General features: G+C 34.9%; 3 protein-coding genes and 1 long non-coding RNA gene across 4 annotated transcripts; 1 reads left to right on the top strand and 3 right to left on the bottom strand.

Annotated features, from left to right (window-relative positions):
- Positions 1–8,526: 8,526 nt before the first annotated feature.
- On the bottom strand, positions 8,527–29,645 carry LOC145693904 (tubulointerstitial nephritis antigen-like). The gene is made up of 4 exons (XM_081770069.1): positions 29,541–29,645; positions 17,829–18,108; positions 15,504–15,665; positions 8,527–8,665 (listed from the first exon to the last, which is right to left on the bottom strand). The coding sequence occupies exons 2-4, from the start codon at positions 18,094–18,096 to the stop codon at positions 8,646–8,648; spliced, it is 450 nt and encodes a 149-aa protein (XP_081626195.1). The 5' UTR covers positions 18,097–18,108; positions 29,541–29,645; the 3' UTR covers positions 8,527–8,645.
- A 5,429-nt stretch (positions 29,646–35,074) lies between these two features.
- LOC145693903 (uncharacterized) lies at positions 35,075–41,249 on the bottom strand. Its single transcript, XR_014132844.1, has 3 exons — positions 41,049–41,249; positions 39,798–39,953; positions 35,075–35,194 (listed from the first exon to the last, which is right to left on the bottom strand). It is a non-coding gene; the product is annotated as an uncharacterized LOC145693903 (long non-coding RNA).
- Positions 41,250–48,625: 7,376 nt separating this feature from the next.
- On the top strand, positions 48,626–51,817 carry LOC145694312 (uncharacterized). The gene is made up of 2 exons (XM_081770401.1): positions 48,626–48,635; positions 51,294–51,817. The coding sequence occupies exons 1-2, from the start codon at positions 48,626–48,628 to the stop codon at positions 51,815–51,817; spliced, it is 534 nt and encodes a 177-aa protein (XP_081626527.1).
- Positions 51,818–63,196: 11,379 nt separating this feature from the next.
- On the bottom strand, positions 63,197–110,642 carry LOC145693902 (uncharacterized). The gene is made up of 5 exons (XM_081770068.1): positions 110,568–110,642; positions 91,298–91,378; positions 88,320–88,490; positions 79,406–79,557; positions 63,197–63,400 (listed from the first exon to the last, which is right to left on the bottom strand). Exons 2-5 carry the CDS (start codon positions 91,362–91,364, stop codon positions 63,383–63,385), a joined length of 408 nt encoding a protein of 135 aa, XP_081626194.1. The 5' UTR covers positions 91,365–91,378; positions 110,568–110,642; the 3' UTR covers positions 63,197–63,382.
- Between the last annotated feature and the right edge of the window lie 33,537 nt (positions 110,643–144,179).

Genomic DNA, 144,179 nt, shown 5'->3' with positions numbered 1-144,179 from the left:
GGATGCTAAAAGCAAGATGCTAGATGCTAAAGACATGCAAACTATGCTTGATCTAGCATCATTATGCTAGATCTGGCAACGCTGATGAAAATACTAACCAATTTTGATAATCGTGCTTGATTATTTAATTTTATTCGATTGTAATACGAGATTGCGAGTTCAAATATGACTTTCAATAATTACACAACTATTCTTTACGTGCGAAGAATGCATGTTTCAGGTAGTCATATAGTGAGATATTTTATTTGAATAAGTTTCGTTTCCTTAATTTCTCGAAAGATGTTTCATTGAAGTTTCAGGAAAATGCTTCCAATAATTAACTCTAGTAATTCACAATGATACAAAATCTTAGCAACTTTCACCTATTGTATGATTTTGGAATGAATTTGTAATCATAAAAAACTATATTAACCGTCTGTAGAGTGTAACTAATTTTAATCCGTATTTTATGCTTTAAAGATACACAAGTCACACATGAAATGTACGATGTGGCCATTTACTCGACAGTGTGTTTATTTTATAAATAGAATGTGTTTATTAAGATGAAGAATGAAGTAACGGTACAATGGATTACTATATTAGATTGATATTCAACGTATATAATCAAATCACTCTTCTTATGCATGGTAATAATAAATTTAAAAAAGTAAGTAAATAATAGTCACGTGGTCATTGTTATATAATGATATTCCTCTTTCAATCGCAATATGTTTGCAGAGGGAAACAAATTAAACATTTGTTGAATTTCCAAAGATCCTGAGACGAATTTTCGGACCCAACAAGAACAGGAATGGGGAATGGCGGAAACTTCATAACGAGGAAGTGCGTAGTTTAAACGGTTTACCAAATATTGTTTGGATCATCAGGTCTAGGAGGCTTAGATGGGTAGGTTATGTAGCCAGAATGGCTGGAAGACCATTCGGAAGACTTAGGCGCAGATGGAGGACAATATTAAGATTCATCTCGCAGAAACAGGAATACAAAGTAGAAACTGGATCCAGTTGGCTAAGGATAGAAGTAAGTGGAGAGCTTCTGTGAACGCGGCATTGAAACTTAGCGTTCCATAGGCCGTAGAGTTAGTAGTTAGTTTATGATTCATCACGTTATGTGATGTACCAACGTGAACGAAAATATACAATATTATCCAACGTTGAGCTCTTTCCGCCCTTTGAGTACACGGAGTTTGCACACTTGTTGCTCCTTGATTAATACCTCCATTTCTCTCTATTAGAAATTGTATAGTTAATCTTAGATATCATATATATGACAGTATTAAGAGTATGTAGATTACGGTCAGTTGTAAATATCGTATTGTGTTAAAAAAAACAATATTTTTAACAATGAATTGCACTTTTTGTTTGACACGATACGTTTTTGGCCTCCTTGATCCAAAACGAAATACGCATTTGAAAAAAAAATCTAGCACACCATCTGGTCCAGCTTAATACATTGTCTTGAATAACAGGCTCTCACTTTTGGATATTATTTTGAATAAGAGAATAAATTTTAATGAATGTCGATAATTTATCGTTATATACATTTAACCATCTTGTATACTGTCGTCTTACATGTAACACTTTCCAAGTGGAACACTCCGATTTTGAAAAAAGAAAAATCGGAAGGGTTATTCTACACATTAAATAAACGAATACGAAACGGTTTTAGGGGTCGGGGCTAAAACCCCTACCCAAAATTTGGAAAGTTGAAATCAGAGAGACGAAAGAAGTGGATCGAGGTGAATGAAATCGTGCACAGTTACTGTAGAAGTAAAATGATTGAATATGCGTTTCGTATTTTCATGGAAAAAAGAACAGGTGGGTTGGGCACAGACCCTCCATACCTTTGCTAATGTAATACCAAAATTGCTAATAACAGTATGTCAGAAGTGCCTAAAGGATATGAAGAATCGCAACGAAGCTTTCTAACGGGACAATACGCAAAATATTAAGAAATAAGTGTTTTGCATTTTCTGCGGAAAAATGGTTTTAGGTGCAAAGGCTTCCACCCAAAATTTTGAAAGTTGACGCTCGAAAGCCAAAAAGAAGTGTTACAAAGTAAATGAGATTGTGCCCACATGTTGTAGACATAACAGGAGGGAACACATATTTCATAATTTCCTGAACAATAAAACAGGATGGGTGGGATACACACCAAACTTTTGATTGCGACTTATCAAAAGTGCGAATAAATATACATCAGAAATGTCTAAGTGATATGGAGGATTGCAAGGAAACTTTGTGTAGGGACAAAAGCAGAAAATAAGCAAACTAACGTTTTCAGGTTGTGCGGAAAGACAATGTTGGGGCCAAAGTCCCTCCGAAAAAAGTAAATATTACTGCAGAACCGAAAAAAGGAGCGGACCGAAGCGAATGAAATTTTGTGTAGATATTGTATATCTAAAATAAGGCAATTCGTCTTTCCCAAGTGTCCCCAACCGATTTGCTTCAAATTTGGCACATCAACAGTAAACAGAAAATAAATCAACACTTTTTTTTTTTTTTTTTTTTGTTTATGTGGGAAAACAGTTTTTGGGTTAAAGTCGCTATACGTAGGAATCAGCTAGTGTGAAAATCGTTAACTTATAGCAATAGATAGATGACCTTAAAGTAGTAATCAATACAGTGGATTTCAAGTGTATCGTAATTCTACACTCAAAAGTTCAAGTTCAAAGACTGAACATTGCGTTCTCTAGTTACTTGCGAATCGCGTATTACCTTATATTGCATATACAATATCAATACGCAATTTCATTCTCTTCGGTCCAGTAATTCCTGAAGTTCCTGCGGTAATATTTGTATTTTTCGGAGGGGGGCCTTGGCATCCACACAGTCTTACCGCACAAACAAACAAACAAAAAAACACGTGTTCGATTTTTTTTTTTTTTTTTTTTTGTTTGTGTACTGTCTCTTAACACAGTTTCGTTGCAATTCTCCATGTAATTTAGCCACTATGGACGTATACTTATTAGCACATTTGATGTTTCGTAACCAAAGGCTTGGAATGGTCTTTGTGATACCCATCTGTTTTCTGGAAAATACGAAACACCTATTCCGTCATTTTAATTCTTCAATAACGGTTCAGTTCTTGCTTTTCGGTTGTCAACTTTCAAAATTTTCGGCTCGGACTTCTGCCCCTAAAACTCTTTTTCCACAGAAAATACAAAACACGTATTAATTTAGTTTTGCGTATTGTCCTTAAACAATGTTTCGTTGCAATTCTTCATGTCCTTTAGAAACCTCTGACATACTGTTATTAACATTTTTGATATTTTGTGATCAAAGGTTTGGACGGGTCTTTATCTGACCCAACCGTTTTTTCCACAAAAATATGAAACACGTTTTCCCACATTTTACGTCTGCAATATCTGTGCACAGTTTCATTCACTTTGGTGCATTTCTTTTTGCCCTTCTAGCGTCGAATTTGGAAAATTTGGGTGGGGCTTTTCTTCCCTAACACCGTTTTTTTGCATAGAAGGAAACAAGTGTTCGTTAATTTCATGTGTAGTATATACGTCTAAATTTTATCGAAGTCGGAGCGTTACACTTGAGAAGTGTTACATTTTAGTAATACTGTAATGAAAGTTTGATAAGTAATATTTAACTTAAAAAGTGAGGGTATGGGTTTTATAGTATATGGGTTTTATGGTTTACTATAAATTACTTGATGTTTCTTGATCTTGTCAGACGGTATGCGTGAGTATTTCCACTCGTATATTTAATTGTATTCTTCTGAATGAGTCTTATCGATCGCAGTGTATTCTTCCACTACAGAATTGTTTGTTTCATTATATACTAGCACACATTTCCCAGGCGAATACCATAATTATCCGGTCCTTTCTTGTTTTCCCCTTCCCAGAACGCTATAATAGGGGAGGAAGATGTTTGAAGAGATTACACAAAGATGGACCACCACTTGAGTATCTGCATCTCAAATTCCCACTCCTCAGTTCGGAGCTTTGATATCAATCCTCTGTGTCACACCGAAACGAGAGCCAATTGAACTTTTTAAATGTCATTTACGGATTCAGCCGCTCCAAATTAGTTAAAAACGGGTATTTTCATTTATGTAACGAAATATTTAGAGCACTGAAATCGAAAAATTATTGCTGTAGACAATAATAATATTCAGAAACTTAAATAGTGGAAAAGTATGTGAAAAATGAAGTGAAATCTTTCAGTTTTACGTCCCTCGCATACATCTTTCACATTCACTCGTGAGCTCCTTCGTGGCTAAGCGGTTAGCGTATTCGCCGTTGTCGTGGGAGAACCGGGTTCGATTCCCAGCGGGAGCTCATGTGGTTTGGATTCCACGTTAATCAGTAGGTCCACTTCTCATATAGCCACGCTGCTGAACGGGACGTTAAATTCAAAATAAACTCAACTCAACTCACATTTACTCGTTCTTTGTATATTGTTCACGTCTATCATCATACAATTGAATGATACCCTGTCTCATTCGTTTTCTCTCGCTAATTTAACAATATGTAACAGAGTCATTAATTGATTTTTCTCTTTCTAGCGCTTGCTTTTGTAGTACCTCATTGCCTCCGATATTCCACTCTTCTTCACAGTTGCCTCATAAATCATGTAAATCTTTTCGATATATATGTTTCTGTGTGAATATTTACACCATTCATTACATTAGTTAGATGATGCATACACCCAGTGCGGAAATTGTAGCACTTCGAGGTTGGGGTGGAAGTTAGTGTGAGCCTAAAATATACTTGTACACTCACGAAAGGAAGTATTCTTCAGTTGACTTTTTTTTGTCTAATAACTCAACTATAAATTAACCTATGTATTACAGTACTGACTTTTGCAAGTTGTCAAGTTATAACTATTATAAGAATAACAACAAAAAGATCCAAATTGATTAATTTGTTCCCGGGTTATTGGCATAAGAAAATTGTCAAATGTAAAATACTTTCCTTTCCGTGTGTACTAAGAGAGTACTCTTGCAGCAGTGGCGTATACTGGCTTGATGGCTTGGGCTACCACTAACCTTTGTAACACACGTACATTATATTATTATTATTATTATTATTATTATTATTATTATTATTATTATTATTATTATTATTATTCGACTTTAGTTTCAACGTTATTAGACAACTTTCAAAATAAGAAAAAAAATTACACCATCCTTTTATCAAGTAGATAAATATTTTCTCTTCACTAGCCAGACTTATATTATCTTATTAGTATTACGGAAAAACGATCGTACATTTCTACCTTTATTTATAGCATGAGGTATCACTTCATTTCACATTCGATAGGTGGTAACCCCACTTACCAGAGCAAATGGAAATTTTGCGAGTAATAATGAGCGTTAAATAGGCGATTAGGAAAGAAGAAGAGTCTGCAAGGACTATACAAACTACTGTAAACACAAAATTTTCGTTGCAGTGACGCGAACCGCTACAGAACTAGGCTCATGATGTCCAAAACATTTTCCAGAGACCCCAAAATACACTGTCATTACTCGTATAATTTCCTTTTACTCTTCACTCTCGTCCAAGAAACCCATTCGTCTAGAGGCATCTGCTTTTACCTGGCCCGTTCATACGCTGTGGGCGGAGGTGGAGCGAAGGGGAGTGCACTGATACGATTCTTACTGTACTAGCTTGAGAGTGGTTTCTGTTACTTTGTCAGATTGAAGATCTCACAAATTCGAGAGACAGGCTGCATGCGAAGAGCTATGAAACTACTGTAAAAACACTAAATGTGCGCTGCGTAAACGCAAATCGCTATGAAAAGAGGCTCGTGATGTCCAAAACAATTCCCATACACCCCCAAAATTCACTGCCATTACTTGTATAATTTCCTTTCTAAATACATAGATATAGTGGATCTTTCTAAATACATACAATTCTCAGAAACTTTTATCATTGAAAGAAGATACTAAATTATAAAATTATTAATATAATTTAGTTCATATTATAACTTTAATTTGTCATATTCTAGGCTCGGTAGTCCACAAAATACGCCAGAGTCTTGCAGACTGTATTAATTTTTCAACAAATTCCAAAAGAAACTTGTACTCGCAGGAAAATACCCCTGTACAATATGGAAAATTTATAATTTCTCAGTTCACAGTATAATTCTCAGAAAAGACTTGAAAATCAGAGTTTACAATGTACATAGAACACATAGAATCTTGGATACCCTCTCTGAGAGCGTCTCCATAAAGTGTGCTCATAATTGTAATTTGTGTAATCACTAGAACAGAACTTTAAATTTAAGTTAGAAATATGCATAACCGCAGTTATTATGAATATTTATTCAAAGTAGTTAACCTTCTAGTTCTCAATCTGTTCACTGTTTAGGAGATGTTACTTTTATGCGATTCGGATAAACTCACTGTACCAGTGGCGTGTTTAGGATTTTGTTTCGGGTAAGGCTATGCACAATACTGGGAAGAATGGGGAGCAATTGCCCAGCCGACTTTGAGAATTAATATTTTAATCAATTGTCTACTTCTCTACTAGGAACACGTAAGGATAGTCCCTGAAGTAATATTTCCGATCTTAAGTTTTCATTAACTATTTTATGCAGATACTTCAGGTCAGGGATAATTCTGCGTACTTCAGGAGTCTGAATATTAATATGTCGCAAGAGTTCCTTCTTAGATAATATTCGAAGTGTAAGAACACGAAAACGGACTATGTCGATGAAGAAATTGAGAACAGAATCAAGTCTGGAGAGATGTGTAGGTACTGGCATGGCCCATATGGGAGAGCAGTATTCGATGTTGGGCGCTATGAAAGTTTTATAAAAAGTTGCTATTGAAGAAGCAGTGCGTAGTTCGGTGAATCGATAAAGAAGTCCCAACATGCGCATTGAATTCTTTAGTATTGAGGAGATGTGGTCAGAGAAGGTGAGTTTTGAATCAAAGATGACACCAAGATCATTGTGACTAGCAGAATGTATTATAGGGGAATCGTTGATATGCTATGTGGAGGGAACGGAGACGTTTTCAAAGTAATAGTAATACTGTAACATTTCTTACTGTTGAGTAATACTTTATAATTAAATGATGTAAATATCCTTTTGCTATAATAACTAAGAAAATCCGTGCAAGTTGGTGTGGAACATCCGTTTCGCTTACCAGTTTTGTCTTAGTTTTCGTGTTACTGACGACAGCCGACTCGAGTCACAACTACAATGGTCGAAATTATGGTAGGATAAACGAAAGAAAGTAAGAACCAAGAAAAAGGAACAGAATGGACGAATGGACGAATGTCCAGTAGAATGGACGAAAGATGGAATGAAATGAAATATGAAAAAATACAGTATCATTTGTGAACAAGGAGCCTAAGAAAATGGAAAGTCAATGAAATTCCTAGAAATGACGCGAAAGATTATTGTTGTACCCCTACGTGGAATGCGAAAAACAATCAAATTTATTTCGGGAAGGGCTTCAGCCCTATAGTCTCCCCCCTAAAGACGCCACTGCACTATAATAAAACTTCTCGGAGTAGATTCTATTTCGACACAGATTCTTTATTAGTAAGTTGAAAAAGTGATGATTTTTATTTTTTATATAAATTTAATTTTTGTAAATACACATGGTGGTCATTACCAAGTTTCCCCCCTAGAAAGCACAAGGGGAACGAGGTTCCGGGGAGGTGGTCAGAGGTGTCTGGAAATTTCCCCCCTTTCCCCCTTCAATTACCACACTGCATACATCTATCATTATAGTAACAGCACATCATTGGGTAAAACGTACGTAATGTAACAAGGAGTGGGTTCCAATAAAAATAATGATACATTTAACAAAAGCTTCTATATTTTATTATATAATTGCACAATTGTCAACGAGTGAATAATTAATAATCCTATTCGTCTGTACACCATTTATAATTTTATTATACGAGGGGGAGTCAAATGAAAACCATAAAAGTAGAAATAAAATTCCGCATATGGCGCCAGTGAGCTGTAAGTTGGCATGCCTGTTTACGATAGTATGCCGGATGTCTCCTAGGTGGCAGCAGCCGGCAGATGCACAAACACCGGCGCAACAACAGTTCCAAAATGGCAGCCCCACTAGCCACATGCACCAGCGAGGAGCAGCGTTCTGTGATTCGGTTTTTGCGAAGTGAAGGTGTGAAACCGATTGACATTTTTAGGCGAATGATGGTACAGTATGGAGATGCTCCACGCCGGTGTGGCCGATGCTCCACGGCCCGGTCAGGCTCGGCGCGTAGTGACTTCAGAGACCATTGCAGCCGTTGAAGCCACAGACGTACCACCATTTGCAAATTTCCGGCACCATTCATAGATTTGTGGCTGTGACAAACACGCATCTCCATACTGAACCTTCATTCGCCTAGAAATGTCAATCGGTTTCACACCTTCACTTCGCAAAAACCGAATCACAGAACGCTGCCTCTCGCTGGCGCATGTGGCTAGTGGGGCTGCCATTTTGGAGCTGTTGTTGCGCCGGTGTTTGTGCATCTGCCAGCTGCTGCCACCTAGGAGACATCCGGCATACTATCGTAAACAGGCATGCCAACTTACAGCTCACTGGCGCCATATGCGGAATTTTATTTCTACTTTTATGGTTTTCATTTGACTCCCCCTCGTAAATATCATATTACAACTTCCGTATATATATCTCCATTAGCACTCATGTGTGGTTGACGTTCAGAAACCGTAATTTGGAGCTGAAAGATAGAAAAGTGAATGTTATTATGCAGAGAACTTCATAAACTTATGTAGAATATTAGCACTTTTTAGTATTAAGTAGAAACCAACAAAATGAATTTATTTGTGTTCTATATTTCTATACTGTCGATTTCTACAATTTCGTGTGTGGTGATTAAAAAGACATGTGATTAAAAAGGGAAAACTTTCCCTTATTCGAAAGAGTAGTGAGCTCCTCCGTGGCTAAGCGGTTAGCGTACGTGCCTTTGGCGTGGAAGGCCCGGGTTCGATTCCCGGCGGGAGCTAATGTGGTTCGGATTCCAGATTAATCAGTAGGTCCACGTCTCATATAGCCTAGTTGCTAAACAGGACGTTAAACTCAACACCGAGTCAAGTCAAGTCGAAAGTGTAGTCGCTAACATGATATAATCATTGGAACAGAAGATTTGTTTACTATTCAAACTATATATACTGCTGAGTTTGGAGACATCTCAAAATGCCATAGATACATAAGGTTGACAAGTTAAATCCAACCGATTTTCGACATGCGCCTATTCTATTAACATTCAGCTAAGATAATATTTCTCTAAAAGAGTTTTCAGTTAAATCCAAAGTGCCGAAGTAAGATTTTAATCCAAGTTTGTCGCATTGGATTACTGACTTCGATGCACATTTACCAACTTAAAGTACATGTTCGAAATGCCTGCCCTGGGCCTCAGTGCATTTCTGCACTTCTACACATGGTAATTGAAATGATTGTGCCATAAAAATTTCCTCCTCACTAATCTGCCTGCTTGCAGCAAATATGCGCTCGATCATGTTGTCTATTGTTGTGGGGCGATGTTGACAAACAATTTCTTTAAGTCGTCCCTATAGATAATAATCTAAACATCTTAAGTCTGGTGACCAAGTTGGTCAGGGCACAGGTCCACCCCTACCTACCCAACGACCACGGAACACTGAATTCACCTGATTCCTCACTGTCAGTTCAAAATATGCTCGGCAACCATCTTGTTCTAGCTACATATATGTAATGATGCGTAAGGGGACGTCTTCTAGAAGAATTGGAAATTGTTCTTGCAGAAAGGTACGGTAAAGAGCACACGTAAGATTCGTTTAAAAAAATGAGGTCCAATTATTTTACCGCCGATGATTCCACACCATACATTCACAGACCATCTCCGTTGACGATCAATTTCTTGTATCCACTGTGGGTTTAGGGCCGCCCAACATTGCATGTTGTGGCGATTTACCTGAACATCAATTTGAAATGGAGCCTCATAAGACCACAGTACTATTTCGTCAAAGAATCGAGCATTTGAATGCACTTCAGCTTCAGACCCATGTTAAAGTCGAACCTGCTTTGGAAATCAGTATCATGTAGCTCTTGATGCAAGAAAATATGATATGGATGAAATGTGTTAGCCTTGAAAATCCTTGACACTGTAGTTGCGCTGACATAAGAATCGCGAGCAACTTGCCTGATACTCGTATGAAGATTAACATGGAAGGCTGCAAGTACATCAGCAGACCTATTATATCGAACAGACCGAGCTGTACGTTCATTCCTTTGACTGCTAGAAGGCTGATCTTTCCCACTTCTGCGTAGACGTTCGGCAAGGTTGCGAAATACATGTCTTGAACGACGTTCCCGATCGGGATACTTTTCAGCATACACAAATGCAGCAGTGGAACTATTTCGTTGGCATTCACCCAATACCTTGAGCATATCAAATGCTTCTTTGTTTTAGAAAGGCATTTCAACTTACATGCCACGATTTGCCAGTGCAATGTAATTGACAGAAATGCACACGACCACGAGGAATGTATTTTAACAAATCTAGAATTTCCAGACAATCCCTTCGACGACGCAACGTCTTGCAACAGACTATTGTGAATGAGGCCAAAATTGGACTGCCGTGTTCATGTTCTCAGTGGAAGCACACTAGAACTGGCAGATGAGCTAAGCACACCTCCACCTGTGCGACATAACTTGCGCTGAACCTGGCTTACGCCTGGTGTGAAAATCTTACGGGCAGTCAAATGGAACTTGCTTCTTGGTGTTACTATTAGGTGCCCGCCCTTTTTTGGTCAAGTGGGCAACTTCACTAGTACGTTTTATTTCTTCATTACGAACCAGAAATTAAGGGTTTTGATATTGTTATGGTAGGTATGACGAAAGTGGTTAGTGGCTTCCAAAATCGTGTTCGAACTATTTTAAAATTTGCAGAGACATTTGCAACGAGGTATTACTCGATCCCCCTCCCCCTTTCCATTTCAAATTTTCGAGTTCTGACCTTACTTTGGACCTTCTTTTTTGGGTCACGCACCTTCTTCCTGTTTTAGACCCTAAGTCACCCTAGCATATCATTTGAAAGCGTGTATCTTGCACTTCCCGAAACTGTGACGGTGCTTGCATTATCTTAATTAGTAAACTCCCTAAACTCTATTAAGTGCATCTTCATTTTAAAAAAATGGTACACGGGAAACTACGGACAAATGTTTCGTAGGGCAATCTTATTTTCCCCCACCTTTTCTAATGTTTATTAGAAACATAGACTATAATTCCTATTTGAAAATGGAAAGAACAGGAAATATGCCCCTCATTACACAACCAAGGGGGCTTTTGGGATTTTGCAATAACTTCTACGGATTCTTTGGACCCACATTTGTGGTGCAATTTTTTTTTATTTCGACTTGATAGCATGACCGTTCCCGAGAAAAAGGTAGTGTCTGGGTAGCTTTGGAACACCATGAATATTAAATTCATAAGCGAATCACTCTTACAAAGAGCAATACACTTCTTAAAAGTTCTTAGTAATAAGAAAATTAGGGATTTTTAACGAATTTCATATTGAGTTAATTAAGGAGACTATATTTTAGAGCAATATGAGCAGGGAATACTTGTCATTTTTTCGTTTTGACTTTAACATTCGAAATGTAGCCTAAAACATACTTTTTGTTGATTTTATGCATGAGGAGAATTACTTTTTTGTCAAAGACATAGTGGAGAGAGAAATAACACGAGCAGCCAAAGCAAATGAAGGTGGTGGTTGTGTGCAAATTAAAATAGAGAGGTCAAAATAAATATGAGGTTTAAGAAAATAGATGTTAGTAAGGTAAAAGTAGAGACTTAGAAGGAGAGCTCAAATACAGTACCTTGATACGAAATTAGTTTACTTCATGTTGTACATACAAGTTACTTAGGAGCCATCACCTAGCAAATAATTTTGGCGATTTTAAGTCGGTGCTGTCTTATTCTGCACTGCTCGATTTGGGAACCTATGTCTACATGTTTCGATCTTATATTCTGAGAGCCTTTTGTTTCAATGCCATCTCAAAACAACTTCACTTGATCACAACCTTAAGGCCATAAATAGATATTCCACGGAATTCCATTTCTTTCTATTAATAAACAAATGCAATCTAATTGATGTATCTCTCTCCTTAACCCAAACATGAGAACAAAATCAGACGAAAGGAAACGGAAATAAAAATAAAATCAAAGTATAACGATTTCTGATTTCGGAAATTCAGAAGACAATTGATTTAAATAAATTTCTAGGCATTATAGCAATTTATGGTAATAAGCCCGTCAGGTATGATCAAGCTTGCCCTTGCCTAACACACTCTCTTGAGAAGTGGAAAACAAGAAAGGACGGGAGAATGATGCAACTGGCCTGACACGTGCTCTAGGCATCATCCCAGAATTTACTTAGTGTGAATGAGTAAAATATAGGAGAAATCCCATTTAGAAAAGGTTGCCTGAAAACTGTTATATCTCTTCGACCAAATGTCCGCCATCACCACTGGGCGTTGAACTCATTACTGCTCGCGCTAAGAACAAGAACAATACTGATTATCATATGTGGAGTCATAGAAATTAAGAAGCTAAAGCCTGTGACAAACATCTTGGCTTTTCCGCTAAACGAATAAAACGCAAGCTCTGGCGCGACGTTGCCAAGTGGTAAAGAGGTGTAGCTATTGCCATGCAGACAAACTATAGCGCAACCAGGTGACAGGGGATAGACGTGGATGTGTACAAAATAAACGTGGCAATATCGCTGGCCTCCCATTTGCTAGCAGCATTTAAAGGGAACTTGGAGCGTCGCCTTCAAATGCCAAGATATTTGTCACGCCGTTTAATTGCTGTATATTATTATGTTAAAGCAAACCCAGCAAGGGGAAAAATTCGGGAACTAGAACAATCAAGAAAAATTCGTCTATCATTTATTTACTGATATCTGAGTATTTACCAATTAAAGTACTTTTGCTGATTCAACTGCAACACAATTTCTTTCTATATTCGTGTCAGTCTGTTAGTGGATAACTTCATTAACACTCAAAATTATAGTGCAATAGTCAATTAGTTTGTATATTCTGAAATATTGGAAATTTGAAAGCTGCGGAAAAATATCACAGTAGTGAAACATTGTATTGAGGTACAGAAATAAATCCAGAAATAAGTTGAATAACATGTTATTCATGACTTTAGCCAACAATTAGCATTCCAACGCATGTAAGGGTTATGGAAATTTATGATAACTTGTTTTCTTTTGCGAAAAGGGCAAAATGAAAGACATTCTGAAGCATGCATAAGGGAGGTTAGTAAATACGTAAACATTACATGTAAAACGTCAGTTGAATATACATAACCTTATAATCAAATGACACAAGAAATCGAGTAGCACCAATAACTTCTCTCATACGTGTTTTACATTAAATTATAACATTAGAATCAAATACAAGACAATATCAGCTATGTGTGAAGCCTAGAAACGCATGTACCATTGGTATAAGGATTACGGTGGAGCAAAAGTGCAAAATTTTGTGGTCCGAAATTGAAATACTACAGATAATTGCGAGTTGGTACACTGTAAAGGAGCAAAAGAGAAATAAAATCGGTTTTTGATATTTTGATCTCACATATGCTTCAAAGTTTGACGAAATGTTGAAAAATTAACATCTCTACAACAATTTTTATCTTATTTCTGTTATGTAATAGCTGTATTCGAATCTTACTAGAACCGATAATATTCATGAGGTGGGTAAGGAACTGTTCAAAATCGATCAAGGTATTCCCGTTGTACAATACCCGTCAGTTCTGTGAAATATAGCCTCCTGTTGTAAATCACGCGAAGCTGGATCTGAGAGATGGCTTTATGGGATCTACTCTGGTATTAAAGTGAACCTTTTCTAACTTCTCCGGTAAATCAAATTTCGAAGTACCTTCAGGTAAGAATGAGGGAAGAGAAGGAGTTCAGTTCTTATAAGTAATAAGAAGGAGTTAATGACAACTTATAACACATGTTATGCAATATATATATTACCATAACTAAGTAATCAAGATAGGTTGCATTTCAAAAATCGTAAGCTTTTGTTCTACAAATCAAGTTGTAGTTAACACACATACGGTCAGTGAGCAAATAACTAAAGCTAGCTTTTTTATTGGATTTCATAAGCAAAATAAGCAATTTGGTATTTTATTATGTATGTATATTTCATATCATTGATATCCAATAGTGAAGAAATTACATTACAATGACACAATATATATATCCCCTTCGTCTTCTTCAACTTCCATGTGTATTTACTGAAATATATATATTAACTGCCAAAGAATTAAATAGTTTCAAATCAGAATTTTGTTTGCTGTTGGTGCGATAAAGAAAATAATTACATATATTAGATAGAGCTACATATTTGAGGTATTTCGTGGCTAAATTATTAGCATGCACGCCTTTGGCGAGGAAACCCGGGTTCGATTCCCGAAGGAAGCTCATATGGTTCGTATTTCACGTTAATCAGTGGGTCCACGTCTCATGTAGACTCGTTGTTGAAAGAGACACTAAATTCAAATTCAACTCATCAATTACATATTTCATTTTCTAAACCTATACATGGTGTTTCAAAATAACACCGATAACGTTTATAAAGTAATTCGAGACAAAAAGATAAGACAAAAAGTATAGAGCAACCTGGGTGTACAAATGTTTTATTTCGGAGTTTTAGGCTGTTGAAAACTATGAAAAGATGAATTTTAAAAGTCTTTAGCCCCAAAATTGTGAGACCTATGGTAGTCCGGTCAGCACTTCACTTAGGAAGTAACATATGCTCTATCTAATTACCGAAGTTTCAGAATTCTGCGGCACTACCGCACCAATTTTTACAGAGGTGATTTGTGAATAGTGGAAATTAAATGCCCGTAACTAAACCCCATCTATTAAGATTGTTGCGTGAGTACCTTAGGATTTTGAAACATATATTTTTGAATATCGCATATATTAGTTTCTAAGTGAAGTCCTGACTCGACTAAGGTGCGTATCATAGTTTTGGAGCTACGGACTTTCAAAGTTCACGTTTTCATGCTGTCGCCTGTGCAGGGACTTTAGTTACGTGTATATAATCTGAAGTACTCACTAACTACCTCCATAAAAATTGATGCGGAAGTACTGCAGGATTCTGAAGCATGCAATTTTGGATAGAGCACATATTTGTTCCTTAGTAAAGTCTTGACCCGGCAACGGTAGGCCTCATAGGGTTTGAGCTATGGACCTTTAAATTTCATTTTCTCCCTTTTTCGGCAGCCTATATCTCCGAAAGGAGTTGATCCATACTTTTCGTTTTATTTTGGTGTCAGGAAGCACCTCCCTACGTTGTCAGTGTTGTTTAGAAACACCCTCTCACTCTCACTCTCTCTCTCTCTCTCTCTCTCTCTCTCTCTCTCTCTCTCTCCCTCTCTCTCTCTCTCTGTATATAATATTGAACTTTCTTTCTCGGTTACTTCAACGCACAGGGATTTGTTTCATTTTATGGGTACATTCTCTTGTCTAACTTAGAAAAAGAAGGCAAACTTACGAGGAGGACACTCCGATATCGGAATGCATTTCCAGGTATTTCGATCACGTGCATATCCTGGTGCACAGATACAACCATTGGTAGGATGAGGACACTCTAGTGTGACCTGGTTGCAGTATTCATCACAGTCTCGTATTACAGCTTTTTCCCCTACACCACAATCTAGAAAATGTGAAGAACATGTGACCATTTAAACATATATACTTATTATTGCATAAGAAAATGAAGTATAATATATACGTAACCAGCTGATTTTTAAGTTGAAAGTTAAAATTATTATCGAATTTCTTTCCTTTGTGAAATACAACATTGAAGATGTAGCATTCTTAAGAAAATAAAAATTCCTACAATAGTCTTTCAAATACAGTACAAATGGTCACAAATGCAATTCAGGTACATTACCCAGCTTTCTCCATACATTATTTATGTGTGCCTCGTTTGTATAGCCTGAAAAGGTTAATTATTATTTAAAAGGAGTAAGGATCCTTTATGTGTTTGTTTTCCTTAATCTGAGAATTTTCTTCTGTGTGTATTACTATATACGAAGCAGTAAAATTAAACCAGTTATAAAAGCTTCAGATGTATTGCAGTAACGGGAAACCTGAAATCATGGAATGTAACTTATTTTGTCACTGTGAGAGTATAAGTTATGTCACGAATTCCAGAAATTATGATTGAAAAGTCGGCAAATAAGGTTCTTGTGAAAACACCTGAACACGTGTTTCAGTGATTGAAAAATTTCCGTGATTTAATTTCCGTGTTATATGATGCCACAAATGGCTTCCAAAACGACGTATAGCACATCATTGCAAACAAATTAAAAACGTTCAGCAAGAAAGCGGTCCCAAACAGTTTAGAGAAGGTAATGCTTGTATGATATAATGGTTTCAGAAGGATTGCGATAAGGACGCGGCGTAAGGAATTTCTCATAAGGGGTTACTGATGTGGACAGACTAACGTAGGGAAAATGGAAAAAGAAGACGAGAAAGGGTGAACCACGCATGTATTATATAGAATAAAAATAATTTGAATAAAAGAGGAAAATGGATACTTTTAAATATGTAGGGTAATGTGCTGCAGAAAAAGTGTCTTGCACCCAGCTAAAGGAAATTATAACGAAAGGAGAGAGTAAGAGGTAGTAGCGACTGACATACAATAAGTCCTGAAGATAGAAGCAATCGCAAAGTGAAGTGTTTTAAGTGAGTGTTAAGTAAAAATAAATCTACAGAATGAGCAGCTACGGGTAAGATATTTGGGGATGGATTCTACCAGTTCCTCACATCTTCAATTGATTCTTAGCATCAGAATTGAATCAGATTAATCTTGATTCTATTGATTCTTAGATTTCTCTCACACATCAGAAAACTTTTATAAAAATAGTGAAGTGACAATGACTGTTCCTGACATAAAGTACCCTAGCTTCTGTTTGTTTCTTTTACACAACACTTACCACATTCAAAGACTTTCATCGCTCTTACGCTTTAGCACAAAAAAAAAAAAAAAAATTGAACCCATTATAGAAACGATTAAGGTCGCTCATCAGGCTAGCTATATGTAAGAGGAATTGCAGCTTTTCCTCTCAAAGATTTGAATCACCTTCTCATCCAGAAGGAGGAGCTAGGATCGCGAAACATAAAGATTACATCATTATATCGCCAACTGAGGAACTGGAGACTACTTTCGAATTAGCTAAGGTATGCGGGAAGCAGGGTCAGATTTTCCAATAGGCCCGGTAGGCCCGGGCCTATGGGCGCAAGCTCCCAGGGGGCGCACGGCCGAGAGAAAAAAATTAAAAAATATCTAGAAATAAAAATAATTAGTCATAACTTAACATCTTTTTTGAATTGATTAAAAAAATCAGGCTAATAAAGCTTTCAGATTTTGAAGTTCATTGGAACAAATAATTGTGGGTAAAGTTCACCAATCTTTTGTTAATACATTAACGGTATTTTGTTAAGCCCAGAACCAAGTAAATTCCTCAAAAAACTTGCAATGATAAAATTGCATCGTGGAGTGGTGTTTAAGCAATTAACATATAGGCCTGATATATTTTTTTAAATATAGGTTTTTAGGAAAGTAACTTTAACCAGACTAGGGGGCGGAAAAAATTATTGGGCCTCGGGGTGCCAAAACGCTAAATCCGGTCCTGGCGGGAAGCATGACTGGCTTCTTTATAGACAATTTTAAACTGTTTTTCATTCTTATGCTTTACACGAATATTACCTTTACTCAAATATCTAAAACACACAGATGCACAGTCTTCAATACAAATTTTATTCAAGTGGAAGAAAGAGCACAATAAGAAATGAGTGAGACTTAACTTACTTCTCACTCCTTTGCAAAAACTCCAAAAATCAGGACAGCAATCTGCGTTGCTTGTTCGGTTGCAGAAATCATCACAGTAACAAAGTGTTCCATAGATAGGGAACGAACAGTCATCTTGCCTACCAGTACAACAGCCACCTCTTCGTCTCTCACAGTAACGCCCCTGCAGATCAGAGTAATATCTCGCCGATACCCGAGAAGGGAATATCACCAAAAGTATTGTAGCTGCCAAAACAATCGTTAGAAACTCCATTATGTGATATCTCATGATCGAATCTTCCTGAAATTAAAAGAAATGGAATGATGCTACCTTAACGCAACTATAACGCAACGCAATTAGTACATTATTCAAGTTCTATGCAATACAAATTTCGATAAGTGTTTTGGAAACTAGCTTTATAAAGTGGTACTTAGTAATAGGGTTATTAGAATTAGAGTTCATACAGATATTTACAACAAAAGTAAAGCATCTTTGTCGCAATTTGTATTTTCTTGCAAGTTAATAAGTTATGGACAAATACAATATTTTTATCGACGTTAGAATGCATCAATGCATTGTTTGGGTACAAAAAATACAGATACAAATGCTACTCCCCGCAGGAATCAAAGTCAGATCTCTGACTCCGCAGTCCAGTACGCTAACCGTACAGACACAGAGTACGGGACTAACAATTCGCTTTTTATAATGTTTTGGTACCCCCCTTTCTTGTATGTCGATTCTAGCACCACCTATGAAGGCACTGTTTTCAACTCTGGGTCAAATCAATGTCTCTTTTCGCGGAAAATCCAAATGTGTAATAAGAAATTGGGATTCCCATTTAAAATTTTGAAGTTAACCCCGTACCCTCGAAGAGACTGGGGATAGATGGCTGCGTATGATATCATTGGATATATTTTTTAACTATTTAACACGTGGTTTTGCTTTCTTTGCCTATCTGTATATTTCGTGAGATATTGGACCGTTCCAGGACTTTTTCTGCATCCTGGATATATCCTTTCCACCAATATTGTACTTAATATTACATTTCCTTTTAGTTTTCCGCAGAAGGTTAAAGAAGATAGCACTGTCTCTAAAGAAGTGAAATTTTATATGTAGCAGCAGAAGTGAATGACTCATCACTGACCAGGCCATACTACTAGTATATAGATACTAAAGTAAAAATTGGTGAGAATAGTTCATTTGGCACGTGAGTAAGTGATATAGGACGAACTTCAGAAACACCCATTCTGAAGGGGTCAATCGGGATTCACAATTTCCCCACGAGTAATATATGCCGCCTACCGCAGTGTTATAGACACGAAACACAGCATATGAACTATTAATTAAAAATAAGGAAAAATATGTTTCAGTGCATTGTAAAAAGACGCTTCAAAGAGGGGGGGGGGCAGGGACACTCATAAAATAGTCCAATTTCCATTTGTTTATTCAGAACGTATTGAATGTGAGAATTCGCTTAAAGTGGAGATCTGAAATTCGGTGTATACACTTCTAAATAAAAAGAAGAAATTCCCATTCCAGTGTTTCTGAAAATTCCGCAGTAAAGGTGAAGAAAAAAAAATTAAAATTTATCTGTGTTCATCCGCTAAATGATTAATATGACGATTCCCTTAAGTTAGAAGCGTGGAACTCGGTATGGGAAGGCTTGATTAAAAATAAGGAAACACGTACGTGTGTAAGCGTTTTCAATCATTACTCTTCTAAAGGATCAAATCTTGTTCCTTTATATAATATTATATTTTCCTCTTCGTTTACCGTAAGTGCAAAATGGGAGAATTTACTTAACTTAAAAATGTAAAATTTGGGGTATAAACTCTTAAATATAAGGAAAAGAATCAATGTTTCGACGTTTCAGAAAACATCGCAGCCAATGAGAAAAGAGTATATAGTTTCTTTAACCCTCGCACTAGCAACAAGGGTATTTTGTGCCCAACATTTTTTTTTTTTTTTTTTTTGTAAATGCTCTTCTAATCGTTTCATTAAAATTGTAAAAAAAAACAAAAAAAACATATTCGCATGTTACTTTCAACATGTTTAAGTGAAGCGCACACCTAACGGTGGTGCAAATTTAACGTTAAAATTCACCCCCCCCCCTTCATTGGTAGGAGATGTGAAAGTGGGAGTATGACTCGTAGATGGCAGTGTAATAAATAGGTGCCGCAATTTCAGAGTTTGGCCGTTAGTCTTAACATGTGTGGCGTACATTTTGAGAGTTTCACGTTAGTTATTTCATAAATTTGCAATCTTAAGTTGGTGTACAATAGACGTCCCCCTCGTCGTTGGCAGGGGATGTGACTTACATTTAGATGTGTCACTTCTAGATCGCAGTATAATAAATAGTTGTTTGTCTTATCCCGTGTACTGTACGCTTCAGTTCCTGTAAATTTTTAGTGAGAATTTCTAGGCGTGTCCAAATTAATCCCCCCTTGATAGTCTCCGTTACAAGAAATACTTAGGTAGTGCGAGGGTTAATATTGAAACTTCCCTAAATTTATTTACAAGGTGCTAAACCTGTCGATTCGCTAAATTTGGATATATGAATTTCGGATTATAAACACTTATATAGAAATAAAGGACCATTTTATATTTAATCGATTTCGATAATTTCGTACCTACGGGGACAAGATTACGGTCGATTCTGCGAGGGTGATTGAGGAAGTAATTCGTCCGAAGTGAAATCTTTATTTGTGTTTGGCAAATAGCACCGATACCGAAAGCAGTGGAAAATTTGCAATGTCAGCTACAAATGGTGGCATCATTTCTCAACATAGTCCCCGTTACAGACAACACATTTGCGCCAACGGGAAAAGAGGTTTTTCATGCCGTCGGGTAAGAATTGTGGTGGCTGTTGGCGACACCATTGCGAAACTGCTGCTTCCACCCCCTCGTCACAACTGTAATGTTCGCTCTTAAGGTGATCAAGTTTCTAGAAGAGCCAAAAGTCGCATGGTGCAAGATTGGGACTATATGAAGAATGAGTCAGAATGGCAACAGCACTTCAACAGCAGATGGGAAAATTTCGAATATTTTAGCGGACGGGATGGCATGTTGTGATATTCCATCGGTTAACGCTTCGTTTCGGGGTTGTTATGGTATATCCACGACTCGTCGCCAGCGGGGGGCACAGCCTTCCGCAGGCCAGAAATTCAATGACAGCTGTTCCAACCGGACCTCACCCCTGGATGCAATGGATTGCTCCATTACTCTGGAACGAGAAGAGATAGGAAGGTGAAATAAGTTATATTCTATAGCCTTAAACAAAGCATTAATGAGAAAGAGCACAGATTGTTTGCAGTACTATTGGTCAAATAGTGGGTTTGGAGACATTACTTTTTGAAATACTCACGTATAACAGTTAAAGTATTTAAAGTTTCTTTTCTTTGGTGAGAAAGTGTGTAAAGTAAAGATTTACTTACATGTGCACTTCGGCATATGAGGTGTGAAATTTGGTATATAAATTCGAATATTTATAACAGAAAACCTATTTCATCGTTTTTCGAAAATTCTGCTCTCATGACGGAAAATTAGGGTTACCTATATAATATCAAAAATTTCATTTTGTTTGCTTAGAAAGTGTTCAGTGTGAGAATGCACGTAAGTTGGAAACTGAAATTCGATTTATAAACTCTTTTACTACAGGGTGTCCAATATAAAATGCAACTCGGAGTTTGGGATAGGAGAACTTTTGAACCTGAAGTGATACACAAATAATGGTTATACCAAAATGAAGCCTTGTTCATGCATATATTTTTAAACTAGGAAGCAATGATTGAAGTACACGATAAACCACACAGTGTGGCTAGATGTAACCGAAAGTTTAAATTATTATTTATTTATTTATTTATTATTTTTATTTATATATTTGTGCAAAACATGTAAACTGACACGACTCATACCTATGGATGTTTTGTCATTAATTTTCTATTTGTTTAGTTGGAGTAGCTTGGAAACTATGGAGCAGAAAAAAGAATTTTTGATTTCCACCCATAACTAATCGGATGAGAATTCTGTAAGGGGGAACTAGGTGAATCGAAGTTTCCGTAAATTAACACTCTGAATTGGCAACCCTGCTGCTGTTTCAGTGCATCAAAAGGTGTGTTAAGGATCTGTCTACATTATGCAAGTCTTGAAAACAATGAAAAGCAAACGTTGAAATTCATGATAAAATGTTTACTTACATGCACCCGGCAAAAATGCTATTCATACGAGAACAATTCTTGAAATATTCAAGACCTGGAAACGAACATTCGCAGTGCCATTGAGAACATTAACACTTCTAATCTTCGTAAAGTTGGTGCTAACTTTGTGAAACCTGTGAAACAGTGTTTGAATCAAAACAGGGGACACTCCCAGCATCCGCTGTAGAGCTGGTAACTCATTTCTAGTAGTGGTAGTGTTCCCGCGTGCATGTAAGTAAACGTTTTATCATTATAATTTCAAAGTTTGTTTTTTATTGTTTTCAGGAATTGCATAATGTAGACAGATCCTTAACACACCTTTTGAGGCACTGAAACATCAGAAAAGTTTAAAATTCAGAGTGTTAAATTATGAAAACTATGATTTCCCTAGTTCCCCCTTACAGAGACGTCATCCGATTAGTTATTGTTAGAAATGAAAAATTCTTTTTTCTGTTCCACAGTTTCTAAGCTACTCTAACAAAACAAATTAAAAATTAACGACAGAACATCCATAAGTATGAGTTATGAATCAATTTACATATTTTGCAAAACAATTCATTTATACCTTCGGTTACATCTGGCAACACTGTGGTCCTTAGTGAACTTCAATCGTTGCTTCCTAGTTTAAAAATATATGCATGAAAAAGGCTTCATTTTGGTATAACCATTATTCGTGTATCACTTCAGGTTCAAAAGTTATACTATCCCGAAATCCGGGTTGCATTGTATACTGGACACCCTGTATATAAAGCAGAGAATACACGTTTCAGCAGTTATGATAATTTCAATTCAAAGGAAGAAAAAAGGATATTACTATCATTTTGAAATTCCCCCCTTCAGTTATTCACACTGCCTTATGTGGGGACTTGCTTAAGTTAGAAACATAAAATTCGGTATATGAACTTAAATACAACAAATGGGAAACGCCTTTCAAGGGGTAATTACTATAATATATTGGGGGCACTGTGCCTCAATGTTAATGCTATTAGCTCTGGTGCGTAAGGTCCTTGTTTCGATCCTGTGGCAAATAAGCTTATAATCAACAACATCCATGGGCTTTCTCCAGGAATTAACATTTCCTCCCTCATTATCATTCCACCAATTCTTAAATTATCAGCCATTCACTTGCCATAATCATTAATTTTACTTATCCTTAAGTACATAAAGAAGTAGGTGGAACGTTAAGCTGAAAAAATTCATTGTATTTTCAATATACTAAGGTCAAAATTTATTAAGTGCCCATTGTGAGGATTTTCTTAAATTAGAGATGCAAAAATCAAAATATTAACTCTTAAATAAAAACTATTAAATACATATTTCAGCGTTTATTAAAATTCTGCTTCTAAGAAGAGTAATGGAAAGAATTTCTATAATGTATTAAGATTTTTCTTTAGTTTTTCAAAAGATGTTTAACCCTCGGATACACATGATATTTTTTAACTCAGGATTCCCTACAGGGAGTATAAGTTGAGTTGAGTTGATTTTAGTTTAGCGTCCCGTTCAGCAGCGAGGCTATATGAGACGTGGACCTACTGATTAACGTGGAATCCGAACCACACGAGCTCCCGCCGGGAATCGAACCCGGGTCTCCCACGCCAAAGGCGCGTACGCTAACCGCTTAGCCACGAAGGAGCTCTTACAGTGGGTAGAAGTGTACCCCAACACAATTTTTGCAATTAGAAATATCCTTGTTTGTTGCATCCTTAATATTGGTGTGTTAGTTTATGTTGAGTTGTGCTTTGTTAGGTTACGTCAGATTTGTTAGTGTAGGGGCCGCGGTGGCTCAGTGGTAGAGCGTTCACCTCTGGTGCTTGGGGTCCCGGGTTCGATCCCAGCCCCCGCCAAGTAGACTTTGTGGTGGACAAACAACGTGTGCTTGGGTTTCCTCTGGGTTCTCCCACTTTCTTCATTCCACCATTTTATTCATTACTCATCATCACCGTCTCCTTTAGCCTAACCGGCATAATCGTGGGACGTAAAACTCAAAGATTTCATTTCTTTTTCATTTTTTGTTAGTATGGGTTAGTTTATGGTAAGTTTATACTGTATATGTTAGGTTAGCGAAAGGGAAATCAGTTTATACGCTATAGAACTGTATTAATTTCGTAACATTTTTGTGCCAGGACGTTGTATTGCAATGAGCTCTAATATTACATGTTCTTTATTTTGCTTTTTACAATAATAAAATACAACAATAAAATACTTGGAACAAATGTGGTAACGTAGTACTCTAGTAAAGCTTCAGCCACATACGTAAAATGTTGATTAAATACATTTCCTTACAGTCCAGTCCATAATGTAAAGAACGCTAGTCAAGCTCAGATACATTTGACATAAAACATGCAATAAAACATATGTATGGGATATATTTGTACTCCCCTTGGGAATACAAATGTTAATGTAAGGATTCACTTGTGTTGCAAACGTGACACTTGTCACATAATGTCATCATCAAAAATGTAAGGATGACAAGTATTTCAGTGTTTTCGATAATTAATGTACTCGATCGAATTTTTTATCTCCAAATCTCTACCAAAGGGTAACGAACTCAAGAAATTTCTGAAGTGGTGATGAAATCTGAATAATTTACTACAAAAATCTGGGAAATATATTATAGTCGATGAAATGAGATGCTTCACAGTTTAAACATAGCCCGCAGTGACGCGCAGGAAGGTTGTGCTGTGTGTTTGGTGATTAGAAGGCATCGTGCATAACAAGCTCTTGCCACCACCAGGCAGAACGATAGACTTGGATCTGCACTGCCGACAATTAACGCGAGTATACCTCGCAAAAAGAAAGAAAAAGAAAAAGAAAAGAAAAGAAAAGAAAACAAAAGAAAACAAAAGAAAAGAAAAGAAACAGTTCTATTAGAAAACCTGCCGTATACCATGCTGACAGCGCCAGGCCCCATACATTTTTAGAAAGCCAACAGAAATAAGAGAACATGGCTGAGTAATTTCGACTCATTCATCGTACAGCCCAGACCTGGCACTGTCCGATTGTCATTTCTTTCAGCTTCTGCAGAACTCCCTGAATGGTGATAAGTTAGTTTGGAAACAGTCTTAAGGAAACCAGATGTTCCTTTTTTTTTTAACAGAAGCAGCAAAAAGGCTATAGAGTCTGGATTATGGAGTTGGAGTTGCTGGTAAAATTACAGAACGTTATGAAATAAAATGGTTCATATGTGTTTTCATAATGTTGTCTTCAAATAATAAGAAATGTATTGTGTGTCCATTTGGATCTCTCAACGCTCAATACGTTATAGAGAACCTAATTTGTTTTCTCTTTACCCATTCATGCCTGTTCTCTATTTGTCATTCAATGCATGAATAAATGTTTTTCGAACTCCCTGGTGGGTAAAAAGTGTACGTTCATTTGGTACGGGAGACCCAGGTTTGATTCGTGGAGAGAGCTCATGTGGTTCGAATTCCACGTTAATCAGTAGGTCCATGTCTCATATAGCCTTGCTGCTGAAAGGGACGTTAATCTGAAATCAAGCAATCAATCTTCTGAACGGAACCTCGGAGAATAATAAATCAAGGTTAAAATTTATGGTTACAACTGATCAAATTAAGTGCACTAACTAATCAAACAAATTCGCAGATAGTTCTTTCAATGAATTTTAACAATTTTGCATACGAAAAATTTCTCAGTTTTAATATAAATTTGCATTACCTACCTTTAGTATACAAAGTAAAGTGACGGGAATTACCCGCTTTGCTAGGTTTAAATAAGGAAAAAAAAATATAAATATGTACCGTTAGTCACTCACCTTTACTATTATTGAAGTTCTCTCTAATATCGGTTATTTTGAATCATTTTTAAATATTGGTCACTCCCTTAACTTCTGGGGCCGACTTTGGAATTAAACGGCATTAGAAGTGTCAAGGTTCAACTAAGTGGCCCCACATACTGTGAATTCGGCACTAATATAGGTCATTTATAATAATTTTTACATATCCCCTTTTCCCCTCCCAACGATATCGGGCTGAATTTGAATGTAAAGGCATAAGTCATTTTCGATCATTTTTATATATCTATCCCTCCCCGTTCTCTACGTTGTATCATCGAAATGAAATAATAAATAAAAGTAATCCAAGGCCAGAACTTGATCTACGTTGAAAATTTGTTGGAGATCGGCCGAGTGGTTCAAGAATTATTAAGTCACATACATAGCCCCTTTTCATTTTTATAGATATGTACATTAAATGATACGTTCATTTCCTCCCCCTTTCGGGATGAGACATTAAGCCCTAAAGATTGGTGCGCAGGTAAAGGCTAACATAATTTTGACTCATCGACAAGGGCGCCCATTTAGGGGGCAAGGTGGGATGCTTCCCCCCCTACAAGAAATTGTACTACAGAATATCGAAAACCCAATAGAATTTTTACATTAGTTACAGAAAAATTTGGAACTATATTTGAAACGTCTCTTATACTTGCCCCCCCCTGGATACTACAACATGGGGGCCCTTCTTCATCGAGGTGCTATATTCACCATTAAACTCCGGTTCTTTGTTTAATTTTCGAGGGGACTCACCCAAGAGCCTAGATGAAACAGTGCTGTTCAAATTATTAAAATAATTTGTATGCTGTTATTACAATATTCGAACAACTCTTTGAATAATTGTTCGGATGACTGATTTTGTTCGAACATTCCAAGAATCCATTATTGAGATACTTAAATAATGAATTCTTCGAATTTTAAGAGCGCTGGTGTCAACCTCAGAGTCGTACTGATATTCAATAATTTTCCCTTTGCTGGGGATTATACCCTGGCCGTTAGGTGGGTGGGTAGAAATCTTAGACACTCCATCACTGCGCTTCGTTAATGTAATAATAATAATAATAATAATAATAATAATAATAATAATAATAATAATAATAATAATAATAATAATAATAATAATAATAATAATATAGTTTGCACCCTGTGTAAAATGGTTTGCGATTGTGGTATTAACCCTTTAATGGGCAACCATTGATAGCACGGGAGTCTCTGACAGGGGGGATAAGGGGGTAAGCCCCCCAATATTTTCAAGTACAAAATATTCAATACTTTATTCTAATTAAATTATTTACTAAGGATAGAATAACATACAAATAATAATATTTTTTATTTGGAATATAATATTCAGGCTGTGAAACGATTATAACAGAGTTCTTGATATATCTCAGGGGATCCGTGAACATAAGCAGAATTGGAAAAATGGAATCGAAGATAATAAACAGGTTGGACTAGAAAGTACCATATAAATCAATTTCTCCCCCCCCCCCAATTTTACATGCCAGAGACGCCAGTGATTGATAGCATTACCATTAAAATATTTGGTTTGTTTTTATGGTTGAACTATGTCTTCCTGATTATAATTCCGTAATTTTTAAAGTATTTTTGCACTTTGGCTACAAAGTACAGGGTGTTTATTTCAAAGTAACATTGCCATAAAATAGGTCTTATGTGTACCTACTAAGCAGCATTGCCCTATTATGGTAAAATATCTTAAGAATACTCTCAGTAAATACCAACAATTTCGTTGAAATATTTTCCTACAGGGCAAGAAACTACAAATTAAAAAAAAATAATAATATTGAAAAATAAGAATTTTCGCGGAACGTAGGTGATAAAGCTTCTGCAATACTAAATTTGACTGTCCCCCTCATGTACATGAATATCGTATGAAAGCAATAATGTAAATTAAATGATTACTCAAGTAATAATTCGTGCGAATAAGGGAATAGAATGCCATGTTGCCTGAGAGCAACACTGCCCCCTAAAGGGTTAATGTATGCAGTTCAAGGTTCGATCTCGGTGGTGCACGGATTTTCAGTATTATCCCAGCTTTGTCCGAAATCGAAAAATATTCTGGCAAATTATTTCAGACTTAAAAAATAGAAAGCTCTTGTCCAAAGAAACAAGGAAATATTGGGTACACGACATCGCAATAAGTTTCTTGAATGGAATCAGGTATTGCTGTAGTGGTTTACGGAACAATTTAATTACGAAACGTGAACAAAATTATAAAAAGTTTTTTTTTCAGTAAACTTTGATTCAAAGTAAGCTGGTCCCGCGAATGAAGATTTTTTCTTTAATTTTTAAAATGACTTATGACATTAAATATTGTGGAGTTTGTTAACGAAACACTTATTTTTGAAACAAAAATATTTCACTGTAAAGTCGCACGATTATGTCCTGAAGGCAAAGAGAGACTCAACAAGAGAAGATCACTCTTAAGTAGCAGGCTCAAAATTGGACTAAGGAAGAAGTTGATCAAAGGCTATGTATGGAGCATTGGATTTTATGGTTCAGAAACTTTGACATTAGTTTCTGACAAAATATTTTAGAGACCTTTGAGAGCTTTGAGAGCTTAGAGAGCTTTGAAATGTGGTATTGGAGGAAGAAGAAAAGGATAAAATGGACAGAAAGAGCCACAAATGAATATGTTTTAAAATGAATAGGAGAGAAGATGACACTTCTAGCCAGCGTAGGAATTGAACACATTTTGCGAAGAAATTGTCTTGTTCATACCGCCATAGATGGGAAGATGGAAGGAAAGCGATGAATAGAAAGAAGAAGAACACAAGTTATCAATGATTTGAAAAACGAACGGAAATATTGTGAATTAAAAGAGAAATCTGAAGATGTAAAATCGTGGAAAAAACATTTCCAGTACCAAATCTTAAAATAATAATAATAATAATAATAATAATAATAATAATAATAATAATAATAATAATAATAATAATAATAATAATAATAATAATAATAATAATAATAATAATAATAATAATAATAACAATTATGTCTCTTCCAGTAAACTACTCTTAGTTTAGGGGTAGGAAAGATCTCATAAAAAAAACTTAAGTTACGTTTAACCCTACGACATCTATGCCTACGTATATAAGGACAATCAGAAGATCAAACATCTAAAGTCGTTTCTTGAGGAATACTGAAACGTGTAAGTCCGTTAAAACCATACTTTTTTTCACCACTAACATATCTCTCCTTTCCTCAAACGTTAATAAGAAAGAAAGAAATCATAGAAAAAAAACCTTGTGCAGTGACGGATCTAGCCCTGAGCCGGGGGTTCTAGGCCCCAGTTTTTGACAAAGTTGATTTAAACTATTATTTTATTTTATTTTTGAAAGTTTATAGTAAACTAATGACATACCTATCATGATCTATGTTCTGGCTGCTCCCGCCCTATTTTTATCTTCTAGATCCGCCACTGATCTTGTGGTACTTCGCGTACTATAGTAATAAGAAGTTTTTGTTTATATTAATGTAACTTCAAGCGCATTTGAAACGAAGAAATAATTGAAGCGAAAAAAATGTAAACTGAGTGGAATCCAACATTACACTGTATAAAAAGACAACTTTTGTCCTTAGCATAAGTGCTGATGTAATAAATACGCAAATGGGTAGCGCGTGCTTGTATATGAGTAAGTTTGTATGAGGAATAAATGCATGCTAAAGAGTTTTGCAATATGAAAAATAAAAGAACAGCTGTATAACATTTAAGCATCCATCTTACTCACCCGGAAGCACCACCCTCACAAATTACGCTAACTTCAACGTTCTTTGTCAATATTCTGCACTACCATAATACTAACCACTTTATTTGTAGTGTTGGCCAGTGTTCACTGATTTTTTCCTTCGATTGCTCCATAGTTAAGCAGGCACTTTTTTTTTGTCACGTCTATTTTTAGATGGCTTTCTCTCGTACGGAAAATGAATGACGGTCATTGTATAAATACCTGCCGTTAGTCGAGTGTGAATCCTCTCTCGCTCTTCCTTTTCCTGCCGGTTTTGTTTGCAGTATTTCCTTAATTATTCCGAGACACAACACAAGAGTCAACGTCCGGATTGAGATAGGACAGTCACAAACCATACGACTAAATCTAATGTCATTCGTTTTAACATGTCTGGCTTCAAGCCAACTACATCCATGTAGTAAGATTGTGTTACCGCTGCTGCGTAAGACCTGGCAGCAACCACAACGCCAGTTAGAAGAAGATACAATTTTGTTTCTAGAATAGCGAAAACGATGTTCTAGTGTGAAAACTTGGTTTGTCGTGTAAACATGTATTTCCTTCTTGTTTGCAATAGGGCCCCTTTCTAGCCCAATGAATAATATTTTGTTTCCGTCCAAAATATCCGAGTTTTATTCTCAGTGACAGTAGGTATAAGTGGGATCAAATACCGCATTAATTTGTAGCTACATATCTTAGAAAACTACCCGGTTCAGCTGATATGATAAATTCAAGAAAAACTAAAATGAACAAAATTCAACGAAATCTTTGGGTTTTTGAATAGCTCTTCAAATTCAAGTTATTACATAATCGTTATGTTATTTAAAAATCACTGGTTTAAGACCGCAGAAACAAAAGCGAGAAATTGCATTGTACTAACGTAGTCAAACTAATAACAACCACCAATATTCTGCTTTGTATCATTCTTTCATTTTGGCAGCCTACCCAGAGACCCTTTTCCCATAGAAATTACAAATAATAAGCCGTACGTACCTGATATAGTAACAAAAAATTTAAGATTTTCTTACCAATTTCTTATTAAATTATGAATAAACGATCTAAGGTCAAAAGGTGAAGTGACTATCGCCCGCCTTATTATAGAGAGTTCTGTGTTATGTTCCTAGTAGGGGACTATTGAATGCATTACAATGGTTCGAATTCCATCTAAACTGTATGTACATTTCATACTGTATCTGTGTTGAAAAGGACATTAAAATGGAAGAAATAATAACAAGAAAGGTCGAAACTACTTTTCTTTGGCAGCAATTTGTGGAAACATCGCATTTCTTGCTTAGGATGGTGCCACTAAGAAAACGTTTTAACAAGCGGAAACGTTAAAAAGCTCGCCTAAAAATATTTGTCAAGGAGAACCTTTTCCATTTCATGCATTATAGTAAGACTACAAATGAACTCATATGAAGTGTTTTAGACTTTGTCCCAATATGTATCTTTCCGTGTTTATCAGAGTTCGAGAAGGATTTGAGTGCTGTATAATGAAGGTGGCGGGAACAGTTGCACATGAGTTATTGCCGACAGTGGTCTGTTTAAAAGTTAATACGTAGATTAAAACAGAAATACCTTATACAATTATTTTCTTGAAACTTTGTTTCAGTTCTTATGAATATGAAATCCTTTCAAATATCCTACTGTCTGGAAATAAAATGTCATAAAATCTTTCAGTTTTACGTCCCAAGAAACGGTATCGTATATATATATATAAAGAGGTGGGATGATGAAACATGGAAGAATGAAGAAAATGGGACGAAACGGGAAAATCCTCGAGACAACCACGGACGAAAAACAGGAACCTCACATACAAAGAAGAACGCTCTATCACTGAGCCACTGACGTCTTACCTACTATTCTGAAACGAATGCTACTAACTAAGAAAGCAAGAAGGAAACAAGATACGAGAAATGCATTCGATCTGTTGTTAAAATGGTAGTTGACTTTGTCTTGCTGTAACATGTTGCGTTGGTCTTCAACAAAAAACGTGTTCTATTTATTTGTCTACTTGCATACGATATCTTGTTAATAGAAGCCAATACACTTTTTACAAGGCATTCAGATATAACGCTTAAACTAATAGATCAAACGTTTTGCTCCTTTAAATGAATGTTTTCCGTTCCTTATTCATCGCCACAAAGTTGATATGTAAGATAATCAACGGCGCCGACTTTCCAAAATTTATGTGGGTGTGTATAAATGGCGTGACATGTTAGGTTATATACTTTCAGGGAAATATCAATGTTTGATTGATTTATTTTTAGTTAAAATTTTTTATAAACAATGCTAAAGGACTGCGCTGTGATAAAGTATAATATACTGTAACTATAAGGATCGACCAAATATTTACCATTCGCCAAATACTCGAAAAGAAGTGGGAATACAATACCCCGGTACATCAACTATTTATTGATTTTAGAAAGGCTTACGACTCGGTTAGGAGAGAAACATTATACAATGTTCTTACAGAGCTTGGAATACCGAGAAAGCTAATTAGATTAATTAAGATATGTTTAAGTGAATCCCAAAGTAAAGTCCGGGTAGGAAAATTTTTGTCCACGAGCTTCCACGTCGAAAATGGCCTGAAACAAGGAGATGCGTTGTCGCCATTATTATTTAACTTTGTGCTGGAATACGCCATAAGGAAAATCAAAGATAGCAACCAGGGCCTAGAGTTGAACGGCATTCACCAGGTTATGGCATATGCTGATGATGTAAATTTAATAGGGGATGATAGGAGAACAGTAGAAATAAATGCAGAGATATTATTAAACGCTTGCAGGGACATGGGTTTAGAAGTAAATGCAGAGAAAACTAAATACATGGAAGTGCGTCGGGACCGTAATACGGCAAATTGTGGAGGCGTTAAAATATTAAATAATACTTTTGATAAAGTGGATACTTTCAAATATTTAGGATCAATATTAACAGACGAAAATCATATTCACGAAGAAATTAAATGTCGACTAAAAGCAGGGAATTCGTGTTACTATTCGGTTCAAAATCTCTTGTCGTCGCGAATCCTGTCGAGGAATTTGAAGCTTAAAATATATAAAACGATAATCATGCCTGTTGTTCTGTATGGTTGCGAAACATGGTCGCTTACTCTGAGGGAAGAACATAGACTGAAAGTATTTGAGAACAGGATCCTGAGAAGAATATTCGGACCCAAGAGGAACGAGAATGGGGAATGGCGGAAGCTTCATAACGAGGAACTACATAGTTTATACGGTTTACCCAACATTGTTAGGGTCGTCAAGTCTAGGAGGCTTAGGTGGGCAGGTCATGTAGCTAGAATGGAAGAAAGTAGAAACGCTTTCAAAGTCTTGACTGGTAGACCCATAGGAAAACGACCATTAGGAAGACCTAGGCGCAGATGGGAGGATAATATTAAGATGGATCTCGCAGAGATAGGAATACAAAGTAGAAACTGGATGCAGTTAGCTAAGGATAGAAGTCAGTGGAGAGCTTTTGTGAACGCGGCACTGAACCTCCGGGTTCCATAGGCCATAGAGTTAGTTAGTTAGTTTTTAGTTAGTAACTATAAGGATAATACGGAGCTACCCCAGCTCAGTCGGAACACCCCTAACTTTAAAGCAAGAGAAACGGGTTCAAACTCGGGCCAAACTAAACATTTTGTGGGTGCAGTGCACCCACAAGGTTATTTCTGTGGGTGTCGGAGCCCCGAAGCACCCACTCAGTCGACACGCATGAAAATCATACTATTTAATACCTACTCACAATAGAACACGATAAAGTCCCCTATTACTGAGAAAATGTTTATTTCCATTCATTATTGTCACAATCTCTAAAAGTAATCTCAGGATAAGTGTAGCTGGGCTTAATTTTCTCCTCTGTGTATATTTAAATTATTTTATTATATTTTGGAAGCATTTCTTACAGGTAATGCTTTTTATGTTCTCTACTTACTGATCACTCAACTTTTCGTCAAAGGTAGAAAGAAGAATATAACAAAGATGAAAATCCATGGACTTAATGTCGATTTTTTTCACATGAGTGAACTTGATATCGAAAAACTTTGTTTTGTTTAACAATTTTAGGATTTCCACTTCTGAGGAAAATTTTAGACTTTCACTCAAACAGATACTGCTTGAGATCATGGTATATATATATATATATATATATATATATATATATATATATATATATATATATATATATATATATATATATATATATATATATATATATATATTATAATGGAGCATTCTTTTCCATCATAGCGCTCGCTTGTTCGTATTATACACCAGAAACTGGAAAATTGGGAAAAACCAGGAGATTTTACGAAAAAAAAAATCAAAAATTTGCGTTCCCTGCGTCGGGCTTGGGTACACGTAGGAACCTGAATTTGTTTTTCGAAAATACAATGTTATGTACATAATACGAGTGCAAAATTTTAATCTGGTATCTTGAAAACTTAGGTCGGGAGAAATGTTTGAAAGTTTGAAGGTGACTCATGTTTTTGTTCACATATATACATACAAATAGGGATATACCTAAAAGTATTTCAAAGTGTACTGCGTCACTACTATTTGACCTAGTAATGGTTTAAACGCCTCTCGCTTCACTATGATGATCCCTTTCCAATGGTGCTACTTACATGTTTGTACCATGCTCCTGAACCAGAAAAATTCTGGAAAAATCGTTTTTTTTTTTTTTTTTTTGTTTTTTTAATTTGCGTTAAAACTCTTTGTTCTTCTGGTCCAGACCTGGGTTCAAATAGAGATCTGAATCTTTTCAAGAAAATACATTATATACAATGCGTGTACGAAATTTCAGTCTTGTATCTTGAATAAAAAAAGGGCAGAGAGAGTTCTTGAAAATCTGAGGTTAGGTGTATATAATACACACATATACTGTATACATAAACAATGTAAAAATTTAGTGCGTCAATACTATTTGGTCTAGCGTCATGGTTCAAAAATCATTTTCGTTAGTATAACAAGACCTTTCGATCGGTACCACTCGCATGTTCGTATTATACACTGGAGCGTTAACAATCATACACGCGGTGGCTCAGTGGTAGAGCGTTCACCTCCGGAGCTTTGGGTCCCTGGTTCGATCCCAGCTCGCTCCATATTGACATTGTGCTGGACAAACACCGTGCTCGTGGGTTTTCTCGGGGTTCTTCCGCTTCCTAGCACTTTCTTCATTCCACCATTTCATTCATTACTGATCATCACTATCTCCTATAGTCTAACCGGCTTAACCGCGGGACGTACAACTTAAAGATTTCATTTTCATGTTCTCTTTCTAGTAATTTTTCATGACTTTTTCTTTTGTTCTAGCTAATTGCTTCCATTATTCCATTTTTCACAGTTACGTTAAAGAATCATGTAAGTCTTTCCGATATATCTGCTTCTGTGGGAATATTTAAGTCACTAGTTACATTAGTTAGATAATGCTTTCTCCTAACACCATAATTCCAATAAAAATATTGATGCATTTTGAAAAATGTTTTTTTTATTTACTTATATTATTATACAATTCTCAAGATGCAAATAAATTAATTATCCTATTCGTCCGTACACAATTTGGTAATTTTATTATAAAGATCATATTTGCATTATTACATACAGTATATCTCCATTAACACTCAGGTGTAGTTAACGTTCACGAAGCAGGTAATTGAACTGAAAAATAAAAATAAAAAATGAATACAGAACGAAACAAACTTACTTAAAATACTAGCATTCTTTTCAGTATTAAGTGTGAAGGAACTAAGTAATTCTACGACGAAAAGTCAAACTTAAAGGAACTTAAGAGAATGCACATTTATTCTATTGAAAATTGAAACATATATTATTAATTGTAGAAAACTGAAACATTTATTAATTGTCTACATAATCTCCTTGTACTTAAACGCACATTTTCCAATGTTTCAGATTTTTTTTTTCGATTCCATCGGAAAAATAACTTTCCGGTTACACCGGTAACCAATTATCAACTGCATCAATTACTAGCTGATAGTTGAAGTTTAAATTTCTTAACATCTGTTGGCTATGCGTGTTTCCAAACCATCCTCGCAGACTTACTTTCGGGTTTGTGACGATGTACTCAAGTTCGCGATGATGGCCGGCCCGATCTTTCCTCGATACATATAAAGAAGTTTTTCCTTGTTTGAAACGCTCTATCCCTTCATAGATCTTGTTTCACGATACACACTTGTCACCATACTGTGCTTATATTTGCCGGACGAAGAATTTGCGCAGGTTTAACACATTCCGCGAACAAAAAATAAAAATAAAAGTAAACATAAAAATAAAAGTGAAAATAAAAATAAAAGTAAAAATAAAAATAATAATAAAATAAAAATGAAATAAAAATAAAAATAAAAATAAAAAAATAAAATAAAAATAAAAATAAAAATAAAAATAAAAATGAAATGAAAATAAAAATAAAAATAAAAATTAAAATAAAAAATAACTCCCCTCATTACCCTCCTTGGTGCCTATGGACAATGGAGCTGCAATGTTTAAAGGTCTGACACACTCCAACAACTAACGCAGGAATGAGAACGACACGTTGCATAGAAATATTGCGGACGACACTATTTCAGCACTGAATACTAGCAGTGTTACCAAACCCTAGTGCGAGAAAAGGGAAACCCTAGTAGTCCCTTTACTTTTTGACTTCCCTTTTTTAAATATATCTGCGTTCTTTATATTGTTCCTTATTCCCATAGACTGAAATAGTGTGACGTCACATCCTTTTTGTTGCCATGGTGATCGCCATTTTATTTTCTATGCAAACACGAACGAAGGCTGAGAAATAACGCATAAATGGTGATGTGTTATGTATTTGATTGTAAACATTAATGTAATTTAGCAGAAATGGAACAAGCAATATCCTAGAATTCTTTACTAAAGATTTTCGATATTCTGTAGGCAACATAAAATTCTTAATCGTAAACGTAAAATTACTAAGGCAAAATAAATGACCAAATATGATTCGATGAGAACACACAATTGTAACATTACATAATACAGACATGGTTTGTTCCCCTTCTGTGCAATATATCGAGGATACAAACGAATAATGGATACAAACCTACCTCTACTTCAGCTCTTCATAAGATACGTGATTTGATTCAAGAGCATTTTCGCCTTTTTGCACCAACTTTACTTCGTTCTCAAAGTATTTAAAAATTCTAAATAATTTCACAGCCATTGTTTACTCAACACCTCATTTACACACTCAGGTTGTATAGAAAACAAAATGGCGATCACCATGCTAACGGAGAGGAAATGACGTCACCACTATTCCAGTCTATTGTGTTGTGTGTGGCGATTTACAAAATGTATGTCTGCAAAACTTCTTCACTCGTAGCAGTAGTGATTACCAAAATATTACGATTAAAATAGAAGAGTACTTTCTATTGATACATCTATTATTGAGTTGTAGAAACTTCAAAATAGCATACATATGGAAGTTTGGTTTGTTCAATAGAACCTTTTTTTAGAAGTACTCTTATCCTATTAACATTCACTAAGATATATTTTCTAAAAGTGTTTCAGTTAAACACAAGGTGTCGAAGTGTCATTTTTATGTTACTCTCACTGAATCTGGTTTAGAACCTATTTTTTTTTATTCTTTTGTAATGTAGAGACTCATATAAGTTTAAAAAAAATGAAACATGCCTGCACGTGGAATTACTGTTATAAGAGATCATAGTTAAGCAAGGAGTTGTAACATTCCAAATGCATGGCTAAAGGTAGCAGTAGAGTAAGTAGTTTTACTACGCCCTGAATCGATCGATCATCGATTTACTCGTACAGGATGGTAGGAAACTATTTGATCAAACTTCGAGAGCTGATTCCCAGCACCGAAACTAGCTAAAAAAATCCTCTGAAACTTTCGTCAGTGAGGGATAGTTTCGGCGATATAAGGTGCCGAAAGTGTGGGATAATGAAGTTCACAGGGCTGTAATTCTTAAACCACGATACGGAGAGAGTGCGGTTTAGAACATGACACTCGAACTGACAACTGCTCGATTAAATAATGAATGTTTCAAACCTCCGCATTATGTGTGCGCGGGATTGCCCAAAGGAACGTAGGGATTACTTGCCAGGTTAAACGGAACTGCACTCTGTACGTTTCATAATGGCAGATTTCATAGAAAAAGGAAAGACTATCGACAGTGTGAGTTATAGAGAAATGTTGAAAAAGAACCTGAAGCCGGCAATTCGCAACAAACGCTGAGATTTGTTGTCGGAAAAAGTTTTGTTGTTGCATGACAATGCACGGCTAAACACGGCTTATCACACTATTGAAACTATCAACAAGCTGAAATTTGTGTTACTGGAACGTCCTGCCTAGAACCCAGACCTACCTCCATCTGACTTTCACTTGTTTCGATTACTCAAAGATGCTTTGTGTGGTCGCCGATTTGCATAAGATTTCCAGCTTGGAAAATGCGGGCCAAAAGTGGCTTCACGACCAACAAGAACCCTTTTATTTAGAAGGAATACGTAAGCTCATTGACCGTTGCGCCCAGTGCATTGATAAGGAGGAAGATTACGTAGAAAAATGATGTGCATAGTATAACCACAGCTTCATGTAAATAAACAGAAGAATGAAAAGTGTAGATAATTTTTGACTTGTCCTCACACATCATACACATTGAATTTCCAAAATTAGGAATCAATATAATTTAAATTTGTATTTTCCATTTCCCTTGCTCTGATTGTTTCGGAGATTTGGGCTAAAGAGATTGAGGAAGATTGAAGCCCCCAAGCTCATGATCAAATTAAGTTATTCCAAGGTGACGTTCCAACAAAAGGTTCTGATAATAGAGACCGAGACTTTCTACTGTAGGCATACGTTCCGGAACACAACAGTACAGAATAACTTCAAATAGCCAAGACGACTTGCGAAAGGAAAACTTGTAACTTATTTGACGTTATCTTCACATCAAAGTACTGAACTTAAGATTTCCTATTAAATCTCTATTTGTTGCTTCATAACTTTTACGTTCTTAAGTCTGGCATTTACGTTGATCTGTCTATTTTAATTTTCACTTCATCCCCAAGTAAACTCTATACTTTTGCATTTGGTTTAGCTACTAGTTGCATTTTTTCTCATATACATGAAAATAAGTTATTTCAAGGCTCATATAGAAGCGCTGCTTAAAGATGCAGTAAACTCAAAATCAACTAAACTCAATTGTATGTTTTTGGTCTATATTCCTATTGCTAAAGCTTTAAAGGAAAAACCAATATTCGCTACACACAACGTTCTATCCTATACTCTCCATACTTATTTCATATAAAATGAGTTAATAAATCCATAGTTTCAATATTAGTTAGATTTTGAAGTATATTTGTCCTTGTGAAAGAAAAGTAGATCAACCTGGTCACATATGCATCCTTTCGGAGTTGTAGGCTACTGAAAACATAGCTCGGACATTAGGGAATCTACCGTAGCCCGGTCAAGACTTCACTTAATAACTAATAGGTGCGGTATCCAGATATCCATGTAATCTTCTGGTACCTCGCCAACAATTTGTATAGAGGTAGTTGGGAGTACTTCAAACTATATGCCCGTAGCTAAACTCCCTGTATAAAAATTGTTGCGTGAGTACCTTAGAATTCTGAAACATGTATTTCTGGATAGCGCACATATTGGTTCCTAAGTGAAGTCTTGAGCCGACTATGGTAGGTTTCATAGTTTTGGAGGTTTGTACCGTTAAAGATCATTTTTCCTTCTTTTCGGTAGCCCATAACTCCGAAAGCAAGCATTTGTGCACCCAGGTTGGTCTATAGTTTTCGTCCTATCTTGGGGTCAGAAATCACCTCCGAAAAGTTGTCGATGCTGTTTTGAAACACCCGATATATATATATCATTTCTTACATTGTATAGTATCCAATGTAAGAAATCAAATCCCATTATACATTGTGCGCTATATTACAGTGTTAGCTCCCTCATGGCTAAGCGGTTAGCGTACTCGCCTTTGGCATGGGCGACCCGGGTTCGATTCCGGCGGGAGTTCATGTCATTCGGATTCCACGTTAATCAGTTAGTCCACGTCTAATATAGCCTTGCTGCTGAAAGGGACGCTAAACTAAAATCAACTCAACTCAACTATATTGCATTGTATAGTAATTATATTATATATGCATTTACTAGCTATCAAAGTACCACAACTCTATTATTGGTTACTTCAACGCTGAATGATCAGTTTCATTTTATGATTCCATCATAATGTTAGCTTCAGCAGAAAGAAGGTAAACTTACGAGGAGGACATTGCAATACTGGAATGCATTCCCAGGTATCTTGGTGACGTGTATATCCTGGTGCACAAATACAACCATTGGTAGGTCCACGACATTCTAATGTGAACTGGTTGCAGTATCCATCACACCTTCCAGGCATTTCTCCTACTCCACAATCTAGAAAGTGTGAAGGGAATGTTGTCTTTAAAATATATAAATTTATTATAGCATAAGCATGTTTTGCAATCAATATGTTTTACAAAAAACATTTTTTGAAACGAAAATTAAAACTATTATCGAATGACTTCTCTTTGTCGAATACGAATTCTTATTTTCTAACCTTCTTAAGAAAATAAGAAAATTACTTCAGTCTTTCAAGTATAGTAGAAATGATCACAGTTTTTTTTTTACATATATTACCCAGTTTTTCATATATTATTTACAGTGTACTAACTACTGCACTTTGCTATGTAAAACCTGAAAAAAATAATTACAATTAAAAATGAGTACGGTTTGCTTTATATGTATACTTGCGTTATTCCTCTAGCAAATCTTAAGTACATCATTAATACTATATATAGTTGTAGAGCTTATAGTAAAGTTACTTCTAAATATGCAGGTCTTTTCGGGTCATTATGTTTGTTTGGGTAATTAGATCCATCCAGATGAAGCTGGGCCTGGAAAGGTAGACCAGATCTCGAGTTACGTAAATAAAATACCTCGAGTCTAAAGTCACCCAATTTCCGGCAGTAACAATTAATTTTATCAGTAATAAAATGATACGTTATAGGAAGCGATGTAGCGTTTGCAATATAAGCAATCTAAACAAGATAGTGAGTGTTCAAGTTATGTCTTTTCTTATATTAGAAGCACCTTGTTTATTTTACATGTTAGTGTTGGTTTACTATTTTGAAATTTTCAGTATTAAAATGTTTTTAAACCTACACTAGCAATATTATGATACAGCACAGTGAAGCTACAGATGTGGATCCTTCATGTCATAGAACATTAGAAATCTGAAGCCAGTGCACACACTAAGAAACACAGGAAGCCTCTATTGTTTGTAACAAATGTATATATTTTCCGTTGGTACTCAATATATTGCTGAGTTATTTCATTGTCCAGCGGATGATTAAATGTTAACAAAAATCATTGTTAAAAACACAAACAACTTGTTATTTTGCAAACATTTACTATGTTTTACAACGGTATGATCTATATTATGTAGAGGGCACTTTAATGATGTAGCTGTTATAACAAAATATTACTTACTTGTAGATTCAGGAGGTGTGAGTGGTTTTGTAGCTATTTCTGAATACACAGTAGCAACAAGGCACAAAATGATCAATAAGAATGACCAATGGAATACATGGTTTCTGTTAAAATTCATACTTATCTAAGAAAATTAGTTATCAAAGGTTTTACACAGATAATTGGTCAGAAAACTCTTGACTCAGGTTCGAATGTGAAATGAGAAACATTAACACTCAAATTCAGTTTAAAAGATACTAATAAACCGCTAGGTATTTTCCATTATCACTGTTGTTGATAAGGATTAGATCATCATTTCCTTTGTGTTTACTGCGTTTGCAATTACTAAGAATAAATTACCTTGAAAGACAATCAGTATACTTGGATAGTACATGTGATGTAGAATATTTTATCTATTTCTCATTATAGTTATTACTTTAAAGGATCGACTTGCAAAAACACACTTGCAATTTCATTGGAAGCGAACAATCCAAAGAAGGCTCACTTCAAATGTTATTGCCATTTTATATCTTATTTGTGCCTTCAATGTATGAGGTGATAATCTAAAATGCCAGATAATACATTGAGGTATTTCATAAACAAGTAGGATAAATTAGTAATATACACATCCAGTTTATTAAAATGTAATGAACAAATCAATATTTTTCTGAGTGGTTTATGATTTCTAAGCATATAAAATTAAAACAAAAAGCCTCGTTACATAGGGAAGGAAATATAACGACCTCACTTACTTATTCAAAATGTCACATTTAAATTTCCCCATTCTTATGTGAGGTGAAAAATAACTGTCAAAATAATTATTGTAAGTAATTGTTATTATAACTAAATTCCGTGTTGACGAATATCGAAACTTTACTGTACTCAACGTGGGTTCAATTCGTTAATTGGGCGGTTTCATGGTTCATAGAACAACACCAACTTGACTCACTCTTAATCCGTAAACAAATAAGTCCAACTAGAATTGTTTCCGTTTCACACCTATCTTTATTATCATTACCTCATATGACCACATATACCGTAATAATCTACCACTAAATGACACCATTTACACACATTAATCGCTAGCCCTCTTACTACGTCCAGTACACAATTAATATAATTAACAACTCTTCAATTGGGCTTTAAACTTCAATACTATGGCATCCACATCAACAACCATTCGATATTCAATTCAATATATTACATTACTAACAAACACTAACTTTTTCTTTCTTTCTGAAGCATGTTCAAAATTCTTTCGCGCTTTCCACCACATATCTTTCTAATTCCCTACAACATTCCCCCTTCTTCTTCTTTTTGTTATAATCAGCACTTAATACCCAATAATGTTTCTACACCTTCTTGTAGTCTTTTAGTGTTTCCGAAAGTAGCCATCCTTTACAATCCTTACTTGTTATCTTTTGCTTGTGTCCATTCAAATACCCACCAAATCTCCATTTCCTAGGTCATGATATTTATTAGTGTTCAATCTCAATAATTAATCTTTCGTTACCGTAACTAAATCTCCTTCATCCTCTAAAGAAAAGTGTTCTCTCCTATATTCCAAAAGTAAGTCATTTCTCATCCGTTCACCCTTTACAACAACCTGGTGAGTAATCTTCTTGTCATTTCTCCATTTACATTTCTTTTTTCCTTCCTCCTGTACTACTGGAATCGATTGTCTACTTTGTTTGGAACTCTTAATCCATTTTCGTGAAGCGGAACGAAAGCTGTCTTCTGTCGAAACAGTAAGATCACATGAAGTACTTTGATTTTCCATGGTCTTCCCATTATTGAAAGTATACAACGAGTCACATCCTATAATACTGTGATCCAAAAATTCTTGGCATACTTTGAATTCACCATGATAGTTGATTCCTTCTGCTATCACTGGTGTCTCTAATTTTGCAAATAAGGTAAGATTACGTTTACCCCATTGCACCGTTTCCACTGGAATTGATTGCAATTTTATTGTATTAAGTAATTGTGCATATGTTAAAATTGATATCACAGAATATTGCAATTCCGTTTCTGTTGTAAAGGTTAAATTTACTCCATTACAATTTAATACATCCAATTGCTCCCTGTTATCTTCTTTATTTGTCTGATTAACTGTGTGTTCGTTAATCGAATCTGAAAAAAGCTCTTGCTCTGATAGCACTGGCTCTTCTTTTTGTCCCGTTTCTATTGTGAAGCCATTTAGATGAAATTCTTCTACTGGGTTCAATACATAATCATCACGGCCAGAGCAAGTAAACAAATTATCTAAAGAATGCTCATAATCCTTGGATGTCGATGCTTGTTGTTCGTTCTGTGAAATGCGATCAGTTTGTGGGAATTCATCTACTCGTTTCGCAACGTCAGTGTGGGATGTGAATTTATTATCACAGCATACAGCAAAATGGTTAAATCGTCCACAATTCCGGCACTTTACTTCTTTGGCTGGACACTGATGCCACTTATGACATCGTTCACACGATTTACATGTAAGAAACTGCCGTCCATTATTCTTTTTATAACTATTATACGATGTCCTGTTGTTATGCAGGTGATCTAACCGAGTTTCTTGTCTGTAAAATACAGAAGCTTCTATCTCCAATAACTCGAATTGATTGATTATATCAATAGCCATAGACATGGTCAAGTCAGTTGTAGACAACAGCTTCTTTCGCGCAGATTCACTAAGAACACCGCAGACTCTCTGGTCTCTCATAGCATCTTCTTGAAATACGCCAAAATTGCAGCGGTTGGCCTGCTTTTTAAAATTGAAAATGTAATCCTGTGCAGTTTGGCCTATTTCTTGCTTCATAGAATGAAATTTGTATCTTTCAACTATGTAATTAGTTGCCGTGTGATACTGTTTCATCAATAGATCCTTTATTTGCTGAAAATCAAGCTCCGGTACTCGTTTTTGTGCTGCTAGTTCCTTTAATGTTTTATAAACTGCATTACCCATAACGGATAAAATAATACACACTTTCTTGGCTTCTGATACATCATTAGCAAGACAATACTGTTCAAATCTTTCGATGTATGTTTCAACATCTGTTTCTTCTGGATTCAAAGGTTCAAAAAATTGTATATGTTTAGACTTCGCCATCTTCCATGCAAAAACCAGCTCGTCGCCAATTGTAAGTAATTGTTATTATAACTAAATTCCGTGTTGACGAATACCGAAACTTTACTGTACTCAACGTGGGTTCAATTCGTTAATTGGGTGGTTTTATGGTTCATAGAACAACACCAACTTGACTCATTCTTAGTCTGTAAACAAATAAGTCCAACTAGAATTGTTTCCGTTTCACACCTATCTTTATTATCATTACCTCATATGACCACATATACCGTAATAATCTACCACTAAATGACACCATTTACACACATTAATCGCTAGCCCTCTTACTACGTCCAGTACACAATTAATATAATTAACAACTCTTCAATTGGGCTTTAAACTTCAATACTATGGCATCCACATCAACAACTATTCGATATTCAATTCAGTATATTACATTACTAACAAACACTAACTTCTTCTTTCTTTCTGAAGCATGTTCAAAATTCTTTCGCGCTTTCCGCCACATATCTTTCTAATTCCCTACAATTATGTATATCTCCATCTGTTTATAAGTCAGGGTCCGAACATAAGCGAGACATTTTAAAATTTATATTAATCCAGTGTACTTGTTAATAAGTTTGAGGGGCTCGCAGCTATCGGAGGAAGTATTAGCTATCCTTAATGAGGTATTATTAAGTGTTCGATATTTTGAGTTAAGGCACAGAAGGAAAACATTTTTTGTTAAAAGACTACACTTTTTTTATCTTTACATACAAAACAAACGATTCAAGAAAGTAAATATTCAGTCTGTTATGTTAATTGCAATTAACTTCAGTAAGTTTATAATCGAAAGGTGAAGTTATTTGTCTGTTTACTTTCCTGCAATTTCTAATAATCTATTTTTATACTTTGTTATTCAAACATACACATAAGTTCTTGGTATGTAACCCATAAATGGTATATAGTACTTGACAGCAGGCGCATATAGTTTCAGTTTCAATTAAATATTCAATTTATTATTTTATCCATTTATATCAAAAGTGAATCTGAACCATAATTTGTAGACAAAGGAGTATTATTGTAACCGCTTTTCGGGGTCTGTCCTCCGTTGTCCTCACAATGAGTATTTTCCGGAGACCTGCAATTACCTGGGTGACATGTTGAAGGACATCTCCGAAAAGGGATAACAAAATCGTTCCCAAATTGCCCGCCGGTCTCAATAACGAGTTGAGTCTTAGGCACCGAGAGGTTTGGAAGTCTCGTCTCGAAATTCTCACAGACGATCAAACGGTCATTCAGACTAGTGCTGTCGAAATCGTTTCTTGAAAAGACCGAAAACCGGTTTTTGAAAAAAGTGAAGCTTCATAAAACCGAAATGTCGGTTTCGAAAACCGCTCTTGCGGTTTCGGTTTTCAAAACCGCTTTTGCGGGTTTTGTTTTCAAAACCACATTTAAGGTATTGGTTTCCGAAACCGCATTTGACGTTACGGTTTCCAAATCTGCTTTTCTGGTTTCGGTGTTTGAAACCGCATTTGCGGTTTCGGTTTTCAGAAAACCGGTTTTCTCAAAAAACGAAGACTGCAAATGTCTCAAAAATTCGACAACACTAATATCAAGTAACGGCGAAAAAACAGCAAAGAATCTTTCCTATCTTCGGCTCACAGTTGCCAGATGGAGGAAAATTTTCTTTGGCATAGGGAGAGAATTACCAAAATTTGCAGAGGGGAAAGAAGATAATTTTTTAAAACTGTCTTAATGTGTAGGGAAATTCTTGTTGAGTATAATTTTACGATTGCAGAATAAAAAATAAGTTGGAATTTCTCACAAAGAGACACGGCTATCGTTATTGGGAAGTAAAAAGATATAGAATAAAATATGATCGCTGTTCCCTTCACATATGAACTATTGCAGGTGTCTGGGACTTGCGATAAGAAACCAGTCAACTCATGCAAAACCACAACATTCACATTTATCGAAGTGGCAACAATTCAACAATAAAATTGTGTATCGCGATGTAAATTCTCCTTCTTTTTTTCTTTTTTTTCTTTTTTTAAGAAAGGGAGGTGGTGTGTTTCGTTAATAAAAGAAAAAGTGGCAGTACTATTTAAGGTGAAAGAGTAATGATAATATAAATGATCTCTGTCTAAGTGCATGAGATTTCAAATTGAATTTCATGAGTTGCATGTGTAGTGACCTTAAATAGGGAATACCCAAGGTGACCAGACGTCCCGTTTTAGACGGGACAGTCCCTTTTTTCCAACCGTTGTCCCGTTTTTTTCTGATTCTCGAACGGGACGCCTAAATGTACCGTTTTTAAGTAAAAATGACCTAGGTGTCCCGTAATTATTATTCAAAATATAAAAAATCAATACAAATTCTATTCTCTTCCGTACCAACACTCGTTGCCAAGGTTCAGGCGTGTCTAGAACTTCTGAATTTTCAAATGGGAATTGAGTGTTCGTGGTTCATGTGGAAATTGAGTGAGAATTCTGAGTGTTCAACTAGTTAATGGAATTGTTGGGTAGAACTTGCAATCGGGAACCATTATTTGTTGTGTGGTACACGTAAAGTTAGAAACGGTGTGTTATCTCTCTTACTTGTGTATTTTGTAAATTGAGAACACTGCTGAGTCCCAAAATGCAATCTGGAAGTCAGATACTCCCCCCCCCCCGGTAGCCGATTCATATGCGTCCCGTTTTCGCAAGTGAAAATTCTGGTCACCTTGGATATACCTTATTTTCTATTTAGCTTAGTGTTGTTGTATTACCCGATTTTTTCGGTTACCACCCGATTTTCAGGTTCTATATTCGTCCTTCGCTTAAACATATCTTTATCACGAAAAACTACCCGCTTCTTGGGATTGGTGTAAAAGTGATGGTGTATTCAACGTTAACCGCTACAAGTCTGACAATCTTAATCGTGATTGAGTTAAATTTTAACTTGCTCTCAGGCTCAGGCTGTGAGCTATCTGAGCACTGCAAGTGTGCAGGGCCATTTGCTAATAAGAGATCTGCGCTATTGCACAATGATTTTCTTTGTGTAGTTCATGTGCTTTTAATGTAATGTATTGGAGGTTCTATACGAATGAATATTCGTTTGTAGATTTTGTGATAAACATACTTGAATTATTCATGCCTTCATAAGCTACAAGAATGCCGAACGACAATTTGAAATGTAACTTTAAAGACTCCTATAGAATAGAATCTACGTATGTTAGCCAGGGCAGAACTCAGTTTGCAGCAAACTGTACACTTTGGAAAGCTTAGTTTCATTTGGAAAGTAGGCTGCAGGAAAGCAAACTGGACCCCACCTGATTTTGTTTATATATTTTGTAAATCAAGGAACGAGAAACACGAATCTCAAGGAATTTTGACATTCCGAATTTCGGAAGTCGAGATATACGAATTTTAATTGACCACGGAAGCAAACTGGAACCCACCTGATTTGTTTTATATATTTTGTAAAGTAGATCACGAGAAACACGATTCTGAAGGAATTTTGACATTCCGTATTTCGGAACTCGAGAAATTCGAATTTTAATTGACCATGGAAGCAAACTGGACCCCACCTGATTTTTCATATATTTTGTAAAGTAGACTACGAGAAACACGAATCTGAAGGAACTTGTAACATGCCACTATGTGCGCCGTTCTGGGCCGCTGGACATAAGTTCCAGGCCAACTATATAAATATTTTTGGGGGTTAGAGTTATTAGACATATATTGTCTTTCTTAAAAAATAAACTGGTAAATCGTTATAGATGTAGAGTATTAATCTACGGATTTATAAATTATTTAGCATTATATATATATATATATATATATATATATATATATATATATATATATATATATATATATATATATATATATATATATATATATATATATATATATATATATTAATAACGCTCTAACAAACTTCCCTAGTCTTATTGTTTTTAGGTTATTTTAGAGTAGGATCTTGTTAACAGAAAATTTGTTTTTTTTTCTTTTTTTTTTTGAAAAATTTATATCAAGTATCAAAAATTTTTCGAAAAATACACATTAAATGTAGTTACAATTGATATATGTTTACTAATATGAAATCTCTTTGAATATAAGTCAGAACATGTTTAACCCTTTGGGGATCCTATGGTACATTTTGTACCATACGGGTGTTTTATGGTACATTGCGTTATTTCTCTTCTATTTAAGCTTTTTCGTCTGGGTTTATTTGTTTTTCAAGTCCAGAGGCATAGTAGAAGACATTAAGTATGGTTTCAGACCGTCTTGCGTCCAGACATAGGAGGTGATGACGTCATAATTCTGAAATATATATTTTCCCTTATGAACCCTATGTTCAATATTTTTTGGCGCACTTATTTTAGCACGTAGAAGATTGACATTTTGCACAAACATTAAGTCCACCGAGTGGTATTTACCATATTTTTTTCAGATGTGTGAGTTAAAACAGGGGGGGAAGGGGCAAAAGTTTGAAAAAAGGGATATTTTTACCCCCAAAATCCCTTTTTTCGTCATTTTTCCGCCTGATATACATGATGGAGACAGGTGAGTCATACCGTCTGAAAGGCAATTTTATTCTGAAGAGAATGATAGGCGCGAAATGACCCTAAAGTAATTAGGGATGTCTCAGGGAATTTTTAAAAAATATTCCTCTGTATAGGGTAATACGGTACATTGTCGGAATATATATTTTTTGGCAGGCTTACTTTTGTACCTAGAAGAGTAAAATTGTGCATAAACATTCAGCCTACCTAGTAGTATTTATCAGATATTTTCAGATCTCTGCGTAAAAACAGGGGGTGTCCAGAGGGGCTAAAAGTTAAAAAAGGGATAGTTTTAACAAAAAAATTCCGTATTTCGTCATTTTCCCGCCTCAGATACATGATGGAAACACGTGAGTCATACCGTCTGAACGGCAGTTCTATTCTGAAGAGAATGATGTGCAAACCATGATCCTAGGTTAATTAGGGATGTGTCAGGGATTTTTTTTCAATATATACCGATGTATAGGGTAATACGGGGCATTTTCTGAACTTTTTTTGGCGGGCTTATTTCTGCACGTAGAAGATTGAAATTGTGCACAAACGTTTAGTCCATCGAGTAGTATTTACCAGATTTTTTCAGATTTCTGCGTTAAAACAGGGGGGTCCAGAGGGGGTAAAAGTTGAAAAAGGGATATTTTTACCCAAAAATCCCGTATTTCGTCATTTTCCCGCCTTAGATACATGATGGAGACACGTGAGTCATACCGTCTGAAAGGCATTTCTATTCTGAAGAGAATGATGTGCAAACCATGAACCTAGGTTAATTAGGGATATTTCAGGAAATTTATTCCCCGAGATCATAGTGTATTGTGGTAATTTGGGGCATTGTGGGAATTCATGATAAAATTTCTCTCGCCCTTAGTATTCAAGATAGAAACTTGAAATTTGGCACACACATTCAGTATACCAAGTACTATTTATCAGATTTTTTTAGATGGCTACGTTCACACAGGGCCGTTCCAGGGGGGGGGGCAAAGTGCGAGAAAAAATTTCCCTCCGAAAGTTTTCCTTTTGACACCATTTTTCCCCGCTCCTGGTATATGGTATGAGCATGCATATTTTTACCCAAAAAATACCATATTTTGTCATTTTCCCGCCTTAGATATATATATGCTAATATTATATATCACTGGAATAACTTCGAGAGAACATTAACACTTTTAACCAATTCGCAAATTAGATCACTTTAACTATTGAACAATAACGGTATTCCGATTATGTTTAAATTTACGATATAGCACCAAGCCAAGTGTTCGGAAGTTTTACATAACCTCTAGGATAACACTATGCTTTTTTATATATAACCAAAATAAAGTGTAATAAAGCTATCACACGTAACAAACTTTGACATTCCGAATTTCGGAACTCAATATATTCGTATTTTAATTGACCACGGAAGCAAACTGGACCCCACCAGATTTTTTATATATTTTGTAAAGTAGACCACGAGGAACACGAATCTGACGGAAGTTTGACATTCTCAATTTCGGAACTCAAGATATTCAAACCTAAAGTGACCACGGAAGTAAACCGGACCCCACCTGATTTTTATATATTTTGTAAACTAGACCATGAGAAACACGAATCTGAAGGAATTTTGACATTCTGTATTTCGGAACTCGAGATATTCGAACATAAAGTGACCACGGAAGTAAACCGGACCCCATCTGATTTTTATATATTTTGTAAAGTAGACCATGAGGAACACGAATCTGAAGGAATTTTGACATTCTGAATTTCGGAACTCCATCCTCATATGAAACTGATGTTAGCGAGGAAGAAGATTGTGTGCCCACTTGTGATTCAAACTATTTCTATGGAAAGAATAAATGTTTCAAGTGGAGCAAGAATCCCCTGCACTTGGACGTACACGTGCGCATAACATTGTTATCAAATTGTCAGGTGTTCGTGGAGCTGCAAAGGATGTCCGTGACAATGACGTTGTAGGTACTTGGCAATCATACTTCACTGACACCATGCTGCAAATTATAGTAAACCACTCAAATGGCAAAATGGGTCAAATGAGAAGCAGGTATAAGCAACCTCTGCCATCATTTGTGAGTGATGTCAATATGATTGAAATCAAAGCAGTGGTAGGACTGTAATACCTGGCAGGTGTATTGAAATCAGGAAACGAATATTTTTCTAGCCTTTTTGCTTCAGACTGTGCGGGTAGAGAGATCTTCCGGGCCACTATGAGTGTCAAGAGATTCTTGTTCATTGTTGCAGCCTTTCGGTTTGACTGTGCCCTGATACGAGCAGAGCGAAGGGAAACGGATAAACCTATTATTATTCGTGAAATTTGGGATGCATTCAGCCATAATTGTATGCAGTATTTTGTTGTAGGAAGTTTTGTGACTGTTGACAAAATGCTGGTATCAGTTTCGGGGAGATTGCTCTCTTAAAATGTACATGCCTAAAAACCTAATAAATGTGGAATAAAAGTTCTGTGCCTTACAGATTCAGCGAACTTCTATATGAATAAAGCTTTCACTTATATTGGTTCAGAAAGTGATGTTCGTGGAAACGTGTAAGTGCCAACGTAAACAATGTTGCGACTAATTGAACCCATCAAAGAGACAAATCGAAATGTGACCGTTCACAAGTGATTCTCACAGTTGATTAACCTCCATTGAACTTGCTGAGAAATTGGAAACAGAGAAGCTCACCATCCTGGGAACAGTGAGAGCCAACAAACATGAAATACCAGAAGAATTCAAAGCTGACCGACCTAGACAAGTTGGATCAACTGTCTTTGGACATACCTCAGACCTCACGCTTTGTTCTTATGTTCTGAAGAAGAACAAAGCAGTTATTTTATTGTCTAGCATGCATCAAGACCAGAAGATAACAGACTCTGGAAAACCTGAAATGAATACCAACTACAATGAGACAAAGGGTGAGGTGGGTATCTTTGAAGCGCTGTGCGATACATACACTACTTCGAGAAGTACAAGGAGATGGCCTATGGCTATTTTCTTCGCAATGTTGGAAATTGCTGGGATGAACAGTGCTATTGTGTCATACTTCAAACCTAATTCAACAGCACAGAAGGTGCCAAGAAGGAAATGTTTGACTTCATTAGGCATGGGACTTATCAAAGAGCATATGGATAGACGTGAAACCAGATATTTTCCGAGGGAGCTGCGGCATGTGGTTGCAAAAATAGAGGTGGAGACGTAGGAGTGGGGAGTCCAGAGCCACGTGTCAGAAAGGTTCATTGTCAGATGTGCCTTCGAGAAAAAGACAGAAAGACAAAATTTTCTTGTGTGAAGTGTCATAAATTGCTTTGTTTGGAACACATTTATATATTTAACCAGACTGTGCAAATAACACGGCATATTTTACATGCGCAATTAAATTATGTAATCCCACATAATTTGTATGTACACATAGTTCATGTATTACACATTCACATGTAATAATATGTATCTTATTTGACACGTAAATGCAATTATTTGTAATAACATCTTATTTTCATTCATTGGGGTTTCTCAGACCCCACTAGAGGTTTAATGCAATGTTTTTTCACCGGACCAGTTAAGGACTAGTTATCTTTCAGGTACCTTTTATGTGATATATCGATGTTCAAAGTTGGTAGGTGAAAACCCGTTAGAACTCTCTTTGTTACATTTAACACTTAAGTCGAGAATTAAAATTACTATATCCAAGTAAAATGTATACGTTAACTTTGTGACATTCGAATTTGGTGCAATAATCTGTGCGCTATTATTCAAGTTCATATTAACCTCTATAGCTTGGGTTTGAAATAAATAAAAAAAATCTGGAATGAAATCCACTTACTGCTTATATAAATATATATTAAGAAAACAGCAATTTACGTAATACACTGATATTTCTTTAAAATACGTAAATTTGATACAATAGAATGTGTATTTATTTTACGTTTTTGTTGAGCGTAAGTTCAATGATCATGAAGTGGTACGAATTTAACAGAAAGGGGTAAAGTAGTGTATCTTTTATTACGCTTAAAGTATCAGAATTAGCACCATTGTTTAGGTTGGAAATCATTCAAAAAGAAGAAATAAATTTTTGCTCCTCAATTTGAAATTAAGTTAAACATAGTAAATATTACTGAATTGTGATTGAATATGGAGTTTTTTACTTTTATCCACAATTCTTCTCCTTAGATCTGATATCAGCCAAATTGACAAACGAAATACCCACTCACTTTTCTGCCATAACTCACAATAAGAAAGCAAATAATTTTCACAGTTTTTACAAATATCTTTACTGCTCGGAGCTTAAATGAGTTAATAATGGGGAAGTGAATCTAGATCCTAGATTTAGAATTACGTTTTTTGAACATTTTATTAATAATAATAATTATATATTTTATTTCATTAAAAATTCAGATTTACTGTAGTTTTTTGACATTCAAATTGTCCAGACGAGCACGAATTCATCCCATTTTATGAATTATTTTTCCGATAATGTCCTTCAAACGCACTTTGTTATCACACAACGTTGCGTGAACTTTCCTACGAGCTTCAAAGTAAGAAATATTACCTTTTGGTTTACATTATACAAGGGTAATGTTGCAAATTCACATCAATTTTTAGAATGTATCACAAAAACTTCGATGAATATTTCTTTTTTACTAACTATCGTACTTAAAAATATGTCCTATGGAACACTGAGTTCTAATGCCAATTCACGAAACCTCTCAAATGACGTCTGTTTGCAGTTAACAGGATGAAATTTCTACGTAGTACTTATATTTCTGTGATATCCATTATCTTGTATTGTAATACCATTTAAACCTAGTCCCTTGTAATGGTATTTTCCGATTGTTTGTCCAGGTTAAACCTCGAAAGCATTCCTACTTTTACATCTCTTTCTTTAGCACGAAAGAGATGAGTATTCGAATTTGTGAGATGTGCTGTGTAGTACACAGTATGTTCAGTGAAAATAATTAGATGAGAAGCTTATTTAAATAGCCACATTTGTAGGGTGTTACGATTACAACAGTTTTCCATTTTCAACAGTTACATACATTATTTATTTATTTATTTATTTATTTATTTTTATTTATTTAACGGCAGAGTTAAGGCTATGTTTGCCTTTTCTTACACTCATCCAACTTAAATGTATACAAGATATGCGTACTACCATTAACATCGAATCTATAAAAATTACAATTGCTACATTAATGCATATGTACATACACACATATATACCCCTACACACGAATATGCTCCCTTACATACCCCCTCCCCCATTCCCTCATACTATTTATTATAAAAACAAGAAAACTATACATACAGCATACACAGAAAGATATATGTATTCTAAAAAGTATACTACCTTACATTCCCCCATCCCCCATACCTTCCAACAAACCTAGTATTATAGATACATACCTCAAGTTTCTGTTTACATTTGGTTGCTACTGCTAAGCTTTGTAAAAAAAGCATCATTCCCGAGATTGGTGTATATTGGCTAAGGCTATCAGATATTGCTTCAAAATTCTTTTGAATGTCGCAATTGAGGGTGATTTCCTTACATCTGGTTTAAGTCTGTTCCATTCTCTAATACCAGAGATTCTGAATGAATTAGCCATTTGATTTGTATTATGACGAGGTATCGACAGCAGTGTTGATTTGCTAGAGCAGGTATCACGATTGTGGCTATCTCTAACATACTATAGTTTATTGTAAAGATATATAGGCATAGCAAATGTCAAAACTTTAAATAAAATTGTCATTGATTGGTATATGTAGCGAGCTTGGATATCTAGCCAGCCCAATTCATTAAAAAAATGGTGTCAAGTGATCGGAACGTTTAAGATTAAAAGCAAACCGAACGCATGAATTCTGAACCCTCTGTAACTTTCTTAGCGCTTCTTTATTTACGTTGCCATAAGCTCTAATGCAATAATCAATATGTGACAGTACAAGGCTTTGTACTATAGATGCCTTAATTGCGTGAGGCAACATATTTTTCAAACAGTATAGAGAGTGCAGTGCACCAAACGACTTTTTGCATACATGATTTATATGATCCGTCCATAGAAGATTATGATCAAATATCAGGCCAAGATTTTTCACTTTTTCATTAAAAGCTATATGTGTGCCATTTAATGAAATTTTAGGACGTTCGGTGCTCTGCAGTCTGGAGAGGACATTTCTTGAACCAATTATGATGCATTTAGATTTATTGGGATTTAGATATAAATTATTAAATTAGGCCCAGGCACTTATGCGTTCCAGGTCTAAATTTGTGAGTAAGATAGTGTCATTTATGTCTCCAATATCTGCCGAAGTATATCCTAGAACATTATCTGCATATAAGTGATATTTAAGGTGGCGAATTTGTTGAGATAAGTCATTTATGTACATAGAGAACACAATCGGTGCTAAGACCGTTCCTTGACTAACTCCACAGTGCATTGTTGTCCATGAACTTTGATTGTCCAGAACAGAAACACTCTATCTATTCTGAATGTACGAACGAAACATTTAACCGACGTATCTATGAAATGAAAGAATTTCACGAAGTTTTGTTAAAAGAATTGCGTGATCGACCGACTGGAATGCTTTCGTGATATCTAAAAGTAAATTTATTGTGAGTTGCTTCTTGTCTATGCTCTCTCAAATGTCATCAGTAATTTTTTTATAAGAGCCGTACGTGTGGAGTGTCCTTTTTTAAAGCCAGACTGATATGGACATAAGAAATCATGGGAAACTATAAAATCAGACATTTGATTTGATACAATATGTTCCGAAACTTTCGAAATACACGGCGTCACGTTTATTAGTCTATAATCGTTCGCCGTTATTGGTTGTGCTATTTTCTTGAGGTGATGAATGAGAGAAAATTTTCACTGGCTAGGAAAACAACCAGAAAGTAGAGAGGAATTGCATATAAAGGGAACAGAATATATATCTCATGATCTTCGTAAGGAATTGTAGTGGTATGTCATCAGCGCCTATTGAATTGGATGTAATTTTTTTCAGAGCTACCTCTATTGCTGGGACAGAAACCGTTCTAAATTTAAGTTTTTGCCTGAATACTTGGGTTTTCTCGTATGTTTTTCATAGTAGATTTTTCTTTGTAACATCGTCTATAGTTCATACCTGAGCAAAGTTATCGTTTAGTTCGTTAAGCGGAATGTGTATTGATTGTACGTCAGTCCGACGGTTTCCTATACCGAACACGTGTAACTTATTACAACTATATTTGGGGTTATTGCTTGAGTGCATAGATCAGCCGCAAATCTAATTTTAGCAGTTCGAACTTTTTGTGTACTTTTATTTCTGAGGATTCTATATTCTTAAAAAGTATTGACAGAACCACTAGGATTAATTTTCTTGGACCATTTAAATTTCTGATATGCTAAGTCCCGTTATTTCATGAGCTGCAAAATGTCTGATGTGATCCATGGGTTAGCAGATTTTTTAAAATCTTTTGGTTTTTTATGTGCATGTTTATTGAGGAGAGTGTGAATAAAGTTATTAAATAATTCTAGCTTGCCTTCAGTGGAAGGTATAATTAGGATGCCATTCCAGGATATTTGCGCTGCGTCCCTATCTAATGCTTCATCATTTATGTGTTTTAAATTTCTAAAAGTGGAAATTTTAGGTCTATATTTAGGAACTTTTACCGAGTAGCTAGCGTATATTAAATCATGACGTGAAAAACCAGGGGCAGGAAATTGCCCATGACTGCCAATTCTTGAGGGGTCTGCAGTTATAATATGATCTAGGAGGCTTTCACTATTTATTGTATGGTGCGTTGCCTTCAACGCACACAGTGAAAGGTTGAGTGAGAGAAGGGATTCTTTGTAATTTTTACACTCATCTTTCATTGAAAGCAAAACATAGTTCGTATCCCCACAAACCATGATATGTTGGTATATGGCAATATATTTAGAAATCTCGTTTAGGAAGTTGTCAGGTTTTACTTTAGGTGGTCTATACACAACTGCTAAGAGCACCTTTTGGTGGTAACTATGTAACTATATAACTAAAGTGATTCATCATGCTGTCTAAACAGGATTAATTTTGTCTTCTATTTAAGTAAAGTTTAATTTTTCTGTAAAGTATTAAGAGTATTTGTTGATGTGTGAAACAAAAAATGCAAAACTAAAAAATACGCAACCATTCAAACTCTGTTTATTACATGAGAGAAATATTTCGTTAAGATGAAGAATAGTTAAGATGAAGATGAAAAAAATTAAGTTACGGTCAAAGGAAATGATAAAATGTTGAAAAGCTGAGTGTGTGTACATACAAAAGTAAACTTTTCTTTCTACTTTTCTAGAAAAGAAAAGTTACATACATAATCTCATTATAGTGTTTTAATTTTTGATTCAATCCATACAAAGTGGTTCATAGGAGGTTCCTCGACCTACTCCGAAAAAACTTCGACTGCGACGAACCTTGTGTATGAGAAGGTGAATAACACAATTCAAGTTGTCGTTTGTGCAAGTGTTCTTGAATGTCTTTCATCTTTGTTGTCGGTGGAGTTTCTTTTTGCAATTGCAAGCGTTTACAAAAGCAACAGTTGCTCAGGACGTACTATCAGACGAACATCAAACAAAAACGAATGTTTACAGAAGTGATTTGGGTATACGGAGACTATAAATTTTTGCTTCTAAATAAATATGCTGGGTTGCAAAGCAATACATGACATTACTAGAAAATGTGTGGAAAATTACACTAGAAAAGGGCTTGTATTTTGGAATTTCATAAACTAAGGGGTTCATAAGTCTTGTGCTGAATACTATTGCATGTAAAGAGTCTGCAGACATATCCACAACTATGCTACTACGAGGGATACTATTTATATTTTGAACCTTCACAACACTCAGTGAAGTTAGGCGCTATTTTTTGTTTGCATAGAAACGTTTGACAAAGTTGAACATAACGTACTTTAAATGTTTTGCCAATACCATTATTTGTGTTCTTTACGTTGACTTCAACATTGCATGACAACAGAAGAATGGAATTAACTAGTGAAAACTTTTGTGCGATGATTTATTACGATTTTCGACTTGGATTATCAAGACAAGAGTGCTTCTATCAACTTACTTCCACATTTGGTTATGAAGCTCCGTCATTTGATTTTCTTCATGGGCGCCATTCACTCACTGAAAAAATTCGCAAAGATTGGCCAAAATCTGTTGTTATTCAAGAAAACATTGATGCCAAAATCTATTGTTATTTAAGAGAACCTAATACTGCAAAATCGTCATGTGATATACTGTTATATTGAGAAAACCCTAGGCATTAGTTCCCTCAGCATATATAAAGTGTTACATGATCATTTAGCTGTAAGAAAGGTTCTTTTCTCGTTGGATCCGACATAATTTTTCAAAAATTCAAAAAAGAAGCTCGCGTCGATTGGTGCACACAAATGCTTAATAAATATAATAGGGGTCCTTCAAAAGACGTATATAAGATTGTAACAGGTGACGAATCATGGATATATATATATTAGGTTGCATCGAATTTCCACGTTTTTAAAAATCATCACCCTTACCGATTTTTTTTCGCGAAATGGTGTCTATATATCATAGAGAAAATCGCAAGTTAATTTCTTTAGGTCCTGTTAACGGCCTAAAGTTTCAAAAATGTTAAGAAATACGTTTTAAAAAAACAAATTATACATATTTACTTTTACGAAAACATTTTACCCTTAGTAGTAGTTTTTTTCAGAAATGTATATATTTTACGTGAACAAAATTTCAGTTTCATCGGACAAGTTCTTCAGGTGCCACCAGCGTCTAAATATTTGGACAAAACTCCCCAAAATATATATTTTATTCAGTGTTTGATAAAAAATATCCACGTTTCTTCTCTTATAAACAGCTAATTAGGTACGAAATGGGGCAACCAATTTTTAAAAAATATAATTTATAATAGAATGAAAGGTATCAAATAAGACACGTACCGGTAGTTATCCAGCTCATATTTGTAGGGCGGAAAAATAATAAGTGATTATATTTGTAGCTAAAACTCCTTTCGATAAAACACGTGCACTGCATAGAATAATGTCGAACAAAAGCGAGCTTGTCGTAAAATTAAACGTGGAGTAGAAAAGAAGAAATGTGACTCATTGTTAGTGTGTCTGCTGATGAGATTAGGAGTAATTTTGCGTTGGTTTCTAGAGAGAAAATGTGGTGTTCGATGTGGAAACTATGTGTTGCTAATTGTGTTTAAATGAAAATACGTGTGTATTTGTGTGCCTTTTGGAAGGATTGCGTCCTAGTTACTTGTACTTGTCGACGGTCATTGAATGTGTCAGTTCGTCATTTCAGTTGCGGCAAGTTTGTTGAGATCTTGTGTTGACAAAAGTGTCTAACTGTTCAACATTGGTTTCGGTGAATAAACTAACAAATGTCTCAAAAGATGTCACCCAAAAATAAGTCACCCAAAAATAAATAATGTAAGTAACTTCGTCCATAATGTCATTGGATCTCCGGCGGACTTCACTTTTAGTTAGCTTCCAACAATCGTTGATGTTCTTAAGCAATTCTTGTGGGAAAGAGAGAACACGAAATGGGAAGCAGTATCTTAGAAGAACCCCTCTGGTAAAGTGCTAGCTCATTCAGTGGCAATTAAAGTAATTACATTTTGGCAAAAGACAACAATCAGCGGAGCAGCTATATTGAGAGAGATATGGGTTATAGCGTTGATTTTACATGATCACAAAAAGGTTCGTCAGCTGCAAAAGTTCAAGGACAAACCCGTTTCCTTTGCTTCCGAAGTTGCAGAATTTCAAGCGTTCGCCAACAAAACTTTGTTTGATTTCGCTTCTTGTAAATTGCTTCTGTGCATCAACCCGGTTGCTTGCACTTGCGCGAGAGAGAAGAAAGTGCCTAAATTGGAAGTTTCAATTTTAATTGACCAGAGAACCACCCGCCGCATGGGTGTGGTAGGACTTGATAGAAAGGATAAACAGAAACGTGTCAAACATTTATTGCGAAAAGATCGAGGTCAGAAAAAAAAACAAAGCCCAATGAAATTAGTAGTTCTAGAAGACAAAACGATAGTGTCCCTTTACAAAATGAATCGGGACAAAAGTCAGATTTCACTGTCGAGTCTCTTCCTACGCTTAAAAGAGAGGAAACTAGCCCTTCTCAAAAAATGAGTTAGGTTGCCAGTATTCTCCAATGCAGTATACAGATTTAATATATCATTATCAAGGCCGCAATTATTGCTTCGTCGTTTCGACAGATATCGGAATTGTTACCCCAGTTCATAAGCAGAAGGTGATCGACAAAAGCAAGATTCGGACAGAGAAGAAATCATTAGGAAACGCCATCATTGAAGAGGCGACTGCATCGCTTGAATCGACCGAAGTAAAAGTGTAATACTTCGATGGAAGAAAGAATCAGGCTCTAACCCTTGAGACTAAAGACGGCATCAACCACCGAATAATGAAGAAAGAAGGTCACTACGTACTGATAAAGGAGCCAGGATAGAAACTATCTTTGTCACATCTCTCCTTCATCTGGAAGAGGAGAGAGCATACGCGCTGACATCACAAAGTTCTTTCTTGATCAAAATATAACCTTGTTAGATCTGGTTGTTTTGGGTTGTGACGGTACTGCTACATACACTGGTCGGAAGAATGGTGCTATGGCACATATGGAAGTCTTGTTGAACGAACCCCTCCACAGAATCGTCTCTATGATAACGTTACAACCGAATGAGCTCCCATTTCGACATTTGATTGAGTTTATAGACGGCAAGCCTACTGGACTAAATACATTTAGAGGACCAATATTGTCAGCACTTCCAACCTGCGAAGAGATGCCACTCCAGAGTTTTCAGCCCATTCCAGTAGACTGGGACCTAAACTTCACTGAGGATTGATTATCACGGATCAAAAATATTTGCTGAATATCTGCCAAACGGTTTCTTCAGGAGAATGTTTCGTTGGGTTAGCTCACATGAAGCCTGGTAAAATGCATGCCTAACTACAGCAAATAGAGTATTACCTTTGTACATAGGAAAAAAGAGCCCGCGAATGAACTACGTGCCACTATGGTTTGCTGTGATCCGTAATCCATCGTGTGCAGAAGGAGCTCGTCATTTGTGGCAACTCATCACGACTTCTCGCCACATGGAAGCGAAATACAGGAAAATAATTGAACCAGTGATTCGTAGAAATGAGTGGTACGGCCATCCTAGGAACCTACTAGTAGTAAGGGCCTCACCCTGTCTAACTTTTGATTATCCACTATAGGGGCCCCATGCACCATAGCGTTAGTATAAATGAATCAGAGGTACCTTGGCTCGGCTAATGCGTTTGTATGACGTCATTGAATTGGGAGTTTGGATTAGTCATTATGACAGTTCTTTTATGGGTATAAAATTATTAAAAATATGGTCTTTGATCTCTTTCTTAATGATTTACTTACTTTATGAATTAGTACAAGGTTTATGTGTGCTTTTCGTTTTTGATCCCTTTATGGGAAAAATTTGGAATTTTTAGTCCCTTTTATGAGGTCTTATTATTCTATATCGTTATATATTTGCAGTAACACAAGTGCGAATGAAAAAGAAATGACATGAAATCTTTAGTTGTATGTCCCACGATTATGTCGGTTAGGCTAAAGGAGACGGTGATGAAGATAAATAAATGAAATGGTGCAATGAAGAAAGTGGGAGGAAACGGGAGAACTCTGAGAAAACCCATGCACATGGTGATTGTCCATCACAAAGTTCACTTGGTGCGACCTGGGGTTGAACCAAGGACCAGAGGTGAACGCTCTACCACTGAGCTGCCGCGACCCTACTGATGCGAATAAATTAGAGGTATTTAGTCTGAGCTAATGAGTTTGTATGACGTCATTGAATTGGGATTTTTAGCTTGGAGGTTATGGTGGATTATTTCTTTTCCTTTTACGGAAATAAAATTACTAAAACAAGATGTTTGATCTTTTTCTTGATGATCTATTCCATTAGGAATTAGTAGATCGCCCCAGCAACAGTATGCATTATTATTAGTGTTAATATGAAACTCAAACACTTTGGAGCTCCTCCGTGGCTAAGCGGTTAGCGTATACGCCTTTGATGTGGGAGACCAGGATTCGATTCCCGGCGGGAGCTCATGTGGTTCGGATTCCAGGTTAATCAGTAGGTTTTATCATCGCTACTGAATTGTACTAGTATTAAGTAATTTCTAACTGGGCCAATCAGGATGCTACAGAACTATTCAAAGGGGATTTAAGATTTCTGTTATAGTAGTTTCTAGCAGAAGTATACTACACCTGTTCTCAAGCAAAGAATTTGTCTGCTTCTTTCCATCTTCCCACAGGAAATTTTTGGTTACTCAGTCCAATGTAAGTTCCGCAGACAATATAAATAATAGAAAGTAACAAATAGATAAAAACTTTACTTCTTTCAATCAAAATTTCCGTCTATTACGCACTGATACAGTTAGACAATCCAGAACCTAAAAATAACATGGAATATAGATATAGCTTACTCACCCCCAAAAAGGTTAATGCACTCTTAAATTCAAATTGTGAGAACTTCCATTCGTTATTACGAAAACGTGTAGGAGTGACGATTGCCACCATAAGCTAAAATGGAGTTCATTTTCTTCTTGTATTTCTATTATCTAATAACAATCATGGCAGTATTTTATACTGGTAATCATTTCTATCATTTTCTCTCACTAATCACTTAACTTTAGTCAAACGTGGGATAAATAATGTTGGAAATAAATAACTACATTATACATACAAAACTTAACTCAAGTGGTTGTGCGTTCTAAAGAACACACAGAAGAAAGAATATAATTTATTTTTTCTCTGAAACATCTATAAATCCTTAAATATTCGAGTCTCAATAAATTCAAAATACTGGTTATTTGTTCTTGTATGCCTCGATTACGCACATTGAAAGGTTGTTATTACTATTCAAATAAGCATTTCATTTACTACCTGGGACGTTAATTTTGTTAAACATGTGTATCCACTTTTTTTCTGTTTTAAAAAATAAATAACATGAAGCGTACGGAATTTTAATGAAATTTCACATGAACGTTCTTACAGTTTGAAAGATTGTCGATTACTTGAGTTTGAAATAAACAACGCATTTTCTTCGTAATCTTAATCATAATTAGTATTCTTTAATTGGTTTAAGGTCAGTGCTTTTAAAGTGAGATACTTTCAAAATCTGGGTACAATAACGGCGTTTCGTTTAAGTAATATTACTGAGTTTACCTCCCTTGTAGCATATACTCTTTCGCCCTTACTGTTCCACTACAAACGTTCATTATTATACAGTTAGATTCTCAGCCTCAATCACTTTCTATTGTTAATTCAAGAATTATATTGTTGTTTTATTTTATGACTTTTAGTTGCTAGCACCTCTCCATTAGCTTTCCCTTTGACCGAAATAATTTCTTCTGTTATTGTTGACAATTATTTTATGAAATAATGTAATGTTTTTTGGTATTTCTGTTTCTGTGTTAACATATATGTTCTAAGAACACTTCAATAGATAAGTCAGAAAATGCATACGTGTAAATAGGATAGTTACAATACACTTCTGTGTAGAACTTAATAAGGTAACCAGTAGTGAATTTAAACAACATAGTGATAATTTTTCAGAAAGTATTTAATATCTTCTTATAGTGCTATACAATTGCAAAATCCACTAATAATAATTGTTTAACCGTCCTTACATAATAGTGTAAACTCATTTTAAAATCATATTTGCATTACCACGTATATCTCCCTTAGCATTCATGTGTAGTTGACAATCACTTAGCACCGGAACCCTGAAAAAATGTGCACATGTTACTCACACAACTACTTAAACGTATAAGAAATACTGGTTTTGTTTATTATTATGTAGAAATAAAAGAAAAATCTAATTATTTTTTCTACTCTATGCTGTTATATCAACTATTCGTTAACTATCTCTGTTCACCATATGGGTTTCTTTATTGGTTTACGAAGATTATGTCTGCAATACTATTGATCAAAACACTTCATCCGAAAGCGAATTCATTATCGAGATACAACAATTGAAATAAAATATTTTACTACTAATACTACATTTATATACAAATAAAAACAACGTAATTACAAAAGGGTGTCCGTTTATTTGCTTTTTTCCTTCAGCTACGAAACAATAGTCACTTCAGTTAAACACAAACACTTGAAATAACAATTAAATGCTTTTCTGGCTTTGATGCGTTTAAAACGTCATTATGTTATGTCTTGCATGATATAGAGATTTAATGTAGGTGGAAAAATTAAATGTACCCCTAAATCAAATTATTGTAATAGTGATCAAACAAGAAAACAAGAGAATTAAATAAGGAAATGAAATTTTACATTTGTTTTCAGATTTTGCTTTTCCTCGTGTTACTTTATCATTCTCTTTTTATCAAACCAACAAGAAATAATATAATGGTAGGAAATTATTCATTTCTTTATTAGTACTTCACAAGTATGTTAGGCATTGAAAATCCAAATATGAGTTTTATCACTTTAATATAATTTCTTCAGGTTTGAACACTAGCGCTGCAAAAATAGACAAATGTGTTATATGAAACCAAATGCTTAATTTTGCATACAAAATACAATTAAACAATGAGTTTCTGTTATTTGGTCCCTAGTCGCATGTGGGTTGTATGAACATTACGTATATAAAAAAACTAGTTATATTTGAAATATAATCTATTCTGAGTTCGTTACTATAGTACAACAAATTGTAGGATGGTTCTAACTAGTGAGAAGCATAGTCAAATCTTAGGTCAAGAGAGGAGTTTATATATGTGCTAAAATTAATGTTGGTCAACTAAAGTCATTTTTGCTTTATAGGTTTTGATGTTGATAATGTAAACGACTATTTAATACATTTTCCATAGAGAAAAGTGGCAGTTAAGCTCTCTAAAATTATCAATATCTAATGCAAATTAGCAATTGTTAAATCAAAATATGTTGCCTTTGCTTGTGTTGTCTTCCACATTTTCAAAAATAAAAATGAATTCTGGTGAAGGCATGCATTTCTTTTGAGGATTCATGTTGCCTATTCATTTACATTTACATAACTATAAAAGCAATACACGAGACAAATAGTAATATCTTCAAAAAAACATATATGTTGTTGTGTGGTGTTATAAAAACCACCTTTAGTGATTGTTTCCTGTTAAGGGACCGGGACATGGTAATCCCATTAATAAAGGTAGGGCAATTAATCTTGATACTGTCAATTAGAAGAGAAAGAGCGTTCCTTCCGAACAATAGTATTACCTTACAAGGATTGCAACTAGCAAATTTTAAATGTGGAAATAATTTCTTAACTGAAATAGTAAATTAGGATCAACGTACAATACAGTTATTTTCTGCTCGGTTTGTAAACGATCTATAATGAAGTGTTAATGATTTCAGCTTGAATCATGTTTTCTCTATTAAAAAAAAAGATAGGATTAGCCCATAAGAACCAGAAACACCAAATTCTTCCTTAATAAAAAATTAAAGAAATTTGAGTTCTTTATCCTTATTATTGTTTCTTTCAGCAAACGGTTAATTAAATAATTCAAGATATTAACCATATATACAATGATGTAAGAGAGACTGTCGTATTTCATTTTCAACTTTTACTGTTCCTTTTCTAAATGGGCTGTGTTTTATAATAACTTTGAGAATATATTGAAGGTATTTTATTTGCTGGCACACTATTTGTAAACCTATGTTTTTGTACCCAAAAATTAAACTATACTCCATCTTTCTGATTATTAAGTTTAGCTTAGAATTTTTTAACTTAACCACTAACATTATTGTTTCTATCTCCGCAAAACATACGCCACCAAATCGTATGATTCTCCAGAATCTGTTGAAATGAACTTATGACTATTGCGAGGAACAAAACCATGCTTCAAGCAGTATTTAAGAGCTTAATTTTAGAAGACAAATGCTTCTTGTTAACCAAATATAACATCGACATGAATCGGAACACGACTATAATAAATTTAACTATACATAGTTGAGAATGTTAGTTTTCAAAATAACGGATTAAGTATCACTAATACATTAGTACTCATAAACAATGTATTCTTGTTAAAATAACTCGTGTCACTTAAAGTACAAAATTTCAGGCGACTTTCACATCTATATATAAAACTAAATAATCTCTTACCACACGATGTATTTATAGACTTAAAAGTAAGTTACGAAAAATAAAAATTAAACCCTTAGTATTGTGTAAGTGTACCAAAATTAGCAAATGCAAATGCCTTGCTGCAAGAGAGGAATGTATTTTTATACATATAAATATATGTGTTGCATAATACCAATAAATATTATAACTGGGATTATTACATAAAGCAACTAAAACAACATTTCCAAACAATTGAAACTTTTACGACCAAAATACGATAAATTTGTTCACCTACCAAAGGAGAAAACAGAGAAACGTAGAGTATAGAATTCCAAAAAAAACATATGTTTTACAATATAATCCAGATTCAACTAATTTTTATGGAAAGGACATGTCACATAAGTTGCCTCTTAAAAATTAATTTAGATGACATGTGACGAAATATTTTTCGATAAGGATAACATATGGAATATTAATGATGAAAGACATATTTATTATATACTTGTACTTGAAACTTCATAAAGACTAGAATAATGTTAATTATTACACTAGCCTGCGAATTTTAACTTTTGGAACACTGCATTAATTCTAGTTTGCCACGTTTCATGTTTCAGATGTATCGAATACAGAACAAAAATCGGGTTAGTCATTCTACATCAGGTTTTCCTGCAAATTGCATATTAACATTGCCAATATCAATGTATCTAATGGTTTATTGCTATTAATAACACCGCTACGAATACTGGTACACTGGCTAATATAAACAATGCTGATATCTTATATTTGTATTTCTAGCGCTGTATGCGACAGTAAGTTAACTCGTAAACACGATATTAGATTTAAACAAGACAACAAAACGAGAAAAAGAAGCACTGTTTATGGATGAGCATACACTATAAAACAGTAATACTCTTCAAGCAAGCAAACCTAAACTCCAAAATGTATTTGAATTTGTGCTCATCTGACCCTATTTAAAGGAAGAATAGATCATGGCATGCAGCACAAAAAGTACACACTAATGGACATTACGCTTCTTTCCTTTGAAACTGTAACTTATTGCGGCCTCTTGTGACTAGTGGCAGAATCTTCTCTCTGCAACTACCAGGAGTAGTCTGAAAGCATGCTGCAATTCCATTTTCCTTGATACCGACGTTCAAGTTCCTTTAGGTCCTGATGAAATTAATATCCTTGTACATAACTCGCGACTCCAAGTTAGTCTCGAAAATAGTTCAAATGGGAAAAAAAGCATTTGCACTGTCAAACTCAGGTTACAATCCAATTCGTTAAATCAGAGTACCATTCTTTTCACCATGTCTTTTTAGTTTGGATCCTTTCTGTTGCCAAGAAAGTTTTATGTTAGATCTCGGTAGCTTTGTCATGACATCGTTCATGACATTTTCAAAATTTGCGTCTCGAAAAAGTTTCCTAATATCTGGCCTATCGAAAATGCCCTGCGTATTTCTTGCATTACTGATGCCAGGAAAATTTTGACACAGGTATTTGAAGCATTGGCCTTCGATATGTAAATTCTTTACAAATTTCTTCGTTAAGCCAGGCTTAATGAAAAGGGGACGTAAGAGTATATCATGTACATTAACAAGACTTGCGAGATTTAAGTTTTTGAACCAATGTTAAACTGCCTATCTGGCCATTGCTTTTGAGTCCAGTGGACTGCGCTTTCCCGAGTGTCCCGCTCAAACAGAAAGCATGGGAATTTTGTATGGCCTCACGGTTGACGAAACAGAAGACCGATGACCTTAAAATCTCCCATTGATGTTTGTGGTACTTTATCTTGTTCAACATCAAATCAAGGTTTTCGTATCTTTCACTTATGATAACAGGATAAGCATTTGGAGTGGATGGTAGCTTGTTTCCTTTGTGTAGAAGTACACATTAGAGACTGCGTTTGGAAGCATCGATGAAATTTTCCATTGTGATTTATCATAGTCATGCGATTACAATTCTATTATTTACTCCGGAATGCTGTTGCAAAATTCTATATTATCTTCTGCAGGAAAGAAACCAGAAAATTCTTGTTCACGATGTCTGTGCCAATAGTACGTTGTCTCTGCAATCAACATGTTTCTATGCGATTCTAATATTTTGGCAGATGCCTTTGGGAAACGAAGGTGACCAACTAAATCATTTAAACCACTCTGTTCGAAAAGGATAGGCTCTGTTGATTCTTGTGGGTCAAAGTCCGTATCATCATTCTTGTCACTAGGAGATTCGGAAGAGGCTTCCTTTAATTCGTATATTGGCTCTGAGTCAGGTGTGTCAGGATCATGGGATACTGGTAAACTGACGGATAAGATTGTAGTAGGGTAAGCAATTTTAGTCCTGTTCCTACTGTTGAAATCTTTCACATTCACAGAACAAAAGTAGCAATTCAAGCTGTAGTAAGTAGGTTCACGCCACACAATGAGGGTTCCAAACAGCAATGTTCGTCTTTTACCTTTCATTCATTGCCGCAGATGTTTGATGCATGTTCGACAAATTTTGTGTGGTGTCCACTACATGTCCTTATCGCCCAATCCTATATCAAGATATGCAAGATAAGCCTTTGGCACAAAGGAAGTTATATTGCGCCGTTGTTTCATGAGTACAAATGTCAAACATATATAACACAAATTATCTTGAGTATTCTTACTGCCTTGACGCTGTATTCCGAAAAGTCTGCGAACAAGCACTTCACTTTCGTCACTAAATTCTAAGGACACACCATGAAATTAGGAGATTTACAACGCTGAGCACAATTAGATAGTTCACAACGAAACTGTATGAATCATACGCAGAAGAAGCAATATAGGAGACAAAATAATGCCGCTAGACGTCGCTACCGTACCTTCCACGAGGAGGACACATAAGCTGTTGTTTAGCTACCGGTAAAACATTTCATGCCATGAGAGTGATAGCATTTCAGCCAATCAGTATGTTTAGTCGTCCTGGCTTGAGACGCATATGAATGAATAGGCAAACCGATTATCTCAATTTTGTCAGAAAATATAATGTGATCAAGCAAAACTAACCTTACTTTTAGGCTTAAATGGCACTTACGCAATAAAATCATCGCAGGCTAGTGGCGAATTAAAACAAGTAAGTCATTCCAGAAATTAATAAATTCAATCAAATATCAACGTAGAAGAATTATTAACGACATTATTGGGCTTTTGCATGGTACAATCAACGAAGTGTATCTATAGAAGCCAATATCCGAGGTATTTTATACAGTCGAGATTTCCAAATTACTCGTTCATATATTTTACTGTAATTATCTAAATACCAAATATGGGAATGTTTTTTCTCTTATCAAACAGACGAAGAATCATTTATTATATATGTAGAAACTTTTGATTTTTACGAAGACTCGAAGGAAAGTATTCAGTGGTTTGACATTGGTTATTATCCTGAAGAAGTCGATATTAGCATTCCAGGAGCTAACAAAATACCAGGACTACACCGTATTTAAGGAGGAATATAATGGTAAACCAATTAGATAATCATTTGGTTTAAATTTTATTGAGGAAAGGAAGTACTAATTTAATCAATAGCATATTAATGAAGATATATGTTGCAATCATTCAACTAAATTAAAAATTTACATGGTTCAAAAAACAGAGATCGCTGTTATTCTATACAATGATAAAAAAAATATATTGTTGATAACACAGAAATTAAGACTTACTTCCCGTAATTATTATTGCGGGTATCAATAATTAGAATTTGTATGTTTGAGGTGTTTGAGAAAATAATTTCAAAAATGTAGTCTAAAAAAACATTCAAAGTCACGAATAGCTTTAGAGTAAAAGTTAAAATGTTCAGGCTAATGTTGGAATTGAATTAAAAGTCAATAACAAATCTCTTGAAGTAAATAGTGATCAATGGCTACAGTGTGAATGGTCATTCATCACCATAGAAAATAAATTCAACCAGCGTTATCACTACCACTATGCAAATTTAAAAAAAAAGAAATTGAGATAGCCTTCTTATGTTTAGTACTGAACTTTTTATTTGGCACCAATGAAGCCATCGTGTGTATTTTATTTAAAATTAAGCATGGAAAGTATATGTGATTATGTAGAAAACCGCATAAATTTTATCGCTGAGAAATCTGTGCTTGAACCAAAAGTTTCCTATACTACTCTTGTGATTTATGTTTTCGGGTTTGGATATGTTTCTGTAGAACCAAACTCACTCAAATGGGATTTATGAAAAGTTCGATGACTAAAATGCAGTATCTGAGTTTCAAGAAGAGAAGTTCGTTTTATCCACTAATAAAAAACAGCCCATACTTCAAATCGTTAGTTATTATTTCAACCTATCACTTTCTTCTATCACTAAATCAGGACCATCTTACCGTTATGTGACCTATCATTCTCCTTTCCCGCCTTCCATGAGTACAAAATAACTCAGTATGAGCACTTTCCTTCAAATTCGAATTTTATCAGGTTAGTGCTTCATGAGTAACTGCTGTGGTGATTTGTTATTAAATGGATGCTTGCACATTATTCAGTTTCGTTTGCATGCTGCTATCTAATTATGCACTATATACTAAAAGTTCTATTGAAAAAAGTCAAATGCTTTGTTCCTATGTGTCAACACTGAAGTTGAGTTTTAAAGCAATTCAGGAAGTATGTTTCGGTCTTTAAAGAATTAAGTTTTTACACATTTCTTCAAATTGTCTTGGAAATCTATAAACACTTAGAACATAGTTGTATATTCAATATACGTTGTAAATATTTAGTCGACGTTCAATGTACGTAGAGTGCTACATGTGTTATGCAGTGTCTGATCTTGTTTCATTTAGCTAGTGTCCATGTAACCATTCAAAATTGGGCTTTTAACTGAATATAAAAAGCCATCAATTGGTTTCGGTCAGACTAACTGCTCAATGTATCATGGATGAACAGCATTTTCACTGCAAGCAGTATAAGATGGGGTACATGCATATGAATTAAATACATTTCTCATTGTTAGCTTTTCATAGACCAGTGGTAAAATGTTGTAGACGTTTTTAATATACGTAGTTTTGTTTGTATTCAGATACTTACATAACAAAATCAAAACAAAACCATTATTTTGATATTATTAAAGGATATCAACAATGTACCTATTTAATTGAAATGGTAAATTTGCAAAAGATATCGCAAAAAAAGATAGCACTTCAAGAATTTGGCACTCCTTTGGTAAGCGACCAATGCTTCGCATCCGTACAACTCAACAAGAATGATTATTGTTTTATGTTTTAAAATCTTCAAATTCCTCCAATGAATTAGCAACGACAAAGGAGATTTGACATAATGATAACACGAATTTCTTGCTTTCTCTAAACAGTCACTTTCTTTGTACATATGGTTATAACCTGCTAACATTGAACCTTAATAAGAGGACGTATGTACACTAGGCTGGGCCGAAAAATTTCATTTTATTTATTTCGAAGTTGTGATAGCGCGGAAAAGTTGCGAATTATATAGACAAAGAAAAATAAAAAAAATATAAAAATAGGTTGACATCTTCCGGTCGCGCATAGACCCTAAAGTTTGACAAAATATGGAAAAAATAATTTTTGCGATTATTTTTTATTTTAATTTTTGAATTAGATGATTTCGTAATGTAATAATTTTTAACGTCTTCAAATAGAGCCTACAACATTGTGTTTTAATTTGGTTTAGATCAGTTGGTATATTCCAATCGCGCATAGAGCCTACAATGTGTCAAAATATTGAAAATGTTACATTTTTACGAGTTTTTAAAAATATGTTTAATATATTATTTTTCAACATATTACTTACAGTATTTTTATTTTTGAAAATAAGAACATTGTGTTTTATTAAAATGCGAATAAATTAACAACTTCCCATTGCACAATGATTCCAATGCTATAGAAAAACAGTACCTAAAAAAGATAGTCCTGTGACATGATGGGTGATAACAGTAACAACGTGCATGGTTCTCTTTGACTTGTTCTATATTTATTTAAGTTACAATGCAGTTTTTAACAATAAACTTACTTTTTAAAAAACACAGAGTTCTGAATAAATTGTGCACGTTTGTTGAACCTGTCCAGTGTCCATTAGGAATCTTCTCTATTTTGTACCCGAAAGTACTTTGAAGGCTGATTTGCTGGTGAATTTAGGCATAGATGATCTGGACAGCAGAGTGGTTCTTACAAATGCATCTCGTGATTCATCTCCACAAACTTTTCCTGAAGCTTCCGTGACGAGTTTTACCTAGCGTTCAACAGCTTGCGTGTGAACTGGGAATTGCTTGAAAGTAATAGTCCAGTCAGGCATTGATTCTCTGCCGACGTGCGATTTGATCTCGTCATCGTTGATTTCTGCCAACAATGGGGGAGAAGATAATTAACAGTCCATCTAGTTGATAATTTCTGAGTATTCTTGCGAATTAAAGTTGATTTTTGATGAAATGAAGGTTCTTACTGTTCTCCTTCTTGCATCTCTCTGCCTTGCCTTCAGAGTTCTTCGCAGTCCGAGCTCTCTTATGTGTTTCCTGTAATCGTGAAACATGGCTACCAGTAAGTGTTCGAAATCATCATTCCGTTCGATCACAGGGTCGAGAACATCAAGCAAAAGTTTGGGCAAATACCTGGTAGACTGTACTGCTTGGTAAAGAAGTTTCGGGCCGCCTGTAAAGTGTCTACTTGTTTTGATAGTAAACCACATTGGTATGTATGATTTTAATATAAACAAAACTAGTTCTTGAAGTTCAGGTGAGGGACTTTCTTCACTAATGTACAATCTGAGAGTTCTGTTGCTTTTTTCAAGTACTAGGCCCTGTTGTCTTGCCATCCATGTGTTCAAACATGTGACCGAATGGTAACTCATTAAAATGAAGTAAGCAAATTGCCCATTGTAAAAGTTTCCCTAAATGAAGATCAACTCGGCAAACCAGACCAGTTTTCCAACTTGTATTTATAGCAGTACCATCACATCCGATGACAATTAGATTTTAAAAGAAAAATACCACTCTCAGACAAGTAAGAAATTACTGAGTTGACAATATCTTCAGAGCTTCCAGAATTTGGAGTAACGTGGCCAACGTACAGTTCTTGAATCAGCGAGTAATGCTCTTCCTTAATAATTCTACGAAACCTTTTTGAATGAGCTTGCTCTATCACCAACGTGTCGTTCATTCTTCCATCTAAATAGAGACCTAACAGTCAAAGTTCGTCTGATTTATTACACAATGCAGCCTTAACATTTTGCTTTTCCCTTCTTATTTTGTTCTTATCTATAACATGGGAGAAGTCCAAATCAGTAACAACGCCAAACTCGTGCAATACACTTGATGCAATCGCCGCAGTGGTGCGATCGGAAATACCATAAGGTTGCTTAGTATTGCAGTAGATTTTAACTTAACTCTCATCTGCCAAATAGGTTTAGAAGATTTTTTTTGTTTGCACTAGTATATAATCTTGGTCGCTATCGCTGTCCGAGTCCGTACTAGGAAGACAACGTCCTTCATCTTCAGTTTCGACTAAATTTAAAGCAGAGTCTGAGCATGAGGTTTTGACACATCTTCTACATATAAATGACTCTCACGTAACTTCCTTTCCAATGCTTTGTTACGCTTGTTTGTTTCACATATGTCTACCGTTCCAAATTTTCCTATTTCGTGTACTTGCAGTGAGTAAACAAATCTTAGCTCAATTGAGTTTTTTTTTTAATTTTTCACAACTACGATCATAGTTAATTTGCACCGGCACAAATCTGGATTTTTCTTCCAAGTACAATCAACAACGATAAGGCATTTGCAAGCCGCTACGTCAAAAAGGAGTGAGCACTTTCGTTTAAATTCAACAACATACTTTTTAAAAGAAGCTATGTGTTTGTCTCGTATATATGATTTCCTCAGGCTGTAATACTTATCATGCAACTTAGTTATGAGCTGTGTGATTCTCTTATATATAACTGTAGGGATAGATGGTTTTTCATATAAGCTGATTATTTTGTTAGTTACTGTACTGGCAACTTGTTTAAAACTAACGGTCTTACTATTAGTTTGTAGTGCCAAATTGTACCTTTCTTAGGAACAACACCGAATGATTTCCTTGCCCGCCTTCAGTTCATTTGTTGGCAGGTCTTTTGCAGTACCAAAAATGGGGCAGTCAGATCCTTGTCTTGTTATTACTTTCCTGTGTACAGCCATGGCGTCACCGCTTCGTTACATCACAGAGTCAACACATAACAATGCCATAACACAAAGCGCCAAGAGTTGCAGAACGAAAAGAGGGATCGAACTAAACACTAACGCACTGCAATCACAACTGACAGATGCAGACTGACAAAACAATGGAGGGAGTCAGGTGGCGAGATCCTAGGAATGCGGAGGAGTGGAGTGGAGGGGAGCGATAAGGTCGTTCGTCCCATCCAGGCATGTGGCGTTGTCTGGCTTGCTGCCCGCCGTCTGTGCACGAGAGTTTCTAAGCCGTTGCGCGACTCGAAAACCTAGACTGAACTGGACGAGTGGACAGTTATTTTTTTCTTCCTTATTATCAGTTCGTTTGAAAAAAGATTACTGCGATTCCATTTAAATAGGGTGTACTAATTACTTGTCAAACACCAAAAATTCGTAAAAAAAAATGTACCTTTTCATTATTTTGGAAAATTTCTGGGCTTATGCGCGACCGGAAGATATCAACTGATCTAATCGAAATTAAAATACAATGTCTTTAGGCTCTATTTGAAGACGTTAAAAGCTATTGCATTTCGAAAACATCTAATTCAAAAATTAAAAAAAAAATAATCGCAAAAATGATTTTTTTTATATATTTTGTCAAACTTTAGGGTTTATGCGCGACCGGCAGATGTCAACCGATTTTGAATTTTTTTATTTTCTCTTTGTCCTTATAATTCGCAACTTTTCCCTGCTATTACAACTTCGAAATAAAAAAAGAGTTTTTTCGGCCCACCGTAATATACACTCCGAATCAAAAAGAAATTGCGATAACTAAGGCCGTGCAGTTAGGCCACCCAATATACACCTTCTTATCCCATGTTCGTGACAGATAAAGAGGACCCCTTTCTCTCCTCCTTTCTTCCCTCCCATACTAAAGTTAGCTAACAACATGAGCGCAATTCTAATTCAAACTACACATGTATTAGTTTCGATAAAATGAAATTACAAAACCGAGACGAAACAAGATTCATAAGTTGATGTAGGGAGAAACTCAAACAAACAATGAAAAACTGAAACAAATGCATGTTTATTATACAGAGATTCAGAAATTAGGCAGAGAGAGAAAGAAATTGAGAAAAAGGATTGAAGAAGGAAACGAAAATGGAGAACTGTGACATTCAAACATAATAAGAACCTAACATTACCTACATTCTGTATAAAGTTTCGTTTCTAGAAATCCAACAGTAATATAGAAATAACATTTATTTTTACATATTTTTCGAAACTATACGAATATATAGAGGATGCGTTAAACATTCATAAGACACTTTCCTAAAGGAAAGCATACTCAATTTCCAGTAAAACTGTATATCTCCGAGACACATCTAGGATAATGACAATCGTTCCACGCACATATTTTTTTTTTCTCGTTTTAGATTGGAAATTCGGTAGTGTTTCTTGGACGTGCTTATCCAAAATACATTCTAATAAACGCAGTAGGTAGCTTTGGTCATATCGTCATTTGAGACTACCAATGCAAACTGAACAAACAAAGAAAAACGAAAAGGAAAGAAAAAGAAAGAAAGAAAGAGAAAATTGAATAAGTGGCATTTACTGGTAAATTTCTATTAGAAATACGTTCTATTAAAAATCCAAACTGTATCGTAGTGAAAAGTTACAAATGTTCGGAAGGAAAAGTTTATGTTTCTCATAGATGTAGCATGTTTCAAATTTCAGCGTGAATAAAACACATTGATTTATAGGATGGAAACAATTTTTTTTGTCAAAATAGTATAAATAAAATTTTGTTTTCAAATAACAAAGAGGTTACGATTTTCTAGTTCTTTCCAAAGATTTATCTGTTCCGAACATCCAGCATCGATTTTCTCCCTTGCGGGTATAACGTACTTAACACAGATAGAATGAACACGCTACAGATCAAACGGATCCCGTTGTCAGTCGGATGATGTTGGTTAGAGTATATAGCCACCACTTGGTTGAGGATTCAAATTCATAGTGACCCGGTAATTCGACTGAGACTCGGCAACCTAGACGATAAAAAATATATTTCACTTATGCCCTTGCGTTTAAACAGTATTTCTGTCAGATATGACTACGACTGGAGATGTTATCCCCAGAGCACGAAACACACGACGCCGAAGTACACAGTTAATTAGATTTTTCAGACCAAGTATATCGGGCTCTTGCTCCGTTATAACTTTGGAACACACACATGCACATGAAGTGCGTGTTTGTAGGTGAGAGAGGAGAAGAGAAGTGAAAGATGCAAAGACAGGATAGGGAAGCGTCAAGAAAGAGAGAGAGAGATGGACGAATATAAATATAAAACATACTTATCATTACAGTGTCTGATATAGAACACACACACTGTTTACTTGAATTATCGCCAGTGATGCTTGTAAGTTCTGCAGTAGAAGATGAATCTCTGTTTGTAGCTATTATTTTATGTAAAAAAAATTATACTACCTCATGGGGAATCGAACCAAGATTTACCATTTGGAAGTATAGTGCTTTGCCACTACCACTCCTATTGCTTTACCCAAATTGTGTTTAACAAATGATGCATTGTTTCTTTCTGTGTACGATAACATGTAAATTGTATAGTGCAGATCAATGATGTGTTTCGAACATCTTTTAACTCCATTGCCCTTTCCCAACCAACATTCGTAAATCGCCCCTATCATGTTACTGGTGTTTGTTTGTCTATCAGTGGTGAAATTTATTTTTTGTGACACGAAGCCTCACAAGGGTCTACATGATCCTACGAACGTTTTTCATATTTAAATTTTTAATATTTTGTTATATATTTTTGTTTAAACTGTTCTTTAATAGGTTCTGTTCATCATAAGCAATAAATCAGCACTTGTAAGTGATTTGGCTACTTTTATAACAGTTTTCATTAACAGTCTTAACAAAAAAACCTTTTCCCATTGTATCAAGAAATACTAAAAATTCTTACATTTTAGGCGTCATTTCTAATAAAATGTATGCATATTATGTACGAACAGAGCAAATACGTTTTATACCAAATACGAAAGATAAAATTTCATACACTATGTTACGAAGAAAGATAGAAATGGCTCTTATCACGCAATAAATCTTTAAAACATTGCATATTTTTGAAACCCAATAATTGTGCATTAGCATAAAGAAGTCTTACTGCAATATTTGACCTAAATTGTCACGAACACACTTTAGTAGTTTCGTTATGTATAGTGGTCAAAATATTACTAAATATCGTATCTAGAAACATAGGAAAACATTTGAAAACCAAATAAACTAACATTAATTAGATACACTGATGAAAGGATGAAACAAACTGTTTTTTTTTTCCACCAGTTTTTCACTTGGTGCGAATAACACAAAGACTGAAAGAGTGACCGACTGGACAGTGACTCTAACCCTGGACATCGGACATACCGTGTCGATGTGTTAACCACAGCGGAGCCAAGTGTTCGGCGCATCGGCATGGTATGCCGGACGTCCAGGGTTTAAGCCGCTGTCCAGATAGAAACGTTTTCCCTCTTTGTGTGTTCTAACATTATTTAAGTCGAAGCCAGACAAAATGTAAGAAGAAAGTCCACCTAAAACAACACATGTCAATAGACTGCATGCTAGCGCTACTTCCTTCTTACATACTTATCACATCATTTTTAGCTAAAGTTAAGTTATTTTCCTTTAGTTATGGTTACGTCTCATGAGGGTAACGTTTCTTACTAACGGTTTGGCCATTATATTAAAAAAAAAATACTATTTGTTTTATGTCACTCCCACCACCATTATCGTCACGCTAAATTTAACCTATTCACCTTCTTTCAACTTACACAGAGCCATACTTCACGAATAGAATTGTCGGTAATAATGGAAGACATTTTGTATTAAACAGCGAACAAAAGAAGCAAATGCTCACGAGCCGATCACATTGACATATGTTGGTATCAAAACCACTTCACAACAGTCTTGTAGAACAGACAGGTCTGAAGTGAAGCAGCCATACCAACACACAGTGTTTTCAATTTAATTTACACTTAATTAAAATATTTTAAATAACAATAGAAGAAAACCAGAACAACATTAATTTCTGCGGGGTCTGTCAGACCCCAGAGTAATCACGAAAAGATAATGACCATCTCATGAGAAAGAAGGTGTATCGTACTTGATTAAACATAAATATGTTAATTCTTCATTACTGCAAAAATAATTGTCGTGGGAATTCTTTTGAGAATACTAGCTTTCGGGTGGCTTGTTATTCCTGGGAAAGGTCTGAAATCAAAAACCTTCTGTTGGGAATTTATTTGGTTTCTCGTATGGCATTCATTCAAGTTCTCATGCTTAGTGCATGTCGTATCAAATTCGATTTCCAATTAGGTAATTGGTAAAATAGGTTTAACATCTTTTACGCGCCAGTAACTCTAAATGCGATTTTCCCACTACTTTTATCATTTAAATCAGTTAAATTGCGGGACGTTATCTAGTAGACAGGTTGCAGACCGCTCCCATCCTTCCCAAATTTACTTTACTTTCCTCGTATAGTGTGTTATAGAGAGGCCTCTAACGTGACTGTTTTAAGATGACAAAGGGCATGAAATTTGTATACATACACTGTCTTCTTAATATCTGAAATCAGAAATCTATTTAATTTGAATTTGATTGATTCATTGGATATTTGATGGATAGAGAGACAGCAATTGGTTTGGATTTATTTGTAAATAAAGAGAAATGAAATTCAGTTGAACATCAATTTATGAACTCGCTCAAGCTCGGTACCAAGTTATATGGTTCTGAAATAGATTCAACAAAAGGCATTGGAGACATAAAACCGAGAAGCTCTCACGTAGAAGCAGAATCGTAAATAGAGTGGTACAGAATGAAGAAGCAGCAAAAGCTATTTATAAGATAATTGCTTCTGACTAAGACATAACAAACTAAACACGAACAACATCAAGTCAATTATCTTCACCCTCAGCACCTGAACTTGAGCCTTCGTTCTGAGTCTCCATTTATTCCTTACTAACGTTTCTTAAGTCGGATATTCATTTTGAGCTAAGTATTTTAACTTTCATTCTAAAACGTAGAAAATATACTTTGTATTTGCTTTAGTTGCGAGTAGGGTTGTTTTGTCACGATACATCTGTTTGAGTCAAAAGTTACGTAATAGTTCATTCCCTTAATGCACAGTCTTGGACAAAAGCCTGTTTGAGTCATCATTTCGATTGTAAAATCAAAAGAAAATAATACCGTTATTCATTCTTAAATTTTCTTAAAATATTTCAATTGTTAAGTAAGTACGGAGAATAACATTCACAACCATACTGAATAAATCAATGTTTTCTTTCAATCGGATAGCGTTTTCATTGAAGAGAGTTCTTTGTTGGAAAAGCTATTGAGTTATGAAAGTAAATGAAATTGCAATTAATAGGTCGGAAAGTTTTAGTTCTTTTTTCGATTATTATCATCCTCGGTGATTTTGTGAGTCCGTATGGTTGACAAATTAGCACAAGAATGTAAAACTTACCGGAGCAGGGCAAAACGTTTGGCATGTTCCCAGTGTAGGGTGACGAACATACCCAGGTGCACACACACAACTAACTAAAGATCCAAAGCAATACACATATTCCGGGCCGCAACGTCTCTCACACGTTCCAGGTACTTCTCCTTCTCCACATTCTAGAAAAAGTTAAAAGAATATGACTACTTACATTCATGCACTTACTGTAGCACAGAACATAGAGCATATAAAGATTTCAAATGGAACCAAATTATTATTTAAATGGAAATTGGTAAATATTTCCATACAACATTGTTTTGTGGAATAAGAAAATTTAAGAAACAACATTCGTAAGAAGATAGGAATACTACACCAGTCTCTTCAGGTATAGTAGAATACTAACAACTGTTTTCCTACATTGTTACTACTGAGGGAAGTACTACTGAGAGGACTATAATCGTCTCCAAGATGGACCAGAATAGGGAAAGCAGTACCACAGCCTGATATTTACCAACTGCATAATTTACATATCGTAGTTTCGACCAGTAAGGTTAAGACGTTATAGTAAGGAGATCATATAAGTGTAATCAAGAAAATAGTATGAAATTATTTCTAACTTTTAAAGGAAAAACAACAGTATTACAAAGACCTAGGATCAGTCGAGAGGAAAATAAAAATGGGTTTCTATTTCGGAACAATAAGAATAAATTGAAGTCTGTTCATTAATTACAGAACTGAAATGAATTTTGAATTGATCCTAGGATACCATATTGCCTAGAGTTAGTTAGTTATTTAATTTTCGGACTTGCAGAAAATTACATAAGGTAGTACTTACTGATGTAAGGTGTTGATATTCGATAAGTAAATTCTTAATCAAAGGAAACAAATCTGTGTTTCAGTAGTATCAAATATTCCACACCTGCAGTTCATTGGGTGGAATGTTTTTGTTATTCCTGTTTACGTTTCTTTATACAGAAAATGTCATTTGTAACTGTTGTCGGCAATTTCAGGTATAAAATTTCTTCATAAATTCTTATGTAAAACTAGTTGCAGTGCCTTGAAGAATCGAGATTTTACAGTCGGAAATGGTTGCAGCAGATTTTGCAATATTGTAGTTTCCAATTTGGAAGGTATGAATGTGAACTTCCCATGAAAAAAAGGAGCAGATCTTGTGGGTAAAGTTTTACAGGAGTTACAGGTTTCAAAAACACGTAGCTCAAAAAGAATGATACACCAAATTTTACTAAGTACTTTCCGTTTTCTTCAAGATGTGCCATTATAAATTTCAATTTCTTCACGGATTATTAACAATTTGTAGCGTGGAATCAATATGGCGGCAACATCTCTGTAGCAGAACTTATTTCTGATACTAACAAAGCGGACAAATTGGCTTATTTCATTATCTGTTTAAAAGTATTCGGATAACGTCACTTTTAACAATAATTAAACAGTAGCACCCCCAAGACAATGGAAGTAACAAAAATCCTGTAAAAACAAATTTGGTAGTCATAAGTACATATTTGTTGAAGAGATTTCAACTAAACTTATTTATTCATGATTACTTTAATGATAAATAGAAGCGAAACTGGACGAAGAAGACCATGGAAGATGCGGGCATCATGCTGCAACTGGAAATCGAAATTTCAGGAAATCGAGAATAAATTATGTAGGATATTCATATTTTTATCTATGAATTCATTGTTTATTCACGGTTGCTCACATAAATACAACACGGAAAATGGTAAGTCGCTAACTCACAAAACAAAACGCATACATCCTATCTTACGTAAAAATTCATACATTAAAAACAAGTAGCATCTACAACTTCATGTTGCAAGATTATCATGGAGATTTGGCATTTTGCTACTTGAGAAGTCAGAGACTAAGTATGTTAAATTTTCTTTACAGGTGAAATTGATGTTTTAAGTGTTTCCGAGTAAAGCATATAAACATGAGCCAGGAGTTACAAAATTTACTTATCAGGAGATATTCATTGAATAAAGTAAGAATCTTGGATCTCTTGATTATTTGTTTGTTGTCTTGCGATAAAATTCTCGCTCTTCAACTACCATTAAACATACCAGAGACAAGATGTCTCTCACACTCTGACTTAACAGAATGCATCATAAGAAAGAAGAAACATACTTCATAGCACGTTGATGTATCTATGTTCAATGTTGCCCATAGATCTTTTGTTTGTTCAAGATTTGTAACGAAACTGAAGGAAAATGGAATGTTGATCTTCAGGTAACGGAGAGAACTCAAAGTGGATTCTGCCATTGTCATATACCAAAATATATATTCACAAATTGAAAACAAATAGTGAAGTTTAAATTTCCATAATTTTTCAGGTTTTTATCATATTTTTGTTTGTACACTTATGAATTGTATATGTTATCAAATAAATTAATAAATATAAATACGTATAAATAATATAAAATGAAATTAATAAGCTGTTTGTGAGAGTTCTGATACATTTCTTTGTACGTTGGGGTCAACCTCAGTCGTCAAACAATTTATGTCATTTTGCGTAGTACGGTAGGAACACATCCCTAATTTGTCATTTTGTTTTACTTTTTCTTGCTCAAACAATAACTCTATCTTTTTAGATTTAACAAAATCTAAGTTTCACTCATAATCCTATCTGCAGAAGAATAAGAACTTTGAAAGTAAGCTGAGCTCTCTCAGTCACTACAGCAATGTGAACACTTCAATTCTTTGTAGTAAACCGAAGAGTTAAAAGTAATATGCATATTTTATTCTCTACACTTGTCACAACGTTTTTTCACATGTCTATTATTCCAGGATTTATGCTGTTATTAATTTAGGTTCGCCAATACTTACAAATATTATTCAGGAGAATTATACATAATTGCTTGGTTACACGTCGTTAATATCCTGATATTGTTTAAATATATGGTGCAGTTGCATTTTACCTTCGCGCACGATGGGAAACTCAAACTAGTTGTAGTGATTATAGAAGTAGTTATTACATGACACAATAAAAACGAACTCAATATCGTTGTTTTTCGTAATAGTATACTTTGTCAGTTTGTATGATAGACTGGGCACGAAAATAGAAAACCCATAAGCCAGTAGGCATTTTCGAGGAAAAGTTGACATGCAGCATTTTAGCAAAATTCAACGTCCGGATAACAGAGATCCACCGAATGCCACATAATTGAGGTGTCCGTTTTTTTTTTGTAAAATTCATCAGAGAAATGTCAACACTACGCATTTTTTGTGTGTCTATCTAGGATTGGCAGATTCACTATAGAGTAATATGAAAGCCACTAAATAGCAGGGGAAATAGAACCGCAACTAATTTACAAGAGGTTTTTATTTACAATAGAAACGGAATATGATATAAAATTTGAGATTTTAATAAAATAAATTTTCAAATTGCATTCTCTTACAATTATTTGTATCTATTTAATATAGATATAACTTCTTGCAGGATAGTGTTGAACGTCCATGCTTATAACCTTAGTTTACCTCTTGTTAGGAATATAAGGGTAATATAGAAAGTTCTGTCGCTTTTTCACCCTGCACCTTCGGACATCAATATGCCACCTATGACGTAGCTGGAAGATAACAAATAGTCCTCATCAGCATCGAAGACGTTTCGTCAACTTTCTGGAATGCCATGCATTCTGTTGTGGTAGAACTTTCTGGGACGTGTAGCAAAGAAATTTATTTTGCACCGCTACTAGGGATTTGAACTGGCGTCCTCTAAGGTGATTGTCCAAGGAAGGGAACATGTGCCATTCTTCCGACGCAATGTCCGGGGAGAAGCAATAGTGTTTCCCATCCCATCCAAGAAGTAGAATAGTTCCCGTGTCATCCTAGCCATTTGAGACTTAGTATTGTTTTCTAACAGGAGGATCCCTTTGCGATTCAGAAGTGCTGGCTCGAGGGTTTTGATTTTCTCTTGAACATGGGTCAACTGCTGACACTACGCAGTTGCACTGATGCTCTGATCAGCTGGTAGCAGTTCCCCATGCACGATGGCGCCAGCAGTCAACCAAACACACAGAAGAGACTTCTTCTGGTGCAGTGCTGTTTTCGGCTGCTTTGGAGCCGATTGATGAGCTGCAAATCAATGATGGCGACACCGTAGAGCTTCATATATGATCCACTTCTCATCATACATCAACACTCTGTCCACAAATGGCTCATTCCTCAGACGATACAGCAAAGAAACTCAGGTGTCTGCTCGCCTTGCCTTCTGACCATGTGTCAAATCTTGTGTTACCCATTGACCCAAGTTGTAGTGCTTCCCAAGTTAACGGAGAAGCTGTCGAATGATTTCTTCACTCACACTGAATTGCAGTCCAGGTCCTCCCACGTCTGTCTACTGTTAGCCTGAATTACTGCCTGACGATCTTAATTATGTAAATGCATTTTTCTTCTGGCGCATGATGCGACTTTGACTGTTTCGTCATCTTCCTCCTTAAACCACCTCTGTACTGTCCGCGTAGCCGCGACACATTAATAAAGGCCTAACCTATCTTCTGCCCTGCTGCAGCGGCGTTTCACCCCAATTTAAACTCGTAGACGCCCTTATGACGCTCTGTGGAAGTCTCGTGTTCACTTTGTCCTTACACACGTTCACAGTGTAAGTGAACAGCCACAACCAGGTAGTATGTTGGATATACCCACACCAACAACTTACCTTCGCATTATCTCCATTTGCATTAAACTCACTGTGTGAGGCCCAATGTAACACTACCCTCCAGAATCAGCGATAGAACTTTCTTCGTTACCTTTATAAATTTTTCAGTTCTTAACTAGTAAGCGCTCTACTTTTCGTTGTTCAAGAAATGTTATTTACATAATGATCAAATATCTATTTTACTAACCAAGTTTATCCCCGCTATGAGTACCCCAGCACAAGCTTAATACTATCCTCGCAGCTAATATCATATATACTTGTGTTCTGTTACTGCACTTCATTTCATCATATAAATTACTTACAATGCTCAAGTCTTCTTCCTCTTTATGCTTACCCAAATAAATATACCAGTAAATAAATAAATCCTGATAACCATCTCAAAATGAAACTTCCAATAAATGAATGCTCATGGCTTCAGAGAAGGCGTTAGTTTCTACGAGCTACCCACGCTTTTATTGGAATGAAATTCCACATTAAAAAATCATCATTATGACGTATTTCGAGGTGATTTACTTTACAGAGGATAAAGTCAATGCTATTATTAATCTCCATTTCTTTAGTTCGTTAGTGCTGTTGTCCCTAGGTAGTTTCGGGTCTTCTTGAGTTTCTGGATTTATGACACTATCCACATTCCAACATGGATATGTTGAAGATGCTTTATCTGTCAAGATAGAAGTGGCAGATTAACATGTGGCACCGAACAAGGTCTAGAGATTTTAAGTCAGGCTTCCTAGACTAGAAATAAATTACAACTCAGACAGCTAATCTGCAATCAATAGAAACTAAGCAGTGTTATTGTCAGGAGCCAATATACTGTGATGGTATAAGTTATGGTTTCATCCTTCAGAAACAAGACTAACAGGCAGACTAACGGAAGTGTCACTCTCCGATTTGAATGAAACTTCGCACATTTGCAGAACATCGAAAATCATCTATACGTTTTTTTTTTATTTCGACAATAGCGCATGTTCAAAGGTAGAAACCAGATATTGAACGTTAGGGGTGGTCTCGAAGGATATCGAGAAACGAATGATTTAATGTAGAAGAAAACATAATGCAAGGAGTTTTAGAACAGCTGATTCAGAATCTGACGTGAAATTTACGAAAAACAAAATGACAGATCCAACAAGGCGATTACAATTACAAAAATTCTTCTGGTTTGAAATGATGTGCTAGCCAAGAACAGTCATAGTTGGCAGGGATTACTGCGAGGAGGTTGTAGACCGATTTGAAACCCCTTTCTGCACTTATTTTAACATGATACTTGATTAAAGTGAGTCTTTGCACCTCTGAATTTTTCGGAGTGCTATTGTATATTCAGGGCCGCGGTGGCTCCGTAGTAGAGCGTTCACCTTTTGCGCATGGGGTCCCTAGTTCGATTCCAGCTTGCGCTAAGTGAACTTTGCGGGGAGAAACACCGTGTGCGTGGGTTACCTCGGGGTTCTGCCGTTTCCTCCCACTTTCTGCATTCCACTATTTCGTTCATTGCTCACCGTCACCGTATCCTTTACCCTATCCAGCATAATGTAAAACGTAAACCTCAAAATTTTCATTTCATTTGTGTAGAGTGAGAACGTAATAGTCTATCTTCAATTCTCATAATTATGAATTTATTGAGAAAACGTTTTGCAGTAACAATATCCCGTAAAGAAAGTGTACGCACACATCCTATTACTTCAATAACTGTGGCAAAAGCGCAAACTCTGTACATAAGATGTTATATGATTTTGAAATGCATTTTTTTAAATAACCACAAATACTTAATAACGTTTGCAAATAATGGTGATAATCAATCAGAGATTGGATTGTAGCTATATTATTTCCGAGAAGTAAAGTAATGTTACAGTTGTAGAGAAGGACAATGTCAGAAAAGCGTCACAGGAAGCTTTTTTCTATAGCCTTTTTCTACAGCAGAAAAGTGTCTATAGGTTCAAGACACTACTGGAAGAAGAAGAGATGGTAATCACGAGCAGATTTCAGTTCTTCATATAATATTTGAGGGAAATTCAGATATAGAACATGTAAACAGCAGACTTAGCAGGGGTTGGATAGAAAGCAGAGAAACGGAAAGAATAGAGTATGAGCGTAGACTGTTACGTACTATATGAAGCATTGTGGTGTGAGAGCGTTTATAACACGACATAAAAACAGGTGGAGGACAGGGACCTGAAAAGCTGTCCAGAACCAACCAAAAGAAAAGGAAGATTGAATTGAAAACTAAGCAACAATTTAAAAGTCCTGTTTTTTGAAGCCATATGTACTTTTGGGTAAGTGGAAGTTATTCAAAATTATATTTAATACTTCGTGATACATTCAAGCACGCAACATATTAACCGAAAGGATACATGCAGTACGATTTTGATTTAGCTTTGGGTTTAGCAAAAGGCTATCTGAGAACTGGACTTAAAACTTAACGTAGGGTACCAACTACCTGGTATACCTATTTTATCTATTATATATATAATTGCATTGTATATTTAACGTAAAAGATTATTAACTCATTTGAGGCCCCAGTCCAATTTTAGGACACTTGAATGTTTATTTTTATAACAAAGAAGGATAAGGTTGTCGAGTTCTGCTAATCACAGGCAGCAGTTGAAGACTTCTTCTAATGTACTGTAATCTTCTTATACATTTTTCCTTTCCTTCTGGAAAGACGGGCGCTCAAACTTATGTGTGTAAGTTACTTTATTTGGATACAGTTCGGGAAACATTATGTTTCCGATCTAGTATTTATATACGTCACACCTACCGCTTCACTCAAACCACATTGACTTTTGTCTTTCCCATTATTCCTATCATTGCTATATATGGATTCTGCCTGTTGTAATATAAATTCATAAGAAGATACTCAGAGGAAAATTACATGTGAACAGTGAACAAATATATTGGTATATAAGTTAATATATAGTTATCGCCATGTTTAGTTAAATTATATATATTTGACTCGATGTGCATATTATATCCATTAAAAAGTTAGTGGCAAATTACCTTCTTCTTTGTTTACAATAAAAGTGAGCATATATGTCGTTAAGGGATAGAAGATTTGGGAAGACGGAAGTGATATTTAAAAAGCCAAAGGGTTTACCAGATACTGGATTTCGGTGTCATCATTACATTTGAGCATCCAGTTTTCATCATTACATATATATATATATATATATATATATATATATATATATATATATATATATATATATATATATATATGTTTTTCTTTTGTCTTCCATGTTGGGGGTAACGCCATTGTATGCCCAGGTAAAAGTATAAAAGTTTGATGTATCATGATTCCACTCGTTTCAATTAGAATAAGCCAATGCATTTATATTACATAATAATACAGGAAATTTTTACATGTTACAATTGTATTTTGACATTGCTTACAGCTCAATAATTACTTTTGTTATCTTTCATGAAAAAGCCAGCTTCAATCTCAAGTGACAACCTATATATATATCTTTGATTTGTATTATCATTTCCATAATCAACTAATGGAAAACAAACACTAAATAAGCAAGTATCCAACTGAATAATTATTTTGATTGGACATTTATAATTAAAAAAACACTTAAACACGCAATAATAATGAAAAATATACTATCTGTAAGAGACATAATCTCGTTGGAAACAGTATTTAGTCATATGTGATATAATAGAAAAATTCAAATGCTTAAAATTAAATAGAGTATTTAATACAATATTCAAGCACACGTTAAAAAAGTTGATAAATTTTACGATTGGGATGTTGATAGGAGTTTCGCATCCCTTTGCAGCAATGATATATGAGGGAGGACCTACACCTTTACGTGATATTCGATCCCCATCAGCAACCACAGGGAATCAAACTCAGATTACACACGCTAGCGAAACACATTATTTCCAAATTGAACAGAAACAGTTCATAGGCAATTTTACGAGCAAATTTCTTTTACTTAAAGATAGAAATATGAATTGCTTACAGCTCTTATATATATACACAAACAAACACATATATATATTGATACATATAAATAGATAGATAGCTAAATATGGATATAGATGTATGTGCAAGCATGTGTGTAGGTTGTCCTCATGAACTAAAAACTTACGATTATTTTGCGATTAGGTGCATATAAGAATACACATTACTTATAAACAGTTTCACATATATATTGACTCCGTTTCACACATTTCCGTTCAAATTAGTTAACATATTCATAATAAATAAGTGCGAAAATAGTAACAGAAATGAATTGCATACAACATAAAGTAATTTTTAATTCTTACTAGGACATAATTGCTTTGGGATGCATCTGCCATTTACTTTCTGGTCACGCACCAAACCATCTAAACAATAGCAACCATTTGTAGGTGGGTTGCATTCCGATGTCATTTGGTTACAATAATAATCGCAACGGGGCCCCACCGATGAAGCCGGAATTTCCTCTGCTCGGCATGCTGCAACAAAATGTACATGTATATTAATAGAAACATTTGTATACCTAAAACATATAACTCTACAGATTAATATGATATTAGGCTACTTTTCTCTTCCTGAGCAGCTGTCATATGACGCGCAATGGAGTCATATATATTCTAGATGCAGGAAGTAGAATATAAACTCATTCTATATGTTGCGCACCTCTCAATTCTTTGGAATAGGAAAGAATTACAATCCTGCGTCTCTTTCGTCGTTCTTAAACGAATTTAGATTTTAATTAGTTAACTTCTTAGGATGGAAAGCAGGCAAAAGAACTATTCATCTTCATCGTGATGTTTCCAAATCACTTAATAATTGCTCCGGTTACTTACAGAGACCCATATTTTGCCTCGTGTATGCAGCTTTTGCATAGAATAAATATCACGAGCAACCGCACACATACAGTATCATAAAATGGCCTTATTACAAGAGAATGAAACGATGGACAGACGTTAGACCAGTAGCCACTGAAAACCGGACTTTTGCGAACGAGAGCAAATTTGCCCGTCTTGTAAACTCTCACTACTTCCTAGTTCAAGGAAAAGTAATACTGAATAAGTATCGAACTCATTTACTCCTTTCAATCATAAAATTGCCATATGGCCTGTGAGAGTAGTAATTATTGAGTACCTAGGTCAATATAATCGCTACCCGGGAAATAGTTTGTTAGAAAGAAAAAAATAAAGAACCCACTTAGTACTCTGAGAATTATTCATTAGGTCAGTACGAGAATAAACAATAAAGTGTACGCACATCGCAGAATCTAGATTTATTTTATATCCGAACTGTTGAATCTCAAACATGCAACGATGTGTTATGTGCATGGAACGTGAAATACCTTCTAAAATGAGCCCAATACATTACCTCGATACCGAACGATTCTTTTTGTCTCCAGAAAATGATACATGAAAATATAATATAAAAACATTGTTACGCATTAAGGGCGACATTACAATAATGAACTTGTAAAATTTTTCATTTACTTCGAATTAGTCTCTCTTACAATAATGTTTAATTTATTTGTAGTTTCTAAATATTCAGGGTCGTAGGCGGAGATACGATGTGACATTACTAAATGTTACAATGAATTCTATTCCACTATTCAGCTAAGAGGCTTTGAGATGACTAACTCGATAGTATAATGAGCAATGCAACAGCAATCCTACTCCATTTAGCCAACAAATAATGCAGGAAGTCATTCAACCTCACTCCAAAAATTGGAAGTTATTAACTGCCGCTTTAGCACGCTTTCACTATATTAAGCCTTCATGTATACAAAATAGAAACGCTTAATATTATTGAGCTATAATCGTGTGTAGAACGGAAAATAACGCTTCTATATTGAAGCACACGAATACACTGTTCCGAGAAATATGCATTCCCAGTGTTGGGTCTTTGCTTTATCACTGAAACTGGAAACCTCAGGTTCTAGAAGTAACATCCTTAATATGCTATTGGTAGACATAGGAAAATCCTCTTAGGAATGTATGATAATTACCCTTAGGGTGAAATACTCAATTGGAGCAATACTGTTAGTCATTACCCAATTTCAATTCGTGGAGAGTTCAGCTAACGTGCACTTCTCGTGATTCCCTTTCTATTATAAATAATTCCAATTAATCTAAATAGAAATTCTAAGGAGTTTATCAATATTTTATATTACAGATACAAAAGAGAAGTTTAAAAAATATTAGGAAATTAACTATCTACCTAGTTACACTTCAGATGTGAGAAACTTTTACTGATTCAGAAAATATTAAAGCTCTGTTCTGTCTTAACAAAAGAGGAATAAGCCAAACGTCTCGAGAAGACATTGCTGTTCTCTTGTGTCAAGGAATGCGAATTTAGAGCCGCCAACTTTATTTACATCAAAATCCAGTCGGTCATTCATTCAGAGCCTGAAAGGCTTCGCTGTTGGAGTACATCGCCTTAAATGTTATTTAAATTTTGGGCTCAGGAGATAAGACCAAGTGGTACTCCAAGACGTAAAGGAAGGGAGAAATTTGATTGCGATAGAGATATAGACCATGTGCAACCACTCTTACCGGGAGGATGATATATATGCAGCCCTCAAACAGAGTTGTGTTAGTGTTCTTTTGTCCACGACAGTATACGTCAACACATTATACTGCTCCGCATGTAGAATTTTCTAGCTCATATTCTCTTTATTCCGGGACTCGCGAGTCATTTTGCTTCCTACTAAGTGCTTACATCAATATCCCTATCCTAGCTTCTATTTTGTGTTCACAAAACATATCAACAATAACGAGTCTACCCTTATATTAGAAACAAGTAACCTGTTTTATTATCTCCTCTCCTACTTCTATATTTGCCACGGACCACTTCATTCTTACTAGCATGTTTTTGTCTTTATCATCGGAAGCTCATAGATTATCCCTGGTTTAAATCAAACTTTTAAGAAAATTGTCAACGAAGAGGTAAATATAACGAGAAAATATATTTGTAATAACACGATTATAGTTATCGTTTCATGTTATTTAAGCGAGATACATTCTGGTTGGTGTCCATATCTTATTCGTTAAAATAAAAAGTGATTTGATATGGTCTAGAGTAAAATGCATATAACGTCTCGCAGGAGAAAACATGGTTAAAGGCATATCTTTTTTACAAAATATTTACCGAGAATGTTCGAGTAATGCTGGAATTGTTGTTTCTTGTCATTGCATTTGGTCGCGTTGCGCTATAGATATAATAATTTAAATAGGTGCTTAGTTTTTGAATGAAAGACAAGAAAAATATAAGAAATTGAGAAGTGTATACTTACGGGAATTGACAATATCTGAATTTGTCCAACTGCAAGCAGTAATTAAGATTAATAAAATTTTGATCATGGTTCTGCAATTTGCTGCAAAAGAAAATTTGGAGAAATTACAACGAACTAAGATTCGATAAGTATACACAATTATAAGGATTAGAAAGTTTTACTGTTACCATTGAAGTAGAGCTTATAATACAAAACAAAATTAGACAGGAATTAAGCAAAATTGCTAATAAATATTGGAATACGTATATTGAATAAATTATTTAAATGTGTTACACAAATTGTCATTTCTCGTATTTACTATGGCTGTAGTAACTTCAAGCATTCATGCTAAAATACGAGCAATATGTATATATGATTTCGTTGATATAATAATGACTTTCTTCATTATGCAAATGCAATTCTTTTAACTAACATCAACTCGTTTGTGATATTGGGGCACTGATAGAAAACAGCTGTTTTTAACTTCCTTAGAAAAGTAAGTTGATTTTGAGTTTAAAGTCCGTTTTAGTAGCGACGCAATTTCTGACTTGACATACTGATTAACGTGTAACCCGAACCACATGAGCTCCTTCCAGGTATCAAACCAGGGTCCCCCATTCCGAAGGCGAGTAAGCTAATTATTTAGCCAAGAATGAGCTCAGTTACAAATCTAAGTTATGCTTTCGTAGTTCAGCAAAACATTTCAAATAAATCGAACATGAGATTGGGGTAGCTACTATTTAAATTAACTTCTAAAACTCGAAGTTACTGTTTTTCCAAACAAAATTATATTACGTTATGTTTTAAACTAATATATATTTTATTAAAATACTTGAACATTGAAACTAGCATAAATATATAACTCTAAAATCGATGCACTTTTAAAAGTTGCTTTTTAGTGAACGAGCATAGAAATTTCTTACTATTAACAACATAATAAAAAACTAAATTATATACGTGTACATGGACAATTCCAAAAGTGCATTATCACCTTCAATTCTCAATTTCCTGCAATTCTAATCAAAACAAAAAACAGGGTCCTTGGTATGGTTGAGAATTAGAAGGGATGTGACAAAATCTGAACTTCGTTACAAAAATATTAGTGTGACAAACTTCAAATAACAGCATAAAGAAGGTTAGGAATGACTGTTTTCATATCGCAAGGGAATGGATGACATAAATGTTTTTAAAAAATGATTGATTGTAGATAGATTGATAAACATAAATGGTAAGAAATAGATTTGGGAGGGTGAATTTCAGTCTCATTAAAATAGGAAAAGGTTACGCGATGTAAAGGTTTAATATAAAACACCAACAGCACAAAAACAGACATCCGCAAGAAATGGAAAGAGAGACAAACACAGAATAAGATACACCATAAGCGTAACAGACTTGGGGAATCCAATGCAAGATAAAGAACAAGATATAGATGTAGTACACCGAATTCCAAATGGTACTAATAAAAGCAAGAGAAAAGCAATAATTGTGCAGTTCAAGATACGGTCTGTAAGGGATAGGTGGTTAAGTAAAAGAAATACAGGGTTGGTTAGCAATAACTTAGTTTCTGGAAGTGATGATCAACAAATTTTGGTGAATGTAAATTTGTCCCCTAGAAATAAGCAACTTTTTCGAAGGCAAGAAACTCTGCGAGAAATACCACAAATTTTGTTAGGTTAGTTCTAGTGGCCAAACCTTAATTAGAAAAAAATTAAAGTAGTCCGGTAATGATTATAAAAACTGAAGATTCTTTGCCAGGTTTCCCTATTTCCATCAATGGACACAGCACTTTGCCCATTAATTGATTAATAGACTTGGATGATGATAATAAGTAAACGAAAATTATGTCTAAAGAGTGTATTAGATATACATATTTAATTAAATATTCTATGTGGAGTGAATTGAAAGGTGTAATGTTTAGGATAATAAGCAGATGGTAATTTCAATATTTTTAATGAATCTATATAGCATTATGGGAAATATTTACTATTCTGTCATGTAAGAAGACCTCGAATACTTGTTCAAAAAAAATTCACAACACTATTTACTTATTGATATTACAAACTATTCTAGTAGTTTGTCAGTAGTTAATAGCACATTTAATATTCTACCAAAATCTTAACGCTTTAAAAACAAAAGTTAATAATTTATATCTGAGCTCAACTATGTATGATTTTGACTGTGTGGCTATCACTGAGTCATGGTTACAAGCTGAAATATTTAGTACTGAACTGTTTGATAACCAGTATCAAGTTTTTAGGAAGCATAGAGATCCGGAACGTTGCAGAATGCGTGATGGGGGTGGTGTGCTCTTAGCTGTTAACAATAATTAAACTCAGAGAGATTAAATGAATTTGAATTACCGAACTATGAAGATTTGTGGGTCAGAATTGAGGTATCTAATTCAACTGTTATATACGTTTGTGTAATATATTTCCCTCCCTGTAGCAAAGAAGAGTATTATTTAGATTTTTTCAGAAATATTGGAAGATTCAAAGAATTATCATTGTCCCATAATGTTCTCATTATCGGTGATCTCAAGCTTGGGCTCTTAACAGAATACAAGAATGGTAATTACTTCGTAATTTTGTCTAATTTGGAAACAAATGTTTTACACAAATTGAGCTTTTTGAATTTTTTGCAATTAAATACTGTTAGAAACGTAAACAATAGAATTTTTGGTGTAGTATTAACTAACATACCTATTATTGAAGTTGCCAAATCAGACGTTTGCTTTGTCCAAGAAGATAGACATCACCCGAGTTTGAGTATTAGTTTTCAGTTTCTAAAACACTGTAAAATCTATAACGAACTTGGTGACGCAGTTTATAATTTTAACAAATGTGATTTTCTAAAGCTGTATCCGCTTCTTCAAGAAAAAAATTGGGATTCCCTGTACGTAATTACTGATGTAGATGAAGGTGTTAATTATTTTGATTCTGAATTGTACAAGGTACTTGATGAATGCGCACCAAAAAAGGTTAAGGGTAAACGTTCGTATCCGCCTTAGTTCACTGTTGAAATAATAAAAAAATTAACGAAAAAAGATCGTATTAGACGTAAATTTAAAACAGCTAAGCATTACATGCACTGATTACATGCACTTTGTAAATATTAGGAAAGAAATTAAGTGTAGCGTTGAATTAGCTTTTCAAAATTATAATTATCAGGTAGAAGCGAATATTGCTAATGAACCTAAGGAATTTTGGAATTACATAAATAATAGAAGATGCTCAAAATGAATATGAATCAACCTGTCCTTGAATATAACGACGAAAAAATTATTGATACTAAGTTAAAATGTGAAGCTTTTGCTACACACTTTCAATCTGTTTATAGTTGTGAACTATCTAATATAGATCTACATGAAATATGTTCTATTGAAAAAAATCCTTCAACTGTAGATATAATGTTTTTAGACAAGATCCGCGAAGCTGAAGTTGGAGAAGCAATAGACAAAATGAAAAGTAAAAGATCGTTTCGCCATGATAGTATACCGTCCTATATTTTTAAGGGTTGTAAAGAATATTTTATTAAACCATTGACTTATTTGTTTAACTTGTCTTTGATTCAATGTAAATTTCCTGCAAAATTTAAAATATCAGCGGTTTGCCCGGTTCCTAAGGTTAATCCGGTAAGATTAATACAAGATCTCAGACCAATAAACATAATATCATCTCCTGCTAAAATATTCGGAGCAATCATTTATAAACATATGTTTAATCACGTATCTACGAATTTATCGGATTCTCAACATGTCTTCAGACGCAATAGATCAACTATTTCAAATTTGCTGACTATAAATCAAGTAATTAATGATTCTTTTAATAAAAGGTCTCAAGTAGATGTAGTATATACAAATTTTAAACGTGCTTTTGATTTGGTTAATCATGGGGTACTTCTTGGTAAACTGAGAACGTTTGGTATATCACAAGAACTGGTCAAATTGTTTCATTTATATTTGAATGAAAGAATTCAATATGTTATTTTTAATAATATTAAATCTGAGGATTTCACAGTGCATTTTGGGGTACCTCAAGGATCAAATTTGGGTCCTTTACTCTTTCTTATTATGATAAATGATCTACACAAAATGTTTCAATATAGTTCATGCTTAATATTTGCAGATGATACCAAATTATACAAAGAAATCCGCACGGAAAGTGATTGTACTAAATTACAAACAGATGTTAATAGGCTTAATGAGTGGTGTAGGATAAACAAATTTCAGTTGAATATTTCCAAATGTTATGTTATGACTTTTACTCTTAATAAGGTACGCACAATATTTGAATATACTATTGGAAATCAGACGTTAGAAAGAAAGGAAATTATAAGAGATTTAGGTGTTTTTCTTGATATTAATTTGCAATTTAAACAGTTTGGGTACAAAACCTCGCGGCCAGAACCTCGCGGCGACAACCTCGCGGACCAAAACCTCGCCTCCCAAAACCTCGCAGCCCAAAATCTCGCCAGGCCAAAACCCCGCCTGGCCAAAACCTCGCCGCCCAAAACGTCGCGGGCCAAAATCTCGCGGGGCCAAAACCTCGCCTGGCCAAAACCTCGCCACCCAAAACCTCGCGGGCCAAAATCTCGTCGGGCCAAAACCTCGCTCCCCAAAATATCGCCATACCCAAAATCTCGCCTGACCAAAATGTAAATGTTCCAATAGATGATAAGGATGACGGTATAAAAGACGCTTTTTCAGAAGAAGTATCACGGGTATTTGACCAAGTCCCGCGATAACATATGAAAATTCTATTTCTGTATTAGAGGATTTCAATGTGAAGGTAGGGCGGCAGGATGTTTTTAAACTGGTTATAGGGAAAGAAAGTCTGCATAAGGAAAGTAATGACAACTAACGAGGTTAGTTTCGTGAACTTTGGAACATCCAAAAACTTAAAATTTTAACAAAAATCTAATAATATTTATGAAAGTATGAAATAATATATGAGTTTTCACGACGTCCCTTGGTTATGTCCTGTAGGTTAAAGGAGACGTAGATGACCAGGATAAAAGAAATGATCGAATAAAGAAAGTGGGAGGAAACGGGAATAACCCGAGAAAGCCCACGCACACGATGTTTTGTATCTTATTATTATTATTAGAAAAAAAATATAGGGTGCGTATAAAATATAGGGTATTCAAACTCGTTATATTCCTTATGAAGAACTTTTTTTTTTTTAAAAAATTGTCACTTGAAAATAGGAGATTTATACAGCGAGTTCTATATCTTAAAAAAATAATCGATAACAAGGAAGACAACGCATTCTTATTAAGTAGATTACCTTTTTATTGTCCTCGGCAAAATCTGAGAGGTAGACAGGTTTTTTATATGCTGGCAAACATAATAAATGTGAACGGGAATTCACCACTGTGTAAAATAGGTGATGCAGGTAACAAAATTGAGTCTATGGGATTGGATTTATTTCAGTATGAATTTAAGACCTTTAAGCGAAAGTGTTTTCAGTTACTAAATGATAAATTGTAGAATATTTTTGTACAGCATACATAAAGAGAAAAAAAGGTTCCTATTCTAGTACTATTTCGTGTTACCAATGTTAGTTCTATATTTGGAGTTGGGTTGCATATCCTTCGATAATGATGTATAAACTTTGTACTTTGTAATTGCCTTTGGGTGTAAAGTACAAATAAATTATTATTACTATTATTATTATTGTTAATAATAATAATAATAATAATAATAATAATAATAATAATAATAATAATAATAATAATAATAATGGATGCGTTAAAATATTAAATAATACTTTTGATCAATATTAGCAGAGGAAAATCTTATTCACGGAGAAATTAAATGTCTACTAAAAGCAGGGAATTCGTGTTACTATTCAGTTTAAAATCTCTTGTCGTCACGAATTCTGTCGAGGAATTTGAAGCTTAAAATATACAAAACGATAACTATGCCTGTTGCTCTGTATGGTTGCGAAACATGGCCACTTACTCTGAGGGAAGAACATAGACTAAAAGTATTTGAGAACAAGATCCTGAGACGATTATTCGGACCCAACAGGAACGGGAACCGGGAATGGCGGAAACTTCATAACGAGGAACTACATAATTTCCTTGGTTTACCCAACATTGTTAGGTTCGTCAAGTCCAAGAGGCTTAAGTGGGCGGGTCATGTAGCTAGAATGGGAGAAAGTAGAAACGCTTTCAAAGTCTTGACTGGAAGACCAATAGGTAAATGCCCATAGGAAGATCTAGACGCAGATGGGAGGTCAATATTAAGATGGATCTCGCAAAGATTGGAATACAAAGTAGAAACTGGATGCAGTTAGCTAAAGATAAAGGTCATTGGAGAGCTTTTGTGAACGCGGCATTGAACCTCCGGATTCCTTAGGCCATAGACTTAGTTAGTTAGTTAGTTAGTTAGTTATTATTAAGAACTCATTTTTGTTTCAAAATCTCTGATTTTGCCAAAGAGCACATCTGCATATAGAGGTCATGTGGGTACTTTTTGTAAATGAGTGTTCCCAAGGGCCGAAAGAGATGGAAAACTCAAACAGAGAGGAACAAAAAACGTTCCTGTGATAAATTCTACGTCAAAGTTCGAAGCACTTGATTTCTTGCTTCATTTTTCGGGAAAAAAGTATTTACACCTAAGAGAAACAGTATATAATACTTCGAATTTTCAAGTGTATTTATTGTCATTGCACCTTGTAGTTGTAAAGAAAATGTCAGTAGAACATATTATTTTAAAAATTAAGTTTTATTTTTTCATGCATCACAAATCATATGTGCCCCTATACCTTGCCCATGGAAATATCCATATCGAAAATTTAGGATTTTGATATCCATGTCGATATATTTTCCATATCAAATATTGATATATTCCAATATCCATATCGACGATATAGATATATCGACATATCGCTCACACCTAGATCCGAGAAAAAGTGCATGGGAAAAATTGGAATCAACAATGAATATATATATGTGTTCTTCCATTTTTGTACCCAAGGTTGAGGGGTAACGAGGTGAACCCGAACAAAAAGTGTGAGCAAAACAATTTGATAATATAAAAATAGTTATACCTTCTTCTTAATTAAACTATTATTATAATTTGCCTATTTCTTCTGTTTCTCATTATCATCACAAATCAACGAGAGTACACATACTTTAGATAGTATAGCAAACACAAGTAAGCAAACTGAAAAATGAAATTCCAGTGATATTAAAGTGGAAAAAATGAAACGAAATCTTTGTTTTAAGTCCCACGGTTATGCCGGTTAGGATTAAGGTGACGGTGATGATGAGAAACAAATGAAATGGTGGAATGTAGGAAGTGTAATGAAACGGGAGAACCCCGAGAAACAACACGAACACGGTGTTTGTCCACCACAAAAATTCAGACGGCCCGAGCTGAGGTCGAACCTGGGACCCCAAGCACCGGAGGTGATTAAGGTAGAATTTATCTGTCCTTATTTCCATCAGTACTTTTGCGGAGACTGAGAACTACAAGACTAATAGATCTAGAAATGAGAGACTCAGACGTTTGCATTTTGTTGTCTCAGATCTTTCTAGGGACCTTGCAGCTACTACAGGAACGTCGGTGTCAAGATATGCAGTGTACAGACAGTTACCTGAGGGACAGTTGTATGCTAGAAGACCAGCAAGGTGTGTTCCGTTGACACCACAGCAAAGAAGAGCTCGGTTCATCTGGTCCAGAGAACATCACGCATGGGCCACGAAACATTGGAGTCATGTCCTGGTTAGAGATGAATCCAGGTTCAGTCTCACCATTGATTCTCGACGTGTGTTCATCTCGATACAACCGGGAACACGGTTTCTTCCAGCTAACTTGACTGCTGTAGACCAGTACAGGGGTGGCGTAATTATGGTATGGGGTGGGATCATCCTGGGGTCCCGTACATCACTGCATGTCTTCCCACGGGGTACTGTCACTGGTGCAATGTATTGAATGACATATTGGACCAATACGTTCGTCTGTTTCGGGTCGCAGTGGGTTCTAATTTCATTATAATGGATGGAAACGGAAGTCCAAATCGCGCTACCATAGTAGATGGGTACTTTCAGCACCATGATATCAGGCGATTCGATTGTCCCAGTTGCTCACCGGGCTTGACCCCAATCAAGCTTGCGTGGGACATGCCTGGCCGGTGAATTGCACGTCGTCCTATGGATCCAAGATATATTCCTGATCTACGGGAGCCACTTGTACAGGAATGGCAAAACATACCCCAGTCACGTTGCGATGAATGTATTGCAATGAGGGGCCATCACACACACTATTGATGTCATTTATCTTACGCTTATCCCTCGAAAACCACATTAGTTTATTTCCGAATTTTCCCATGCCCATGCATTTTCGTTTATGTTGCCCATACTGTGCAACCTTTTCCAGTGTTTTCGGTCTGTATCCATTTGCAATTCCACATTATAATAACGTATGACTGTTTATCATTCTCTGAGATTGTTGATTTCACTTATCGAGATGAGAAGTAACCACTGGTTAACTAACTTCACACTTATCAATTAATATTCTTGAAGCTATTCAACTTCACAAAGATGATTTTAGAACATATTTCAAATTTATATCTGAGGAGAATTTGCACATATTTCTAAATCAGCAAAAATATTTATGAATTTCTTACCTGAAAACGGAACAAGAAGCCAGGCCAAACTTTCCAATTCGAGTTTACAGCACACAGTGTCCGAATTTTGATCTTCCGATCGAATTTGGAATGGACGAATTCACTGCTGTGCTTTGTGAGTTTTAAAATGTTATAAACATAACTGGAAAGGCTGTAGTTAAGTATATTTCCTTTTCCTAATTACAGTGGAAACAGAATTGTAAAAATATATTTAGGGTAAGATATTCCATCCAAAATTATTATGTGTGGATGTTGTGCAAATTTATGTATCAAGGGCAAGTCACCCCTTCTTCCATTTGTTTGTGTCCGGGTCTTATGCACGTTCCAAGAGCCTGTCCTTTCAAAATACAAGCTCAGGGGTCTTCCGGCTCCTTTCTTGGATTTCATATGAGTGAAATCCTCACTGGAGAACTTCTAAGAACTCCGAACTTTTACATTTCTATCACTGAGAATACTCAAACCAATGTATCTTCTTATCAACGCATGGAATTAAAGGACATTATGACTTTCAGTTTGTTAACGTTGAAGATGACAAGGTCGTTAATCTATTTCAAACTTCAATCCGAATCTGGCGACAGCACTATCAGACAAAAGGAATCAAGAAACTAGGTGATCCTACAACAAGGTGATAAACAACAAACTATTCACAAACTGTTTCTACATCTAACTGCCCACAAAACAAGAGTATATTCTCTCTTATTTTCCTTCCACCTCAACTGAACCATTCCGTGTGCAATCAATGGCATGTTAAGAAACTTATTTCAAGAAAAAAGGCGAAATGCAATCAACGCAACACAAGTAAATTATATGTGTGTACTTCTTTGATCCGTGCTATTCCACAATTGCTCACATTGATAGGAACACGAAATGTTGAATGTTAAGTCGATCCTTGTGTTCACTATCTGCTAATTACAAACATCTAACCGTAAGACCGCGTGTCCAGTGGCTATTAGTTAGACCTCATTATTGCACGGACACAATTGACAATTATTTTCTTATTCACAGATAAGCAATAGTTATTCCTATGTCTGATTTCACACCAAGTTTACATCTTCTGTTTCAATTTATATAAGCATAGCGTTCGTTGTTTACAAACGTGTGGGGCATTTCACATTTTCGCAGAGAAGTATTTTCTTCTGCTGTTTCTTTACTTTTTTTAAGAGTTCAAACATTGAGCATATATGTAATTGATAATTCTACTGCTACTTCGTATACCAAGTGGATCATTCATGGTATTTGAAGTGATGGTAATTGTAACTCATCCGGTAGCTTTATTAACGAAACACACAATGATTTGTTATAATTTAAATAAGTACTGTTTCAATAATTTTAATTCCTTTCTACTTGTCGAGCTCATATCCTCGTTACTTCTTAGAACTGAACACGGCAAATAATGTATCGAGATTATAAGTGTCATGTATCGAAGACATATCAGAGATATAATCATAACTTGAGACAATCTTCTCTGATTACAATTTATGTACCAGATAACCTAATTATCGACGTGCAGGAGAACAGTTTCACAATTTGAAATTTTATAATTATTTTTTTACTGTCTTAAATAAACTAATACTTGGTGGATACTTCAATGATATGAATCGCGGGATAGCAACTGCATTCAAAATATCATACTTCCAGTACACATGGAAAATAATTTTCTTCCCTCAAAGTCAAGAACATTCGGATGCATCACTATTAGAATCTTTTCCTCACATAGTGTGTGTGTGTACTACAATTAGTTAGTGTACTTAATATCCTTCGCCAAAGAAATTTATTTGATAATTATACAGTTCACTGACGATGTAGCGGTAGTCTGAACATGCAAATGTAAATTTAGTATATATCTTACGGCCAGATCCTTTGATAACTAAATGATTAGTTTCTCAACTCTGCAGGAACGAAAATCTTTCTTCGCACTAAATGTTAGGCTTGACTCCGTCAATGTCAGATACCAAGGTTATCACTTAACATTCCAATCCTAAGTCGTCAACGCCGTGTAATAAGCTGAGGTCTTCTGAGGACCCCACGATTTTTTTTCAAATTTCTAAAAATAATGGTGTAGAAGGTTACTGTATTATGTTCTTTGGGTGTCTTAAAGTATATTAAGGTCAAATAAGCATTGCTGACATGAATACTATACAGAGTGAGCTGGAAAAAAGGTAACAGACATAGTGATGGGTAAATTCCCGGGAATATATTTTTCGGGAATATTCCCTAGGAATATTCCCGGGAAGATTCCCAAAATGTTAATTTATTCGGGAATTTATGTACAATCAGATAGAAAATTGCATTCTATTATTATATTACGATTTCAAAGTTGAATTAATTTTTATATCACAGCATATTATTACTGCTGTGCACAGAGGATTCTTTAAAATATATATTCTGAGCGGTACTATGTTACTTTATTAAAACTTTATTATATTTAGAGTACGCATAAATGTATATTTATTTACAATATCCTATCAATTAAATATGTGTGAAAAAATTATATAGTAAGTTCTAATACTTTTAAGCCACTAGACAGTTTAAATTTATATGTAAGTGGATTTGCTCAACTTGACTCTATTACTGATGTTATAAACACGTTAAATTTATAAATGTTATAAACCAATTAGATTGGATAAATGCTACAAGATACATGTCTCACCAATTTATCAACATTTGCGCATACATATTTATGTTCACAAAATTTTCAAGATACTTATCTTTATATTTTAGCACGTAACATTGCCATACACAACCTTTCATTCTACCTATTTTTTGAAATTCCATACGTTAATTCACATGTAAAAGAAGTCCGAGTACCTCTTCAGAAATTCGAGTCAGAGCGAGGAGACAGACAGACGTCTATTACTAATGGTGGTTCAGGGTTTATTAATAGTACTTCATCTCTATTTCTACATAATTCTAAATTACTTTACAAAATGGTTAATTTTCATCATTTGTAAATTAGTACTTTGCTAATTTTGGCTGTTCTTTAGCATTGGGGCACAGTTTTCGCACCTAATTCTATTCCGATGCGGTTGTTTTATGGTTTCATACGTTAAATTACGTTACCAACATTAAATTCAGACAGCATTGCAGAGCGAGCGTTAGTGAATGAAGGCGAATGAAGGAGAGCCCCGCATGGCACGTTGTTTTCTATCTTCCTTACCAACAATTCACTTTCTTTTCTCACATAAATCACTTCCACTTACCTTTCCGTTTTCTATAAATCCCCTACTGCCCTAAAAAATGTGTTTGATACTTTCTTAACTACTTGAACATCATTATCAATTCATTTCTTCCGTAAATCATCCTAATTTTTGCTAGTTTTGGACCCCCAATACTAACAATTACCTTACTTTTTAGTGCAAATGGAAATGGAACTTAAAGACTCATATTATTAGTTATAAAAATACCGTCAAAAAATTTTAAATTTTTAACCTCCAAATTCTTTAAAACCTAGAAGTAATTCATAATATATTAAAATAAAGTAATTAGTCATATGGTTCTTATAATTTGGAACATAAAGTAAAGAAATAGAAATAAATTCCTTCCCGGGAATATATAGGCCATGGAAAAAACCCGGAAATATTCCCATTTTTTAAATTCCTTCCCATCGGGAATATTCCCACTGCCCATCACTAAACAGACATGTCACAGAACAGTATATTGGACTTGATGTCCACATTGGCCATATATGATGATTTGGGTCGGAAAACTTACAAAACACACGTGATCACCACGACCGCCATCTTGAGATCCGCCATTTTCAATATCAATATATTTTAAAATGGAATGTAGGCATGTGAAACATTTTTAAGCATATTTTTGATCAGGGATTCATTTTATCATATCACCTAGGCATGTTATAACGACGACGGCGAGTCAACAGGGTATTGAATTTGTCCATTTTCGTCCCAACTTTGCAACTAACTAATTTCATTCATCCATATCCCTATCAAAATGTTCCCTGCCAGTGTCACTTTCTAAAGAATTCTTTTCAAGATAATTTTCAGATTCTGACTCATGTCTTACTGGAAAAAAGTATTAATTAGATTCGCTCAAGATATTTGCCGGATCACAGATTTATTCATCTAGCATCTGAACAAAGTCATCATCAGATATTTGCTTGGGGCCAATTTTTGATAATTTACAGCTTTCACACTCTGAGAAGAACAAAAATAAAACTATTACAATAAATAACCGAGTACACCAAGCGTAGTCCTACCGGGGCCACAAATGTGTTTCTCTATATTTTTTCCATTTTTTAACTAACAAATAATAGCTCTAATTATGAAATATATATATCATAAAGAGATGTTGGACACACAAAAATCAAGAATAATTACCTAGGTAGGCTCTTATTTTTGCAGCGGAATTACTAAAAATCACTCTCTATGGTCTATAGAGAACCCCGCTTGTTACGTTCAGGGTAATGCTGGCTAGACTAAAGGAGACAGTAATGTTGAGAAATGAAGGACATTGTGGACCGAAAAAGTGGAAGAAAACGGAAGATCTTCGAGATAACCCAAGTACACGGTGTTTGTGCACAACAAAGATCACTTCGTGCGAGCTGGGCTCTAAAATAACATGGATCAAATGTTTGATAATTTTAGCAGAAAATATGCTTGTAGCCGGGTGGATTCCTTCCTTACGAACATATTGCATTGTATCACTATATGACTAATCTAAGGATATTGAGGTACTGCATCATGATAATCGAATGATCGCATACATCCCCGATATTCAACTTGTTTCTGATCACTGCATGATCCTAATTGAAAAGTAGTAGAAACTACCTGAATCTCTTAATTCCAGTTGTATGAGACGAAGAGTACAAATTGTTTAACGCTCCCATCAGGGAGGAAGAAGTTGTTCAAAAGCTGACTGAGTGTAACAGTAACTCTTGTCCTGGATGTATATGACTTCCATCTGCAGTATTTGATATAGTAGAGATGGATATTTTTCACATATCTAATGAACTGTCCACGTTAGATTCTTCAATGATCTCCTGACGCAAAATACGAGACGTAACCTTACATAGTATTAATCTGAAGTTATGAAATTGTTCAAGAGACTTCCATTGCTGATAAAATTTGCTCTTCACAGGCACATCTTAAACAACAGAAGAATGTTTATTATGAGCTAATGAATATCTTATTATTGCATGTAATTTTGTGTTCACTAATAAAGCGGCTTACTCCATAATTTGTTTTCAAAATGCATTTAATCGCTTATAACACGAATATCATTACGCTGTTGTCAGTGCGTACATTTTCCAGAAAGTCTTTCTTAGTATTATCACTCTACCTCAGAGCACGGTGACACTTTTGCAACAGATAAATATATTTTACACTCCTACCATTCACCGGAAATGCGGAGAGGAACAATGTTCCCCATGTCCATATTTCTTTTTAGGCTTGCCCTTAAACATCTTCTTTATAATGCGACTCTGTATATAAACACTCCTCTATATGACATATAAAATACACTGTCATAGCATATGCTGATGATGTTAGGATGAGGAGTGTTAGGACTATAGTTTCACTATATTATTTTTCAATAACGACAATTTCGGGATATTACTGGTGGATAAAACAAATGTTTACCTTTTCATGAGAAGAAATTGGATGACATCCCACTTCCATTCTCAACTGTTGAAGTAGTTGATCACGTTAAATTGTGAGGAATAACCTTTTGAGGAAACTTTTTGTATTTTTTACTTAAGAATGTGCACGAACCTTATCTTCAACAAAACTTGCCAATCATATTTACTAATTAACAAAATGAAAAGTTCGGAAGTATGTTATTTATTACTCAATAAACCGTTGCATCACCTGAACTCCGATTACAATGTTGATTGTTTGAAACAAGCTCATACGTTCAAGTTCAATTTTGTTCATTTCTCCAAAAGCTAGTCCCGCAGAGTGGCCAATATGTGGGACATTGACGTCTCCTGTTCATGGCCCTTTCGAACATGTCCCAAAACATCGCCAGAACGTTTGCAATCAGAAGAACTAATGGGAAAAATTAGATGTGCGATGTACACCTCATGTTCAGCAATCTATTCCGTCTATAACCTTGTCGACTTGACACTAGGATTCTAGCATGTGACCATCTCTCAGGAACTGGAAAAATGAGAACATCTCATTATAAAAAATGAACATGTAATCTATACACTTCATGCGGTTGAGCACCCCTACTAAGAGACCCACCGGTATTCGAAATATATCCCCACAACATGAGACTAACACTCTTCTTCTGTACAGCCCTTTGTCCACAGCCAGCTCTGTAGGGCACATCATCACACTGAAGCTATTGTTATTTAAATAGAGCGAGAAAGGATTTGCTTGAAAAGAGCGCCACCAGAGACTTCAAGACTTGAGCCTGCGTTATACACTTGAAGAAGTTCCTGCTCTGTTTGTCACCGTTTACAGGTCGCTAATTTCCCCAAACATCTAAAGTCGCGCTCATACATGTTGTTTTTGTTCACATTGCTGCTGCGAGAGAACATATTTCTTCCAGGCGCCCTACACTTTAAATTGGTTGCATTGCCAGTGGATTTATACACGGCAACGAACTGTCAGTTCGCCCAAGTTATTCACATATATCTTACTACTGAAGATAATGGCTTCCTTTTGCGACACGGCCACATTCGTTTCTCGACCCATGATTCAATATGTAATGAAATGATACAGCATCCGCATTCATGTCTTACCACCCGCATATTATTCATATTTGTGGTATCTATAAGCAATTAACATGACAGGTCAGTTTTTACAAATCTGTACAATGGCCACACTTTTAAAACGTTGTCATGGATACTTATGTAAGTCGTCTGGTGCTTCTGCCGAAAAACGAATAATACTCCACACGAGGCATTTTCTCAATGTTTGTCTCAATTTTTTATTCAGGGTTCCACAAAATAGACTTTTCTTCCTCCTAAATGCTCTTTCGTCATTCCTATTCTAGCTAGTATTTGAAGTTCGCAATTCATACCGCTATAATTCGCTAATCCAGGTATCGAATACAAAACACTGTTCTAATTTGTCACTTCCTACTTCTAAACGTATCAGCAAGCACTACGTTCCAATCACCATTGCCTTTATCTTTCTAAAATTTATATTTATTCTTCAGAGCACTTTCGTCAAGTGTTCTAACATCTTATTGAATTTTTTTCAAACGCCGCAACAAGCGTTTTACATGTGCAAACCGTTTCTACAGAATCATTTCTAAAATAAATTTCCGGATTGACAAGCTACAAGTATTAACAAAACATAAAAGATAAATTCAAAAAGGAGAGTAAATTTAGAAATATCAAATATAGAGCTATATTACACAAAAAACAGCCAATTATACCAAGATACAACTTCAATCAATTCATGTAATTTTTAGTTACGTGTAGATATTGAACTCAGGTAAAACAACGTATATCACTGCACGAATTGATGCTTTTGTTGTAATGTTATAACAGCAATAGTAACTGCTGCTTTACATTATTTTACTTAAATCTGAGGAAATTTTATTCATTGGAGATGGAGTTAACATAATTGACATAGATGGACTGGACCGTATTTAGTTCAGCGTATTAACATAGTTCGTATGAATTATTCTTTCAACTGCAGATCAATACTTCAATAAGTATTTGGTTGTGGGATGTCAATGAAAAAAGGAGCATGTGTTTTATAAGAAATTCGAAAACACACAATATCCATTATAATTCTTGAGTTTACTACTATAGCACTACCGTACATCCATTGTGTATTAGTTGGATTTTCACTATTACCTCAGGCGGGAATAAGAATATAATAACAATATAGTGACGCACAGACAAGAAGAACTATGTTGGTTCATCTCGCCGTCGAGACGATAGATAAATAAAAACATAAACATTTTCGCCACAATTCCTTGAATTAATTTATGTAATGCTATATTTATTAACGTAAAATATATTTGTTGAATACGAATATAATTATAGTGCGTTTTCGAAAGCCTTCATTGGCGGATCTCTCAAAATAAAATTTAAAGGGTTCTATTATTCCAAGACTACACTTTTAGGCCTTATTAGGATTATAATTAATGAAATCTGATAAAATTATTTGTATTCCCTCTGAGTGAGGGTAAAAATCGAGAGGATGTGCATCAAAGGCTCTCGCGATAAACACTACACAAGCAAGGAAACATTTCAAGATAGTAAGTAGTGGTTGGAATGGTTTTAGTTATATTTAGAGTAATGAGTGATTTCATTTCTGTAGTAGTTTCATAACTTGAAATATACATTTATACAGACAAGTAAATTTCAATGTTATGAATTAAATCCAAAGTACGGTCCGGTCACTTTTGTAAACGAAGTATACACTGGCAAAGAGGGAATTTCCACGTGAAAATAAATAACGAGTTGTAGTGAATGTGGTGAGGACTTTTGACTGTCACACTAAAATGTTCTTGACACTATTGTACATTTGTTGATGGGCATTTTACTTAACCCCCCTCACACTCAGCATCATACGAGTCTCTCATACTCACGCTCAATCGCCCATAATCTTTAATATTACAAACCCCATCATCCTTGCTTACACTCAAACTCACTCGCTCTCACATTCTAATATTATTGATGTCTCACTCTCAGTGAATGGGTTCACACACACAATTACTCGTGTCGCACTGAATTATTATTGATACCTTCACCCTATCTAACACACTCTCTCAAAGGACTCCGTCACATTTGCACTTACCCTCATCCGCAATGTAGGAAGATCCAACTATTGTAACACCGAAGTCAGTTCTACTGTCAATAAACTATTTCAGAAGCAAGAGTTCACGGCTATACAATTTCATGCATCTTTATGAGGGCATTGGAAACAATACCTGTTATTAGAATTTCTCTTTAGGCAAGTATCGGCTACTTTATGATAAAAATGGTAATCTCTTACTAATATAGTGTAAACTTTTCGTCATGTGAGTGGTCGTGTTACGTGATATCCTCATTGTTCTAAGGACAACATAAACATTAACATGCTTTTGGTTGATTATTTGATTTGAGAGCAAATTACATCCACTGTAAAAATAAACTGAAAAATGAAGGAAATATCAGCAACATTTCTTCCTGCAAAAATTATACTAAAAGTAATTTCTGTATGCTGTACAAAATAATAAAATGTTGGTTTCGTTTCTCCATAAGACCAAAACACTCTATCTTCATTAACGAATAAATGATTATAGGACAATAGAACGGAGAGAACACCATACATTGTTTAATATTACAACGTAATTCAAAATGTTCACAAATTTCATATGCCGTATGACGCATATTACGTAAAATGTGCTACTTTACGGTATATACTTGTAGTTTGTATTTCATGTATGTTAAAGTTAATAATGCTAGTCCCATTTCTAGATTAAGTCGATCAAATAAGCAAAAAATAAATCGTATTGCCAGAAACATGTTAAGAGATTTCCTGACTATATACCTGATGAACACGCTAATCAGAAATTTCGTACCGTTTAAATGCATTGTGAAACAAAGAGCAATACAGTATATGGTACGTACCGTTAGGGTTAGAAATAATCTCCATCACCACCCAATACTTTGCAAAGATTTCTACAGGTGCACAGTACACTGGTGGTTAAATTCGGAGGTCGTGGATGCAAATAAGTCAATGAGTGAATAATCAGGGCTTTTCTTTCTATCCGAACGATCAGCCACGAAGTTGGGTGTCGGGCGAATGAAACAAGGGGTAATCTGTTGGCACAGGGTCCATTGAAAATAGTGTATTAAGCCACGCAATTTGCTAAGGGGCTTCCGGGTCCTCTTCTCCACACATTTTGTGGTATTCTCGTGTAGGACGAGCACAACCTTTCCAATGACCAATGCCAACTTCTTCTACCATAATGCAACTTGCACTCTTTGCAACAGCTGAAAGTAGAGGGATGTTCCCACCCTATGAAAGGAGCCCATAATACGCCACTTGCAGACCATAACACAATAGATACTGTATATCGTTTCGTGGGTGCATAGATGGTTTTGAGGTGAGAGGACAGGGAGATGTGGAGCGACCAATGTCTAGTAAGCTTGGATGTGATATGCAGGATCCGCCTTCCGTTAAGAGTGAGCAACTGATCAAAATCACTCTTTGGTCCTTGTTGGATGTCAAGAATATGTGTGGATCCCACTTACCTTACTTGTATAATGTTATTAATCCATACAAATGTCGTCTAACTATTTCAGCGGAAACATAGAACTCTTTTGAATGTCCATCAATTATAATACTGACCACCTCAATGTGTGTTTTCAGTTTCAACAAATGTCGTGGTTTTCTGCGAGTCTCTTCCGAAAGGCTCATATCTCCCATACAGAATAACTGAACCTTTTGACTGGCGGTGAGTTCGTTTACGGCATTCTCCCCAAAATGTATGGCATATGCATCGACACCATGTGGTAGGTAACGGATCCATTTTAAAGTCAAACACGTAAAATAAACTGTGTAGATATCTCTATTTATTTTACAGAACAAGTTCTTATTTTTGCATGCGTGCTACGTACCTGTATTACTGGAGGTCGTTTCCACTATAAAAATGCATGATTAATGTGACGTGAAAATCGACAAGAACTTGTTTGCTTACTTTGTTTGTACCAAGGTATATATATATAGCCTGTTATGATTTACCTGCACTAGAAGCCCAACAGACTGCAGACAGAACAAATGAAGCTGTTCCAATGTAGTCAAAAACATTTGTTACGACGAGCTCGTAAAATGAAAACTCCAAGTGATTTCGTGACAAACAACGTCGTAAAAATTATATTAAGTTATGCATTGGTGGAAGTAATTAATTGTAACGGTCGTATTGCACATCCATAGTAATATATCTAAATGTATTGTCTATATTCTCATATAAGGATTTATGTTTAATTTTTAATTACTTATCTATAGTCAGTTTTACACCTAATTTCTCTTCTGCAGTAAGCATTATCAATTTAATGTATAATGCACTACTTCCATTTACTCTGTGTAATCAGTACCAGAATCATAATTATATTATTGAATCAAAGATTAAAAGAGGATTTTATGATTCTGTATTATATAAAATGCATTAATATACATAAGTAGGTACATTGCTCCGAGCCATTAAAATTTCAAATAATAACTAATAAATAAACGAATATTCATATTACTCAACAAGCCACGTGTGACAATATAATAAGAACAATTTATTGGAACGTAATTTATGTATTGAATCAGTAAAATGTACTTGTCTAGTGGAGAACAATAAAAGCATCTCAGTAATTACTACAATAAATTTATACAGAAAAGGACGCAAATATCGTTCGCGTATTTTATGAACTATACGTACATAGGTATTTGTATCTAGTATATTTTTATTTATTGATTCGATCTAGTATTAATTCGCTACAACAGACCATAGTTCTAATATATTGAAGGAGTAAGAATATAGTTTAAACATGCGGAAAGAATTAACGAGAAAAAGACTTAAATGATGATACTCTGATAGCTACTGTGCAGAAGAATTTGGGAAATGCTTTTCTTGGTCGGAGAGCCTCACAATAATAAACGTATAACCTGGGTTTGGTTTGTACTTTAAACGGCAAGTTCATAACTTACTTTCCTCACATACGCACTAATATTCGTCACATAAGTGGAATAAAATGAATGGAAACCCTACGCTGTTCATTACTACTTACAAAGTATAAAGTATACTTTGTATATTCCATAGAACAGTACAATTTTAACGTTTTATCATTTCAGCAGAACGAGCATGAAAGAGGTGTTACTAACTTATGAAGCTATCTCTCAATTCGAGAATCTTTTCTATTGTATATGTTTAACAGTTGTTCCCAACTTTCTTTTATCAAGATAGGTTCTTAATCCAGTCTCAACTTTCTTAACATTGCATTTATTTTTCCTTATACGATATATGACTAACCGGATTACGATATTTTATTACCCTATTTTACGATATTTTAGCCCTATTATCTACATAACTCTTTTACCTAAATAAGTACGCATATTGTCCTTAATTTGAAACCGAGTTCATTCATACACAAAATAATCGTTCACACTAAAACGAAAATGTGAACTTAACCTCAATTTTATATAGGTCAGTTGACCTACGATGGTTAGTACATTTACTTGTTACTTAAACACCGAAGTTCTGGTGTTGTGGTTGACATAACATGGGTATGCCGGTTTCTGATATTATCGATGTTAAGTCAAGACAAAGTGATGTTAAATAACCAAGTGAGTTAACAAAGGAACGCTGATACACCAACATAACCACGGTGAACTTTCGGGTTTTTTCCTCGCCCTAAATCACACTCAAACTCAGTTAGTTTCTTCAAACTCTTCTAAGGTAAGATTCTTCTGAGGTGATCAAAACCAAAACTGAAAATGATTGACTTTTCTCACTTCTTTTTTGAATACAGGTTTAGCGGACAAGACAAAACCTATCATTGAGAATATAAGCGATTGCGAAAATATTTGCTCTATAGCCGTTAACGTTTTCGTTGCGGATTCTGTATTAATTTGCAGGTAATAATGATATGTTCTCTTGAGATACTGAGTCAATAAAAGAACGCTGTCTGCCGATATTAGGTACCGTTTCCGTGATATTCCAAAATTCAAGATGAAACCAATATACATAAAACGTAACTATCCATTTACCATATATGAACTATGTATATATGTGTGAAACTCAATAGAATAATCGAATAACATGTTAATTCTCGTACTTTGTATTGAAAAATAGAACGAACACTTTTAATTTTTTCTTATTTCTTTACCGGCCACTTTCATCGCTATATAATTTAACAATCTTACTGTGTTGAATAAATATCGAAGAATTTTTCTACAGAACTTTCTTTGGTATACAGTTTTTAAATCTTCAGAAGATGAATTTACTAACTCCTCTAGTAGTAGGGTTTTGGGATAGCCCCATGAACATATTCTATGAAGTTTCCGGTTCTTAGGAAAAGTATCGTGAGACGAAATTTGTATTTCAATTATCGGATGGAGACTAATTTCTCTCTCTTTCCCTCGGTCGAATCTCAAGCGAAACGTTGGAGATGTGAGAAATTTGAGAAACATGCGTCGAATATCGTGTATTTCAAAAAAATCGAATAAGAACTGTGTTTGTCTGTTCCACTATACCTCTTTTAAAAGTTATCCGATATTAATGAAACTTGGTGTGTGACTTCGTCAATCTTTCTACGTAGAGTTCCTGTTTGGAATTGTATTTCGTCAAGAATAAGGATGTAACATGTACCTCAAGTTTTAAATTTTTACATATACATCCAAAGTAATCTACCATAAACACTTAAAATATATTTAATTTTGATGGAACATAGCGTATATTTTCTTTAATGCATTGCAACCATTTGCATTAGTTAAGAACGAACGCATTAAAGAATAAGTGAGTAAATGGGTATAAGTTTGTGACGACATGGATTGTCACAAATATATAATGTGGATTTTGGGGGATGTATGTATATATAAATAGGTAACTTATCATTATGGATTTATTAGGAAGTAGATGGCGCCATCTTTTATTTTATGGAGACATACGACCTTATTCTCCCTTTACCTCTTCCATCTACCCTTTCTGGTCACAAACAGGTGTGTAATGATTTGAGAAAATATATTCGAAGATTTGGTACCAGCTGGTAACGTAAAATGACGAGGCCCTCGTGATCTAGAATTCGGATTGTGACTGGTTGGTTTCGAACCCGGAATGGAAGCCATGGGTCAACTGACGTAGATCGTCAGTTGGTCACTGTTTAAGGTACGTAGTGTTTGTTCTTTACACTTTGTTAAATTAAAGTATTGTTTTTGTGAAAAATGGTGAAAAATATATCAGTGGAATTTCCGTGAGCATACTCAAATGTATTTGAAAAACGATTATTTAAGGATTGACATATTTAGACACGAGCAAGTGTATGATTTTGCTAATTAAAAATTTGACTACTTAAAGATGAGAAAATTGGAGGTTGCGGTAGACTATCTTGGAATGGCGCTTTTGATAAAAACAAATGTATTCTAGGCTGTTTTTCCATCAAGAGCTGTAGGTATTTTTATTATTATTATCCAATTGTTAATATTTTGTGTATTATTATTTTTTTGGATTTTTTGTTTTTTCTTTATTTATAACAAATTGTTTATCCTTGTTAATTTGAAATAGTAGGTTTGTCATTGCTAAGTAACTTCCCAAAAATAACGTAAAATATTTTTTGTTTTAATTTTGTATATTAAAAGTGAGAGTAATACATATACATTATCTGGGTGTGATACGCGGCCTTTTAATACAGTACCGGCGAAAACTCTCCCCACTTTTTTTCAGGATTATTTCCCCGGTGGGCAGGTCTGTAATTTGAAGGTTAGATATGTGCTGTTCTCTCAATCTTTCAAGTACGGATTTTGGGCCGGGGTGGTCATTCTGAAAGAAAGAGGATTAAGGGTGTTTCGTTACAAGTTCTCCAACACTTCTTCTTTATTCTTCAATAAGTTTCTCCGATAACGTTGTCCAAAATAACTACATTTGGATGCACTTTTACGTTTATTTTGTTAAGGTTGTACATTGTGTTTGATTTAGGGAAAGATACTAAATACCATTCCCCACACGATACCTAGAAAAAATTTCTGCAATCAGTTATGTTGAAATTACTTGATTATTTTGAAATATGATATATACATTATTTTGAAGGTTTTCTACTTGCAATTAAAATAAACCTAGAATAGGTATGAATTTGCCCACGTTAGGGATAACATTCTAAACAATATGATTTGATTGGTATGTTCACCAGTAAATTTTTAATATACTTCATTGTGGTGCAATAGTTTTATACTCTTATTTAGCCACTACATGCATCACTTGGCTTGGGTTTAAAATAAATGAAGAGTTGAGAACTGAAATCCACCTCCTATCAATACGTTCTTCAGAAATATTCCAAATTATACTGATATATCGTAAAAAAATATATTTTGTGCAATAGGATATATATTTGTTTCCTTCTCGTGTACATGAATGCAGTCATCAAAAATTGGGATGAATTTATCCTAATCAGGCGAAAGTAAGCCAACTGTATTGTGTCTAAGGTTTCAAAATTACATACATACTTTGGGTAGAAAATCAGTCAAGCATGAGGAAATATATTCAGTCTCCTCCATTTTAAACTAAATTAAGAAAGTATCCTAACAATAATTGAAATATTATACAATACGCATCATTTCTTAAAAAATGTTAACGACAATCTTTCCGCTTAGAGCTGATATCAGTCAAAAATTACAATGACAAGTACCCACCCTCATTTTTTACGAAATCTTCCGAAATAAAAATGGCAAAGCATTTAATACGTCTTCTCAATCATCTCTACTGATATCAATTGAAATGAGTTAAGAATGGGGACGTGAATTTAGATCTCATATTCTGAAATCAGATTTCTCGATTCTATATTTTTAAAGAATGTATAACATGTTAGTCTGGTTGTAAATGCATATATACTGTAATTTTTGAAACTGAATTTACTCATACGGAACATGAATTCATCCTATTTTATGAAATAAGTTTCGCGTTAATGTTCCTTAAAAATATTATACTACCACGGAACGTTGCGTATTCTTTTCTTCGGGCTTCCCAATTAGTTCTATTATATCGAGTTAATGCTGAGGGACAACATTTATTAAAACTATAAGCATGTATCAAGATATCTTCAGTCAAAATTTATTATTAATAGCTAACTAACTTAACTCCATTGTCTTTGCTAACCGAACATTCAATATCAGTTCACAAAACCTCTCCATTGACTTCTGTTCAGAGCCAACTGGATCCAATTTCTACTTAGTATTTCTATTTCTGTGAGATCCATCTTTATTGCGTTTCCATGTGATCATAGGCATTTCTAATGGTCGTTTTTCGATTTGATTTTCGAATAAAATTTTATAAGCTTTAATACATTCACCTCCCTTTCTCTAGTACGAAAGTGTTTAACATTCGGAACCAGAGATGGCCACCCTCACTTATTTTCGCCTTCAAGAGGGCCGCCCTGACCCTCATTTCGGTAGATGAGGGTGAAGGTGAAACAGTCAATTGAGGGTGAGGGGGCTTGAGTGTGAGGGTGAGGGTGGCTGAGGGTGAGGGAGTCAAGTGAGGGTGAGGGTGAGTGAGGGTTAGCAAAAATGCCCATCTCTGTTCGGAACTGTGAATCGTGCAGTTCAGTACGTAGCTTCTTTATTAAGGAAACGTAATCAGCAATTTTGTTTTCTTAAAGAAAATCCATATCTGAAGGGAAAATGAGGACAATTTTTAGAATACTCAAATTCTCCCTTGTACAATCATTACGTCTTCTTGTATACTGAAAGAACACCTTAGAATTGGTCAAATTTAGCGACAATTTATTTCCTTACACTAAACTTCTCCTCGCCTGCAGTAGTAATTTCAGGCTTTGCTTGTAGCCTAGGTGTACAACTATATTCGATATGAATAATTTCCAGTTCTCACTAGTGATGTACAGTATTATACAGTTGAATAAATCTTACACATATTTAAAACTCTGAGGGGCCAATAGCTTGCCTGCTGTCCAGAAATGAAAACCCTGCTTGCACAATTTACTACATGTAGTGGTTCATTTCTGTCCAATATTAAACATCAGAATGGCGTATATTGGCGTTTAGTGTGTCTTTCAACATCTAACCTATATAAGGTCCGAAGATATTAATTAACGTGAAATCCTAACTACACGAGTTCCCAGGTTAATAGTTGTTGTATAACACTGGTCAACAGTGAAAATGCTTCGCAGATAAAAGTAACAATTCTTACTAATTTTAGGGCGGTGGTAACGAATATGAAATTTGCTTTTAACACATTCCGGACGGACTGCGAGCATAGCTCGCAGTGAATGTTTTGTCCCTGTGGACGGGCTGCGAGCTATGCTCGCACTGTACTATTCTTTTTGTACCAATGAAACGATGGGCGACGCTCGCACCTCGTTTCGTGTATTTGTTAATCGTGAGTACGTGGTTCAGATTCCAAGCGCTAGGTGGCGTGTTTGATCAGTTTCTGTCACAACTGAGCTGTAAATACAACTTTGTAGGAATATGCGGTTTTTTGTCTTTACTTTTGAAAATGGCGAAGAAGTAGTTGAACTTTTCCACACAAAGGCTAATTACGTGTGATTTTCGAGTTTCCATGTGGACATAACAAGTATCATTGTTGAAATTCTCACATTGTGTATTTTGTGTCTCTTTTCCAACTATAGCTTACATATTACATGCGTATAGAATATTTTTTGTAGTTTTTGTTACATTGTAAAAATTTTTCTCGCTTTGCATAATTGATATATGTATATATGCAGCAAAAAGTTAGAAAATATATACCAAGTGTTGAATGTTACACAACTGTGCAAAGGGGAAATTTTGTAGTTTATAAAATGGTATAATAAATAGCATTGTGTTGAAACGTGTATTTTCAACGAACTTTTAAAATATGCCAAAAAACCGTCGTATACAAGGAAAAATAAGGTATTAAAAGGTCCGTCCGGAATGGGTTAAAGATTGGTTTGGGGGTTTCAAAGAAATACGTTATCACCGGATGGGCATAGGTGGGCAAATTAAGGGTTCGTGGCAACAGAAGCTATCTTCGTATTTCAATAAACTTCTATGTTTTAACGGTTAGTTCCATTGTTATCCTTAGGGTTATACGCAGGGGGTGGGCCCTGCGGGACTTGACCCCCGAATTTCCGAATGTTTGTAAATTTAGTTTAATTTCAGATGCAATTTTACAGATTTTAATACAATTTAGTTTCAAATTATATTTGGACTCCACGAAAAGCTTTGGACCCCTCCCGAATAAATTCCTCTCCATCCTTATTGCTCGCACATAACAGTTTAGTTGTATTGAAGAGTTTGCCAGAGAAAACGTGTTGTGTAAGGTTTTTTTGCAGTTACAATTTGCGATCCTGGACGTAGTTTTGGTGAAATATTGGGCGAGCCATAGCTGCTATTATTATTATTATTATTATTATTATTATTATTATTATTACTATTATTATTATTTATCCTTCTATGACTGTACTGAGCAGAAACATGTCGCCTAAATGTGTTAACAGTGCAGAACAAATTGTTTTTAACGAAGTGAAACGAAAACAGAAAGTGAAATTTCACGACTATCATAAAGAAATCCTATCACTTGCACTTTGGCTACACAGTGGTAGAAATGGACAAGAAGTGGACATCGCATATTTTTTTGTAATACTTGTTCTACAAACTTGCGGGACTAGCTACATGGAAACAGTCCGTGTATGCTATTTTTAGTTTCAATGATATGGAGAGAGCAGTACTTCAAACTACTATTTTTGCATAGTTCCTCCAATTAAAGGTCTATCAAAGAAAAAGAAAAAAAAGTGGAGCACCACTTAACCAAATATTTCTTGAGATGTTTGTCATTGTGCCACAACTTGAAGAACTATAGGTTCCACAACCTCCTGTGTTTTTATCCAATGTTTTATCCGATGAAGAGCAAAGGCGCACGAAGTCGACCCACCTTGTTAAATTCTGCTTAGGTCGTTTTCCACTGATCCTCACTTGACAGAACCAACATATCATTATCTATTCGCCATTTGATATTCAACATGAATTAAATTACCTTGGGTTTTCAAAAGGTGTCGCAGAACCACTGGCATCCAGACTCAAGCGATGAGGAGCTTATTCTGAAGATATAAACGTTTCTGTGTTTTGCACACGTCAGAATCTCCAGAACAGTATTTCCAGTGGAAAGTTACAAGGTAACAGATCTTATGAGAAACGTAACATAGAAAATAATCTCGATGAATGGCGGCTATTCGTCGCCTCATGAAAACAATTTTTCAAATATATTCTTCGTAACAATTAACAAATTGCTGAAAGTAAAATCAGTTAGTGAATCCTAATTGGTCTCAAATCCGCTAATTCCTCAATGGCCATGAAGTTGATACAGTGTTAGAAAATAAAGAGAGAATTGCATAGCTTTCTTTCCGAGAAGTGGTGAGGAATGTTTTGGGAAACGAGTGGTCTCAGAACTAGAAGTAAGTCGTTGAGCATCTTATATCTTCTACCAAGCAATTGGGTGTAATATCTCATTAAAAATGCATATGTTGCACTCCGACAGATTCCTCCCAGAAAATTGCAGCGCAGACATCAATGAACATTGTAACGATCTCGAACTAAATTATCGGAAAGAAGAGGATAATAAAATAAATAAGGAATAAGTTTCTATGATGTAAGAGTATGTTTGGTTCTCTGAAAGAAAGACTTGTAATTGTACGTAAAACGTCCTTGATTTATTTAAAGTAAGATGATTTAGTTTGTTTGTAGGTAAGGAGAGAGAAAGAAAGAATTCTTATGTTTGATTGCCTCAAGGTCGCTTGCGCGTTGAGTGCCTCACCTGACGCGATCGTAGCGCCGCTTGGCTTCGTGGGTTCGCTCGGCCTTTTCGGCGGCGAACTGATCGATTTGTGCCCAAGGAAGGAGGATGTCCCTGGTCTATTCCTGTATACCGTAGTGTAAGGAATATGGCTGTTAATGGGCCGTGTTGGATCCAATCTTTCTTGATTTATAATTTTCTCCGTTCTTCAATGAGGATTTGGTGTGGAGTTAACTTTGGAAGCAAGAATAAGGAGTTTGTGCTGTGTATTTGTTTCTTGTATTTTTCTAAAAAAAATGCTGTGAGAAGTTGAGTGTCACGTTGACGGGGAAGTGACGAAACTGAATTAGCGAGCACAGTTAACGTATTCTGAAAAGATTGAAGTTTATTCAGTAGCCTCTCTTTATATTTTAACCAGTTTTAAGGGTTCCTTTTAACCTGCTGGATTTGGGAATTACCTTTTATATCATAAGATTGAAATCTTCTTGCATTTGACAAGGTAAAGAATGTTTTGTGAATGACATATATAAGAACGTCTTATGAGACACTAATGCCTAAGTGTGGCGCAATCATTGTATTTCCATAATAAAAAAAAAATAGTTTATTTGGCAATTTCCTGAATGGCGATATGTGAATGGGGGAGATTCAAGGAAGAACTGTCTTGGATATCAGTAGTAGAAAATGGATCGATCTGGAACAACCCAGGCCAACTCACGAGCCCCTGGGAAATTGAGCACCGTACACCGTGAGCCCACGGTCTTTTACGACCTCCATTTTAGGGGTGAATTTATTCCCTTTTATGAGCACTTTTAGGGGGTGTATTCGTTCTCTTTTATGAGCGCATTTTAAGGGGTGAACTCGTTCCCTTTTATGAGCATATTTTCCAACACCTACGAACACATAGAAGAACAGATAACACATAAGACTACGTAACACACAGCAGAGCAGATAACACATAACAAGGGTGCACTCGTTTCCTTTTACGACCTTCATTTTAAGGGTATACTCGTTTCCTTCTACAAGCATATTTTCCAGCCCTTACGAACACATAGAAGAGCAGATAACACAAGGGTGTATTCATTATCTTTTATGATCACTTTTTCAACCCTTATTTAAACATAGCAGATCTAATACAAGAGTATGGTTATTTTCCAACCCTTATTTTAAAATAGCAGAGAATACATAAGATTCATTTCCCTACGAGCACACAGCAGAGCATAAGACTACGTAACATACAACAACCTCCAATTTAGGGGGGTGTACTCGTTCTCTTTTATGAGCATATTTTAACGGTGAACTCGTTCCCTTTTATGAGCATATTTTTCAACCCCTATTTTAACATAGCAGATAACACATAAGATTACGAACACATAGCAAAGCAGATAACACACAAGACTACGTAACACACAGCAGAGCAGATAACACATAAGAGTACGTAACATAACAAGGGTGTACTCGTTCTCTTTTATAAGCATGTTTTTCAACCCCTATTTTAATATAGGAGATAACACATAAGATTACGGACACATAGAAGAGCAGATAAGACTACGTAACACAGCAAAGATGTACTCGTTTCCTTTTACGAGCTACATTTTAAGGGTATACTCGTTTCCTTTTATAAGCATATTTTCCAACCCTTACGAACACATAGAAGAACAGATAACACAAGGGTCCATTCATTCTCTTTTATGATAACTTTTTCAACCCTTATTTAAACATAGCAGAGCTAATACAAGAGTATGGCTTATTTTCCAACCCCTATTTTAAAATAGCAGAGAATACATAATATTCATTTCCCTACGAACACACTACAGAGCATAAGACTACGTAAAACACAACAACCTCCATTTTAGAGGGGGGGACTCCTATTTTATGAGCATATTTTCCAACCCTTATTTTAACATAGCATAAGACTACGAACACATAGCAGGGGTGTATTCGTTTTCAACCCCTTAGCATAATACTATGTAACATAGCAGAGCAGATAATAAACTCAACCACCTCCATTTTAGGGGTGTATTCATTCCCTTTTATGAGCATACCACAGATTACATAGCAGATCGAATACGGCTTATTTTCCAACCCTTATTTTACCATAACAGAGACTACGAAACATAGCGGACATAGCACAGGGGGTGTATTCATTTTATCCACCCCTAATTGAACATAGCAGAAATTACACTGAGACTACGAACACACAGCAGACCAGAGAATACATTTTAAGGGGTGTACTCGTTCTCTTTTATGATTACTTTTTCAACCCCTATTTTACCATAGCAGAAATTACATAAGATTTTTTTCAACCCCTATTTTAAGACAATGAATACCTATGTAACATAGCGATTCGATACGATGAACCGATTTGGATGAAACTCGGTATATGGGGGTTTTCGACCATGCTGAGTACGAATATCATACTTATTTTAACCTGGGTCCTATTGTTCATGTGGCATACGCCCTTTATATGACAATTTTAACCAATTTGGGTGAAACTCGGTATATAAGGGTTTTTGGACATGCTGATTACAAATATCATACTTATTTTTATCTGGGTCTTATAGTTTATGTGGGATACGCCCTTCGTATGACAATTTTAACCGATTTGGGTGGAACTCTGTATATGAGGGTTTTCGGACATGCTGATTACAAATATCATACCTATTTTTATCTGGGTCTGATAGTTTATGTGGGATATGCCCTTTGTATGACACTTAAAACCTAATAACTCAAAAACGAAGCAACGTATTGAAGTGCTGTTTCCACATTTAGTAATTGGTCATCAACCACTGCAAGTTTCAAAAATAATGACCATCGAGGTAAAGGTCAAAATACTTAAAACCTAATAACTCGAAAATGGATCCACACATTGAGGTGTTGTTTCCACATTTAGTAATTGGTTAGCAACTACTACAAGTTCCAAAATAATGACCATCGGGGTCAAGGATCAAAATACTTAAAACCTAATAACTCGAAAACGGAATCGCATATTGAGATGTTGTTTCCATATTTAGTAATTGGTTAGCAACTACTACAAGTTCCAAAAATAATGACCATCGAGGTCAAAGGTGAAATTACTTAAAACCTAATTACTCGAAAACGGAATCACATATTGAGATGGTGTTTCCAAATTTAGTAATTGGCCATCAACTACTACAAGTTCCAAAATAATAACCTTCCAGGTCAAAGGTCAAATATTTAAACGCTAATAGCTCTTAAACAGAGCAACGTATCGAGGTTCTGTTTCCAAATATCGTAATACGTTATCAACTATTACATGTTCCAAAAGTATGACTATCGAGGTCAATGGTCAAATATTTAAGCCTTAATAACTTTAAACAAAAACCTGTGTGACCTATTCAATTTTGTATCAAGCAGAGAAAAGTGAAGAATGAATAAATATGACTGGCTTACTTCGAGAAAGAAAGCAAAGATATTTCATTTTAACTGGCTGAGAATTTTAAATCATTTTGTATTATTTAAACAAACGATAGGATAAATTTTTATACCAACGAGAAATGCCATTTTATACCATTTTGTATTACTCCAATAAACGAAGGAATACCAGAAAAAAATAAGTGAAGAATGAATAAAATTTAAGTGGATTATTTTCTTTTGTACCAACTGGAAAAGAGAAAAAGAGCTACTTTAACTAGCTCATTATGTACTGTTTAAACAAACGAAAATTTACCATTATGTAACTTTTGAACTACTGAAATGTTCTATTTTTGTATCAATCAGAAAAACCCGAAGAAGGATCATTTTAACAAGTTCATAATTTCGATGTTCTACTTTTTATACCAACGAGGAAAAAAGAAATACTGAATATACGAAATATTAAATTTAAGTGACCTATTCAATTTTGTACCAATGGGAAATGGCAATTTAACTGGCTCAGAATTTTACTACTCAAATAAACAATGAAGTATTTACTTTTGTACCACCGAGAAAAAAAGAAATTGCACCATTTTGAAGTATTCAAATAAACAAAGGAATTATAATTTGTGTCAACTCTAAAATCAATTAAACGAAGTAATGCATTTGAATGAGCTATTTAATTTGAAAAACCGAAGTTGAGTATTTTATACCATTTTGTATTATTTCAACAAAGGAATAAGCAAAAAAGGATCATTTTATATCATTTTAAACTAGTCTAATAAACGAAGGCATAAATATGAGTGAGCTATTTAATTTTGTAGCTGAGTATTTTCACGAAAGAACAAAATTGTACTAATCAGAAAAAGCGAAGAAGACCCATTTTAACTAACTGAGAATTTCCGTACCTTTTTGTAATATTTAAACAAACGATGAGATCAATTTGAGTGGCCTGCTTTTTGTACTGACCAGAAAAATCGAAGAAGGTCCAATTTAGCTAACTCAGAATTTATGTACCTTTGTACTAGCCCAATGAACGAAAGAACAAATTTGAGTGTTCTACTTTTTATACCAAACAAAGAAGAACCATTTTGTACTGCTCAAATAAACGAAAGAAAAAAACGAAAAAAGACCAATTTAACTAGCTTATAATTTATATGTTTTGTTTAGGTGTCCTACTTTTTGTACCAGCGTGAAATGCCATTTTAACCAGCTCAGTAGTATTCAAATAAACAAAAAACCGAAGAAGGATCATTTTAACTAGCTCAGAATTTCTGTACTTTTGTGCCATACAAACAAATGAAAAAAACTAAATTTGGATGGAGTATTGTTTTTTGTGCCAAGCAGAAAAAGGAAAGAATTTGTACTTATACCTTTATGTGCTATTTAAATAAACGAAGGAATAAATTTGAGTGATCTATTCAATTTTATACCAATCAGAAGAAAAACAAAGAAGGGCCATTTTAACCAGCTGAGTATTTTTGTGCTACACAAATCAACAAATGAATAAATTTGAGTGACCTATTCAATTTGGTATCAACAAGAAATACGATTTTAAATAACTCAGCCTTTTGTACCTTTTGTGCTATTTAAATAAACGAAGAAAGCGAAGGAGGTCCAATTTAGCTAACTCAGAATATTATACCATTTTGTACTAATCAAATAAACGAAGGAATAAATTTTCGTGACATATTCAGTTTTGAAAACAAGCAGGAAAAGACTTAACATTTTGTACTAATCAAATAAACCAAAGAATAAATTTAGATGGCCTATTTAGTTTTGTACCAACCACGAAAAAAATGCGAAGAAGTCCCATTTTAACTAGCTCAATATTTCTGTACCATATTAACTAACTCAAAGAAACGAAAGAACAAATTTTGTGTGGCTTAAGCAAAGAAGGTCAATTTGTACCTTTTGTGCTATTAAAACTGAGTGACCTATTCAATTTTATACCAAGTAGAAAAAATTTGTTTGCAATTTAAAAAACGAAGAAGGTCGATTTTATGTACATTTTGTACTACTCAAATTCTACTTTCTGTACCAACCAGAGAAAAACAAAGAAATACCATATTCTGCTACTCAAACAAACGACCGAATAAGCTCAGAATTTCTATACCTTTTGTGTTATTCAAATAAACGAAGGAATAAATTTGTGTGACCTATTCACTTTTATAGCAAGCCCCTTTTAGTTTTATACCAACCATAAAGGTCCATTATAACAAGCTCAGTATTTTTATACCATTTTATACCATGTACTCTATTTCATTCTTGTAACAATCAGAAGAAAACAACTCAGTTACAGTTGTTACATTTTGTATATTTTTGTGTCATCCAGAGAAAAATTTAAATTGACTCTCACTGACAATTCAGTTGCCAGAGTAAAATGTTTGTAATATCACAATACTACAAATTGATCCATTTAAAAAATAGTATAGTTAACAGTTCAACTTCTTTTATTCTTACACAATCAAATGCATATGCTACAGTGGGCTCTGTGTTCATTTACAGAATTAAATGATTTTTTATCTTTCTCTAAAAACATTTCTACTATTTTGTTGATATAATAATCACACTCTTTAATGTATTCATATAAAATATTATTTTTTTCTCCAAAGTATAAGTGTTCTTAATATTACAACATTTAAAATTCTTCTTTAAATAAAGTTTATAAATTTTCTCTCTCATTTCACATTTAATTAAGATCGTCCACACCTTTTGTAATAATTCGTAATCATACTGCAGCAAACAGTTGTGATCTTTTTCATTTTCATTATGTTCAGAATATGCTTCACATAATAATACTGAATTTGGTGTATACTCATTAAATAATTGTATAACAAATGTATTACTAATACTTTCACTAGTACACCCGCACTCATTAGCTTCCACTTCAAAACATGTAATATTTGAAATACTGTCATCATAACTTTCTGGGAGTATTTCATCATTATATCTATTATACCGTCTAAAATAATACACATCTTCTATTTCCTGTGTTGGATATATGATTCTCACTTTATCACGTAATTCATCTTGCAAATCGGGGTCAGACGGGTGAATTAACAGTATAGGTTTTTCGTTTTCACGCTGAATTTCTTTTTCTCTAGGTGAAACATAAACAATTTCTATGCTAGTCATTTTTCTGCTCTTCAGCCAAAACCAATCAAATAAATAATTTTATATATCTATAATAAAAACATTCTATGCATTCTCCGTGTTTAATAATATGTTTTCAAGGCAATATAACATCATGATGTATGTTCTATTATTTTTCAAATATACTCCATAAACTTATATTCCATTATAATAAAATACATAAATGCAAAAATATGAATTTGACTTTTTGAACTTAGACGAGGAAGGAAAGTCTTTTAAAATAATTGAATCGTTGAGCAATAGGCAGAACCGTAGGACCCACACTATACTAGCAATACAACTGTTAGGTAACGCATTCGTAACGTTGCTTATATATCTGCAGCACTGTTTATAGATGGTATGGAACATGGAACTTTGAAAACTTTTTTTCCTTGATAAGCTGATTCATACTTTGACATGATTCCTTCTGCTGTGATAAAAAATAGCCAAGCATGCTGTCATAATTTGTCATCCTTCATCAGTTTTCTTTAGTACGCTAATTGCTATGGAGTCTGGTCTACAGAATTAAGTTAAAATTCAATGTATAAACTCTGGTTGGTTAAATCTTACGTTCAAATATGTAGTTAATGACCGGAAAAATTAAAACTTCAGTGTAACAACACAAAGGTATAAAATTCTGAGTTGTTTTCTTCTGATTGTTACAAAAATGAAATGGAGTACATGGTATAAAAATGGTATAAAAATACCGAGCTTGTTATAATGGACCTTCATGGTTGGTATAAAACTAAAAGGGGCTTGCTATAAAAGTGAATAGGTCACACAAATTTATTCCTTCGTTTATTTGAATAACACAAAAGGTATAGAAATTCTGAGCTTATTCCGTCGTTTGTTTGAGTAGCAGAATATGGTATTTCTTTGTTTTTCTCTGGTTGGTACAGAAAGTAGAATTTGAGTAGTACAAAATGTACATAAAATTGACCTTCTCCGTTTTTTAATTGCAAACAAAATTTTTTCTACTTGGTATAAAATTGAATAGGTCACTCAGTTTTAATAGCACAAAAGGTACAAATTGACCTTCTTCGTTTAAGCCACTCAAAATTTATTCTTTCGTTTCTTTGAGTTAGTTAATATGGTACAGGAATATTGAGCTAGTTAAAATGGAACTTCGCTTTTTTTCGTGGTTGGTACAAAACTAAGTAAATCATCTAACTTTATTCCTTGGTTTATTTGATCAGTACAAAATGTTAATTCTTTTCTTTTCCTGCTTGTTTTCAAAACTGAATAGGTCACGAAAATTTATTCCTTCGTTTATTTGATTAGTACAAAATGGTATAATATTCTGAGTTAGCTAAATTGGACCTCCTTCGCTTTCTTCGTTTATTTAAATAGCACAAAAGGTATAAAATGCTGAGTTATTTAAAATGGTATTTCTTGTTGATACCAAATTGATTAGGTCACTCAAATTTATTCATTTGTTGATTTGTGTAGCACAAAAATACTCAGCTAGTTAAAATGGCCCTTCTTTGTTTTTCTTCTGATTGGTATAAAATTGAATAGATCACTCAAATTTATTCCTTCGTTTATTTAAATAGCACCTAAAGGTATAAAATGATCCTTCTTCGCCTCTTTTGGTCAGTGCAAATTCTTTCCTTTTTCTGCTTGGCACAAAAAATAACACTCCATCCAAATTTAGTTTTTTCATTTGTTTGAATGGCACAAAAGTACAGAAATTCTGAGCTAGTTAAAATGATCCTTCTTCGGTTTTTTATTTATTTGAATACTACTGAGCTGGTTAAAATAGCATTTCACGCTGGTACAAAAAGTAGGAAACCTAAACAAAACGTATATAAATTTTAAGCTAGTTAAATTGGTCTTTTTTCGTTTTTTTCTTTCGTTTATTTGAGTAGTACAAAATGGTTCTTCTTTGTTTGGTATAATAAGTAGAAGACTCAAATTTGTTCTTTCGTTCATTGGGCTAGTACAAAGGTACATAAATTCTGAGTTAGCTAAATTGGACCTTCTTCGATTTTTCTGGTCAGTACAAAAAACAGGCCACTCAAATTGATCTCATCGTTTGTTTAAATATTACAAAAAGGTACGGAAATTCTCAGTTAGTTAAAATGGGTCTTCTTCGCTTTTTCTGATTAGTACAATTTTGTTCTTTCGTGAAAATACTCAGCTACAAAATTAAATAGCTCACTCATATTTATGCCTTCGTTTATTAGACTAGTTTAAAATGATATAAAATGATCCTTTTTTGCTTATTCCTTTGTTGAAATAATACAAAATGGTATAAAATACTCAACTTCGGTTTTTCAAATTAAATAACTCACTCAAATGCATTACTTCGTTTAATTGATTTTAGAGTTGACACACATTATAATTCCCTTGTTTATTTGAATACTTCAAAATGGTGCAATTTCTTTTTTTCTCGGTGGTACAAAAGTAAATACTTCATTGTTTATTTGAGTAGTAAAATTCTGAGCCAGTTAAATTGCCTTTTCCCATTGGTACAAAATTGAATAGTTCACTTAAATTTATTATTTCGTATATTCAGCTATTTCTTTTTTTCTCGTTGGTATAAAAAGTAGAACATCGAAATTATGAACTTGTTAAAATGATCCTTCTTCGGGTTTTTCTGATTGATACAAAAATAGAACATTTCAGTAGTTCAAAAGTTACATAATGGTAAATTTTCGTTTGTTTAAACAGTACATAATGAGCTAATTAAAGTAGCTCTTTTTCTCTTTTCCAGTTGGTACAAAAGAAAATAATCCACTTAAATTTTATTCATTCTTCACTTATTTTTTTCTGGTATTCCTTCGTTTATTGGAGTAATACAAAATGGTATAAAATGGCATTTCTCGTTGGTATAAAAATTTATCCTATCGTTTGTTTAAATAATACAAAATGATTTAAAATTCTCAGCCAGTTAAAATGAAATATCTTTGCTTTCTTTCTCGAAGTAAGCCAGTCATATTTATTCATTCTTCACTTTTCTCTGCTTGATACAAAATTGAATAGGTCACACAGGTTTTTGTTTAAAGTTATTAAGGCTTAAATATTTGACCATTGACCTCGATAGTCAGTACTTTTGGAACATGTAATAGTTGATGACGTATTACTATATTTGGAAACAGAACCTCAATACATTGCTCTGTTTAAGAATTATTTGCGTTTAAATATTTGACCTTTGACCTGGAAGGTTATTATTTTGGAACTTGTAGTAGTTGATGACCAATTACTAAATTTGGAAACACCATCTCAATATGTGGCTCCGTTTTCGAGTTATTAGGTTTTGGGTATTTTAACCTTGACCTCGATGGTCATTATTTTTGGAACTTGTAGTAGTTGATGACCAATTACTAAATTTGGAAACACCATCTCAATATGTGATTCCGTTTTCGAGTTATTAGGTTTTAAGTATTTTCACCTTTGATCTCGATGGTCATTATTTTTGGAGCTTGTAGTAGTTGCTAACCAATTACTAAATATGGAAACAACATCTCAATACTTGATTCCGTTTTCGAGTTATTAGGTTTTAAGTATTTTGATCTTTGACCCCGATGGTCATTATTTTTGAAACTTGCAGTTGTTGATGACCAATTACTAAATGTGGAAACAGCACTTCAATACGTTGCTTCGTTTTTGAATTATTAGGTTTTAAGTGTCATACAAAGGGCGTATCCCACATAAACTATCAGACCCAGATAAAAAAGGGTATGATATTTGTAATCAGCATGTCCGAAAACCCTCATATACAGAGTTCCATCCAAATCGGTAAAATTGTCATACAAAGGGCGTATCCCACATAATCTATAGGACCCAGATAAAAATAAGTATGATATTTGTAATCAGCATGTCCGAAAACCCCTATATAACTAGTTTCACCTAAATAGGTTAAAATTGTCATACAAAGGGCGTATGCCACATAAAGTATATTACCCAGGTAAAAATAAGTATGATATTCGTACTCAGCATGGTCGAAAACCCCCATATACCGAGTTTCATCCAAATCGGTTCATCGTATCGATTCGCTGTGTTACATAGGTATTCATTGTCTTAAAATAGGAGTTAAAAAAAATCTTATGTAATTTCTGCTACGGTAAAATAGGGGTTGAAAAAGTAATCATAAAAGAGAATGAGTACACCCCTTAAAGTGTATTCTCTGGTCTGCTGTGTGTTCGTAGTCTCAGTGTAATTTCTGCTATGTTCAATTAGGGGTGGAGAAAATGAATACACCCCCTGTGCTATGTCCGCTATGTTTCGTAGTCTCTGTTATGGTAAAATAAGGGTTGGAAAATAAGCCGTATTCGATCTGCTATGTAATCTGTGCTATGCATATAAAAGGGATTGAATACACCCCTAAAATGGAGGTTGTTGTGTTTATTATCTTCTCTGGCATGTGTTCAAACTGCTATGTTACATAGTCTTATGCTAAGGGGTTGAAAACGAATACACCTCTGCTATGTGTTCGTAGTCTTATGCTATGTTTAAATAAGGGTTGGAAAATATGCTCATAAAAGAGAACGAGTCCGCCCCCCTAAAATGGAGGTTGTTGTGTGTTACGTTCTTATGCTCTGCTGTGTGTTCGTAGGGAAATGAATAGTATGTATTCTCTGCTATTTTAAAATAAGGGTTGGAAAATAAACCATAATCTTGTATTAGCTCTGCTATGTTTAAATAAGGGTTGGAAAAGTGATCATAAAAGATAATGAATACATCCTTGTGTTATCTGCTCTTCTATGTGTTCGTAAGGGTTGGAAAATATGCTTGTAGAAGGAAACGAGTATACCCTTAAAATGGAGGTCGTAAAAGGAAACGAGTACACCCTTGTTATGTTATGTGTTATCTGCTCTGCTGTGTGTTACGTAGTCTTATGTGTTATCTGTTCTTCTATGTGTTCGTAGGTGTTGGAAAATATGCTCATAAAAGGGAACGAGTTCACCCCTTAAAATGTGCTCATAAAAGAGAACTAATACACCCCTAAAAAGTGCTCATAAAAGGGAATAAATTCACCCCTAAAATGGAGGTCGTAAAAGACCGTGGGCTCACGGTGTACGGTGCTCAATTTTCCAGGGGCTCGTGAGTTGGCCTAGGTTATTCCAGATCGATCCATTTTCTACTACTGATATCCTACCTTAGACGGCTTAATCCTTGTTAAGTGATTGTCTTTAATGCAATTTTCCCCGTTGTACTCGTCGTTTGCGCTCTTTTGCAATCTGACTAAGTGGTGGAATGCTGACGCAGGAGTTTCAAGTGTGAGCAGAAGTTACTTTGCTTTGTTAAAAAATAGGCTTGGTCATAATTTCGTGTCAAAACTCTATTTACTCTTTATTATTGTGAGAGTTCTGCTGACCAAGTGGTGGAATGCAAAGGTGGGATATCGAAGGACTGCTAATTCCTCGAACGTACAAAGTGAAGAAAATTGGGCCTGAGTATAAATCCTGTTGATGTGGTTTATTTATTGTGCTAAGAATCATGTTGTTCTGGTTGAAAGAGAAAGCTAATTGGTCTATTGGTCGCATGACAAGAAGGTACAGAATTTACTTTCCTTATTCAAAGTGACCTAACTCTTGGTCAAAAATTTGGAAGCAAATTATCACAGCTATAACAAGTTATTCTTTTTTTTCACATTTTTGCGTAAGTCGAGATGCTGCCCAAACCACAGGAATATACAGAGGTAATTATGTTAATGGAGTCAGGGTGAGGTGAGTGTCATTTAAATTAAATTTCTAGTTGGTTGTCGTTTGTGTGTGTTATATGTTTGTGGGTTGTTTGATTGTCTCAATTCGAGTTACGATTAAGATCTAGTGCTTATAAAAGTTTTTGAAGGAAATTTCAATTGCGTTTGATAATTCAGCATTTAGTGAAATGGGCTGTAAGCCATTTATTGGAGTTTGTTGAATACCTTTGTTTGTTGTTAGTGAAATTTCAGTTTGAATGACATTGAGATACGATTCTTTTCATTTTATTTTATTTTTTATTTTTATTTTTATTTTTTGAAGAGGTCCAATGTGATGACGAAAGAGCTATGTTGTGAGGCACGACTGTTGAATTATCTTATTTAGATTCTAATTAAAGTAGCTATTTGAATGATGGTTAATCCCAGTTTATTTCCTTTGGATGTAGTTGATGTTGAAGTTGTGTTCCCCCCACCCCCCTCCGATTTTGGCTCATTAGAATTTTAGAAATATATTTGAGTACTGATACTTGAGAAATTGAGGCTATGCAAAGAATATGTTTTTTCTCCGCTTCTTTCGAATGTTAAAATTTTGTCAGACCTCACAGAGGATTTACATATATTTGAGATTTGAAATTACAATCGAATTATGACAATTGATAATTTTATTCGTTCACGTAAATTAATTCGAGATTGATAATTACTACCCATTGGACCCTGACCGTCGAAGAATATTGTATTATCGTTGGATATCTGATCGTGCAGATATCACCTGTGTATAAATTATTGTAAATAAAATTGTTTAGTTGAAATGTTGTTGTTATTATTTCATTGATTTAAGTGTATTTATGTTATGGTTGGTGTTGCTAATTCTATTCTTGCTAACTGAATAAATGCTGAATTATCTTTCCCTGGCTGCGGTCTTCATTAAGTACCACCGAGTGGTGTCCACCTTCGTAGATCCCTCTGTGATTGCGCTTATGGTGTTGCTGACAGGTCAACATGTCCTGCGACTATTATATCCATGAATGTTGTTCTCTTAGCATCGATTCTGGCGCTCACAGCGGATGGGAACGATACAACACGCAGAAAAATTTTACCAAGATATCTATGGTGGGAAACGATATCAGGACCATTGGAGAAAGACTTGATTGCCGGTAGTTTTAATTTCTTGTCGACGGTTTTATGTTCTTTGGAACAAACGCTATACTAAGCACACACATAATCTATTATCATATCCGATAACCTCTATGCCAAGTGATTTTTTGTCTCATATGCAGAGGGTCTAACGGTATAACAAAACGTATTTTCCTCTATTTTCGTACGAACATTACTTTATATGTTTTTATATTATTTTTCATTTTTCGCTATATACAATTTATAATTGTCTAACATGATTGAGAATTACATTACCATTATAATTATTGTAACTACTGCACGAAACGTGCACACGTATTGCGTATGAACCACAGTAGCTTCAAGGTATGTTGTATTTTGATACCTGTAGCTGAGGTCGAAGCAGGGGGCACTACATTTGTAAAAATGATTTTTTGGATGGAAAAGTCGCAATTTTTCCTTTTCTCGTACATGACACACACACACACACATTCTCATGATACATTTTGAAAGGCTGTTTTATCCTGAGGAGAATGACATATAAGTCATGGTGCTCAAATACATAGTTAGTATTCTTTAGATTCGTTTTATTTTATGCCTCATTTTTCCCTATATGACATATGGTGTTGTCAAGCAGAGATGAGAAATAATTTTTTACCCTCCCAACTATTACAGTTAACACAATCAAACTTGGCACAAGTACTATATATAAACTAGAGTAGTTTTAAAGGTATATTAAATTTAAGTACCTTTATTAGGAGCCGTACCAGGTGGTGCTACGTTAGGGTAACCAGATTATCCCACGCTAAAATAGTACACAAATGTAATAGTATGTGGAAGTTTACTGCGTTGGCAATTCGAATGTCTGTATTTCATTTAAGATCAACCTGATCCATTTTTGTTTAAAAAAATACTGAATAAAACTGTTGAGAGAATTCAAAACAACTCTAATTATTTGATGACTGACGAAGTGATTTAGTTCTATGAACGTAGAGTGAAACTTCGTGATGAACTAAATGTATTTTTAATTGATTTTCGGAGCGTGGTATTATTTTAAGGAATGAGAGAAAATTTAGGTCGGCACAAGGGAATTTCTACTTAGCATGGTCAGCAATACAGTCATAAGTTGAAAAAGAAACTTTTCCTATCTTACAGATATCTGAAGAAGCTTTACTCAGTAAACGCAATGTATTGTGAAACAATGATTGGTCGATTGTTCTCCATCCCTAGTATTTTAACCTTTAAGAGATCCGGGGTTTTGGGCTATTTTTTTAGACTTTCAGTCAAGCAGCTACTGCATCGTCACTATTTATCCTAGGATCATGGTTCATACCTCATTCTCTTCAGAATGGAGCTGGCTTTCAGATGATACCACACGGATGCTTATACCATATACCAGGAGCGGGAAAAATGATGTCAAAGGGAAAATTTCGGAGGGAAATTTTTTTCTCGCAAATTGGGCCCTCCTGGAGCGACCCCGTGTGAACGTAGCCGTCTAAAAAAATCTGATAAACAGTACTTGGTATACTGAAAATGTGTGGCAAATTTCAAGTTTCTATCTTGAATACGAAGGGCGGGAGAAATTTTATAAGGAATTCCCACCATGCCCCAAATTACCCTAAAACCCCATGATCTCAGGTAAAAAATTTCCTGAGACATCCCTTATTACCCTAGGGTCATGTTTCTCCTATCATTCTCTTCACAATAGAATTGCCTTTCAGGCGATATGACTCCCGTGTCTCCATCATGTATCTAAGGCGGGAAAATGAGGAAAAACGCGATTTTTTGGTTTAAATATCATTTTTTTCAACTTTTAGCCCCCTGGACCCCCCTGTTTTAACGCAGAGATCTGAAAAAATCTGGTAAATACTACTCGGTGGGCTGAATGTTTATACACAATTTCAATTTTCCAGGTGCAAAAGTAAGCCCGCCAAAAAAAATATACCGACAATGTCCCATATTCCCGTATACAGAGGGAAATTTTTAAACATTCCCTGAGACATCCCTAACTACCCTAGGGTCATGTTTCGCCAATCATTCTCTTCAGAATAGAACTGCCTTTCAGGCGGTACCATTCGCTTGTCTCCATTATGTATCTAAGGCGGGAAAAGCCCGTGAAAGGGATTTTTTGGTGAAAATTTCCTTTTTTCAACGTTTAGCCCCCCCTGTACCCCCCTGTTTTAACGCAGAAATCTCTAAAATATCTGGTAAATACTACTCGGCGTACTGCATGTTTGTGCAAAATTTCAATCTTCTACGTGCAAAAATAAGGCCGCCAAATATATTTTACATAACCCCCCCAAAATGTATTACACGAAAATATAAATTTTTGACTTATGACGTCATCACCTCCTATGTCTCGACACAGGAAGGTGTGAAACGATCCGTATTGTCTTCTGCAATGCCTCTGGACTTGAAAAACAAAAACAAAAACAAAAAAACCGGAAGAAAAAGCTCAAATAGGAGAGTTATAACGCAATGTACCATGAAACACCCCGTATGGTACAAATTGTACCATGGGATCCCCAAGGGGTTAAAGAGTGTTAAAACAAACAAAGGAGGTACATTCAAATGACAAATTTGGTGATGTCGCCTGAAAGCAAGAGGGGAAATGATGTATGCACTATCATTAGCTGATAAGTCGGTGACCGGAAGTTTTATTCCTAGCATTGCATACTGAGGTGATATAAGACATTCGGCCAATGGATAATTATATATAGAAGCGGGGTTTGATTGTATTATTTTCAGTGTTTTTCCTTTTTGCTGTAACCGATATTGAATGTCTTCTATTACATAAGACAATTCAGTTACCTTTATCAATTGCGGATGAACCATTCGTCGCTGACAGCCAATTAATAATTTTTCAAATTCAATTTCTGATTTTATTTGCCGATTAGATAATTGGAAAAACCAAGGCTCATCCGAATATTGAAATATTCTGTTATGAATATAATCCAAATTGTCCTTAGTCAACAACAGTCGCTTAGTATGTAGTCTAGTAATTGTATGAAAGAATGATCCGGTTGAGGGGTCATCAGCGGAAATAGTTTCGGATAAAATATTTTGATCAAAAGTTTCAAACTCATATTGTTCCGTAATAGTTGGAGGATAAGAAAATTTTGTGAGAATTACTACTGCTGATTCATAGAGAATTGGTGAATCAAATGGAACTATTGACAATCCACCATGCGCTAACGTAGGAATTGATAATGACTGAACAGGATGATTGATAACACTGAGCAACGTTACTAGTCATATCGCTGTGGTAGCCATATTGTCTGATGGATTAAGTCCTCGCCTCGCCGTTCTAGGGGTAGCTACGGGGGTAGCTAATGCTCTTACCGATATTGTGTCTCCTACGTTTTCTGCTTTTATATTATTGTGCGACTTCATTTGAGCGAGAAGGGGACACAGATGTTTACAATAACAATTATACAATATGTAAAGACATAGTGCAAATATGACAATTGATAGAAGAGTGTATGAAACTACTTCCGCTATGTCGTGCAATAGTGTGGCTTCTGTAGGGGTTGGCCTTAATAAAATAAGGGTGGCTATGCCCAAGTGGCTCCTTAATTTATACCTAATTCATAAAATAATTAAGGAGATAGTGACATTCCATACAAATAGAATTGTTAAATATGGTCTGGTAGATTGAATTTTTTCAAAGGGTATGATCGGAGTGGTCAGTGGCGTAACTGAAGATAACGTGGTCGAGATTTTGAAATGGGGAACGCGAGCTGTCCAGTTTGGATCTAAGCACTGACTGAGATGTGTGAATTTAGAATTTTCAAAGGTTGATTCTTTCAACTTTAAGGTAGAAACTTGAGTCCAAGAAGCGGGAATTATGATTTTCATTTCCAATTCCTTATCATTAATTTCTGGGCAGGGAAAAGAAGGGGATATCACATGAGTTTCAGTAATAATTGCTTTACATTCACAAGGCAATGATAACTGATAAGCTCCAGGCATAGTAGAATTGAGTTGCATTGTTTGTTTTACTTTGGGGCATTCTATATAAATTTTAGAAGGGGGGTTGGTTAAAGCAAATAGTCCGGGTCTTGTTTCAGTGATCAATAATTTATTTGTTTTTTTACATCGAAAAACACAATATTTACTGATCTCTGCTACTGAGGCAGTATGAAATAGTGTTCTTGCACAACCTGGTGAACGCAATTTATCCGCGGGATAACTTGGAATGTAGCATAACTTACTACTCTTAGGATCGCATGCCGATAACCGATCTGTGGCCAATACTGAAATATCGTTAGCACGTTTTACAACGATAGATGGTTGATGTGAGATTAAGCAAGTAGCATTTTTGAACTTATATGGTACTGTTATTAATTTGTATACTTCGACATTGCCCGGATTTCTAGTAATAGGTACCTTAATTATTACATTTAAATCATTATTCTCATAGTGGCAAGACGCAATGGGTAATATATAATATTTCATCAGATCCGTTAATGGTACAGCTAATATGTATGAATAACGTCTTAATTTAGCTTGTAATTTAGTTAAATTTGCTTTTAATTGATTTGGGGTAATTATAGTAGGAGGTATTCTCTGTGACATACAATGAGCTAATATTGTTTGGTTTTCATTACTTTTGATAATCCGAATCAGTAATCGGTGTAGCCCGGCGACTTGTAGGGTTAGCAACAATTGTTTTTCTGGAATGCCTTCCTCTAATTTGCTTTTTAATGCTTTTTGAGTCAACTTAATTTGGGTTTTTAATTTAGATATGGTAGCTTTTAACTGCGAATTGAAATTTTGACCAGCCTTCACAAACTGTACTATGTTTTTATGGTCTTGATATATCTCAGTCTTAATTTTTTTAATGACTCGTTCCATTTTTGTGGTTTGAACAGCCACCTTATTTACCAATGAGATTGTTGCTACTGAACAACACCACGAAAGAGCAGAGCCGAGAAAATTTATACCGCGTTTTATTTTTTGATTTAATATTGTATAATTAAGATGTGTCATATCATGTTTATTAATTAGCGTAGCAAGTTTATTAATGTGCTGGACTACTGAACAATATGAAAAGGTTACGTTTTCCGGCTGAGAACATACTTCCTGAGTTATTTTATGAATTAAAGCCAATTGATCTTTATCAGGGGGTATAGTGGTTACCTGTTGATGGTAAACTAATGGAATTGTAGCCTCGTAAGGAATTACCTTTGAAATTTTATTTCAGAATGCACCTGTTGTGATTGAAACAGTAAATTGGTTACCTGAAGTTGGTGATGATACATCTATTAATAACCCTAAGTTGATCAGAATAGACCCTATTACAAGAAATCCCATTTGTAAAGAACAGAGTTAATTACCAATTAAAAATTCATGCCATGTTATTTTTTAGATACTATTAATAATATTACTTGCTGAAGTCTCCTATTTATCCTGAATGTTAACTTGAAGGCGATGCCATACTTTTTCGAAGTTTACGAATTATAGATACTAATCGTCTTTTTGATTTATGTAACCAAAATTTAAATAAACATCCGGAATGAAAATGTGCATATCTTAAGTAAGCTTCAGTGGCTAAGATTGACGAAAATTCAAGGGGTACTATGAACTTGACATACCTTTTTGGGATACCTTTGAAACATAGCCGTAAGATATCCTTCAACCAATGCTTTACTAATGACCTTATGGAATTTGGAATTGTTTTTAATTTTCCTATTTGAGGGTGAATCGTATAGTAGTTCATAGTTGGTTATCCTACAATATAAGGGTATATAAATTATTGTGCCAATTTTTAGTCAGTATACTCTATCGCTTTAGTCATCGCTAAAAAAAATATACTTAAAGTGAACTTCAATACATACTTATTTTTGAGTGTTATTTGAATTGTCTACATTTTGAGTTTTATCATTGTTAATTTGTTTTTTTCTATTTGGGCGTCTTCCAAAAGATTGTTCTCTTTTAATCGGTTGACCTCTGTTTGAATTTTGATTTCCGCGGTGGGGTCTATTAGATTGATTTCAATATTGATTTTGATTTTGTCGAATTCGGCACTCGCGAGCAAAGTGACCATATTTACCACATGCATAGCATTGTATATTATTAATATTTATATTCTGAAATCTTTGAATTAGATTAGAACGAGGGCCTCGAGTACCACGACCTCTATTGTTATAAAATCTTTGTCCTACACGATTTTGTATTCTCTGTCGATTTACTTTGAACTTCGGTTGATTAACTTTTATCTCAGGGAGTTCCAAGGGTGCATCAGAAAGGGCACGTAAGCCTGCTTGAACTTTAGCAGATTTATACAATTTAAGCAATTTATTAACTTCATTTACACTATCTGGTTCACGAGTGATGATGAACTCTAATGCACGCGGATCCAATCCTTTTAATATATGTCGTTTGCGTTTAGTTTTACTCATACTAGGATCTACTTTGTTACACAGTCTTAAAACTGCATAAATATATTTAGAAAAACTTTTATGGGGAGTTTTATTTCGTCTTGCTAGTAATGCAAAAGGTTCACCAAGCTCAGCTGAGGCTGCGAAGGCCTTTTTTAGCTGAACTTCCAGATCTTTAAATTTTGTCAACGCCACTAATGAGTCTTTTTTATATGATACCAGTCAGCGGCACTTCCTTGCAAATACGCGGGAAGAAACTTTTTTATTTCGCTATCACTCTATGAATAAAGATTTTCACATGTTTTATACGCGTTAAGAAATTGAGATATGTCCTCATTTAATTTTTCAGAAAAGGGCGGAATTGTGATGGAGGGCAGTTTGTTATTTACAGTTATACCAGCCATTTCTGATTGTGTTTCCACTTTTGTTTTTAATACTTTTTCCTTCTCGAGAGAACTAGAAGGGAATTGATTTTTTACACACTTGTTATTACACTTACTTTTTGTCCTGATTGGACTTTGAACAAATGAAGAATCCTTTGACATCCGTATTGGTGTAGCCGGATGATAGTATTGACCTTAATTGGACCTACAAAATACGAAAGGCGCATGCTAGTTTAAGCGTATTTTTTATGGTATTCATCTATCGCTGATTTTATTATTTTTTTAACGGAGGGAGATGAGTTTCTCCCCCTTTTTTTGTAATTTTTTTTTTCACTTGGTGTTATGGGTTTGTCTGTCAGTCTGTCTGGCCATTTGTCTTATTAGTCAACACCAGGAAAATAATACCTTGCCAAGGTAAGCGGTTAACTTCCTTAGTTGTATTTAATGTATTCATGTTGTTTAATATGTTCCTTTATTTCAATTGCAGGGTTTCCGACCATTAATGGATTTTTTTTACCTAACTTAGACCTTATACTTTACTTATTAGGACAACGTTGTCTACAAATTAGTTAGTTCCTTATGGACTTAATCATTTATTTATTATTTATGTTTTTTTCTTCTGTTGTTGTTGTTTTTTTTATTTACTCTATCATTTTTTTCAGAAAGCCTGCTTTAATATAGAATTTTACGTTAGAAGTTTCTACGCCTATTGCGATAACTTATTAAATAACATTTTTTTTAATTGGACTTTGCGATAGATGATCGACTAAAATCAATCCGATTCGGAACCAGAGAACTTGGGTAATACAACTTTATTCGTTCAACATTAACTTTCTATGGCTGACTTTTTCCATTTACATGCAGAACCTCGCATACGTTTTTAGGACATATACGTACAATTTTATAGGGGCCTACGTATCGAGCCCTTACTAACTTGGGAGATAATCCTGGCTTAGTGGCGAAATTCCTAACGAGGACTAAATCGTTTTTTTTAAACGTATGGGCCTTCCTATGTTTGTCAATTTTGACTTTTTGTTTTTTCTGTTGCCTAATTAAGGCATTTTGAGCGAGCTTTTTTATTCGACTTAATTTTTTTTACAAGTTTTCCAAATGGAGTTCGACATGGTGTTTCGAGTTTGATACCTAATACAGCTTTTCTGCCGAACACCAATTCTTATGGAGAATAAGGATGATGTTCGTGTTTTGCCGTATTGTATGCACAACAAGCAGTTTTAACAAATAGCGACCAATTCTTTTGGGAAGTGGAGACGTATTTACTTAAATAGTTTGCTAACGAATGATTATATCTCTCCACTCGCGAATTTGTTCTAGGATGATAAGCAGTATTAAACTTTTGATGTATGCCCAATACACCAGTAATCTTTCGGGTCATTTCTGCGACAAAATTTGAACCAAGATCACTTAATAGATAACGCGGTGGCCCATAATAATAAATTATATTATCCAATAAGAACTTTGCGACATTTTTGGCTGTTATTGTTTTTAACGGTCGGGCTACTACATAGTTTGAAAACAGATCGAGAGCAGTAATGACATACTTATAACCATTTGAGGAGGGCAGTGGGCCAAACACGTCTAAATTTAAAGTATGAAAAGGAGCTATTGGTTTAATTGGTTTATGCAACCTTAATGGTTTAGTGGTTGGGTCTTTACGTTCTTGACATTTGCGACATGATTTAATATACTGTTTGATATCGAATTCTATTCGAGGCCAATAAAATCGCTCATTGACACGAGAAAATACTTTACGTTCTTCAAGATGTCCGCCTTCTAGACATAAAGTATGTGTAGCATATAGCACCTCAGGAACCAGACTTCGAGGAACACATTGTTTTAAATTATTATTGGACTTACGATATAACACCTCATCTACTAATACATAAGGACGAGCCTCATTATTAGTAGGATCAGACTTTACTAAATTACGAATTCTACTAAAATATTCATCTTCTCTCTGTGCTTTGACTACATCAGTCGCGTCAATTTTCATCGTGTTTATACACAGTCCTTCCTCGCGATTGGCATTTTCTTCCTCACTTAAGGTTTGCGTCGGATATCTTGACATACAATCGGAATGACGATTAGAGGGATTACCTCTTATCGCTTTAATCGAAAAGTTATAAGATTGTAAACGGATTAACCAACGAAGGTATTTGCCTTTTAGATTTTTCATGTTTCTCAAATAGCATACACAACAACTATCAGTAAATGCAGTGAAGTGCGGCACTCCTATTAGATATTCATGAAAGTGCAACACGGCCTGTACCAAGGCCATTGTCTCCTTTTTTGGAATTGTCAAGGACTTAGCTTTATGGTCTGAGATTTTCCGACTATAATAAGCAATAGGCCTTTTTTTTCGTTTTTGATCTGCATTAATACTGCACCTATTCCGTACTCGCATGCATCTACATACAACTCGGTAGCGTCTGCTTCCGGATCAAAGATGGCTAATACAGGGGCAGTAATTAACTTTTCCTTTAGGGTATTAAAGACTTGACGCTCTCTATCTTTAAAATGGAAGAGTACATTGGACTTAGTCAAATCTATTAGAGGTTTCGCGATAACAGAAAAGTTTTTAATAAACCTTCGATTATAACTAGCCATCCCGACAAAGCTGCGAACATCACGAACTGTTTTTGGTTCGGGGAAGTTAGCAATAGCCTCGATTCGCTTAGGGTCTATTTTTACCCCGTCGCGTCCTACGACAAATCCTAAAATAGGTAGTTCAGAATACATGAAGTGGGACTTTGATGGATTTAATTTTAAGTTAGCTTCCCGCAACCGAGTGAACACCTTTCTAAGTCTATCTAGCTTCTCGTCTTTTGATTTTCCAAACACAATCAAATCGTCCAAATAGCATGCCATGATATCGAATTTCAAACCGGCAAATACTTTATTGATCATTTTTTGAAATGCTGCGGGGGAAGTGGATAGCCCTTGAGGGGTAACTTGGAAAGCAAAGAGGCCCGCCGAACAGATAAAAGCTGTTTTCAATTTGTCCTCTTCCCTTAAGGGAATTTGAAAAAATCCTGATCTTAAATCCATGGAGCTTACAAATTGAATATTTGCGAATAGATCTATTAAATCGTTGATTAAAGGTAGAGAGTAACAGTCTGGAGATATTATAGAATTTAATTTTCTGAAGTCCACTATTAATCTCTTAGTATTATCTTTTTTATTGACCAATAGGACCGGAGACGCATAGGGGGATCTACAAGGAAATATGATGTTTTGTTTGAGCAATTTGTCTATTTCTTCCTGCATAGCTCTTTTAGTTTCTAAGGTCTCTCTATAAGGAGGTGAAGATACCGGAATGTTGGAAATTAATTTAATGGAGTGTTCATATTTATGCGTTACGGTTATATCGTTAATTTTCCACGCTAAAATATCTTGAAATTTAGCTAATAGATCTACTACTCTCTTTCGATCTTCAGGGGACAGATCCGAAGAAATATCAATTTCTTTACCAATATTGTGTTGTACTTTAGAATTCGATTCCTTTACTTTCTTAGGGGAAGGTGAGCTGGCCTTAACCATATTTACTTTTGCCTCTGGTGTTGGAACATATTCCTTTAAATGTTCTATGATTTGAGCATTTGGAATAGTGACGTCCCGCTTACTCAAATTAAACACAGGCAATCTAGCATATTCATTTTTTTTCATACATTGTAGGTGGTATTAAGCATAAGTAGGTTCGATGCAAAACATCATTCGGTTTAACATAATGGTTTTTAGTTATAGGATAACTTGGTTTAACTTGCACTAACCTAACCTTCCCAGCAGGTATTCGCATGCGCTCGGCAGTTATGATCAAGTTACGAGAGGTTTGCTGCTCAATACAATTGATTTTCAATATAGGACATTCGTCCTCAGGTTGGGAACCACAATGTGCGTCTTCAGAAAGGGAAATTGAATCATGAAGTTCTAAACTACTTTGAGGCACGTCAATATTTGTAGGTGATACTGATGTTGAACTAACTTTTCTATTCGTCCTAGAGTTACCATTTTTGTTATAAAACTGAACATGCGATAAATTAAGTACTGTTTGCTCTTTACGATTTGGCAAATACTGGACATAAAAATTCATGTTAGGATGTCTGTGATTACCTTTAATGAGAATGGACTGTAACCCAATGCCATACGTATAACGCTGAAGGAAATCTATTCCTAGAACCATTTTCTCGTCTAATTGAGACTGTTTAACTAAGGCCACATTTAACCATAAACGACGCGACCTTCGACCATAAGTTCCAACTTGGAAACTTAACCGAACCACTGGGAGTGGTTTAGTTAACTTATCCCCCAATGTGCGCAAACGAATAGTGGCACGCATTCGCTTAGCAATTGGAAAATTTTGAGGGATCATTTCTTCAGCTAAGACAGAAATTTGGGAACCACTGTCTAATTATGCATCTACCTTTTTATTAAAAATACGAATTGGTATCGTGGGCAATCTGTGATCACACAAATTCGTTTGAGCTCTTTTCACTTTAATTGGCCTACCATCTCTCCCGATTTCACGTCTATATGTTCACATTCTTTTAACAAACGAATTGTTTTTAGCACCCATATAAGGTTTTACATGATGTGGTCTTAATTCTCTACCCTTTTTCTTCATTTCCCGATGAGATTCGGTATAATTGTCAGCTAAGTACAATAACCGGAGCACATGGATAGCTTGATCTATGGTCGATACTTCCTTTAAGACTAAAGCTTGGACATAGTTACTAGGCAATGCCTTATATAGTAGGCGTAATAACTCTTTTTTTTCAATTTCAGGTCTCACGAATTTCCAATCCCGTATTAAAGTATACGCGA

The sequence above is a fragment of the Thermobia domestica genome, chromosome 9 (genome assembly GCF_964235325.1).
Source record: "Thermobia domestica chromosome 9, izTheDome1.hap1.1, whole genome shotgun sequence".
In the NCBI taxonomy this organism is placed as follows: domain Eukaryota; kingdom Metazoa; phylum Arthropoda; class Insecta; order Zygentoma; family Lepismatidae; genus Thermobia; species Thermobia domestica.
The sequence above is the reverse complement of the archived record's forward strand: the minus strand, read 5'-3'. Positions and strand labels throughout refer to the sequence as shown.

Excerpts from the sequence above, each read along its gene's own strand:
- LOC145693904 (XM_081770069.1), bottom strand. The coding sequence starts at position 18,096 with ATGAGATATCACATAATGGAGTTTCTAACGATTGTTTTGGCAGCTACA. Across the intron at positions 15,666-17,828 it reads TTTTTGCAAAGGAGTGAGAA|ATTGTGGTGTAGGGGAAAAA; the intron begins GTAAGTTAAGTC and ends CACATTTTCTAG. Across the intron at positions 8,666-15,503 it reads GATATCGGAGTGTCCTCCTC|CTCCAAATTACGGTTTCTGA; the intron begins GTAAGTTTGCCT and ends TCTATCTTTCAG.
- LOC145693902 (XM_081770068.1), bottom strand. The coding sequence starts at position 91,364 with ATGATCAAAATTTTATTAATCTTAATTACTGCTTGCAGTTGGACAAAT. Across the intron at positions 88,491-91,297 it reads TTCAGATATTGTCAATTCCC|CATGCCGAGCAGAGGAAATT; the intron begins GTAAGTATACAC and ends ATTTTGTTGCAG. Across the intron at positions 79,558-88,319 it reads CCCAAAGCAATTATGTCCTA|AATGTGGAGAAGGAGAAGTA; the intron begins GTAAGAATTAAA and ends AACTTTTTCTAG.